General features: G+C 39.8%; 1 pseudogene; it reads left to right on the top strand.

Moving 5' to 3' along the window:
• Positions 1 to 27923: 27923 nt before the first annotated feature.
• LOC149231887 (1-phosphatidylinositol-3-phosphate 5-kinase FAB1A-like) lies at positions 27924 to 74942 on the top strand (annotated as a pseudogene).
• Positions 74943 to 144179: the final 69237 nt, after the last annotated feature.

Here is a 144179-nt window from a genome sequence, read left to right as displayed (position 1 = left end):
CCACCCAGCTAACGCCTAAGCCACTGCAATACCTTCACCCTCCATTTTTCATGACCGCCATTCTTGAACCTTGTATCATTGATCATTTTCACCTCCAAAAAATCATTTGCTTTGTTTCGTGTCATAGATGTGGGATGCAATAAGGCCCTCCTACGATGGGTCACTTCTTGTCGACATCAGCTCATTATCTGAGAAGTTGACTTAGGAACAACCCTTTCAGTACTTTGAAACTTGCATGCCTCAATGACAAGTTTCTCACTTTCGGCGACAGGTTTATATCAATGGCCTTCGACCGAAAGATTTTACGTGGTGTTCAGTGTCATATCATATATTCACACCATTTGAATTGTATTGTAGTACCTTGAGGGTCATTATCATTATTGATGATCCCTCTCGTGCTTGTTAACAACTCTCATCATTGGCTGGTAATCAGGCGATGTATTTCCATGTTCGACTTTAGGACATATTTTCACATGGATCGACCTGTACATCGGGCGAAGATTGAACAAGTTTAAAGACCCCAGATCTAGTTTCATACATTCGGGCTGCGATATATCTAGGAATATAAAGACATCAAATGTACACTGAAGCTACACAGATGATCATCCAAGCTAAGGGATGATGACTCTACATACAAAGAATCATTAGTCTACAACATCAGACGATTATCTATCCTATGTACATGAAAATGAATTTATAAAGTTGAGCATGGGAATGCCCACCTCAGCTAGATCATGAAAATAAAATGATGATGATGTATTTTGTTGTATTTTATACAGGTTACCTTCCAGTTCGAATACCTCGGATCCTCATGATAAAGCATTTCACCCGACATCTGAAGATTTATAACCTCATGCTTTAGGGGGAAATTGTTATAGACATGCTTGGGCACTAAAACCCCAATCATATATGTTGATAAACCAAGGTTCTTTAACCCCTAAAAGTGTTGTTTCATACCCTAAAAGATCATGGTCAACTGATTACTTCATTTCCCAAAAGTTCCACTTGAAAAAACACTCAGAATTGGCCAAAACTGGACCATACCGACTGCTCCTTGGTCAAGGTGTGATGCATACTGACTCCTAAACTAGCTAGGTGTGATGTATACTAAAAGAGCCTTCTGTGGGGTGAAATGAGTGAGAATGGACAAATGTCTGAGGTGGTTGGCTAAGTGGATGCTCATGGAATCTTCTAGAAACTTCCTCTATGAGACTTACCTCTCTGAATTCGCCCAAGGACGAGTAAGAGATCCAAGAAATCTCCAAGTGGAACTAAGAACTACAAGTGGAATGACACTAATCAAAATCATAGAGCTGACTCACACCTTTCCAAATATCTATAAATCGATCCCTCATCTGAGAGATCTAGAGGCTGGAACTTTGTAATTTGTAAAGAAGTGTTGTTAGTTTGTCTTTGAGAATGAACATTGTATTGTTGGGTGATCTTGCTTTTTTTGAGGTAAAGAGGGCTTTGATGATGGGAGGATGATGCTGGATCAGACAGCTGGGTTTTAATCCTCTCTTATACTATTAATAAAGTTCTTTGAGTTTTCCTCCATATAATCGTGTATTTGTGAATCTTGTTATTTGTGAATGCAATTGTATGGTTAATGTATTTCTAATTCTACATTGTTTATGGTATTATAGATCGAGATGCTTTGATGGTGTTTTGTTACTTTGTCTCTACAAGTATTCTCTAAAGCAGGACAAGTAGGAGAGGAGTTGCAAGTTCCATCAAGGGAGAGATAAATCAAGCAAGGAGTCAAGTGGAAGATCCAAGTTGGCCCTCTTTGCTTCTCTCTTATTTATCATACATAAAGGAAATCTCGAAGTGCTTTGATTATTTGTTTCTAAGATAGCTACCCATCTTAGTGGGACTAGCAGATTGAAGGTTTCCCAAAAACACCATGGGAGCATTAATGAACTGGACTTGGGGGGAACAGTCGAATTCAAATTCAAAAAGCACTATAAATTATAAAGGGCTACCCAGAAAACAACACTTGGTCATTTGCAAATTGAGCTATTAAGCATAGCACTGTTTGTTTTGTGTCAAGCATTGGTTAAGCCCCTAAGTTCATGAGTAATATATTTCTGGATGGATACAATGGCAGTAGCTAAGTAAGTTATGGAAATAATAGAAATGACTGTTAAGGACGTCACGTAGGCCCTCACAGTGGGAGATGCTCTGCAAGGTGCCCGGATTGTGGTAGAAATATCAAAATCACAGTGCATGCTAAGACTAAAGAAGGAAAAACAAGCGATGGTTCCCATACATGTGTCCCTACAAAACCCACTGCGCACCAAGCTCTCGATGGAGGATATGGGGAGAGACGTTACCATAGAGACTAATGAGGAAGAAGAAGAATTGAAGGACCTTATCATTGAAGAAGACGAGGACGAAGGCATGGAGGAGGAAACTGAGGCTTCACACCATCCAAAAAAGCTGCCCACCTATGTTCCCCCGTGAAAAGGGTAGGCTAACATGCCCAAGGACCTTGACGAGACCAAGAGCTCGCTCCAGACCTCGCTCCTCCCAAATAAAATTATTTTTGAGAACATGCACCTTGCATGGGTGCCTTCCTTAAAATTTGAATATTGGGACCTCGCTTACCACGAGAAGTTCCCTCACATTTATACCTTGCACCTCATGAAGTCCAAGCAGAACACTGCGGCGGGGTTTATAGATTTAGAACTGCGAAAGTGGTCGCAAGAGTGGAAAAGTCCGAGCTACTTAACCTGCTCTAGGTGCCGCATTTCCACAGTGCCCCAATAACAATTTTCGTGATCCAGGTGGATGTTGGTGGCCACCAACCTATCCCATTTGGACCCCCACAACTATCTCTTTCAGTTTTTCAGTTTCCTAAATTGTAGCACAGTTTACTATTTTTAGCAGTTTTTCGGGTCCTAAAATTTCAGAGCCATTTTGAGGCCCTAAACGACACTTTTTCAGAAATCTAAGGGAAACACTACTCCTATGTATCCCTTCCCAAAGTGGTAGTTCTCAGATAGATCTTTCTAACGAGTTATCGTACGTGTTAAACGGAGATCGTATGCCAAAGTTACGACCCCAGGAAATTGATGTACCAATTTACCCAAACAGGACCCACAATTTGGCGTTTCATCTTCTAGGGTTAGGTTTTGGGATGTGAAGGGTTTTCCATTATTTCTCAAAAATAAATAGGCCTTCGAGCCTCATTGTAACATAGTTCAGAGGCATATAGCTGCCACATCTCTTCTCAAAGATAAGATACCATCACCCTAGCTGGTTTATTTCCATTTCTGGTTGTAAGCATATTTCAGTATTTTCCATTAATGAAATGAATTATTATTTCCACTGCATCTTTTTGTTTATGGTTATCTCTGTAATTTGTTGCCTTCTTGTTTAAATTTGGATCAGTGGTATGAGAGCGGTCTGCTTTTTGTTTGTTTTTCTTTGCATGTCCCCAACGAGGTCGGGATATAAGGAATTAGGGCTTGAACTGGTCGAACCTTTGTAAGACCAGCCCTGCAAATCCCGAAAACCTCCCATGAAAGATGAGAAGAAAGACGAGGGAGCATGAGATCCTATCAAAATATAGCTTGAAGAAGCCCTTGAGTGGCAAAGGAATGCAATGATGGACAGCTTTGCGCAGATTCTTCAGCGGCTACCCAGAGGCGACGCATTGGCTTCCAACAGCTACTCTGGAAACACCATGCCATTTAAGGTACAAGTTAATGGAATCCCAATCTTCAAGGGTCAAATAGATGCAGATTTCATAGGTAAATCGTTAAATATTATAGAAGGATATTTTTCTGTTCATGAATTTTCGAGTTGGGAAAAGATTATTTTTGCTCTTCTCAAAGCAGCCCCCCATGTCAAGGACTGGTCGGAAACCTACTACGAGCAGAAGAATGAAAGTACTGGCTCACTATTTTCAGCCACACCCACATGGAATGACTTCTAGGATGCCATCATGGAGCAATACTACCCTGTCAAAAGCTATGAGGACAAATGCATATACTGGACCACACTGCAGCAGGGATGGGAACAAGATGTGCCAGAGTTCACAAACATTTTTCATACCCTTCGCACACAGTTTGATATCAAAGATTTTGAGCAGCATCTGGTACTCAAATACTATGGCTACCTACACATATACATCCCGGAAGAGATGGAGTTCCTGAGCATCTCCTCGCTCAGCACGGTGTACTGATACGCTGTCAAAATGAAGCAAAAGTTCAAACAGTAAAAGCGAGACTTTGGATCTACAAATCTGAAGCCCAAAGGACAAAGCCAAGGCGGGGTGACCCAAGAAAACCCATCGAAGCCACAAGAAAAGAACAACACCACAAAGTCAATAAAGGACATAGGAAAGTGGTGTGAGTTCCACAAGAGCCCCACTCACAACACAAGTGAGTGTCGGACCAAGCAGTTGCTGGTGGCCGAGTTGAAGGTTTCTGAATTAGATGCATGTTCTGACTCTTAGCCATAATCCAATAAGGGGAATGGCAAAGGGAAGCAGATCATTGATGCAGATCCCAGCGCCATTGTTGCAACTGCCAAGATCCATAAAAATGAGCTCGAAGACCCGGAGGAGGGGGAATGTCCTTTCCACTCATAGATGTGGATGAATGGTTCGGTGCTATAATTCATTGTCAACAGTGGCAGCCAAAAGAACCTCATTTCAGCAAAGGTCTTAAAGCAGTTGGGCCTACCGACTACACCAAACCCGCAGCCGTACAATATCGGGTGGCTTCACGAGGGACGAGATCTCAAAGTTCACCAAGAGTGTCGCCTTCCCTACAGCATCAAGTCCTTCAGAGATGGGGTATTGTGTGATGTTACACCTTTGGATGTTTGTGATGTACTCTTAGGCCAGCCATACTTGTGGAGGCGACATGCTCTGTATGAGTCAAGGCCTCGCACTATCATTATTTCTTTGGATAATTCATTATATAGGATACCGGAGGTAGCCCCACCTACCGCCACCTCTTTGATCACTGCTAAGAAAGGAAACAAGCTCATCTCCCAAAATAGGAAATTCACTTTTTGTCTAATTCGCTCCCAAAGTAAGGGGAAGATCGTTGCTACATCCATGAACCCGGCAAAGGGTTCCTCCATGCAGCAACTACAGAAAAGGTATATGATCATGACAGAACATAGGAACAACTTCTCCTCACCCACAGGGGTACAACACAAGTTTCAGGTGGGTGACAAAGTTTGGTTACATCTGCAGAGAGAACGGCTTACCAAAACCCATCAGAAACGCAGACCACTCTGACATGGTCGTTACACTAGTTCCAAGGCTACGAGAAATAGTGCTTTGAAGTGAAACATTCCTCCATTCCTTCACCTACACCGAGTATTCAATGTGGATCATCATTGACCATGCTTCCCACCATTTCTGGACACATCAGAGATTGTAGAACAGCTCACTAGAGACTCAGCTCAGTGGAAGCTTCCTCATCTCAGGGAGGAACTCAACGCATTGGGGACCATTGCTTCCTAAGGGGGGAGGAATGAACTAGGTGGATGTTGATGGCCACCCACCTATCCCATTTGGACCCCCACAACTATCTCTTTTAGTTTTTTAGCTTCCTAAATTTTAGCACAGTTTACTATTTTTAGCAGTTTTTCGGGCCTTGAACTTCTAGAGCCGTTTTGAAGCCCTAAACAACGTTTTTTGGGAAATCTCGAGGCAACATGCATCCATGGACTGACGTTTCCCTTCGCAAGGTGGTGGTTCTTGGATAGATATTTCTAACGAGCTATTGTACGTGTCAAATGAAGATCGTATGCCAAAGTTACGACCCCGAGAAATTGATATACCAATTTACCCAAACGGGGTCCACAATTTGGTGTTTCATCTTCTAGGGTTAGGTTTTGGGATGTGAATAGTTTTCCATTGTTTCTCAACAATAAATAGGCCTTCAAGCCTCATTGTAACACAGTTTAGAGACATGTAGCTACCACATCTCTTCTCAAAGATAAGCTACCGTCGCCCTAGCTGGTTTATTTCCATTTCTGGTTGTAAGCATATTTAAGTATTTTCCATTAATGAAATGAAGTATTGTTTCCACTGCATCTTTGTGTTTATGGTTATCTTTGTAGTTTATTGCGTTCCTATTTAAATTCGGACCAGTGGTATTAGATCAGTCTGCTTTTTCTTTGTTTTTCTTTGCATGTCCCCAACGAGGTCGGGATATAAGGAGTTAGGGCTTGAACTGGGCGAACCTTTGCAAGGCCAGCGCCACAAGTCCCGATGGCCTCCCATGGTGGATGAGAAGAAAGATGAGAGAGCAGGAGATCCTGTCAAAATCTTACCTGAAGAAGACCTTGACCATGTTGTGGGAAAAATGCCTATGCAGGACGATCCTATCCACCTAAGGTGTGACAGTGCCTTAGCAACAAATAGAAACAGCTATTCTAGTATTCTTCCTTTATGAATTAAGAATGAAGAGAGATGGATGGACTAACCGGTGTCTTCCGTTTGTCCCTCGATCCGGTTTCTGTTCTCTTTGAGAGTTCCTAGCTACTTGCCTTCTCGCTCGCCCAGCTTCAACAAGTCCCTGCAAGATCACAAGAAGAGAACACTACACAAAGACATAGACTCATATTCATAACTAGTTCAGGATTAGAAATAAACTAAACATACTAATGCAATCATACATCAAAGATACATCAGTATATAGGAGAAACCAAGATAGCTTTATTGATGAATAACAAGGTTCAGGAAGAGATACAACCAAGAAGGCTCCAATCCAGCATCTCCTTCCCAGCAAATGGAATTCCTATCTTCACCTCCCTTCAAAGCATTAAGCACCCAATGATTCCAGTCTCAAACCAACAACAATTCTTTGCAATAACAAAATTCCAGCCTCTAGATCTCATGGAGGAGAGATCCATATATAGATGTTTGGAGAGAGGATGAGTCAGCTTGAGATCTGACTAGTGTCCTCTCCCTCTGTCAGTTCTTGTTTCCACTTGGAGGTTCTTGCTTCCACTTGGAGATTGAGAACCTCTTACTCATCACTAGTCGAATTCACTGAGGCAAGTGTCATTGAGGAAGATTCTGGAAACTTCCAGGGTCTTGACACCTCGTTGAATGAACCTGCCATTTGTCAATTCCCGCTCAACGCACCCTGGTAGTGCTTCTACCTGCGTTGTAGTGCAGGTAGCCAATGCAGACTTTGCATTTCAGCGCAGACAGCTAGTGGAGCCTCTGAATTGATCCTGAATTGACTTGTTTTTGAGCAGTTTCTGGTGGAGAACTTCTGTGAATTGTTGTGGTTTGTTAGCCTTGTTCCTATAGGGGTAGGAACAACATGTTTAGGGAATTTGGATCCCTTAGATTATGGACATTTCATGCTTATAGCTATAAGGCACAAAAATGTCTATAACAGTTGCCCCCTAAAGTATGAGGCCGTTTATCGGTGAAATGCTTTATCAGGAGGATCCGAAGTTCATCCAATGCTGGGAGGAGACCTGTAATAAGATACAATACAATACATTATTTTTCATACTGCTTTCATGATCTAGCTGAGGCGGGCATTCCCATGCTCAGCTTTATAAATTCATTTTTCTGTACATAGAACAGACAATCGTCTGATGGTAGACTGATAATTTTGATGAAATTATCATCCTTTGGGTAGGATGATGATCTGCTGCAATGATGTACATGTCAATGTCTTTATCTTCCCTGAATATATATCGCAGCTCGGATGGATGAAACTAGATCTGGGGTCTTCAAACTCGTTCGATCTTCACTCTAAGTACAAGTCGATCCATGTGAGAAATGTTTTGAAGTCGAACATGGAAAGACATCGCTTGATTACCGGTCAATGAGGTAAACCGTTAACAAGCGCGAGAGGAATCACCGATAATGATAATGACCCTCAAGGTACTGCGGTACAATTCACGTAGTGTGAATAAAGGACTTGGCGTCGAACACCACGCAAAATCTTTCGGTCGACGGAAGTGAGAAACTTGCCATTGAGGCATGCAAGCTTCAAAGTACTGAAGGGGTTGTTCCTAGATCAACTTCTTGGATAAGGAGCTGATGTCGACAAGAAGTGATCCATCAAAGGAGGACCTTAATGAATCCCACATCAATGACACGGAACGGAGCTAATGATTTTGATGGAGGTGAAAACGATCTGATGACATATGATTCAGGGTGGCGGTCATGAAAGGATGAAGGATAATGTACGACAGTGGATGGGACACGGTTGACTTCTCTGAACGACTTCTCTTGAACATATGGCGACACTGATGCGATGGATCGGTAGCATTACCCCAAATATGGATGGTATGGCGAGACCATGGTGATGTGACCGGTGAATGAAACAACCCAACCCGATTGTGGTACGGAGGAAAAGTGTCATGTTCAAGAGCGACTTGCTACCATCAAAGTTTTCTTTAGTTTCTCCCAATTTTCCCCAGTCATTGCTGACCAGTACCTCTTTATTTTTGTCAAGCTTGAGGAGGATAACATATGCTTGTTCTATAACTTGCCCTTCGGGCAAGCCCATCGCTATGTTTTAACGAGCCTAGCGATAGTGAAACTCGTTCTCGTCTAAAGACAAGTTTGTCGCTATTTAATGATTTTAACGAGTCTAACGACAAAGATAACTCGGTCCTTTTCATTTTTAGAGAGTCTGAAAAGGTACATAAAGTCAACTTCGAAAGTCCTTTTTTGTCATCTAATCCCTTAAGTCCGAAAAAGTAAAAAAAAATACAGAAGGGATGAGTTTTCGATAGTTTTAACGAGCCGAACAAAACAAGCGCTCGATCTTTTTGTGCAATAATCCCTCAGGTCCAAAAAGATTAAAATCTAGAGGAGGGATAGCACTTCCGGTCGCTTTAACGAGCTGGAAGGCCAAAACTCGGCAATCTTTTCGTATTTTACGAGTCAGATGAAAAGAGCTTAAAGAAGACTCGTATTTTGAGGAACGAGTGATGAAACGGGTTAGCAGCTGATTCCAGGTAAGGCTTGGAATTTTCCAATCACGGCAGTGTCACAAGGATGGCTAGTGAAATCACTCTTCGCAGCTGTTCCTCAAAATGGGTAAACAATCATATGGAGGTGAATGATCGGCCAATGGAAAAGTGGAGGTGACGGTGCAAACACGACCAAGGCTTTAATGGCTGATAATTTACGTTCGCAGTGGTTATTTACCGGGTAGTTCATTTTTTAACGAGCTTAAATGCGGATTGAAACACTTCTCTATCTTATGTTTATTTTTTAACGAGCATGAACTATGTGCTAAAACTGCTCGGATCTTGCGTTTATTTTTTAACGAGCATGAACTGTGTGCTAAAACTGCTCGATTAACCCAGTCATATGATAAGAATGTCTCATTGAAGATGCTATTTTTTATGGATATTAGATCTTACAAAGCTTTGCTCCGGATCCTTTCGTTATGCAAGTTCGAAAGCGACTAATCCTACGAGTTTAAAGGGTTAGAGGTCCTAAAAATTTAAAAAATAAATAGTCGCCCCTTGCTTGCAGTCAAAAAGGTTTGCATGCCCCTAGGCATAAAGTATGATTTCAAGGTTACCCCTACTTCCTTTCCGCCAAAACATTTGTTTTACCGAGAGAGGCCTACCTCTTTCAGGTTACCCAAAGATTGTTCCATTAATCTTTCAAAAAAAAACACTTCTTCGGCGATGTCTACCGAGATAAACAAAGGTGAGCGACGAAGCCCGCCAACTCACATAACTTTGACAAAAGAATCCTTTTCTAGAACAACCCCTCTTCCATGCCGGACGGGGTACGGACTAGTCATATTCTCCCGCGGAAACCTACCCTATACCCAAAGTTTTCCTGCCAAAGCAGACTAGGACGCATTCCCCCTGGGTTCCAGTCATATCCTTCCGAATCACTCGCGCTCATCGGGAGGACGGACCGTGGGTTGAGACACTTCTTGTGTGAAGAGACCATTTAGGGATGGTACATGACTATTTGCAATGCGTGATCTGGGAAATGAAAGCTGGTCCACGAGCTTGACCACTCTTCCTTCGTGCGGAAAACACATTACTCTAAAGAGTGAGGAGACGATGGCTCCCATGCAATATATATAGTCTCGTCCAAGGAGTAGGTTATAATTCAACGGTCCTTGAACGACCATCACGTTCATTTGAACGATCTTCCCTTTCAATGTTATGGGCACATTGGGGAGGATCCCTAAAGGCCGACTGGTTCCTTTATCGAAGCCTGATAGATTTCTCATTTCAGGAAAAAGCGCTGGCGAACCAAGCGCTTTCCAAGCAATAGAGGAAACGATACTCACAGATGCCCCCTCATCAATGATTGTGCCAGCCATTACCTTTCTGTATATTTGGACGATAATTCTGAATGGTATGCTTGCTGGCAACCGGGGTCTGCCTAGTTGGTTCTAGTCGAAGGACACAACCAGGTTGCTTGGTGGTGGGACCAAATAGACGGCCGGATATGACTCTGACGAAGTTCCTTCCTGCGATAAAGGAATGGGCAAATTTCCCCCTTGTTCGTCGGAGTTTGTGTTGATGAAGAGAATTTGGACGGTGTCGTCTTTATTCTCCTCTGTGATGGTATCATTCGAAGATAGAGCCTCTGAAGGCAAAACCGGGTCAACTGCCACCTCAACCTTTTGACTTTCATCAGGTATGGATTCAGATGGTTCATATTCAATGATAGGTGCTTCGGCTGACCACCTGAGCGGGCCAGCCGGGTTCTCAACTAGTGAAGGACTTGGCAGGAGTTTTTGATATCCAGGAGAAAGTTGCGCTCGTAAAATCGGTCGATCTTGCAAAACTCTTTTAGCCTCGTCTAAGAAGGGACAACGGTGGATGGCGTGGTCGCCTTCACACAGTTTGCATGGAAATCTAGCTTTCCCTCTCTGTCCTGTGGCTTCACTTTCACTAGTTGACGGTGTGCTGTCAACATGGCTATCAGAGGTTGACACCACCGAATTGTGCAAATGGGGAGACCAGTCCCTTAGTATCCGAGGGATGCAGGGACAATCTCTGTGGAAGTGGTCTACCTTGCATATGACACATGGCGATTTAGGCCTAGTCAGTGCTGTGTGTGGATTTTTGTCAGACGACCCTTGTTTGCCCCCAGTCGCTTTTGGCTCCTTCTTCTTCTTCTCTTTCTTATTCTTTTCCTTCTTCTCCTTAGGAACTTGGTTTTTTGTTTTACCAGCTCCGTCAAGCGAAGATGAAGGAGGAGAGGGAGAATTAGATGAATTAGAAGGCTGGTGGGTAACTCTGGTCTGGTCTAACTGTTGATTTGACTGTTCAGGAATAGTGGTGTTCTCAACGACATTGGTTGAAAAGAGCCAGACCGGCAAGCCAATTGTCAGTCCTGGAAGCGACAATGTGGCCATATGGGGCGCACCAACATCTCCCCAAGAGGAGAAGGGACTAGGATTTCCACCAAGGGGAATTCCTTGGTTGGTGGGCTCCATTTTTTCAACCTAAAGATCAACGCAAGAATAAAGGGTGATTGTTCCGTTTAAAATAAATTTTTAACGACGCTTAGACACAACTTGCTTTTTCACTTTTAAAGAGTCGAGAAAAAGCTAAAGATGACTCTAGTCTCCTTCGATGTTTTAACGAGCTCGAAGTGACAAATGCTCGGATGGACTTTTTCTGTTATAGAGTCTGAAAAAGGCCAAAAGAAACTGCTCTGGAGTTCTAGGCAGAGGGTGTGCCAAACTTTTCGCAAAACTGCAGAATACTTTTTAGGGTACGGGCAGTCGATCTTCCTGAATGCTGTGTTCAGCGCATTGCGATCAGTAGGGCGGCCGACATGGCTTCCTATGGATAAAGTTTATATTCCTATAGGGGTCTCCCAATATATACGCGACGGTACGTGGGAGCACAATCCGTACTGGTACTAATCGTCCCTCAGGAGGAATCACCCAACCATCAGTGAGGCGACCAGTGACCAGGTTTTACGACGCCGGAACACGTCTCTAGCCTAGACCTCTATGTTGTGCGTTATGTTGCAAAGCGTTGTTAAGTTCATTCAGTTTATTTTAGGTTGATCTTTTTAGAAGTTTGCCTTTCTGGATCACCACGAGATGTATGATACAATTCCTAAATGCAGTCTAAAGATGATAAGCAAGCTTTATATCTTTTCAACTATGAAAATCCTAGCTACAAAAGGAAAAGAAAGACACCATATTTTCTCAAAGAGCAATCAGCACACTCTAATGCACTTTTCCTAAATCAAGCATACAAACTATCAAGATGCAAATGCACAATGCAGGTGTTTGTTTTCCGCTTTCTTAATATTGATGCCTAAAAAGAAAGCTTTTTGTACAACTTTGAATTTTCTTTTAAATGACAAATACAAACAAGTTTACTTTTTCGAAATCAGAAAGGGTAGAAGAGAATACAACACTTTACGACTTTCGAAATGAACACTTGTTTCGACACTTAAAAGAGACAAACTCAAACCAAAAGCAAAAGTAAATGTATAATCAACTGTAAACAGCCAATGAACTCTCTCCTAAGATCACAATCAACAGATCTGAATCAAGGGCTACAGGATGATTATTTCACACTTGCAAAGGAAAACTGTAAATGACGCCACAAACACATAAAAACACTCACAGTCTTTTTGTACAAAAGGAGGCAGAATTTAAGCAGAGAAAAGGAGTTATCAGACTGGTACCTATGCTGGTTACAGGCTGCAAAAATCAGAGATCAAAACAAGGCAAAACAGAGTAGAGAACCCCAGCCGCACAAGGCCTAACTGGATCAACGCACCCTCAACACAGGGGTTTTGACATTCAGCGTAGGTAGCCTTCACGAGACCTGTGTTGAAATGCAGAACCTCTTCACAGGGTCTGCGCTGAAGGAGAAACGAGAGTTTCTCACTGGGTTCTGGGTCACAGATTGCTGATTAATCTACGGTTTCAGGCCAAATAAAAGCAACAAGCAAGGTACAATCAAAGGGATGATTTGAGGGAGGACTAAGATCTATCACAAAGGATCATCAAATCATTTGTGAGTCCATTGTTCAGATCATAGACAAATCCAGTGATTGGATCAAAGCAGCAGCTGTCTACTTTGCATCTGAGAATAGCAGATGCAGTTCGATTGTTGTTGTTGAGTCTATGAAACAAACAATGATAGAGACACAAATAAAATGACTAAACAGATCCAGTCCCCAGCGGAGTCGCCAATTTGTTGTGGGGAAAAATGCCTATGCAGGACGATCCTATCCACCTAAGGTGTGACAGTGCCTTAGCAACAAACGGAAACAACTATTCTAGTATTCTTCCTTTATGAATTAAGAATGAAGAGAGATGGATGGACTAACCGGTGTCTTCCGTTTGTCCCTCGATCCAGTTTCTCTTCTCTTTGAGAGTTCCCAGCTACTTGCCTTCTCGCTCACCCAGCTTCAACAAGTCCCTGCAAGATCACAAGAAGAGAACACTACACAAAGACATAGATTCATATTCATAACTAGTTCAGGATTAGAAATAAACTAAACATACTAATGCAATCATACATCAAAGATACATCAGTATATAGGAGAAACCAAGATAGCTTTATTGATGAATAACAAGGTTCAGGAAGAGATACAACCAAGAAGGCTCCAATCCAGCAAATGGAATTCCTATCTTCACCTCCCTTCAAATCATTAAGCACCCAATGATTCCATTCTCAAACCAACAGCAATTCTTTGCAATAACAAAATTCCAGCCTCTAGATCTCATGGAGGAGAGATCCATATATAGATGTTTGGAGAGAGGATGAGTCAGCTTGAGATCTGACTAGTGTCCTCTCCCTCTGTCAGTTCTTGTTTCCACTTGGAGGTTCTTGCTTCCACTTGGAGATTGAGAACCTCTTACTCATCACTAGTCGAATTCACTGAGGCAAGTGTCATTGAGGAAGATTCTGGAAACTTCCAGGGTCTTGACACCTCGTTGAATGAACCTGCCATTTGTCAATTCCCGCTCAGCGCACCCTGGTAGTGCTTCTACCTGCGATGCAGTGCAGGTAGCCAGTGCAGACTTTGCATTTCAGCGTAGACAGCTAGTGGAGCCTCTGAATTGATCCTGAATTGACTTGTTTTTGAGCAGTTTCTGGTGGAGAACTTCTGTGAATTGTTGTGGTTTGTTAGCCTTGTTCCTCTAGGGGTAGGAACAACATGTTTAGGGACTTTGGATCCCTTAGATTATGGACATTTCATGCTTATAGCTGTAAGGCACAAAAATGTCTATAACAGACCAATAAAGGAACGCAATGATGGACAAATTTGCGTAGATTCTTCAGTGGCTAACCAGAGGCAACGCATCGGCTTCCAATAGCTACTCTGGAAATGTCACGCCGTTTAAGGTACAAGTTAATTTTGAAATTCCCATCTTCGAGGGTCAAATAGATGCAGATGCCGTAGATAAATGGTTAAATTTTCTAGAAGGATATTTTTCTGTTATTGAATTTTTGAGTCGGGAAAAAATTATTTTTTCTCTTCTCAAAGCAGCCCCCCATGTCAAGGACTGGTGGGAAACCTACTGTGAGCAGAAGAATGAAAGTACTAGCTCACTATTTTCAGTCACACCCACTTGGAATGACTTTCAGGATGCCATCATGGAGCAGTACTACCCTGTCAAAAGCTATGAGGACAAATACATAAAGTGGACCATGCTACGGCAGGGATGGGACCAAGATGTGCCAAAGATCACAAACATTTTTCATACCCTTTGCACACAGTTGGATATCAAAGATTCTAAGCTGCATCTGGTACTCAAATACTGCGGCTACCTACACAAATACATCTAGGAAGAGATGGAGTTCCTGAACATCTCCTCGCTCGGCACGACGTACCAATATGCTGTCAAAATTGAGCAAAAGTTCAAACAGAAAAAGCGAGACTTTGGATCTACAAATCTGAAGCCCAAAGGACAAAGACAAGGCGGGGTGACCCAATACAACCCACTAATTCACAAGAAGCGAACAACACCACAAAGCTGAAGAAGGACACAGGGAAGTGGTGTGAGTTCCACAAGAGCCCCACTCACAACACAAGTGAGTGTCAGACCAAGCAGTCGTTAGTGGCCGAGTTGAAGGCTTCTAAATTAGATGCATGTTCTGACCCTGAGCAAGAACCCGACAATGGGAATGGCAAAGGGAAGCAGATCATTGATGTAGATCCCAGCGCCACTGTTACCACCACCAAGATCCAAAAAAATGAGCTTGAAGACGTAGAGGAGGGGGAACATCTTTTCCACTCACAGATGTGGGTGAAGGGTTTGCCACTACAGATCATTGTTGACAGTGGCAGCCAAAAGAACCTCACTTTAGCAGAGGTCATAAAGCGGGTGGGCCTATGAACTACACCACACCCATAGCCATACAGTATCGGGTGGCTTCACGAAGGACGAGATCTCAAAACTCGCCAATAGTTCTGCCTTCCCTACAGCATCAAACCCTTCACAGACAAGGTCTTGTGTGATGTTACACCTCTAGATGTTTGCGATGTACTATTAGGCCAACCATACTTATGGAGGTAACATGTTGTGTATGAGTCAAGGCCTCGCGCTGTCATTATTTCTTTGGATAATTAATTATACAGGATACTGAAGGTAGCCCCACCTACCGCCACCTCTTTGATCACTGCCAAGAAAAGCAACAAGCTCATCTCCCAGACTAGAAAATTCATTTTCTGTTTAGTTTTCTCCCAAAGTAAGCGGAAGATCATTGCTACATCCATGACCCCTGCAAAGGGTTCCTCCATGCAGCAATAGCAGCAAAGAGATATGATCAAGATAGAACACAGGAACAACTTCTCCTCACCCAGGGGGGTATCACACAAGTTTCAGGTGGGTGACAAAGTTTGGTTACTGTTACACAACAATTTGTCACTGTCTCCCTGTCGGTTACCCTGCTGTGTCAAGAATTCACACATAATCAAGTCCATGCCTTCTGGACTGGCCCAAAACCCACTTTTCCAAAGTTTTCCCTGTCAGCGCGTCTGTCTCTAAAATATCCGCGCTGACCGGCGGCTCTTAGTGTTTTCAGTGCGATGCCAGCGCGGAAGCACACGATTTTTCCGTGCTGGTAGCCAGCGCGCCGCTGCTTGTATTAAGTCGCGTTGACATGACTTTCCCAGTTATTGAGACGCGACATCAGCGCGTCAGTTTACTTAAAATCCGCGCTGATCCTGTTTGGGCGAATTTTTTCCAACAGCCAGCCTTCCAGATTATTCCAGGCCTGATTGTTGGCTTTGTGAGTATCGACTCCCTTCTATGGCATGTCTGTTCGACCCTTTGCAACCATTTCCCTCAAGGATAAGCCCATCCTTCCACCTTTTTAGGAGGCTCCTCCTCCTATATAAACTGCCACCATTACCATGAGCAGCTAGTTTTGAATAGCTTGGATTGTGTAGAGCTTATAGTGCTCAGATTGCTGCTACTATAGGTATTTGGTGTGCTAAGTGTGGAAGTGATTGATAGCTTAGGGAAGGTTGTTTTGTGTTTCTAGTGTGAGAGAGAGTTTCTTGTCCTGGGAGAATCATTTTCAAAGGTGAATGCTTGAGACGCGTGCTGACTGGCCCCTCCTGAGAAGGATACCGACGTCAGAACATTTGGTTGTACTCTTCTCTATTTTGATTAATAATAGATGACTGCTACTATTGTTCCATTCTCGTTTATCTATGCAAGGATTAAATGCGAATTACATCTTTTCTGACTGATGTATGGTTGCTTTTACTAGATTTCACGCTTGCGTTTGTTTCCTCTTCGTGTGTGCAGGTATCTATTCGCGGGGATCGCGGAGGATTGTGACCAGCCGAAACGAAGGAGCGAAGGCAACATCTCTTCGTCAAACGACAGCGCAGGAATCCAAGTAGGTGCTCTTTACCTCTTGTTTAATCGTAATTAGGAACATGCATAGCAGCATTGTGTGATTGTTGCTAGACCCTTGCTGGGCTAGTAGGGATCGCCTCTATCCGTAGAGGGGATTTACCTCTCCAACAATTTGGCGACTCCGCTGGGGATCAGCCTTTTTGTTTCTTGAGTCCATCTTTGTACTGAAATTTGATTGTTCTCTCTTGTCGAGATTCTGGGATTGTTTCTCTGCCTGCAAACTTTCTGGGTGTATCTGAGAAGTGTTTTAACTGTCAAGAGGTCTTTACCTTCGGTTTGGGAAGTTCTTGTTTTGGCTTTATTGGTTTTTCCCTCAGCGCGCTTTAATTAAAAACAGACGCGCTGACGTCGCGTCCCTTCTTCTGTGCCTCCTTTGTCATCGCGCCTGTATCATCCATAGACGCGCTGACCTCGTTTTCAGAGACAGCGCACTTTATACGTGTGCTTCCGCACTGACGTCACGCGCTTGCTTCTTTGTCTTTCCCGTCATCGCGTCCGTGTGAATTATAACCGCGCTGACCTCATTTTTCCGAGACAGCGCGCTTTATCCGTGTGCTTCCGCGCTGACGGCGCGTGCTTGCTTCTTTGTCTTCCCCGTCACCGTGTCTGTGTGAATTATAACCGCGCTGACCTCGTTTTTCCGAGACAGCGCGCTTTATTGGTGTGTTTCCGCGCTGACGTCACAAAGTTGCTACGGGACACCTCCTGTCAGCGCCAAGTTGCTGAAGGCCACCCGCGCTGATCCTGTAAAATTTGATTTTGTCCAGATCAGCCCACTGAACCTACTCCTTTAACTTTCCCCTCTTCTCTCCCCTTGGTTTGTGGCTTGTTTTTCACTTTTTGAACTCTGAAGCTGCTTGCTTACGAAGTCTTGTTCCGCAGGGTTTCGTTTTGCTCATCTTTAGGTTTTGCAAATACCTTCCTTTTTACTGTCGCTGCTTGGTTTGGGTCTCCATCATTACTTTTATAGTTGTTGGATTGTGTTGAGTCTCTAATTGACTGGTTGTGACTCTCATCCTTCGGGTGTTCGCTTTTCTCCTTTGATTTCGCACTTTAGCCCTAGGGCATCTAGAGGCCGTGTGTGTGTCAAGCCTTCCGCAGGAATCTTGTTTGCTTGTTTCACCAGCCAATTTCAGATTTGTTTATGCACTTGTTCAGTGATTGTTGAAGTGTTTTGGGTTGTGTTTCCGAGTGGTTTTCGCTTCCTCCTTACTCGCAATCCTTGCTTGTCTTGTCGAGCTTAGATCACATAGCTCGTGCAGAACTTAGTTTTCCTTTGATTTGGAAGCTTTGGTTGGGTGTTTTGGGAACTTTGTGTGTGTTTTCATTAAGTAATTTGCTTGGTGTTCCGGTTCCTCCAAATTCATTTAGATGCTTTGTGTCATTGAAAGGAAATCAAACTAGTAGCTTTGCTTTTAAGAATTAAGAAGGAAAAGAACTTTTCATTGATTTGCATTGTCAAGAGAAAAAGTTTCCTTTCCTTGCTTTTAGCTGCATCAGGTTGTTTGATTGTTTGTATTCGTTTTGTTTGGTTGAAAATTCTTTACCTTCTCATAGCTAGAATTCATCGAACAAAATGGAATTCTTTGGCATATAGTTTGCATCTAGGTAATTGTGAGAGAACATACGATAGGACCTCAAATCGAAACTTAATTTCAAGATCAACTATAAAATGAACCGAATGAATCTAAAAACGCATTGGAACTAAACGTAAACATCTAGAGGTCTAGGTTAGAGACGTGTTCCGGCGTCTTTAAACATAGTCACTGTTGTTTCACATTATGGTTGGGTGATTCCTCCTTCTGTGACTCGATAGTGGTCTAACACGGACTGCGCTCCCACGTACCGTCGCGTATATAGGGAGACCCCACTAGGCTTTTATCCTTTATCCATAGGAACCCGAGTCTACCGCCTTGCGAACCGTAACGCACCGAACACAGCATTCGGGAAGATTGACTGCAGTACGGAAAGTCCTTGGCCCTCGTATGAGTGCTGAGGTGTATAAGCAGTTTTACGGGTCGCTTGGTAAACCCTTGTACCTAGAGTCTCCAGAGCAGTCACTTTTGATCCTTTTCGGACTCCCTAAATGAAAAGGTGCCTGTGAGCGTCTTGTCACTTCGTGCTCATTAAACATTCGAAGGAGACTGGAGTCATCTTTTCGTCCTTTTCTCGACTCTCGAAACATGAAAAGGTCAAGTTTGGTTCTTGTGTCTTAAAATTAATTCGGCCACGATAACATCACCCGGTTAGATCTTGTGTACGTTAGCTTGAGTAGGTTTCGTTTTCGTTCGCTATGGCAAATTTTCCAGGATTCACTAACCCAGGTTCCCCCTCTGATGGGAATCCAGGACAATTCCCTCCTCTTGGGAATGTTGGTGCTCCTTATATGGCAACGTTGTCCCTACCTGGGTTAACTGTCGGGTTGCCTGTGTGGTTGTTTTCAACCTCTTTGGTCCCTACCGTATCGGCTGTTAGTCCATCAGTCCCTCCACCTGAACAACGTCATGTTGATCCTAAGGTGGATCTCTCCCCTTTGACGCCTACTTCTACGTCGTCCTCTTATACTTCGCCTGGTGAAAGTCTCGATTCGCATAACCAGGTGGCTAAGAAGAAGAAGAAGAAGACCAAGAAGAAGAAGTCCCCTAAGGGAGAGCCTACACACACAGTCCCCCCCTCAAGTCCAGCTATCCCCTCCAGTATACCTGAAGTCGGGTCACCTTCTGCTCCTCCGCGGAAGGTCAAGTTTCCTTGTCGATTATGCAAGGAGGACCATCTCCTTCGTGATTGCCCTGGCATTCCCAGGGTATTAGAAGTTTGGTCTCACGATCCAGCCCGCCCTCCATCGTCCACTGATGATCATGGCGATGCTACCTCATCAGTTGGGAATGGTAAGGAGAAAGGGAAGCTTCGAATCCCCTGCCGACTTTGTGAAGGCAAACATCCCCTTCACCTTTGTCCACTCATGGATAAAGCCTCTGCTGTGTTGGAAAGTCTTGCTGCTCCTCCGAATCCATTTCCCGCTGGTTATCAGCGTCTTTCTACAGCTGTAGATCGTGCCCCTATTCACAAAGAGATCGCTTCAGATTCTCCTTTCGTCCAGGCCCCTCTTCCCGAACCTGGCTGTTCCCAGCCTGTTCCAGACCCGCCGTTGGTCGGAAAGGGTGTTGATTCGAGTTCACCTCCTCTCAACCACTCTGTTTCGGAAGAGCAAAATTCTCATGTTCTTCTCGTCTCCTTGGATTCTCCTGAGCTTGATAAAGGTTCTCCTGAAACCTCTCCGGAGAATTTAGATTCAGTTCTTTCCGAGCAGGGGGCAACCATATGGTTCCCCACCAAGTAGTTCGGTCATCTCCTTTGATTGGAGTCGTTTGACTGCCCCTCCCCTTCCGTCCCATGTGCCTTTCTGGGTCACCGCCTATGCTTGCAATAAGGCGCTGCCCGGCACTGTGTTAGACGAAGGAGCATCGGTTAGTCTCATGCCCGTTACTACTTGGCGAGCTTTGGGTTCCCCATCGCTTGTACCTGTCGCACCGCATCTCACCCCGTTTGACGGAGGAACGTGTCAGCCTTTAGGGATCCTCCCGAAGTTCCCTATTACTTTGGGAGGCAAGACTGTCTATATAGACATCTCAGTTACCCAAGGTTCTTTAGACTTCAGTCTTCTCCTTGGTCGTGATTATGTGTATGCCATGGGAGCCCTTGTTTCTTCACTTTTCCGTGTGGTCTGCTTTCCACACGATGGAAGAATCGTGACATTCGATCAATTATCGTTCGTTCGTCCACAAGCCCCTCCCGCGCATTCGTCTTTCCCTCCTGGCTTTCATCCACAAGTTGCATCTGCCTCGCCGCAAATCAACTACGTGGCCACCCACCCCATGCCCGTACCCAGTGATGACACCATCGTGCATAGTGTCCTGGGGGCATTAGGTCCTGATTTCCAAGATGTTGGCCTCCCCTCCGGAGCCACTTTCTTGGGGGCCTCCACTTCCCGTTCATTACGATGAAGTCTGTTTGGAGCACAGTTCCTTGTCTTGTGTCAAGCTCGCTAAAAAATGAAACACGGCGTTCCGAGGATAGTTTTGCTAATATATCAACCTCGTTAAAAGAATAAAATCACTTCGTTCCGAGGACAGTTCTTTTACCTGTGTCAACCTCGTTAAAACAATGAAACATAAGCTCGTGCAATTCGAGCGCAATAACCATTTTGTCAACCTTCAACCCATTTTCAATGGCTTGAAGCTTGGGGGGCATGTACCTCGAATTGAGACATGACGCTGGGGGCATGCCCGTTCCTTTCCCATCAAGCATAGTTTGCATGTATATACGTGCCTTTAAGCTTGCATCAAAAATAAAATCCATTGTTCAAAGCATAGTTTGCATACGTGATTATCATGTGTGTTTTCAAGCTTTCATAAAAATAAAATATGTGCATATTTCACGATGGGTCGTTTGTTATGCAAGTAGATACATCAGATCACATGTGTGTCGAACAGTCGCATAGCATATAAAACACATCATCATATGTAAAAGATCCATCTAAGAATAAGCATACGTTAATTTTCTCAAGCATAGTTTGCATGCGTGCTGTGTGTGCTTTTAAGCTTGCATTAAAACATTAAAAATACATGGGTCATTTGTTGTGCAATTCATACATAAGATCACATTTGTACTGAACATTTGCATAACATAAGTAAAACATCATCACATGTAAACAAGATCCATCCAAAAAAATCGGTATGTATATATATATATATATATCGTGTGGCGCACTAAGGCGCTCAAAAATAAATGTATGTGTCAAAGTATAAAGTCACTATTCTCCATACATCGAGACAGATGTCTCGCGAAACATCAAAAAGAAACCTAGGCGACTACTGTGCTGGGTTGTGCTCTCTATAGCACACAGCCGCTCGTGCCACCCGCCTCAACAGGCGGTGCACCCTGGGTACTACCCCCACTGTATGGATCTGGTGCTCTATGGGAACCTCCTCGACTCCCCGATAGTCTGGTACGCCCACTAGCAACCCCTCAAGGTTGCGAGCTATGGCCTCGGAAGTATCCACCCCTGGAGGGACCAAGGCAAGGACATCGGCTCCCTGCCCCTCTCTTCGTGCCTCTGGGGCTAAGCCGACGGGTCTGACAGGTCCCACATCTGCACACGACGAAATTTGTTAAGACATATGCATTAAAATCAAAAACATTAAAAAACTCAGAAAAAATCAAAGTGTCATACCTCCATCATCCCAGTGGTCTCCCGGCGGTAATGGCATGTCTGGGTCGTTGCGGAAATCCATACCTGCGTATGGCCAATCCTCAACGAAAACAATCTGATGCTCCAACCACTCTCGAAAAACCACTCCCCAATGAGCTGGCCGGCCACCACCCCCGCGTGGCATGATGCGAGCCCATCGAGTGGCCCGCGTCTCCTGAGGACTCCTGGGAGGATCCACGGCTATAGTCTGCAGCCGCATGACTGGTACCCGCTCCAGAATGAGTGGGAGTAGGATCGACCCATAGCCGAACTGTTTCGACTCTCCGCGTCGACAGTTGTTGAGCTGCCTCTTCATGTTGTTGGTCACCGCTGTGGCCCAATCAAACACTGTAGGCTGTAAACAGTCGAGAGCCAGCAGCAAATGGGTCTTCGAGGCCTCATGGTTGGCCAAGCTTCCCGCTGCCCGGGTCACCATAAACAGGATGGTGCGAAGAACTATGTCTCCCACCGTGGGAATTGCCACCTTCCCACTCCGCGTCTTCTCCGCCAATGGACATACTCGAGCCATGAGCTCGTCAAGAGTCTCGCCGCTGGGCTGCTGCCCCTCCAGAATGGGCCTCGCACCCCGGCGTGACAAACCGGTCAAGAAATATATGTCCATGAAATCGAACTCAATATCCTTACCACGGATGGTGAATTTACCATCTATATGGTTCCATGACCGGATCAGGAACTCCAGTAAATCGTGGTGAGCTCTTAGGCGCGGAGTCAAGAAGAATTTTAAAAATCCGCAGTCCCGCATTGCATTTCGACAATCCGCTCTTTCAAAAGCGGCAATATCCTCAACATCGTGAGCCCTCTCTTGCCACTGGAAGGCCATTGTGCCCTACATAGCCAATAAGAACAATTAGAAAGCTTGCAGATAAAATTTTCACGTCCAAATCATCAAAAATAATATTTGGCTGCGCCAGCGCGGCTGTTTCTAAAACAGACGCGCTGAAAATGGCGGCCTTTTGTTTTTTCTTCAGGTCAGCGCGGAAGAACACGGGTTTTCCGCGCTGACCCGAAATTTGGTATGTGTTATTTTTATCGGTCAGCGCAGTCCCGAGCGGGAAACCCGCGCTGACCGAGAGCGCACCCATGGCTCAAAAACTTGCCCAACTGGGCCAATCCAACCGTTAAATTATGAATTAAAATGCTCAAAACAGGGCGTGTGGCAAGAGGAACCTACCTGGAGCAAGCCGTTCGCCAAATGGTGTCCGCACGAGGAAGAATTGGCTCCGTCAACTTCGCAGCTTCACAACGTTCTCAAAGGCTCAATTTGGTAACAATGGTGAAAATGACTATTTACCTTTCTATTTATAGTAAAAATGGCTTAATTGACTTTAATTTTTGCAAATGTGGGTTTATAGTCATGTTTTTACCATGGATTTTACGCTTCTGTACTGTTCTATGCATGCTTTAGTATGTTTTAACATGTCGAACGGATTTACGCGGGTATGTTTTTGGTTGTGCAGGTCCTTCAAAACGGTGAGAATCATAACGATCCTAAAATCACTGGATCGCGAACAATGTCGTCTTTGAGCTCTTTTCCGACACAAAACAAGAAAAGATGGCCGAGCCTCCTTTAAGCTCGTTAAAGGGAATGAAAGGCGGTCATTTTAAGCTCTTCTTCTGACCGTGTAACTTAAAAAGATTGCCGGGTGTTTGTCGTTTCGCACCCGTTATCGGCTCTAAAACGACGTGTTTTTCGACAGCTTTTTACTTTTTCAGGTCAAAAGCACTATTCACGAAAAGTACTCCTCGATCGTAATGGTCGGGCGATTCTTTCGGGCATTGTTTTATACTTTTTCGGGCCCGAGAGACACAACTGTACGAAAAAGGACCCCCCTGGAGTTTTCTTTTCCGCTGTCTTTTCAGACTCTCTAAATAAGAAAAGACGCCGAGTTTTTCCTTTGTCAGGCTCGTTAAACCCTTGATGACATCGGACATTGTCAAAATGACGCTCTTCAAGCATATGCTATCCCCGTCAAGCTTGTCATCCAAAAATAATCGGGGTACCTTCCAGAAATGGTGGGGAAAACGGAATAGTAATCGTAATCATGTCGGCAGTATGTCGCTCTTGAACATGGCACTCCTCTGTTTCGTGTCTGGGTGGGACCATCTTATCTCGCTTTTCACTGGCTTCCGTGGGTTTGGGTTATCCTATCTGGCCTATCATCTGCTCATTGCCATCGTTATCATACCCTTTGCTCATTTGATGTCAAATACTGCCAAATCCACCATAGTGCCGCCGATATGTTCAAAGAGAAGTTGACCTCTGCAATAATACAACCTCATCTGCTATCTCACACAAATCATGTTACCTCTGTCTCGTGTCGATGATGTGGGAAACATTATGGCCCACCTTCGGTCAAGGTCACTTCCTGTCGACTTCAGCTCATTATCCGGGAAGGTGACTTAGAGACTCCCTTCGGGTGCCTTAGAACCTGCATGCCTCAATGGCAGGTTCTTCGTGTTCGACGCGAGGTTTTCATCATTGACCTCCGATCGGATGATTCTGTGGGTGTTCGACACCAGCTCATTGATTCACACTCCACGGTTTGTACCTATAGTACCTTGAGGGCCATTGTCATTATTGGTGGTATCTCTCGCGTCTGTTAACAGTTGTCATCATTGACTGGTACTCAGACGATGTTCACGCATGTTCGACTCCAACTCATGTATTCACATGCTTGAACTTGTACTTTGTTCGGGTCGGGACGGAGCGCAAGACCCTGGGTCCCTGTCTGTTATGGCCCAGGCTGCGATTTTGTGGATGATCATTACATGACTCATTGATGGATGGCTGCGCCCATACCTGAGTCTTCATGGATGGCTGCGACCATACCTTATCATTATTCTGGTCTCTTTAGCTGGGTGGCTACGTCCACTCCACGGACCTTTTTCGCATGTCTTTTGGATGGCTGCGCCCATGCCTAGACTGCATGTACTTGATTATCAGAGATATTCGGTCCTTCCTGGTGGTGTTCCAGTTCGGCAAAGTGTTGTAAAGCATTTCACCCCTCCCACTCTCTCGGTCTTCATGCTTTAGGGGGCATCTGTTACACAACAATTTGTCACTGTCTCCCTGTCGGTTACCCTGCTGTGTCAAGAATTCACACATAATCAAGTCCATGCCTTCTGGACTGGCCCAAAACCCACTTTTCCAAAGTTTTCCCTGTCAGCGCGTCTGTCTCTAAAATATCTGCGCTGACCGGCGGCTCTTAGTGTTTTCAGTGCGATGCCAGCGCGGAAGCACACGATTTTTCCGTGCTGGTAGCCAGCGTGCCGCTGCTTGTATTAAGTCGCGCTGACATGACTTTCCCAGTTATTGAGACGCGACATCAGCGCGTCAGTTTACTTAAAATCCGCGCTGATCCTGTTTGGGCGAATTTGTTCCAACAGCCAGCCTTCCAGATTATTCCAGGCCTGATTGTTGGCTTTGTGAGTATCGACTCCCTTCTATGGCATGTCTGTTCGACCCTTTGCAACCATTTCCCTCAAGGATAAGCCCATCCTTCCACCCTTTTAGGAGGCTCCTCCTCCTATATAAACTGCCACCATTACCATGAGCAGCTAGTTTTGAATAGCTTGGATTGTGTAGAGCTTATAGTGCTCAGATTTCTGCTACTATAGGTATTTGGTGTGCTAAGTGTGGAAGTGATTGATAGCTTAGGGAAGGTTGTTTTGTGTTGCTAGTGTGAGAGAGAGTTTCTTGTCCTGGGAGAATCATTTTCAAAGGTGAATGCTTGAGACGCGTGCTGACTGGCCCCTCCTAAGAAGGATACCGACGTCAGAACATTTGGTTGTACTCTTCTCTATTTTGATTAATAATAGATGACTGCTACTATTGTTCCATTCTCGTTTATCTATGCAAGGATTAAATGCGAATTACATCTTTTCTGACTGATGTATGGTTGCTTTTACTAGATTTCACGCTTGCGTTTGTTTCCTCTTCGTGTGTGCAGGTATCTATTCGCGGGGATCGCGGAGGATTGTGACCAGCCGAAACGAAGGAGCGAAGGCAACATCTCTTCGTCAAACGACAGCGCATGAATCCAAGTAGGTGCTCTTTACCTCTTGTTTAATCGTAATTAGGAACATGCATAGCAGCATTGTGTGATTGTTGCTAGACCCTTGCTGGGCTAGCAGGGATCGCCTCTATCCGTAGAGGGGATTTACCTCTCCAACAGTTACATCTGCATAGAGAACGCCTTACCAAAACCCATCAGAAGCTCAGAGCACTCCGACATGGTCGTTACACCAGTACCAAGGCTACATACAACAGTGATTTGAAGTGCAACATTCCTCCATCCCTTCACTTGCACTGAGTGTTCAATGAGGATCGTCGTTGACCATGCTTCCCACCATTTCTGGACACATCAGAGATTGTAGAACAATGCACCAGAGACTCAGCTCAGTAGAAGCTTCCTCATCTCAGGGAGGAACTCAACGCAATGGGGACCATTACTTCCTAAGGGGGGAGGAATGATCTAGGTGGATGTTGGTGGCCACCCACTTATCCCATTTGGACCCCCACAACTATCTCTTTCAGTTTTTCAGTTTCCTAAATTGTAGCACAGTTTACTATTTTTAGCAGTTTTTTAGGTCTTGAACTTCCGAAGCCATTTTGAGGCCCTAAATGACATTTTTGGGAAATATGGGGGCAACATGGGTCCATGGACTGATGTTTCCCTCTACAAAGTGGTATTTCTCAGATATATCTTTCTAACGAGCTATCATACGTGTCAAACAAAGATCATATACCAAAGTTATGACCCCGGGAAATTGATGTACCAATTTACCCAAATGTGGCGCACAATTTGGCGTTTCATTATCCACGGTTGGGTTTTGGGATGTGAATGGTTTTCCATTGTTTCTAAACAATAAATAGGCCTTCAAGCCTCATTGTAACACAGTTCAGAGGCATGTAGCTGCCACATCTCTTCTCAAAGATAAGCTACCATCACCATAGCTGGTTTATTTCCATTTCTGGTTGTAAGCATATTTCAGTATTTTCCATTAATGAAATGAAGTATTATTTCCACTGCATCTTTGTGTTTATGGTTATCTCTGTAATTTGTTGCATTCATGTTTAAATCCGGATCATTTCGTCATCAGACAACTACTCTTCCTGGTGGATGATGAGTGTTTGTGGCTAGAGGAGCACATCCACGTCACGGTAGACTTGATTCACCGCATTACCTAGCTTCCATGCAAAGGAGAGGAGCCCGCAGACATCTCGGAGGGGAAGAGTAGTGACTTGGCCATCATGGAGGCAATGAACAAGAACTACAAGCTGGCAAAGAAGAAAAGGGGCTATGACATATCCAACATCAACGATAAAGTAGTGAGAGTGGTGACACAAATACTCGCCGGTAAATTTATGCGCAAGTGCCGTGAGGAGGAGGTACCCATGCCGGAACAGTGCACAGAGGGGGTCCAATTTAATTTGCCTGAGTTACTTTGCAAGGAATTATTGGAGAATTCTTGCGAAGCTCAGGAACAGGGAAAAGTGTTCCACTATGCATGGCTTCTGTTGTCCATAGTGCTCATGGTAGGGGTATTGTCAAAAGATAGTCAATTCCCCACAATTGATAGGGATTTGCCGGAGGCCGTGAAGTACGCTTCACACTCGTAGTACGATATTTTGGGCATTCATGGAGATGAACCTCGAAATGGAGATCAACCACAAGCCACGGTTGTTACCCATTGCCTACAACAGCCTCAAAATTTTTGTGGAATTTAAAGCGGACAGTCACAACATATACATTAGAGCACACAAGAACCCGACCAAGAAATGGAGAAAGATACCCTTTGTAGCCATGGATGATGTCATCTTTAACATATTAGATACATGGCCATCAGAGTGTCGTGCTGTAGAAATCATGGAAATAGAGAAGTCGGTGGCGCAGAGGAAGAAAGAAGAGGCCAAAATACGCATGGCCATGTTGGCAGAAAAGAGAAGGAAGGAGGCAGTGGTAGTAGAAGCATGGGTGGTACGAGATGCTGCACAAATAGCAACTGAACAAGAAAAGGTTGCATCCATAGTAGCATAGTAGGTAACCACGAAGGTGCACGAGGGCCAAATGTCACCTTCGTATTGGCAAGAAGAAGAGGAAGAAGAGGGAGGTGCAGACCTAAAAACTGCGTCAAAACAGTTGAAGCACCAGCACCCGATCGAGTGGACAGGGCCGTGAAAGAAGGTCAAGGCATCAAAGTTGTCTGTTGACCCAATCACCCTAACCGAGGGTGACCTACACGACATCAGTGAGACAGTGCGCGATGTCCCCTCTGAGGCCCTCCAAAAAATTTTGCAGGAGAAAAAAATTGTGTTGGGGGCCATCAGAGCGTAGCTGCAGGAGTTATAGGTGCAGACTTCATAGGCTAGTACCCTTTCCACCAACCTCATAGTCATGACGACGATAGTAGAACAAATGTTGCACACTCGGGTGACGAATACTATACTGTTGCTAGAAGCAGCACTCGTGACAACAAATGAGGCCAATAGGCCTATGGTTAGCACGTTGAAGGGTTTCAACATCAACATGGTTGCACTCCTATAGGAGAACTTATATGTTCTGCACGATGGGATAACTCCAGAACTAGGGGCTAGGGAGAGTCGCGCAATACGAGTCCTCAGCGAGTAGAAAATCAACATGGAATAGTGGAGTTTGCAGTGTGATGAAGTGGTGTCGCAGAATCGACAACTGGTATAGGTACTAGATGAAGAGTGCCAAAGCATCCCTAAGCTGGCCATTCCAACTGACACACTAGCAGAGGCAGATATCCATAGGTTAGTAGTAGGGGTGCGCGAGGCGCGGGAGGAAATGAAAAAGGTTCAACTAGAGCTTAACCTTCAGATCACTGAGTAGAAGTTAAAGACATAGTTATCCAACCCTTTGGAATTCAGAGAACATCTCGTTAGCACTATTACAGTGGGACTAGATGAGATCGACAGTCTAGTGCGAGACTGCACCAGCATGTTGGAAGAGTCATTTGAGGTCCTCACGAATCTGTAGGAGGACCCCAACATCTAGCACTTAGAGACAGAGGCGTGAGAACTCCAACAATAGTATGACAACATCAAAGAAACTATGTAGACTGTGGCCCTCACTCAGAGCCTCGCGTGGATGCAATAGGCCAAAGCACTGAAAGAACAGGTGGATGCGACACGACACAAGGAGGTTGTTAGGTCCCTATACTACTAGTGTAACCCCTTATTTTTATTAGTACAACTCCATTATTATATTGTTGTGCCCATGTAGTCCCAATATTCTTATTATTTTTCCCCATAGAAACCCACTATTTTTATTATTGTGCCCTTTCATTATTATTGTTATGTCATCTCTGATTGTATTATGGCCCCTTAGATTCCTATATATAGAAAGGAGGCCTTGCATTTGTATCATCCAATAATTTTTCATTTCTTTAATGTAAAGGAGGTTCCCCATCGAAGATGCTAAATTCTAAGGCATTGATCCACCTTTTCTATCTTTTTGTAAGCTAGTTTCATAAAATTTGTTATGAGAGCTTTCGATTCTAGGGTTTCGCTGCTCAAAACAGGTCATCGTGGAATTTTCACTATAAAGTTTTTTCTGCGACGTTTCAGATGCTAAAAAACAAACCATTTTCAAAAACATTTCGCTGAATCACTGGTCCGAATCTCAGATCTTGTCTCGCTATATTTTCAGAGATATGATCTGAGGAAGTTAGGGTTTTTACAAGCTCCAAAATTTCATCTAAAACAGGTCATCGTGGAAGTTTCTCTATAAATTTTTCGCTATGAAGTTTCAGAAGCTAAAACAAGAACCTATTTGAGAGGAAACCGATCTGAACCTCGGGTGCGAATTTCAGATCTTGTCTCACTATCTTTTCAGAGATATTATTTGTGGAAGTTAGGGTTTTTTTGCAAACTCCATAATTTCATCTCAAACAGGTCGTCGTGAACCTAACATTATAATTTTTTTTCTACGAAGGTTCAGACTCTGAAATTAAAACCCATTTTATAAGAACTCATGGGAAATCACAGATACAAATGTCAGATCTTGATTTGCTATATTTTCAGAGATACAGTCCAAGACATTTAGATTTTCTACAGGCTCCCGAATTACATCCCAAACAAGTGACCGAGGGAAAATCATCATAACTGTGTCTCTGGGTATCATATTTAAATTTTGTAAGAATTGACAGAAAGAGAATCTACTATAGTTTTCATTATATATTTTTCATATACGAAGTTCAGAATAGTGACACGTGACACTCCATACAAGTTCACTCTTCTGAAAAGGTATATAATTAGGTCATCTTGGGAGATTGTGCATAACTCTTCCTCGGAGAATTCAATTTCCATCAATCTTGTGGTATTGGAAACAGGACACAAAGGGATACTACAGGTGTTGGTAAGGTAAATCCCCTCTGCGGACAGAGGCGATCCCACTAGCCTATCACAGAACTAGCCACAAACAAACCACGCTGCTACGCAAGTTCCTAGTTATGCATCAAAGGTGAATCAAGAAGACTAACCTGGAGTCCAACGCTATGATTGAAGCAGAGTTGATATCCTCGATCCCTTGCTCCAACAGATCATAACGAATACCTGCACATGCAAAGGAAGAGACGGATACCAACATAAAAACTACCAAGGCACAACTATATTTCAGTCAGAAAGGAAATAAATCAACATATCACCATGACAGATAATGAGATTGGAACTATAATAGCAGTCGCTCATCAATTAATAAACAGGAAAAGTTACAACCATTGTTCTGACGTCGACCCTTCTCCTGGCTGGGTGAGTAACTATATGTGTCTTGACATGCATCTCCTCTCCGGCAGCATAACCTCTCTAGCACTCATTAGCATTCTCTCCATGACCAATAATCATCACTACTATAACTCAATTACCAAATCACTAGCATAACACTAACACCAACACTCTCGCACTCTTGCTCTAGCTTGTCCAATGCATAATGACAAGCTTATATAGATGAAGAAGGGAGGAGGATGCGATGAACCGGGACACCTTTCGCGGATTTAGCAAAAGCCATAAAGATGGATAAAGCTCGACAAAAGCCTGATTTTTTATCCTCAGAAAAGCTCCATGTAATGAAGGAAACAACAGTCGGACGTGCATTAAGGCAAAAAGCACAACTAAATTTAGTTGGCGCGACTGTTGCTCTAAGACAGAGCGCCAATGGTCGCGCCCTCTTTTGAGGATCTCCACCATTGGCGCGGGTAGGATACTGTGGACTTGCGCCAATGGAAAAATAGCACTTTTGAGGGATGATCTGCAGAAGGTGTCTTCAGGGAACATGGAGTACATACTCAGGGGAACATAATGCAAGTGTTTTTAGCCTTTTTCACTTCTTATAACTCTCGGAATGAGTCCTCCAAGGTACGACAAGAGGAGTAACAGGGATGGTGACAAATTACTGTGTAACAGATGCCCCCTAAAGCATGAAGTCCGAGAGGTGGAGAGGGGTGAAATGCTTTACAAGAACACACATAGGAGCACACAAGAGCACATATAGTTACTGCCACCGAGGAGCTATATTAAGAGACATGACTGATAGTTCAATTACAAGATGTACGTGGTATGGTCGCAGCCATCCATAAGAGAGTACATAAATAATCTAGATCCATAGTATGGACGCAGCCATCTGGTTAGGATCAATGATTTGACTCAGGTATGGTCGTAGCCATCCAGTGAATGAGTCAAGTACCAAGAATCACGCCTGGATTACAACAGACACAATCCAGGGTCTTGCGCTCCATCTCGACCCGAACAAGAGTACAAGTCCAAGCATGTGAATATATGAGCTGAAGTCGAACATGCATGAACATCGCCTGATTACCAGTCAATAATGGAAACTATTAACAGACGCGAGAGGTACCACCAATAACGACAATGGCCCTCAAGGTACTATAGGTACAATCTACGGCGTGTGAATCAATGAGCTGAAGTCGAACACCCGTAGAATCATTCGATCAGAGGCCAATGATGAAAACCTCACGTCGAACACGAAGAACCTGCCATTGAGGCATGCAGGCTCCAAGGCACCGGAAGGGAGTCTCTAGGTCAACTTCCTGGATAATGAGCTGAAGTCGACAGGGAGTGACCTTGATCGAAGGTGGGCCATAATGTTTCCCACATCATCGACACGAGACAGAGAGATAATGTCGTGAATCAAGATTGTGCGAACTATCAGAGGGAGGTTGTTTATTTGCAGAGGTCAACTTCTCTTGAACATATCGGCGGCACATTAACGGAATTGGCAGTATTTGACATCAATGTATCAAAGGTCATTATGACGAGGCAATGAGTGAATGAGAGGTCAAATAGGGTACCCAAATCCATGGAAGCAAGTGAAAGATATGAGATGAAATATCCCCACCCTGGACACGAAAGCAAAAAGTGCCATGTTCAAGAGCGACATACTGCCGTTACGGTAACAATTATGGTTCAAAAAATTTTATTTTCCCCCACCATTTCTGGCGAGTACCCCAGTTATTTTTAACAAGCTTGATGGGGATAGCACATGCTTGTGTTGTGACAAAATCCGATGTCATTAGGTTTTAACGAGTCTGACAAAGGAAGAACTCGGCGTCTTTTCTTGTTTAGAGAGTTTGAAAAGACAACAGAAAAGGAAACTCCAGGGATGTCCTTTTTCGTAAAGTTGTGTCTCTCGGGCCCGAAAAAGTATAAAATAATACCCGAAAGAACCGCCCGATCATTACGATCGAGGAGTACTTTTCATGATTAGTGACTTCGACCTGAAAAAGTAAAAAAGCGGTCAAAACCACGTCGTTTCGTAACCACTAACGAGTTTGAAACGACAAAAACCCGGTAATTTTTTTATGTTTTAACGGTCGACAAAAAGAACTTAAAACGACCGCCCCTTATCACCATTTAACGAGTCAAGAGGAGCGACTCGGCAATCTTTTCCTCTTTAAATGGTCAGAAAAGAGCTGAAAGCGGACCTCCATTTTTATTTTCTTTAACGAGTTAAAAAGGGAAAAATACTCGGAAATCTTTTCATATTTTACGAGTCAGAAAAGAGCGTAAAGGCGACTCGTCCTGAAGGAACGAGTGGTATAAGGGATAGCAACTGGTTCCGGTAATGGTGGAACTTTACTTGAAACACGTAAAGGTTAAGAGGCTGGCTAACAAGACCACTCATCGCTGCAGTTCCTCAGGAAAGGAGAAACAACCAAGTGAAAGCATATGATCGGCAAAAAAGATGGTAGACATGGAATGAAACAACCAGGGCTCATCTAGCAGAATTTTAGCGGATAAAAGGCAATCACGGGATGTAAATGGGTTCATTTTTACACAAGCTTGAACCATGGAGAACTTTGCTTGTTAAAAAAAATTTTGTTGCATGCCCCCAGCATGATTATACCAATCGAGGTACATGCCCCCCAAGCTTCATGGCATTCACGAAGTGGATGGAATGAAGGTTTACTTGGAAAGACTCGATTGGAGGATGCCCCCGGGCTTCAGTCACGCGCCCGGGTGAGCTGCCGTCATCAGAATGACGGGGTGGGTGCTGGGGCATTTCCTGTGGAAATAAGACCATTTAGGAATGGCAAATGGCTATATGTGAAGTGTGAACCGGGGAATGAAAGTTGGTCTACGACTTTGATCGTTCTTCCTTCATGCGGAAAACACATCACTCTGAAGAGTGAGGACACAATAGCACGTATGCGATAAATATAGTCTCGTCCAAGGAGTAAATTGTAATCTAACGGACCTTGGACTACCATGAGACCCATTTGGATAGTCTTCCCTTCTAACGTGATAGGTACATTGGGAAGAATTCCTAAAGGTCGAGTGATTTCTCGATGGAAACCTACAAGGCTTCTCATCTCAGGCAGAAGCAGTGGGGAACCAAGCGCTTCCCAAGCTGTTGAAGAAAGGATACTAACAGGAGATCCTTCATCAATAATTGTACCAGCCATAACCATGCGATAGACTTGAACTATAATTCGAAATGGTATGGAGGCTGGTAACCGAGGATTGACTAGTTGATCCCAATTAAAGGAAATAACTAGGTTGCTCGGAGGTGGGACTGGATAGACAGCCGGATATGCCTCTAATGGACTTTCTTCCTGTTGTGAAGAAATGAGAGGGATGCTCACTTGATCATTAACGTCTATGTCAATGAATAGAATTTGGACGGTGGGTTCGTCATTCTTGGCAGTGATAACATCATCTGAGGAGGTAACTTCTGAAGGCGAAACCGGGTCACTTGTAATCCAGACCGTTTGACTGTTGTCTGGTTTGGATTCAGATGTAGGATCATCTAGGGGTGGAAGTTCTGAAAGCAAAACCGGGTCACTTGTAAGCCGGACCTTTTGACTGTTGTCTGGTTTGGATTCAGATGTAAGAGTAGCTAAAGATGGAACTTCTGTAGGCAAAACTGGGTCACTTGTAAGCTGGACCTTTTGAAAGACCGGGTTACTTGTAAGCTGGAACTGTGGACTTTCGGTTGGTTTGGACTTAGGGGGTTCATCTTTGATGATCAAGTAGTGCGTAGATGATGAATATAAATCACTTGTTCCGACCAGGGACTGGTCTGGAGCAGGCGGAGCACAGGTAGGTTCAGGAAGAGAAAGTTGCACCAAAGAGGAATCATGTTTGATCACTTGGTTAGTGGAGAGACGCTCTGCAGGTGTAACAAGACGCTGATATCCAGCGGGTAGTTGGGGTAAGGAATCCGACAGACTTGCCAAAAGACGGGAAGCTTCATCCATCAGTGGACAGAGGCGAAGGAGATGATTACCTTCACAAAGTCGACAAGGGAAACGAACCTTCCCTTTTCTGTTACCAACTAGTAAGGTATCGTCAATTTGCGACAGCAAGGGGCGAGTCGGGTAACGGGACCATATATCTAGGATCCTGGGAATGCCAGGACAATCAGAAAGAAAATGGTCCCCTTTGCATAATCGACAAGGAGACCGGAGCTTCCGCGGAGGAGCAGAAGGTGGTTCCACTTCTGATAGCTTCGTGGTAGATACGACCTTTCCCTTAGGAGACTTCTTCTTTTTGGTCTTCTTCTTCTTCTTCTTAGCCACCTGGTTAGTGAAATCCAAGGTTTCACCAGGCGAAGTAGAAGATGAGGATGCAACAATAGGCGAAGAAGGGAAGGGGTCCACCTTAGAATCAACATGGTGTTGTTCGGGTGGAGGAGGTGGTGGTGGGACAGGATTCATCACACTTGAGACCACCGAGTTTGAAAACAACCATACAGGTAAACCAATGGTCAACCCAGGCAAAGACAATGTTGCGATATACTGAACACCAACATTTCCAACAGAAGGAAATGGGCGAGGGTACCCATCAGGAGGAACACCTTGGCCGGTGGGCACCGGAAAGACTGCCATTGAACGAGAATTAACCCTACTCAAGCTAACACACGCAAAATCTAATTGGGTAATGTTATCGTGGCCAATAAATTTTAAGACACTGAACTTAACCTTTTCATTTTTTAAGAGTCGAGAAAAGGGTAAAAGATGACTCTAGTCTCCTTTGAATGTTTAATGAGCACGAAGTGACAAGACGCTCATAGGCACCTTTTCGTTTAGGGAGTCCGAAAAGGATCAAAAGTGACTGCTCTGGAATTCTAGGTAGAGGGTGTGCCAAACTTTTCGCAAAACCACAGAATACTTTTTAGGGTACGGGTGGTCGATCTTCGTGAATGCTGTGTTCACTGCATTGCGAATCGTAGGGCGGCTGACACGACTTCCTATGGATAAAGGCTTTATTCCTATAGGGGTCTCCCAATATATACTCGACGGTACGTGGGAGCACAGTCCGTATTGGCAGCTACCGTTTCACCGTGGAGGAATCACCCAACCACTCGACGATAAACTTTCAGGTTTAACGACGCCGGAACACGTCTCTAACCTAGACCTCTAGAGTGTTTGCGTTATGTTCCAATGCGTTGTTATGTTCATTGAGTTCATTTTAAAGTTTATCTTTGATTATGTTTCAGTTTTTTGGTCCTACCGTATGTGATATCTCGAAAACTTCTTATATGCAAACTATATGCCGAAATTAAATCATTTGATTCGATGAATTCTATCTACAGGAGGGTTGAGATCTTTTTCACAAACGAAATGATCACTTCAACAAAGATCCTAATGCAGCTAATAACAAGAAACGAAATTTTGTCTTTTTTCTTTTCAATAGCAACAAATAACAATAAACGCTAACTACTATAATGCAAGAGATTTTTTGTTTTTCTTTCCTTTAAGATGGCATGATGCATGTAAACAAATTCTAAGAGATATGCACAATCCAAGTTCAGTCAATGAAATAGAACCAATTCTAAAACACAAAATGAACCATGCAAGCAAGGAAAAACACAAAAACTAGTGAACTTCAAAGAGGCTAGAAGTGAAGTATTCAGAGTATAGAAGATCAAGCTTTAACAAGGCACTGGATAGGTGTAGAACGATCAACAAGCTGACTGGATGATCAAGAGATCGAAACTTCCCACAGAAGGCTAGACATGCAAAGTCACTGGAAATAAGCAAACAGCTAAGGGATACAGGCTAAAACCAGTCAAGCAGAGGTTCAACACAGTTCCAGAGGCTGAAAGAGATATATAAAGAGACTGAATGAGCTTTCCACCCACACACAGGCAAAATTTACAGAGCTGGCGCGACTGTCAGCCTGCAACTTGCGCTACCACAGAATTGGCGCGAGTTGCTTTTGAGCAACGTGCGCCAACTGGCGCGACTGTCAGAGAAATAACTGCGCCAATTAAGCTTGCCAACTAAAAAGATAAATGATACGACCTCAGGTCGGGTTGACAGTGATCAGATGGGTCAAACAGTAAAGAATCAACTCAAAACTGACTCAGGAAGCTCATGCACTCAAGCAAGCAGAAGAAAATTAACATGCAAGACAGAAATCAAAGAGTTACTCCCCAGCGGAGTCGCCAATTTGTTGGTAAGGTAAATCCCCTCTGCGGACAGAGGCGATCCCACTAGCCTATCACAGAACTAGCCACAAACAAACCACGCTGCTACGCAAGTTCCTAGTTATGCATCAAAGGTGAATCAAGAAGACTAACCTGGAGTCCAACGCTATGATTGAAGCAGAGTTGATATCCTCGATCCCTTGCTCCAACAGATCATAACGAATACCTGCACATGCAAAGGAAGAGACGGATACCAACATAAAAACTACCAAGGCACAACTATATTTCAGTCAGAAAGGAAATAAATCAACATATCACCATGACAGATAATGAGATTGGAACTATAATAGCAGTCGCTCATCAATTAATAAACAGGAAAAGTTACAACCATTGTTCTGACGTCGACCCTTCTCCTGGCTGGGTGAGTAACTATATGTGTCTTGACATGCATCTCCTCTCCGGCAGCATAACCTCTCTAGCACTCATTAGCATTCTCTCCATGACCAATAATCATCACTACTATAACTCAATTACCAAATCACTAGCATAACACTAACACCAACACTCTCGCACTCTTGCTCTAGCTTGTCCAATGCATAATGACAAGCTTATATAGATGAAGAAGGAAGGAGGATGCGATGAACCGGGACACCTTTCGTGGATTTAGCAAAAGCCATAAAGATGGATAAAGCTCGACAAAAGCCTGATTTTTTATCCTCAGAAAAGCTCCATGTAATGAAGGAAACAACAGTCGGACGTGCATTAAGGAAAAAAGCACGACTAAATTTAGTTGGCGCGACTGTTGCTCTAAGACAGAGCGCCAATGGTCGCGCCCTCTTTTGAGGATCTCCACCATTGGCGCGGGTAGGATACTGTGGACTTGCGCCAATGGAAAAATAGCACTTTTGAGGGATGATCTGCAGAAGGTGTCTTCAGGGAACATGGAGTACATACTCAGGGGAACATAATGCAAGTGTTTTTAGCCTTTGTCACTTCTTATAACTCTCGGAATGAGTCCTCCAAGGTACGACAAGAGGAGTAACAGGGATGGTGACAAATTACTGTGTAACAACAGGTCATGATTTTATAAATGGAATATTTGAAATTACAGAGTGACAGGCGTTTCAAGATTGAGCTCCTAAAATCAAGAAAAGGTGATATGAGGAAGTTTGATGTCAAGGATCCAATAAATTGGATACTATAGATGGAGAAATTTTTTGATCTACATGAGGTTTGACTATTACAAAAGGTACATATTGCATCTTTATATTTAGAACCAAACCAATTTTTATTGTATAAATGGATTTGTTCTTGTAAAGCACTTGTCACTTGGTCAATTATCACAGAAGAAATGATAACACATTATGAGGATACAGAGTGTAACATCTTATTTAGCCAGATAATAAATCTTGAACAAAAGTCTTCAATGGTAGAGAACATTGAAGACTTTCAAAAATTGAATATAAGGGAAAATGATATTCTAGAGAGGCAAAGGATTGGTGTCTCCATAGGGACTTTAAAGGATAACATTCAACATGAGCTTCATCTCTGTGAACCTAATTCATTTGAGAAGGAATACAAGTTGGCAAGAAAAGTGGAAAGAAAAATTATGGCAACAAGGAATTCTACTCTGACAACTATAAAGATGAAAGTGTTGTTTCTCCTAGCCTTCCACAACCTACAAGGTTGACACCAAAACAATTGGAAGAAAAAATAGCAAAAGGACATTGTTACAATTGTGATAACAAATACATTAAAGGTCATATGTGCGCTGAGAAGAAATTATTTTAAATTGATTTTGAAGAGGAGGAAGAAAAGGATCAATAAACATCAAAAGAAGAGGATATACACCAGGAACTAACCCCAGAGAAAGAAGAAATGAATCCAACCATATCTTGTAAATCATTGGCAAGAATTACCACTCCTCAAACTCTTAAGATATAAGGACATATCAAGAAGAAAAAGGTTGAAGAAGTGAAAGATCAAATTGAGAAAGAAGAAATGAATCTGACCATATCTTGTAATGTATTCACTAGAATTACCACTCCTCAAACTATCAAGATAGAAGGACATATCAGCAAGAAAAAATTTCAACAAGTGAAAGATCACAACGAGCATCAAGAAATGAATCTGACCATATCTTGTAATGCATTGGAAGAAATTACCACTCCTCAAACTCTCAAGATAGAAGGACATATTGAGAAGAAAAAAATTCAAGAAGTGAAAGATCACATCGAGCATCAAGAAAATGTTCTCCAACTTTTAAAGGATAATGCCACTTTAGTTTAGAATTGAATGAAACAACAGGTAGATCAACGTCGTAGTGAAACAATTTTTGTTGTAGACGATTGGGTATTTTTATGGCTACATCTTAGACAATCTATTTATGAGAAGGAAATGTTGGCAATACCACATGCACTTAAAAAATGGCGACCTTTCCTAATGGGAAGACACTTCAAGGTAAAAGTGGATCATGATAGTCTTAAATACTTTTTAGAATAAATATTACCATTAGAAGAACAGAAAAAATGGGTCATAAATATGTTGGGTTATGACTTTGAAATCATCTACAAAAAAGCAAAGAAAATGTTTTTGCAGATGTTATTACAATGGTTTGTCATACTCCTCTTCATCATCATTCAAAATGCAAAAATTAGTGATATTCCTAGGAACGAATGTCTTATAAAGAATTTAAACAGAAAAAATATCCCTAAGTGGTGACAAACTTAAAAAATATATTTTCTAATGCATATGTAGTTGTGTTACATATTATAGGATAACATACAATATTGAAAGATCATAGTTGAGAAACCAAATGCGATACCTAAATTGAGTGACACACAATCTACAATATTTGTATGTGATGTACGATGATCTCACATTCACCTATTGCCTTAATTACACTAATTTTTAAGTCAATCTCTTTTTGTAAGCCCAAGACGAATGCTTCATATTCTATAGTGTTATTAGTGCACTCAAATTCCAAGTGGCAATAAAGTAGGTCTTTTCTCTGCTACAAGTCTATTAAAACAGAACCAACTTGAGAGCCCTCCCGTGTCTTAGAACCATCAAAATACAAACTACAAATTTTTAAGTACTAGGGCTATGTCATACGCTAGTAATATTAACACCTACTATACATAAATGATTTCCTATATTTGGACTAGGAAGGAATTCCTTGGGAAAAAATTTCAATATCTGATTGAACCTGTTATTCAAATCTTTAAACTTTTCTTTCTTCTCCATATTTAGATTCCTTAACTCCCTTAATAACATGGTTGGGGTCTTGTCATGAGAAAACTTATTAATGAACAATTTTTTAAGCCCCTACCAATTTCCAATTGAATTTCTAGGAAGAATGTGATACCATACAACTACTCTACCATCTATGATACAAGGAAAGATTTTCCATGCAACATCATCATAACATACCTTGAACTTATGCAGGTGTAGGTACGCAGGTTACTCTAGAGCTTCACTTGAACCTCAGATTGAGGGGCCAAGTACTCTCGTGAAGACAAGCACCCTCCCAAAAACTTAAGACAGAGTAGGTCATCTGTGTTAGGTACCAGGTCAACCCACTCCAGTCATCTTGTCTAAGTCCCTAAAATTATGGCCACTAAGGATACCTCAGATCATAGACACTACTAGGTGGGACACAGTTGTAGACAATACACTATGTGGGCAGGATACCTGAGTCCCTGACTTAGCTCCGAAATACCTAAAAGGATCCCCAATACACAGAATACCAAAAGGAGTTGTAAGTGAAGGTAGGCTACCTTCACTTACAGTCTGATGTTGTATCATATTTAGCTCTTCTTTGACCGGAGTAGTCTCAGTAGTATAAGTGCAGAAGGAATGTTCTCTCTTTTAATGAAACTAGTTTTGGTTTCTGATCTTAGGCAGTTTACTCACACTGCCTATCCGAAGATCCTAGCCTGAACTAATGTTTGTTTTGCTCTATAAAGATTTACTAATTGATTTTTGATAGGTTTTATGTGTAATTTTTTAGTGAATTCGGTAGGGGTCTTGAAATATGATATTTTGTGGGACTCTGACTCAAAATCGTGCAAAAGACAATGCTTGAAAATATTCAATTTGATGGAATAAGTTGTATTCTACAAGTGAGAGCCTTTCATACATTCATATTTGTTCCATGCATCCTAGTCATTATAACACATGCATAACCAACATAAATATTTCCAATGGTTTCTAACAACTATTTAAAACAAAAATAAAGCAGATTTTAACTAGCTAAGTAGAAGAATTAATTAAAAAAAATGTTGATTTTTCTTTTATAAAAACTTTTTAAGAAAGAAAAAAAAACTATTTCCTAAAAAAAAAATTCGTTTAGGACATGGATCTTGCTAACAAAGTACAATTGCAGATCCTTTTTTAGTCCATGAGCAGGTTTCCCTTCCCTTTGAGTTTAGAAACACTATTGCATGTCAAACTTTGGATGACTAATGCTCTATAGCAGAAGTCACAGAGAGTTACTAGTCTACTAACGCACTTTTTGTGCAGACACAGAGCTTTATAAAGCTTTGTTTTCTCTACTAACCTGTGTTAGTGTGGGAAAAGAGTTCAAAACAGGGTTTTGGGATCAGATCCATGGCTAGACATATGAGGGAAGAATGTAGAAAAGTCTTGATGGGCGAGAAAAGGAATGGATAAGTATAGGGAGGTTTTAGAAGGAGGAGGAAACTAGGAACTGTCTGGGTGAAATAGGAACTAATGTAGAGTCCCAAAAAAGTCACCAATTCTTCTATAGGATAAAATGCACGGCGTATGGAGAATGGGGATAACCTCAAGGGTCTTCCTGTGACCCTTGGTAGACTGTCAGATTATCTGCAACTGTCACAAAGCTACAGGTATGCCCATATACAATAACTAACTATCAAACCAAAACAAATTCATTACCTCAAGTCTTTGTGTAGATTTGTTGGGGAGCACAATGAAGCTAGGTGGAAGTCCATTGAGTCAGCTCTAGATCAAGTCCTGCACATAGAAGAGACAAGCATAATCACAACATATAGCATTAATAACTAATACATGAATATATAAAATACATCTAGTTGCACATAACTAAGCCACTCATGTTTAAAGTAATACAACAAACAACTAAATGAATTATAGTACCAACACCATGGAGTAGACATTACAACTGCAGTTCTATATTAATTTTAGAAGAGTGATTATAACCATCTCTTGCATCAGCCTTCCCTTACCCCTCTAGCTATTCTCCCTCTCTCCCTTCTTACCAACTTCTTATGCTTAGATTTTAGACTATGCTCTATAATCAGGTAAGCTATCCTTTCAAATGATCTAACCTCTATCATCATAGCCTTAGCTTTGCTTATGTAGAAATTGAGTTAGGGTTGCCAAGTTCCTCCATGAGTCTCTTAAGGTAAAAGAAATGATGTTGCCATGGTGCTGAGCTCTTTCCCATTTGCCTCTTTCATTAGGATTAGAAATACCACAAATAGGTCGAACTTTAGATGTTTCCTTGCTTTTCTGAGTAGATTTAGGAGGGAATATAAAGATATTTATGAGTCAATTTGATCCTTTGAGCTCTAGATTCTCATTAGCATCCACTAACATTGTCCCTGAAACAACAAGTAGAGTCAGTAGGGTCACTAACGCTCCTTTAGGCTTACAGAGAATCTTTATAAAGCATGTTGTCAATGTATAGCCAGGGTTAGTGTGGAAACAAGGCTTGTGATCTTGGTCTTTTCTTCAACTATCAAGTCTTTCTCCTCTGAGCTGATTTAGGGGTCATTTTTTTATGTAACAGATACCAAGATTCATGCGAAGGGTATAGAAAGTATTTGTTAGCTTTGGCACATATTCATCCCTTCCCTGCGGTAGCGTGGTCCACTTTATGTATTTATCTTCATAGCTCTTGACAGGGTAGTATTGTTCCTTGATGGCATCTCGAAAAGAATTCCAGGTGGGTGGATCTAAAAACAACGAGGGTTCACTCACAACATTTTATTCAAGATAGGTTTACCACCAGTCCTTGACGTGTGGGCTGGCTTTGAGAAGTGCAAACGTAATATTTTCTTGATTGGAAAAGTCATGAACTAAAAAATATGATTCCAATAGATTTAACCATTTAACTATGATGTGTCTATCTATGAGATCTTCGAATATGGTAATATCAAAGTTAACTTGTACCTTAAAAGGATTGGCACCTCTAGAGTGGCTGCTAGATGAAGATGCATTACATGTGGGTAGCCGTCGAAGGATCTGGGTAAACTTATCCATCATCGCATCCCTCTGTCACTTGAGGGCTTCCTTAAGAAACATTTTGAAAGGATCTCCTATCCCCTCGTCTTTCTTTTATTTCGCCATGGGACGTCGTTAGGTTTTGTGAGGCTAATCCTGAATTGGTTCTAGTAGATCGAACCCTAGCTCCTTATAACCTGACCTCGTTGAGGACATGCAAAGAAAAATAGAGAAAGAACAAGCTGCTCTGATACCACTGTTCCAACCTTAAACAAGAATGCAACAATTTACATATATAATCATAAACATAGAGATGCGGGAGAAAAACACTTCATTTCATTAATAGAACAATATTGAACTACGCTTACAAACTATACTGAAATAAGATAACCCAGGCGATGATAGCTTATCTCTTAGGAGAGATGTGGTGGCTACATGCCTCTTAACTATGTTACAATGAGGCTCAAAGGACTACTTATTATTAAGAAACAATGGAAAACCATAAACATCCAAAAAGCTAACCCTAGGGGATGAAGCACCAAAATTGTAGGCCCCTTTTAGGTAAATTGGTACAACAACTTCCCGGGGTCGTAACTTTGGCATACGATCTCCATTTTCCTAACATAAATCCTCATTTCGAAGATCCTGAAAAGAAGGTTGAAAACAAAGGGACAAGCCGTTTTGGACATTTTTGGTCTATCTGTTTTCCCTAAAAACGTCGTTTAGGGCCTCAAAATGGCTCTGTAAGTTCAGGACCTGAAAAAATACCAAAAATAGTAAACTATGCTAAAATTAAGGAAACCAACAAACTGAAGGAGATAATGTTGGGGGTCCAAGTGGAATAGGTGGATGTCAACCAATATCCACCTCGATGAGTTAATTATCAAATAATAATAAAGGATCCATGTAGGAAGATGGCATGGGAGAGTTGAGTAGCAAAAAATGAGATTAAGTCTAAGGTTTTTCCAGATGAGAAACTTTTAGGGTACACAAACAAAGAATAGGTTTTCCCTAAAGAAGGCTTTCCATCTTCTTCTTTTTATCATCAAAGTATATCTGTTTTTTTATCAATTTTTTGTGTGTTGAAGGGGACATTCTATGAGAATTCACAACTGTTTCGCATCATGTATTATGGTTATTTTGACAAGCCTCTAGGAACATACCTTTGGGATGATTTGTTTTACTGAGTATATTTTTTTCATGTCCTTTTCTTCTTCTGTATTTTTCAACTAGATGTTTTCTTCATGTTTTTTTATTCTTTTGTAGTTTTCATTTCCTATCTTCTAGACTTTGCATTTACATCATAATAATTGGCAAATTTTGATGTAACAAAATATCAAAAACATTCAAAACTCTTGTTATCATTTCTGTAATGAACCCGCAGAAGCACATGCTGTTTGCTATACACATAGTTAGGGTAGCTTGGTGATATTGGTAAGACAATTACCTTTACTATTGACATTACCTGGTGAATGCGAAGGAAAAGGATAGATGTGGTATAGGTTCTTAAAATGTGCACAAAAATATGGAGTTCTAAAAGCAACCTGATGAGTAATCATGTATGATGCTACATGGGGTTCACCGTTTGCAAAATTCCTAGATCTTAGTTTCTCTAGCCATACTACATCAAGTAGAGTTTCTAGTTGTCATCATTCATTACATTGATATTGCATTTTCTTTAATGGATATGCCACTCAATTTGGCTACTTTATATTTTGCAAGAAGTTTTCATACGATTTTTTTATTTTGACCTTGTGATATCTTACATAATTTGTGTAGCTCTTTATTTTTTTAGAGTACCCACAATTGTGTATGATAGTTAATGGCTATTCCATACTAATCTACTAGACCTACATTGTTCCCAAATTCAATTTGTTAGGTTTGCCAGATGATTGCATGTTTTATATATTCCTCCATCATTATTTGTTGGGTATGGATCCCCTAGGTCCAGGTTTTGTCTATGTTATGTAAATTCTCCACATTTTGAGGAGTGAAGCATGATTAGCGCATAGTTATAAGGGTCAAATTGGAGTTAAGGTGGGTCAAATTGGCTTATGTTGTAAAGGGATGGGATTATTTAGAATATTTTGAGCTATGCCCATGGTTTGTAGACCATGATATTGTAAGGGTAAAGGATATATAAAGGGATGTCTTATCAAGTCTAAAGTAGTAGTGATGTATGTAATGTTGTAATTTGTTTTGATATCTTTATGTATTCGGGTGAGGGGGGAGGCTCTTGCAGCTATGTGTGCAGGCCCCTACACCTGTGTGTGCATGGTTAAAAATATTGTATATATGAATATTTGAGATAATAAAGAAGAATCTGAGACAAATTTGTGTATTTTCTTATGTTCGCTTAGTTTTTGCTTTTTTCTTGAATATGGTTCGCTTTTGTATATTGCTTTTGTAATTGCATCACGAAGGTTCAACCATTGTTTTATATGATGAATAATGCATGTTAGACTAGTTACGTGCAACTCACAAGACTGTTAAGTAGGAAAATTCTATATAACTTTAACATTAAGGTTAATGGTTTGTGAAGGTTGGATTAAGCTCTAAACTGAAAGAAACCTTACAACCACATTGCACAGTCCCTGTAGATGCAGAAAACTAGTTCTAGAATCCCCTAATATTGCCTTGGTTGAGACTATGGTCTACGCTACACAGATCATTGCCGAAAGGGCTGGTAGTATAGGGTTTTTCTGGTTAGTGTAGCTAACTATAAACCTGGGTCTGAGCCCCTTAAGCCAACATGTTTTGTCTATGCATTTTCCACCTCAAAAATTAGAGTTCCATGATCCATATCAACAAGATTGGCTCAAAAAGGAAGATGTAGAGGTAATTTATGATACAAATTGTACATATGGATAGATGTTTGGTAATTAATTTATATGCCTATCATACCTATGGCGTAGGACCCCCTAAATCCAAATTAATGTGCATTTTCATGCAAATGAATAGGATTCAGATAAAGTGGAAATGTTGTTTAGAGAGGTTTTACTTTTTCTCTATCAGACAGGATGTATAATTGCCACATGTCAATCCTTTTATTCTTGTATTAAGGTTCCTGAATCAAGGAGGAAAAATACATAGCTTAAAGGAACATTGCATAAAGAAATAGTTGGATTTGAGGTGATATTATAGATGTATGTAACAGTTTTTTAGTGTACTTTAGGTTGTCTAACATGATATTATCGTAGATTAATATTTGTACTTAATGAATATTTCCATATTTGTTTATTGAAATTTCTTGGAAATAATTTCTTCATAAAGTTCATTCTTTTCATGCAATCCATTAAATTCAAAAAGGTTTTGTTGCAAGAGCCCATCATTAGTGATAGGAGATATAGAAGACCTGTTGCTGAAATTTCAAAGCTAAATAGCATAATCCATCTTCTTCTTTATGATGCTTGTGAATGGGATCATCATCTTTCCTTTTAAATTTATCTCTTAGAGTGATAAAATCTCTTGCCAAATTGGAATCTACTCCACTGGAGAATTTTAAGAATCCACATAAGGAATATGAGCCTAGAATAAATGAAAAATTTGGAGAGAGTGAGGGTATATTCAAAGATAGTAACAATTCTAGTGGTATTTTTGGAATTCCGATGATAGAGGAAACATGCTCCAAGATTGATGGAAATTTTATGGACATAGCTATCTATTTTTGGAAACTTTAGCTCAAAGATATCTAGACGAAAACAAACATGCTTTAAATAATGGATCTCGACAGGTTTCCATACCTGGGAATGTGGAAAAGTCCTACCATGTGACCATTTGGAGGGAACTGGTACTGTGAATGGGAAATTAGATGAAGGCATGGAGATTATTAAATCAGCTGAAGGTAAAATAACCTAGAATCTAGGTGATGTGGAATGAGGTCCATACATTAGAGATTCATCCACTACAACCAATTGTGCGATGTTTCATAAGTTTGAAATGGACAATAGTGAATGCGATGCCAATATGAATGTTTATGATACAATTCCTTTTGAAACAATTGATAGTAGGGATAAATCAAATGGATTGGATGAATATCAAGGAACATGTTGGAAAGTGTCACAGAAGGATTCTCATATCCAAGCTGATTTGGAAGATACATTAGATGCAATATGGAAAGTTGAAGGCCAATCAATAAAAACTCAGGATGTACCTATGACATTCCAAGGGCAAGAAGTCGGTTCTATCACTTCGTCCACCGTTGCAAGTGGCAGTGAACTAGAAGAATTTTTTTTTCATCCAGTTCAAAAAATTCCAATAGGAGAGACGATCATGTCTTAATCTACCTTAAACATGCAAGATAAATGTGGAACAGAGGTGCCTGAGGAAAGCATCCCTCCCTCACTAGTAAAATCATTAAATCTATCTGAAGTGTTTGGAAGCTAAATTGGGGTAAAACTTACAGAGTTTACATGAAAATTTATTGGGGTGTATTAGAGTTGACTCTCTGAGAAGCTATAGTCCTATGTTTGTCTCATGAGTTGGTTCTCTTGGTGGTAATGGAGTGGGTAAGATGATTTTACCAACTGGTGTCAATGACATGGTTATTTGTGTTTATGATGATGAGAGAACAAGCATACTAGCTTATGCACTGAGCTTGCAAGAATATGTTTTCTTGAGGGGACCTAACCTAGGTTTAGTGTTAGTTAGACAAACAAATCCCTACACTACTGGCCTTTTCAGCATCAACCCACAGAGTGTGGACTGAAGTCTCACCCGAAGCAGTATGTGGGGATGCTGGAACCAAGTTTCCACACCCTGAGATGGTCGTGATGTCGTTTTATTCATTTTATTCCTACCTTCCTATAGGTCACTTGGGTCTAGGGCTTCTCAGATGAGCCTTCAATTTCCTCCTTCTATACCTCTGCGAAAGGGTTTGGTTATCCTTCACACAGCCATAACCCTTCATCTAAACCCTTTCGCGTTGCCAAGGTAGTGTATCATGCTGATCCAATTGGATATTGATGGCCACCTACCAATTCCTCTTGGATCCCTAGCATTGCTTCTTTCAGTTTTTCAGTTTCCTTAATTATAGCATAGTTCACTATTTTTAGTAGTTTTTCGGGTCCTAAACTTCCAGAGCCATTTTGAGGCCCTAAATGATGTTTTTTTGGGAAATCTATTGCCGATGATTTTTTATTTGAAATCACATTTTCGTTGTAGTCCTCGAAGAGATCTTTCCAACAGGCTATCGTGCATGTCAAACAGAGATAATATGACCAAGTCGCAACCCCAGGAAGTTGGTTGTCTAACTCACCCCAACAGGGCCAATAAAATCTTGGTGTTACATCTCCTCGGGTTAGGGTTTTTGTTGTTTAGGTTTTGCTCTTATTGTTCGATAATAAAAAGGCTCTTGAGCCTCATTATAAGATAGTTTAGAGGCATGTAGCCGCCACATCTCTTCTCAGAGATAAGCTACCATTGCCCTAGCTGGTTGATTTCCATTCATGTTTGTAAGCATATTTCAGTATTTTACATTAATGAAATGAAGTATTATTTTCGTTGCATCTCTATCTTTATTGTTATCTCTATAATTTGTTGCATTCCTATTTAAACTCAAATCAGTGGTATTAGAGAAATCTGCTTTTCTTCTCTATTTTTCTTTACATGTCCCCAACGAGGTCAGGATATAAGGAGTTACGACTTGAACTGGTTGAACCTTTGTAAACCAACCTTGCAAATCCCGATGGCCTCCCATGGCGAATGGAAAGAAAGATGAGGGGGCAAGAGATCCTATCAAAATCTTTCCCGAAGAAGCCCTCAAGTGACAAAGGAATGCGATAATGGACAACTTTTCCCAGATCCTTCAGTGGCTACCCATGGGCGACACATCGACTTCCAACAGCAACTCTGGAAACCCCACACTATTTAAGGTACAAGTTAATTTTGAAATCCCCAGATTCAAGGGTTAGATAGATGCAGATGTTGTCGATCAATGGTCAAATGTGCTAGAGGGTTATTTTTCTGTTCATGATTTTTCAATTCGGGAAAAGATTAGTTTCGCTGTTCTCAAAGCATCCCCGCACATCAAGGATTGGTGGGAAATATACTACGAGCAAAAGGATGAAAGTATAGGCTCACTATTTTCAACCGCACCCACCTGGAATTCATTTCGCAATGCCATCAAGGAGCAGTACTACCCTGTCAGAAGCTATGAGGATGAATACATAAATTGGGCCACACTGCGGCAGAGAAGGGACCAAGACGTGCCAGAGTTTACCAATATTTTCTATACCCTTCGCACAAAGTTGGGTATCAAGGACACATACCAGCATTTGGCACTCAAATACCGTAGCTCCCTGCACAAGTACATCCAAGAATAAATAGATTGCCTGAACATCTCCTCGCTCGGCATGGCATATCCGTATGCCGTCAAGGTCGATCAAAAGTTTAAACAGAAGAAGCGAGTCTTTAGATCAGCAAATCTGAAACAAGGGAAAGGTGCCCCCAAACTGCAGAACAAGGGACAAAGCTAAGGAGAGGTGGCCCAAGACAACCCGCCAAAGCTGCAAGCAAAGAATAGTGCCGCGAAGCCGAAAAAGGACACGAGAAAGTGGTGTGAGTTCCATAAGAGCTCCACTCACAACACAAGTGAGTGTCGGGCCAAGTAGTCACTGGTGGCTGAGCTAAAGGTTTCAGAATCAGATGCATGTTCCAACCATGAGTCTGATCCAGGTGGATGTTGGTTGCCACCCACCTATCCCATTTGGACCCGCACAACTGTCTCTTTCAGTTTTTCAGTTCCCTAAATTATAGCACAGTTTACTATTTTTAGTAGTTTTTGGGTACTAAACTTTCGGAGCCGTTTTTAGGCCCTAAATGATGTTTTTTGTTGTCTCCCAAAGTGGTAGTGCTCGGATAGATCTTTATAACGAGCTGTTGTACCCGTCAAACGAAGATCTTATGCCAAAGTTATGACCCCAGGAAATTGATGTACCAATTTACCCAAACGTGGTCCACAATTTGGCATTTCATCTTCTAGGGTTAGGTTTCGGGATGTGAAATGTTTTCCATTGTTTCTCAACAATAAATAGTCCTTCGAGCCTCATTGTAACACAATTTTTTAACATTTCAAAGGCATGTAGCCACCACATCTCTTCTCATAGATAAGCTACCATCGCGCTAGCTGGTTTATTTCCATTTCTGGTTGTAAGCATATTTCAATATTTTCCATTAATGAAATGAAGTATTATTTCTGCTGCATCTTTGTGTATATGGTTATCTCTGTAATTTGTTGCGTTCCTATTTAAATCTGGATTAGTGGTATCAGAGCGGTCTGCTTTTTCTCTATTTTTCTTTCCATGTCCCCAACAAGGTCAGGATATAAGGAGTTAGGGCTTGAACTGGTCGAACCTTTGCAAGACCAGCCTCGCAAATCCCAACGGCCTCCCATGGCGGATGAGAAGAAAGACAAGGGAGTAGGAGATCTTGTCAAAATCTTGCTCGAAGAAGCCCTCGAGCAACAACGGAACGCAATGATGGACAACTTTGCCCAGATCCTCAGTGGCTACCCAAAAGTGACGCATCGACTTCCAGCAGCTACTCTGAAAACGCCAAGCCCTTTAAGGTACAGGTTAATTTTGAAATCCCCATATTCGAGGGTCAGATAGACGCAGATGCCGTAGATAAATGGTTAAATCTTCTAGAGGGTTATTTTTATGTTCATGAATTTTCAAGTCAGGAAAAGATTGTTTTCGCTCTTCTCAAAGCAGCCCCCCATGTCAAGGACTGGTGGGAAACATACTGCAAGCAGAAGGATGAAAGTACAGGCTCACTGTTTTTAGCCGCACCCACTTGGAATGACTTCCTAGATGCCATCAAGGAGAAGTACTACCCTGTCAAAAGCTATGAGGACAAATACATCAAATGGACCACACTGTGGCAGGGACGAGACCAAGATGTGCCGGAGTTCACAAACATTTTTCATACCCTTCGTACACAATTGGGTATCAAAGATTTTGAGCTACATCTGGTACTCAAATACTGCGACTGCCTACATAGATACATCCAGGAAGAGATGGAGTTCTTGAACATCTCCTCACTCGGCACAGCATACCGATACGCTGTCAAAATCGAGCAAAAGTTCAAACAAAAGAAGCGAGACTTTGGATCTGCAAATCCGAAGCCCAAAGGACAAAGCCAAGGTGGGGTGACCCACGACAACCCGTCGAAGCCACAAGAAAAGAACAACACCACGAAGCCGAAGAAGGACACAGGAAAGTGGTGTGAGTTCCACAAGAGTCCCACTCATAACACAAGTGAATGTCGGACCAAGCAGTCGCTGGTGGCCGAGTTGAAGGCTTCTGAATGAGATGCATGTTATGACCCTAAGCCAGAACCCGACAAGGAGAATGGAAAAGGGAAGCAAATCATTGATGAAGATCCCACTGCCACTGTTTCCACTGCTAAGATCCAGAAAAATGAGCCCAAAAATCCAGAGGAAGGAGAGCACCTTTTCCACTCACAAATGTGGGTGAAGGGTTCGCCGCTGAAATTCATTTTCGACAGTGGCAGCCAAAAGAACCTTATTTCAGCAGAGGTCGTGAAGCGATTGGGCCTACCGACTACACCACACCCCCAGCCGTACAGTATCGGATGGCTTCACGAAGGATGAGATCTCAAAGTTCGCCAGTAGTGCCGCCTTCCCTACAGCATCAATCCCTTCACAGACGAGGTACTATGTGATGTTACACCTTTGGATGTTTGTGATGTATTACTAGGCCAACCATACTTGTGGAGGCGACATGTTGTGTATGAATCAAGGCCTCGTGCTGTCATTATTTCTTTGAATAATTCATTATACAGGATACTGGAGGTAGCCCCACCTACCACCACATCTTTGATCACCACTAAGAAAGGTAGAAAGCTCATCTCCCAGACGAGGAAATTCATCTGTCTGATTCACTCCCAAGGTAAGGGGAAGATTGTCATCACATCCATGACCCCCGTGAAGGGTTCCTCCATGCAGTAGCAGCAGCAAAGGGATACAGTCATGACAAGACATAGGTACAACTTCTCCTCACCCACAGGGGTACCACACAAGTTTCAGGTGGGCGACAAAGTTTGGTTACATCTGCAGAAAGAACGCCTTACAAGAGCCCATCAGAAGCTCCGACCACTCCGACATGGTCCTTACACCAGTACCAAGGCTACGGGAAACAATGCTTTGAAGCACAACATTCCTCCATTCCTTTGCTTGCACCGATTTTTCAATGTGGACCATCGCTGATCATGCTTCCCACCATTTTTGGACACATCAGAGATTGCAGGACAGCTCACCAGAGACCCAGATCAGCGAAATCTTCCTTATCTCAGGGATGAACTCAACTTAATGGGGACCATTGCTTCCTAAGGGGGGAGTAATGATCGAGGTGGATGTTGGTGGCCACCCACCTATCCCATTTGGACCCCCACAACTGTCTCTTTCAGTTTTTCAGTTCCCTAATTTATAGCATAGTTTACTATTTTTAGCAGTTTTTCGGCTACTAAACTTCCGGAGCCATTTTGAGGCCCTAAACGACGTTTTTTGGGAAATTAGGGGCAACATGGGACCATGCATCCATGTTGCCTCCGAGAGTGGTAGTGCTAGGATAGATCTTTCTAATGAGCTATTATATGTGTCAAACGGAGATCATATGCCAAAGTTACGACCCCAGGAAATTGATGTACCAATTTACCCAAACATGGTCCACAATTTGGCGTTTCATCTTCTAGGGTTAGGTTTTGGGATGTGAAAGGTTTTCCATTGCTTCTCAACAATAAATAGGCCTTCGAGCCTCATTGTAACACAATTTTTAACAGTTTAGAGGTATGTAGACACCACATCTCTTCTCATAGATAAGCTACCATCACCCTAGATGGTTTATTTAGATTTCTGGTTGTAAGCATATTTCAATATTTTCCATTAATGAAATGAAGTATTATTTCCGTTGCATCTTTGTGTATATGGTTATCTTTGTAATTTGTTGCATTCCTGTTTAAATCCGAATCAGAGTCAGAACCCGATAAGGGGAATGATAAAGGGAAGCAGATTATCGATGTGGAGCCCAATGCCACCATTGCCACCACGAAGATCCAGAAGTAGGAACTTGAAGATCCAGAGGAGGAGGAGCTTCTATTCCACTCCGAGATGTGGGTAAAGGGTTCCCCGCTAGAGTTCGTTATCGACAGCGGGAGCCGAAAGAACCTCATTTTGGCAGATGTTGTGAAGCAACTCGGCTTATCGACCACAACACATCCACAGTCGTACACCATCAGGTGGCTTCACCAAGGACGAGATCTTCACGTGAGCCAATAGTGTCACTTTCCATGCAACATCAAGCCCCTCCCGGATGAGGTATTGTGTGACATTGCTCCCCTTGAAGTTTCTGATGTATTATTAGGACAACCATACATGTAGAAGTGACATGTTGTGTATGAATCAATGCCCTGTGTTGTTATTGTCACTTTTGGAAATAAGTTGTAAAGGATACCAGAGGTAGCACCACCTACTGCCATCTCTTTGGTTAGTGCAAAACAATGTAGTAAGCTCATTTCCATAACTGGGAAACTTGTTTTCATTATGGTACGCCCTCAAGGAAAGAAAAATATGGTGGCCACGACCTCCAGACAGGGCCCCTCCACACAACAACTACAGATGGACAAGGTCATGGAGGAGTACGAGGACATATTCACCTCCCCCACAGGGGTTCCCCTGCACTATCAGGTCAAGCACTATACTGATCTGACCCTAGGTGCACCGCCGCCCAATGGACCAATCTATCGGCACTTCATTCTGGAGAACGATGAAATCAAGAGGTAGATTTAGCAGCTACTTCAAAAAGGTCACATCTGTCTGAGTTCATTGCCTTGTGGGAGCCCGATAATGTTGGTAAAGAAGAAGGATGGGACTTGGAGACTCTGTATTGACTATCGGAACTGAACAAGATCACTGTCCATAATAAGTACCTAATCCCATGGATTGATGACCTCCTGGACCAACTGAAGTGGGAAAAATATTTCAGCAAGATCGATTTGAAGTCAGGATATCACCAGGTACCAATCAAACCATCTGATGTGTGGAAGACTACCATCAAAGCCAAGGAGGGCCTTTTCAAATGGTTGCTTATGCCTTTCAGATTAACGAATGCTCCTGCAACCTTCATGAGGCTCATGGATGACATCTTTCAGCCATTCACCAACTCATCTATAGTGTTATACTTGAAGGAAATCCCGATCTTCAACTAGAGTTGGGAAGAGCACCTCCACCACATCCGACAGGTTCTACAAACACTGCGACAAGACAAGTTATGTGCCGATTTGGAGAAATGAACATTTTGCATGACCCAGGTTTAGTATTGGGGATAAATTATTGATGAATAGGGGGTGCATGTGGATCCAGCCAAGATCCAAGTCATTCGAGATTGTCCATCTCCGACCACTTTGACAGAGCTTCACAGCTTTCTAGGCCTTGCTAGCTTCTACCATAGGTTTGTGTTGGTATTTTCTCATATCACTTGGCCCTTCAGTCAAGTCACCAAGGGAGGAGTGAAAGCAAAATTCTTTTGGTCTGAATCTCAATAGAAGGCATTGATAGAGTTGAAAGATCACCTCTGTTTTGCACCAGTTCTTGCATTACCAGACTTCCAACAACCATTTGAGGTTGAGACAGATGCCTCTTACTATGCTATTGGGGCAGTGCTTACTCAACATGGGCATCGTGTGGCATATAATAGTGAGACACTTTTAGACATAGTTCAGAAGTATCCCACTTATGGCAAAGAGATTTATTCCATAATATAGGCTTGTCGACAATGGAAGCATTACATTTTGGGGAAGGAAACGGTCATCCACACAGACCACCGACCCTTGCAGTTCATACAAACCCAAGGGAAATTATAGAATTATCGCCATCAAAAGTGGTCCACATACCTCTAACAGTTCCATTTGAATATCACGTATAAGAAGGGAAACACCAATAATTTTCTAGATTGCCTTAGTCAACCACCGATCATGGCATTAACCACCATGCTCAACTCTTGTGGGCATGAGACTTCTGATTGGCCACTTGTCTACAAAATTGACCTAGAATTCGGCCACACATACCAGCCACTCTTGGAGGGTCAACATGTTCCAGATTCTCACCTCCAGGATGCCCTGTTATGCCACCTGGGTCACCTTTGTGTTCCTGCAAGCGAGCATGCCAAGATGATTTGGGAAGCAAACTACAGTCAGGTTGTTGGTCATTTCAGGATCGAAAAAATGGTGGCAGTGTTGTAGAAGTATTTCTATTGGCCGAACCTTTGACAGGATTTCGGGAAGTACATCAGATCATGCACTGCCTGCACCATTGCCACACCGACCATCAAGAAGAAAGGCCTCTATACCTCTTTGCCTACCCCTAGTCAACATTGGAAATCCATCTACATGGATTACATGTCAGGCCTTCCGTCCACTAAGCATGGAAATGACTATGTTTTTGTGGCCATCGACAGGTTCTTGAAGATGGCCATTATGGCAGCTTGCAAGAAGAATATGACAGAAGAAGCTAATGCTAAACTCTTCTTTGAACGACTGTGGGTACACTTTGGGATCCCACAGTCTATCATCTCAGATCGGGATAGCAGGTTCCTCGGTACATTTTGGTCCAGTCCCTAGTCAATGCTAGACACCAAGCTCACTAAGTCCACAACCTTCCATCCTCAAATTGATGGTCAGATAGAGTTTGTCAAGAAGATGATCATACACATTCTGCGCATGTACTATTCGAAGATCCACGCACATGGGACGAGAGCCTCTCCTATGTTCAAAACAGCTGCAATCAGGCTCTCCACAGCTTGACTAGCCACAGCCCCTTTCAGGTGGGCTTGGGATTCCAGCCACTATGTCCCATTCATGTGGCCATGCCATTTGTAGTTACTCACACAGATTTGGCTCATGTCTAGTCCGAAAAAGATATGGCAAACAGCTTCATTGATCACATCCCACATATTCCCCAGCAGTTCCATGACATTCTAGAGAAATCAAATGCCAATTACAAGTAGTGACATGATCAACATCGGGTGCCACACAAGTTTCAGGTGGGCGACAAAATCTAGTTGCATTTGCAAAAGGAATGCCTTACCGGAGCCTATTGGAAACTCAGACCACTCTGATATGGTCCTTACACCATTACCAAGGCTATGGGAGACAATGCATTTGAGCTCAACATTCCCCCATTCCTTGGCTTGCACCCAATGTCCAATGTGGACCGCCTTCGACCATACTTTCTACCATTACTAGACACATCCAACGTTGCAAAACAACTCACACCAACATAGTTAAATCTTGATTGCATGGAACAAGATCCAACTAATCAGATCATGAACACACAGATCAAGCACAGTCACCTGTAGAATATCTAACTGTATCGAGTTGTCAATCAAGCCAACTCCTTCACCAGGGCAAGTGGCTCACCAGGGACCAAGTTCAGCAAAGGTTCCCTCATCTCGTGGAGGAACTCAACGCAATGGGGACCATTGCTTCCTAAGGGGGCAGAAATGATCTAGGTGGATATTGGTGGCCAGCCACCAATTCCACTTGGACCCCCAACATTGCTTCTTTTAGTTTCTCAGTTTCCTTAATTATAGCACAATTTACTATTTTTAGCAAGTTTTCGGGTCCTAAACTTCTTGTGCCATTTTGAGGCCCTAAATGACGTTTTTTTCGAAATCTACCACTAGAGATTTTTTTCTAAAATTGTCTTCTATGTCGTAGTCCTCGGAGAGATCTTTCCAATGGGCTATCATGCATGTCAACAGAGATAATATGACCAAGTCACGACCCTAGGAAGTTGGTTGTCCAACTCACCCCAATGGGGCCCATAAACTCTTGGCGTTACATCTCCTCGGGTTAGGGTTTTGGTTGTTTAGGGTTTGCTCTTATTGTTAAATAATAAAAAGGCCCTTGAGCCTCATTCTAAGACAGTTTAGAGGCATGTAGCTGCCACATCTCTTCTTGTAGATAAGCTACCATCACCCTAGCTGGTTTATTTCCATTCCTGTCTGTAAGCATATTTCAGTATTTTACATTAATGAAATGAAGTATTATTTCCGCTGCATATCTGTGTTTATGGTTATCTCTATAATTTTTTGCATTCCTTTTTAAATTTTGATCACATGTAGATTCCTAGATTAGTCCAGGTATGTTACTTATCTTAATAGTTATTGCTAGTTAGCACAACATAAACATATACTCTTATATGTGTTCAGTTATCCAACATAATCATGCACATTTTGCACATCACACATACATAAAATGGTAAGAAGCATTAATCAGAACAAAGACATGAAAATTGTAGAATACTTCTCTTTATTAATCTCTTCAAGTGATTACAAACTCTACTCACCCTGCGCACACAGCTACAAGGGTCTGCGCACTTAGCTGCAGACTTCCACCCTAATCCTCTGTGCACTTAGCTGCAAATCCTCTACCTATGCTACGACCCAAAACTTACACTTCTTACTTCAGAGCTATCACTCACTTAAATGATTGATGCCTCTAACTACATAGAGCTTAGCTCCTTTTATACAATCCCATGGTCCATGGACCATGGATAGATCTCCTACAACCAACTTTACTTTACAAAACTAAGGGAGGAGAACCCTTTATGACTTATGGGGGATCTCGTTCTTAACAGGCCGCTAAAACAAACATCATGACTTATCCTCGAGTCACTCGGTAGGCATGAAGATATTTGCATGAAGTCATTCCATCTCGACCCGTATGACCACAACTTCGGTCCTGCACTGAGTTGCTGCCTGCTTCATGTCTTCCACTGTCTTCTCAGTCACTCCTCTTCCGCTGTCAGCCTGAAGTTTTTGTTGTGTTGCCTGTAGAGTCACAAATTTTCCTTTGATATTGCCTATTACTACATAAGCCTCATCCAGCCAAGGCTTTAGTCTTGCCTTGAGAACTATTTCCTTGTGCAGCGCTACATCCACCTGTTCCTTCAACTGCTTGGCATCCTGCAGCTTGGCTAGTCTCTGTGCAACCGCGACGGTTCGCGTTATGCCCTTAACCTCATTGTAGCATTGTTGGAGATTACACACTTCTATCTCTAGCCTTTATACATTGGGGTCCTCCTGCAAGCTTTTCAGGACCTCAAAATATTGTTCAAACAATTGCATGTAGTCTGCTACTACATTGTCCATCGCCGCTACTGCTTCAGTGACAGTGGTTGCCCATTGTTCCTTCACTTCTGGCTGAGTTGAAGGCTGGTCCTTTAACTTTAACTCTTTATTCTATAGGTTCAACTCTAACTGAACCTGCAACATCTCAGTTCAAGTGTCATGCACCCCTATGGCAAACTTGCAGATGCGTACCTCGACTATCTCCTCCAATGAAATGGCCAACTTTGGGACCATTCTACATGCCTCCTCAATGACCTGTAAAATGCGCTTTCTCTGATTGGTCGCCTTGGTCTCAGTTGTGATGGCAACATTTCTCTGTAGGCCCATCTACTTTTTATTGATCCATTGTTCGTTGATCACTTGGAGGGCACAATGCTCTCAGGCCCTCAGTTCTGCAATTACTGCATCCTACAAAAGGTGGAATGCTTCACACGGGAGTGCTACCAAGTTGAACCCTAATCCATTTAGGGTGTTGATAGTGGGCTTTTCAACCTCCCTCTCTATGTTCAATGTTCTATATGGTAGCACTATCGCACTAGAAGTCTTCATGCATAACATATTGTCAGCCTCTAAAGTGTCGATAGCTAGGCTGGTAGACACCATACCAACGTACGACACATAGGTCTGCAATTCCTACAACCCTATTTGGATAGCCCCTAAGATGATCTGTTTTTGTTGTTCCAACCACTTTAGGGCCTCCTCGGTGACATCCCTCACTGTATTATTGATATCATGTAAATCACCCTCTATGAATGTAATGAGGTCTAGCAAGGTCTTAGTTGCCTTTGATTTCTTCCACAACCCTCCTTTCTCCAGCTCCATTGGGTGCTTGATGTGGCCAAACGTCCCTTGAGGGTCCACACCATGTTGTTATTCTGTTTCCCTCCTTAGTCTTAGGTGAAGGAAACCACATGCCTTTGTCAGAGCCCGGCCCAGTCCCACCTGTCTGCTTCATGGCCTCGTCCTTTTTCTTCTATGCGGCAAACTTGCTTTTGCACACTGCCAAATCTATTATCGACTACCACTCTACTAAATGTTGATTAAGAACCCCACCAATGGCATCATCCATTGCCAAATACGTCAATTCATGCCATTTATGCATATGGTCTTTCCGTACCCTCATGGATACTTGATGGAAGTTAGCCTTAAATTCAGCGTAGACCTGCACGTTGGTGTACACTGTAGGCGACAATCGTGGATTGGAATTGATGGGCATCCAAATACTATTTTCCATAAAGATCCAAAAGATCCTTTTGTCCCTGACTCACTGCATGTCCTTGGTTGCCCACAATGAGGCGTACCTCGCTGCTTTAGGTAGGTCTAGTGTGATCGAAGGTAATTGGCTATCCTCTGGCAGCTCCCACGCTACCAGCACAATTGACAAGAAGAGGCATGTGTAATGGAATGGCTTGCTAAACTCTTATGCTTTGTGGTAGTTTTCCATGAATTCTCTTTGAAGGTAGTCTGACCAATTGAACTAGACTCCTTCAGTGCACTGTGCTATGAGCACGACGATAGGCGTCGACACCTTATTGGTGTGGTAGTTCCTCATTACCTTCCCCGCTAGGATCTGCGTGGATACCTTCACAACAAGGTTGCATATACTAGATACAGTGCATCCACGTGGCCTCTTCACTAGTTTAAATTTCTCCTTGATTCACTTTGTGAGGGCCTACTCGCCACCTTTTCTGCCAAAGATCATGGTCGGATTCTCTCCTATATATGGTAGTCGCGTGATTCGGTGAATCAACCTATCTGTGATGGGTATCGGCTCCTCTAGCCATAGACACCCATCATGCACCAAGCACAATAGCTTCTTCATAGCTGCTTCATGGCTCCAATGCGTTCATTCCCAAATTCGTGTCAATGATGTGGTGCATCAACTGCTCGGTCACTAGATGTGGGAACTTTTCGTGGTTCGCCAAGTCCTAATCTTCAATTTTTAGTAGCGGCACTCGTTCCAAGTGCAGACCATCAAAAGCAATGTCATTGGGCAGTAGAGAGGTTTGTTGGAGAGTATTACTCTCATCAATGTTGTTTGGCACGTTGGACATAGGCTTGCGCGGAGGGACATACTCTCGCAACCGAGTAATAGGGTCCGTGATTTGGGTCTCAACCTCCTCAACTTCAACTCCCACATCCTCGTCATCCATCAGGATGTCTTCAACATCTTCCTCCTCTAGTTGCAAATTTATGGCCTCGCCTTTCTCCTGCGCAATGGGTTTTGGTAGGTTTCCCCTTGGTGATGCACACACTGGTATAGTAGGCCACTTGCCCTTATTGTCTTTCATGGTTTCCTTGGTTGGGGTCGGCTTCAGTCTCAACATCCTTGGTGATTTAGGGACATCTGCCAATACTTCGGCCACTTCGAGAGCAGCTACTTCTACCTCTATTTCCATTTCCTTTGCCGCCTCCTCTACTACTTGTTTTATATTTGTAATCTCTACAGGTGTCAATGTAACGCTTTCTAACAGTGCATGCGTCATCTCTAGAATGTTTGCAAACTTGGGATATTCCTTGAAAGTCTCGAAGAATTCTCAGTTCATTGGTGCCAGATACCTCAACAACTCAATTCTTAAAATGCCAAGTGTTTTTCAAAAGATAGCCACTTGTAATTTGTAGGGCATTTTGAATTTAAATCTGACCGTTCCCCCCAAATTCGGCTCATTAATGCCAACTTGGCGACAGATTTTCAAGGATATGAGGCATAAATTTCATCTTAAATGTCGGTCACCCACTCCATTTGGCCACATTGATATCATCAAATGATGAGAAATGACTTTAATGGTCACTTTTCCACTGACCTGCACGATTTCTTCCTCGGTAGTGTAGCTCCCTTCGTGTTGTCACAGACCCTATGATACTTGTTTCGCACCATCCCTGAATCATGTAGCTCCCCAACCCAAGTAGTGTAGTTTAGAGTCCCACGCCTCCTTTCTTAAACCTAGAGCACTAAGACTATGCTACCTTCATCTAGTCACATGGTCGGACCGCTCATGTATGACTTCAATCAACAAACATTCACCTTTCCTAGGAAGGGATCTCCATTCAATTTGACTAGCTATACCACTCCTCCATCGTAATCTCCTTAATGACATAAGACCCTAATCAGGGCATCCTAAACATTCCTGAAAATGGATCAAATTTACTATCATATAACAAAACCAGGTCATTTACCTTAAATGTGCACAACTTAATACGTCGATCATGCCATGCCTTTTCATGGTGCTTTTGGACCTGTTGGTGAGATCCAACTAGAAATCTCTCTTACTAAATCTCATCTACCTCTGTGAACCTTTCTTCTAAGGCTCTGTTATCTGTCATACTTGTGAGCGTTTATATGCACAGGATAGGCACAATATATTACATAGGCATTTCCCCTTCAACACCATAGACAAACCTAAAAGGGGTTTGTGCAGTCAACTTCTTGCATGTCATTCAGTAAGCCCATAGCACTTCAGGTATGTATAGGTACCAATCACTTTGATAAGAACTGCAAACCTTGGTCAGTCCAATCTCTAGGAATTTATTTAATGATTCCACCATCTTATTAGCCCATGGGTGATAAGGTGTGCTCTTCTCAAGATATACCTGAAATTCCTCCATTGGCGTGTTGATCATCTAATTCAGAAAATGCATACCACGATCACTCATCAAGATATTTGGAATGCCAAATCTCGTCAGCACATGCTCAAATAGGACCTTCGCAGTGGTCGACCCTGTGCAATCCTTCACAGGCTCTACCTCTTGCCAAAAAATCAAACACATCATCACGGTGATAACGTATCATGCTCCTGTCTTTCCTTAGGGTTGAATGGGGTCCACAAAATCTATCGCTCATTTCTCAAAGGGTTGCAACATCATCTAAGGATTCAAAGGAATCTCATCTCTCCATGTGAGCCTGTCAGTCCTTTGATATACATTGCACACCTTACAGTATGCTTTTGAGTCCTCATGGAGGGTTGACCACCACAACCCTGCGCGTAGAATCTTCTCCGTGGTCACTCTCCCTGCATAATGTTCTCTTGTGATGCCCCCATGAGGATCTACGAGGTTGCTACTTCTTTCAAAATTGGGTACATATCATCGCAATATCTCATCAAACCCCATTTTGTATAGATGCCCAGCTATGATGGAGAAATCTGCAATGCGCACCACTAGTTCCTTCTTCTGTTGGACAATGTATCCTTCTGAGGTAGTTCCTATCATTACGAATTATATTGTATCTTCAAAATGACCATCCGTGACATGCACTGCAACGAGCTATGCATTAGGCAATCCTTTCTCCAAATTCGTGGGCTCTTCTCCTATTTCGATGCATGACAGATGGTCTGGTCCCGTGTTCAGTCATCTAGGCTTCACAATAACCACAAAATAATATTCCTAGAACAATAACAAACATATACAGATTCTCGCCCCCCCAACACAGGCTTATAGAAATAAGTACTTCAGCATGGAATGATCTACGTAAATGTTAAAATGGCCTCCCAGCAAGTAATGCCTAAACTTCTAGAGTACGTGTACCATAGCTAACCCTTCATGCTCAATAGTGGAATAGTTCTTCTCCACTTTAGACAACCTTTTTCTTACAAACGCAATAAGATGGCCCAGGTCTTCTCCACTAACCTGTGTCAGCTCTACTCCCAGCGCTATACATGATGCATCAGCATGTACATGAAACTCCTTCTTCCAATCTGGGAAAGCAAGGATCTATGCAGTGACCATATTTTCTTTCAATAAATCGAGGCTATTCTTACAATCTTCATTCCAACAGAATGTGATATCCTTCTTCAACAATTTCTCCATAGGCGCGGTGATCTAGGCATAGCCTTTGATAAACTTTCTATAATATCTCATATGTCCTAGGTTAGCGCGGAGCTATTTCACACTCCTCAATGCTTCTAAGTTCAGTATCACCACGATCTTCGTGGGATATACCATCAGTCCATGTCTACAAACCACATGACCTAGCAAGGTCCCAAAGGGAACAATAAATAGACACTTCTTTAGGTTGAGTGTGATCTGGTATATTCGACAGGTATCTTGCATGAGGTGCATGCTTGCTACATGGCATTTCACCAGCCCAAATACAATCCAATCATCAAAGTATACTTCGAAGAATTTATGAATAATGTCCTTAAATGCAGCAACGACTACGAGCGAGAAAATTACGGGTGCATTCTTCAATCCAAATGACATTATAGTATACTGAAAACATCCCACTCAATTGTGAAGTTCATTTTCCTCCTATCTTCTAGCGTGATTTTGATCTGATGATACCCCAAGAACCCATCAGTAAAGGAATATGATTCCTAACCAGCTACATTGTCCAACACTTCATCAATGAATGGGGTCTGAAAAGGATCATGTATGCAAGCATGATTCAACTTTCTCAAATCCACGCATATCATTATTTCATCCTTTTGCTTCTTCTCCTATACCATGATAGGGCTTACCCAGTCATACTCTTCCACACGCTCAATAATGGTTGTCGTGAGCATATTAACTAGCTCCAGGCAGACCTTTTCCTTGTACTTTGGATTGAGATGGTAAGGTATTTTCTTAATTGGCTTCACGTTGGGTTTCAACGTGATCTTCATAATACCTAGGTCACCGATTATCCCCTTTCGATCTGCGAACTTGGTAGGGAATAAATCCTGGTATTCATGCAACAATTTAGTGACCTTATCCACCATCGCATCATCCGAGTAATCTCCAATCTTTGCAAATTTGGGCTTCGCCTCTGTACCAATGTTTACATGTTTCATTTTTAGCAGTGCGGTTATATTTGGATTCTCAACCTGTAGTCCTTTAACCTTGCAGTGACATTCTATTTTAGGGATGTTAATTTTTGGTAGATCCTTGTCCTCTCCTTCAGGAGTTACGTTATAAAATTCTAGCGCGTGACTCAACTGAGTATCCCATTTAGGATGAATGAGGTCTAAATAATCCTAGGGTATCCTAATGATTGTTGCTTTTACCTCTTGTAGTGCTTCATCAATACTGTCAAACCCATCTTCAAAACTAAATGTCATCATGAATCCTTCGCACAGGATATCCCATTGACTTGTCCCATGATGGAGCTCTATTTCTACATCCCAGCTCATCGGGACAATATCCAATGTGTGACAAAACAAGTGCAGCCAGTCAGGTTGGGGCTTCTATCCATAAGCTTGGGCCCACTTGGCCAGCTACGCATCGATCATCTTGGCCATCATACATGTCTTTCATTCGCATCTTTAGTTTCCCAAATAGAGTTCTCATCATTCTCAGAAATTCACACCAATCATCAAAGCTTCCCTTGTGCGTACCCGACCACCTTGCGGGCATAGTGTGTAGTACGCAGTCCATCGCTCGGAAGCGCCGCTTTTCTAGTACCTGCCTTTCAATGGCATCCAGAAAAATATCTATATCATTTAGGTCATAATAAGTAGACATATTTCTTACCTTTGATGACACACAATGCAGCAACCGAGTCATCATGATAAAACTCAGCGTAGTTACCTTGTGTAACCGATTCTACCAGCGTTCTAGTTCTTCGTCAGAGTCTGAAGTGCATAAACTCTCACAATCCCATGTAATTCATCCATCCACTATTGGATTCACCCAATCTTTGTCTTGTGCTATTATCTTATAGATAAAGTCAAGATTGTCATCACTCTCATTCAGAATCCCAATCAATTCCAAGGAGTGCAGGAGATGGGTTGTTGTCATCAACAATTGCTATTACTTCAAAATCATCCAATGTGCTTGCTCCTTCAATATCCAAAGTCAACCCCTACAGCCATACCATGTGGATGATCTTTTGTTGATTTTCCATCCTTAGTTGAATTGGAGACCATTGTAACACTGGTCTCGCCATCCATTCCCAAGTCTGATTAGGTAGAATGTTCACATCTGACCCAAGGTCCAAGATAACCCGATCCATCTCATACTCTACTATCTATGTTGTCAGTCTCATCTCTCGTCCCGTCCTTGTTTTATGCTTACCTTTATTTCGCACTACGCAGGGCTCAGTCAAAGTGATTCTTACACATATATTTATTAGCTCCTGTAGCCCTTTCATAGCCTTGCTATTATGCAGTAGCTTCATGCAAGTCTCCAAGAAGGTTGTAAGCATAGAAGGCTCCATATCCTGATTAGGTTTATCCTTGCTTCGTGTGGTGGAGGCCTCAACAAAGCTCTTATTCACTTCCATGAAGGTATCATGTGTGTGCTCCAAATAAAACTCAGTTCCTTTTGCTAGAGCTTTGTAAACTCGTCTATTGTCTTCTGGTTGTTTCCCCTTGTCATCTCCGACTATGATTCCACTCTGGAGCACTATATTCATGTTTGGATCCCCTTCACGTGGCTCAGACCTCATTACCTATGGGTTCTGAGTTAGCGAAGATGGAAGCACCCCTTTTTCACGTATCCTAGCTATCAACATAGGACAGTCTTCCATTTCATGATCAAACAGAGTGCAATACTTGCACGACGGAAATGTAGATTTAGTGAAATTGTGGGCATAGTGTCTGGGTCCTCTGCAATTGTAGTAGATCAACTGTCTCTAACCTCTACCAGGTCCTCCTCTGCCTTGGCCTCTTTTGCGCCCCTGTAATCTTATACGCACCATCCTAACGTTCAAGTGAGGGGGTTGCATTTCGGCTTGAACCCTATAGGCGGGAGTTATATCCATCATCAATTAATAACTTCTACAATGACGCTCATCATTCCCTACTGATCTACAAAAGTTGCAAAACAGTTGTTGCAGTGTTTGTACAAACTTCTATAATAGATGGCAGTTACCCTTGGCATGTTTTCCTACTACCTAACAGATAGCAAACCGCAAGCCTCACTTGGTCCTGCTTGAACTTTTGGTCTCAAAGGCATTAGTCCTCCTCCTGTAAGGTAGTTTGTAAATACCAGACAAAGGTCTTTGTCATGTCCTAGACTGTTGCATTTCAGACACCATACTTCCTCGCACACCTCTGGTTAAATTGTTTTGTTCTCCTTCAAGCTTTGGATCTCAAGGTAAATAATTTTCAATTGCTCATGGATCTATTGAACCCCCAGACTAGGATATTGCATCGGGGTCTCATGGAGTCTCATTACAATCTCCAAGGCCTTTGCCTGAGTTGTTATCTTCTGCTGTGATAGCGTAACCCTTGATTGTGGTAGGAGAAAAGCCACAAACCACTCGCAATGTTGTTCGTCTGTTAGGTTCATGTTAGCTTTGGGGATTATAAAATTCAAGTTCCAATCAATTTCCCATGGTGTCTCACTTGGTTGCACCATGATTTATTTGAAACCTACAATAGAATATGCTTCAGATTTAGGCCTACTCAATTCTCTATTAAGTGATGTGTGGATGTCTGCCACTCCAGCGTTCGGGTTATCATTAGAATACTTGATATACGAGGTTAGTGCGTGATCTTGCAGAGTGCTAACCAATGTCACCTTCCTCATTCTGTCATTTTTAATGCCCTAATATTTCCATATAGATTTTACAATGAACCAGAATTGGTCTGGGTCCTCATTCCCCAAGCCTTTGAACAATGGCAGCTTCATTGAATTTTCCATATTGAACTATGTTGGAGGTGGAGTGTTGGGTTGTGTTATATTCTTTCCACGTATTTAACAGGGAGTTCAAAGGGCACCCGTAACCCCACTTTATGGGGTTTGGGGTAGCGCCCTGGAAAATTTTGGTTTTGGACCCTATGTTAGGTTGGGTGGACCCACCTATGGTTTTGTGCATGATTTTCGCACATGTTTTTGCAACACGATGGTTTTCGGTCCATGGTATTGGATGCTTTGGCATGTATAAATATGTATTGTAACATTGAAAGGAACATAATGAAAAATCAAGCTGGTAGTCCCAGTTTTGGGATCCAGGGGAAAATCTCTGTGTATATGTGTTTTATGATCTCTCATTGTTTATTTTCTATTTTTAGAATTCGTATGCACGTAATTTTTGTACGGGGTTAAAACCTACATTTGGTATTAGAGCTACATTGGCTTCAAGGGGATGCCTTTGTTGCTGAGGGGTTTCGCTCGGGCCTATGGTAGACCCTGTTTAGTGGGAGATCTGTGGGATCAATTTTGGTGGTGAAAGAAAATGGCAAGTAGTGGAAAGATAGAGATCGATAAATTTAATGGTCAGAGTTTTGAGCTGTGGAAACTGAAGATGAAGGATCTGTCGGTGGATAAAGACCAGTGGATCACGGTAGATCCAGGCACTAAACCAATGGGAGTGTTCGATGAAGAATGGAAGAAGTTGGATTGGAAGGAAAAGAGCACAATACGATTGTGTGCCTTAGATTGAGTATTCCTAAATGTATTAGGGGAAGCTACAGCGAAGGCTTTGTAGGACAAGTTAGGGACTTTGTACCAATCTAAGTCTGTTGAATAAACTATTCCTACAGAAAAAGTTGTATAACCTGAGGATGAAAGATGGAGACTCGGTGATAGAGCATCTGAATGCATTTAATAATGTGGTATCTCAGTTAGCATCTGGTGATATTAAAATTTCAGATGAAGATAAGTGCATCAGTTTGTTGTGTTCTCTACCAGATTCGTGGTATAGTCTGGTTATTGCAATAGGTAGCAATGAAACTGCCTCATTTTGATGAAATAGTCTCATACTTGATGACAGAGGAGATGAGACGAAAAAATATGCAGAGCCAAAATGGTGATGCCTTGTTTGTATGAGGGTAGACCCAGAAAAAAAACAAAAATAAGTCATCAAGTGGAAGATCTAAATCTAAAAGGAGATCTAAATCTCTAGGAAAACCTCTAAAGGTGGCGTGCTGGAAATGTGGAAAGGAAGGGCACTACAAAAGGGACTGTAAATCTAAAGCTCCTGACAAAGGGAAGGGATCTGATGAGGCTCCTTTTATAGAGGAGAAAACCACCTCAGATGAAGGTGGGGATGTGTACTTGCCTTCTTCATGTACATATGTAGATCATGAGGCATGGTTCATTAACTCAGGTGCATCCTTTCACTTCACTCCCCATAGAGAGTGGTTCTATGAGTATGAGAAATATCATAGTGGTGATGTCTTCTTGGGGGATGACAGGAAAGATAGAATCGTTGGTCGCAGAAAAGTAAAGTTGAAATTGCAAGGTGGAAGGGTTAGAACGCTTCTAGGTGTTCTACATATTCCTGCATTAGCTAGAAATTTGATTTCTGTTAGAAAGCTAGATGATGCAGGTGTAAAAATAGTGTTCGAGAAGGATACCTGCAAGATGGTTCAGGGAGCATTGGTATTGATGCGGGGATTTCGGATTGGAACTCTGTACAAGCTATAATGTAGCAATGTTATTGATGGGTGCAATAGTTCTATGGTTCTTGAAAGTAGAGCAAAAAATCTAGTGGTCTCTGGAGAGAAGACCATGTTGTGGCATCAAGGCTTGGACATACTGGAGAAAAGGGCCTTTGGATACTTCATGGTAAAGGTATGGTAGAAGGTATGAGTAATAGATCTCTGGATTTTTATTTCTGTGCAAATTGTGTATATGCGAAGTAGAATCAGGTGAGTTTCCCCATTGGTAGTAAGAGGGCGAAACAGATATTAGAACTTGTGCACAATGATGTGTTTGGACCTATGAAGGTTCCTTCACTAGGTAAGTCTGTGTACTATGTATCATTTATAGATGACTTCTCAAGGAATACATGGATATATTTCCTTAAGAATAAATATGAAGTCTTTGATAGGTTTAAAGAATTTAAGGCTCTGGTGGCAAACCAGACATAGAAGAAGATAAAGGTGCTGAGGAAAGATAACGGTGGAGAGTTTTCTGGTAAGGAACTTGAAGAATTCTATAAAAAGTGTGGTATAGCATGGCATAAGACTACTCCATATACACCTCAGCAAAATGGAGTTGCAAAAAGAATGAATAAGACGTTGATGGAAAGGGCAAGAAGCATGCTCAGTGGTGTCGGGTTAGGATAGGAATTCTGGGTAGAGGTGGTGGATACTGCATGTTACCTGGTCAATAGGTCACCTTCATTAGCGTAGGAGGACAAGACTCCATAAGAGGTATGGACTGGTAATAAACCCTCTCTTTCACAACTGAGGGTATTTGGATGTGATGCATATGGACATGTTCCGAAGGAGAAATGAACCAAGTTGGATAGTAAATCTGAAAAGTGCATCTTTATTGGGTATAAGGATGGTTTAAAGGGTTATAAGCTTTGGAACCTAGTCACATGGAAGGTTATGTACTATCAAGATGTGTTGTTTAGAGAGGTGAAAGATGTTATTAAACATGAAGTCCAATGAAAGGAACCTGAGAAGATAGAGTTTGAGCTAAAGGAGGAAGAATCAGACTCTACAGTAGAGGAGGAATCAGAAGATGAAGAGCCACAAACTCTAGCTATGAGAAGATTAGTTCGAGAAAGAAGACAGCCTAAAAGATATAGTCCATATGATTTCTGTTTAAATTTTGCTTTATCTATTACTGACGATGATCCCAAAACTATGAAGGAAGCAGTAGATTCAAAGGATAGAAAACTTTCGAAAGAGGCCATGGTTGATGAAATGGCATCTTTGCACAAAAAAGATGTTTGGGATCTGGTGGGGTTGCCAGCTGGAAGGAAACCCATTGGCAGCAAATGAGTGTTCAAAAAGAAGACAAATGCAGAAGGAAAAGTGGAGAAACACAATGATCGGATGGTAGCAAAAGGTTATTCCTAGGTGTCGGGAATTGATTTTGGTGATATTTTTTCTCTTGTTGCCAAGGTAAATTCTATTAGATTACTTTTATCTGTTGTTGCTGCTTTTGATTTTGAGGTAGGACAGATGGATGTGAAGACATCATTTCTTCATAGGGATCTAGAAGAGGAAATCTGCATGAAGCAACCTGAAGGCTTTGTAGTGAAGGGTAAGAAAGAACTAGTATGCAAGTTAAAGAAGTCTTTGTATGGGTTAAAACAGTCACCAAGGATGTGGTATCAAATATTTGATACATTTTTATGGGGACTTCGCTTCCCCAGAATAAAAAGCAAATCATTGTGTATATTTTAAATTAATGGGTGACCATGTTATTTATTTGGTATTGTATGTGGATGATATGTTTCTGGTTGGAAATGACAAAGAAATTATCCAAGATTTGAAGACCCAATTGTCCTCCAAATTCGACATGAAAGATCTTGGAGCTGCAAACTATATTCCGGGCATGGAAATTAAAAGAGATCAGGCAAAGAGGAAGCTCTAGTTAAACCAAAGGAAGTATGTCGAGATAATACTGCAGAGGTTTAATATGCAAGATAATAAACCGTGAAGGTTCCTATTCCTGTAGGTGTGAGGTTATTTGTTTAACAATGCCCCAAGACACAAGAAGAGGAAGAGGACATGTCTCGTGTTCCATATGCAAGTGCAGTCAGTACCCTGATGTATAGACCAAACATTTCACATGCAGTGGACGTATTGAGCAGGTTTATGTCAAAACCAAGAAAGTAGCATTGGACAGTAGTCAAGCAGGTTTTCAGGTATTTGCGTGGCACTAGTGATTATGGTCTGTGCTACCAAGGAAGATGAAGATTGGACAGAGTGTTGGATATTTGTGGCTTTGTTGATGTAGATTGGGCTGGAGATTTGCATCAGAGAAGATCTACAAGTGGGTATGTGCTTAAACTATTTGGAGGTGTAGTCAATTGGATGAGTAAGAAACAATGTGTAGTGGCACTATCAACTACAAAGGCAGAATACATGGTAGCCACTCATGCAAAAAAGGAAGCAGTTTGGTTGCAGAGATTGTGTTCGAGTATGGGGTTAGTACACGAAGCTATAAGGATAGACTGTGATAGCCAAAGTGCAATTCTCTTGGCAAAGAACCTTGCATATCATTCAAAGACAAAGCATATTGATGTTCAGTATCACTTTGTGAGTGATATGATAGAAGACAAAAAGGTGTTGCTAGTAAAGGTGGACACTTTGAAGAATACTTCACATGCATTGAAAAAATCTATGAGCTCTGAGAAGTTCTCTCGGTGTAGAGAGACAATGGGCATTTGCAGGGCTAGGAAAATGACTAAGCTCTCTTGTGGCCCCCTGTGGAAAGAAAACAACAAGTGGGAGAATTTTGGGTTGTGTTACATTCTTTCCACGTACTTAACAGGGGGTTTGAAGGGCACCCGTAACCCCACTTTGCTGCACCAGAAAATTTTGGTTTTGGACCCTATGTTAGGTTGGGCGGACCCACCTATGGTTTTGTGCATGATTTTCACACGTTTTTTGGATTCGATGGTTTTCACTCCATGGTATTGGACGTGATATTTTTCGGTCCATGGTATTGGATGCTTTGGCATGTATAAATATGTATTGTAATATTGAAAGGAACATAATGAAAAATCAAGCTGGTAGTCCCGATTTTGGGATCCAGGGGAAAATCTCTGTGTACATGTGTTTTATGATCTTGCATTGTTTATTTTCTGAGTTTTAGAATTCGTATGAAGGTTTTTTCTGTACGGGGTTAAAACCTACATGGAGGTGGTATGGGCAACATCGTAGGTGATGGTGGTGAAGCTAGAGGTGGTATTCGTAACAATCCTTTCCTTATTAACTGAAGATCACTTTGTGGAGAAACCTGCACTATTCCCTCTTCGCCACCTTGTGAAGGTGAAATCAATTGGCTATATTGAGCACCCTTTTTCCTTCGTTTCTGTAATTTTTTCCATTTCACGTAGCCCCAAACATCAAGGTAGCTGCATAACCCATTTTTCACAAAATAACATTTTAATCAAGCTATTCAAATATTTTATGTACTTACCTCGCGGTCCTTTGAAAAAACGTCGCTCCACCTTGCTATAGTTGACTGAGATGTCAACCGCAAATTAACTTATAAATCCTCCTATGACATGATCGAGCCAATGATCGATAATGCAGATGATGTTATCCTCCAATGCTTCTAACCTTTGCACTAGCTCCAGGGTCCGTACAATAGGACTATCAAATTTCCCCCTTCCTTGACTATCTGCTAGCTTTTTGATTCACTCATATAGCTCAATCGGAAAGGAGCAGAAAAAGATCTCGTGGATCTCTATATATAGGTACCTATCCAACCACTGTTTCTTTGTTAGTTGTGGGTTTTTGTTCTCTTGCGCTGCAAATTCATGGATCTTCCTATCCAACCAATCTCCAATCTCTTTCTTAGTCGGATTCTAGTGATACAACATCACACATCTCTTATGTAGATTCGGGTCCCAACAATGGAACCATTTGTTTGCTTGAGGGGACTTAACCCAGGTTCAACATTAGTTAGTTTAAAAAATCCCTACATTAATGGCCCTTTTGGCATTAGCCTGTGGAGCGCGGAATGAAATCTCACCGAAAGTAGTATGGTGGAGTGCTGGAACTAATTTTTCACACCCTGAGATGGTCATGATGTCATTTTATTCCCTTTATTCCTGCCTTCACGTAGGTCACTTCACTCTAGGGATTGTGAGACGAGCCTTTAATTCTGTCCTTCTATACCTCCATGAAAGTGTTCAGTTGTCCTCTATACAGCCCTAACCCTTGATCTAGACCCTTTCACACTACCAAGGTACCGTATCGTACAGATTCTTAGATTAGTGCAAGCATCTTACTTATCTTAATAGTTACTCCTAGTTAGCACCCCGTAAACAGATATTCTGATATGCATTCAGTTATCCAACATAATCATGCACATTCGTGCATCACACATACATAAAATGATAAGATGCATTAATCATAAAAAAGACATAGAAATTGCAGAATACTTCTATTTATTAATCTCTTCAAGTTATTACAAACTCTATTCACCCTGCACACACACTCGCAAGGGTCTGCGCACTCAGTTGTGGACTTCCACCCTAGGCCTCTGTGCACTTAGCTACAGAGCCTCTACCTAAACTATGACCCAAAACTTAGACTTCTTACTTCCGATCTATCACTCTCTTACATGATTGATGCCTCTAACTACTTATATCTTAGCTCTTTTTATACAATCCCATGGTCATTGGAGCATGGGTAGATCTCCTATAGATGAAATTACTTCACAAAATTAAGGGTGGATAAACATTTATGACTTATAACACCTATGTGCTCTGCCACCACAAAATATGGAGTCTTTACCATTTTATTACAAAATTTGACTCAAACATGGGCTTTTAGCCCCAAAACTGCCCTTTGGGGGATCCTGTTCCCAACAAAATATCAGGATTTCTTATATGACAAGGAAGCTAATACTAAGAAACATAAGGAAATAAATGAGGATAAATAAAATTAATGTGCAGATTTATCTGTTATGGGTGGAGTTTTTCCAAATCCAGTTTGGTTGTCAGATGGTTTCTTACTCGAGTAAATTTATTTCCAAAGAGAGAAGTTGAGTATCTTAGTATATTTACACATGTGGCTCTAGAGGGAATGGGGATTTAGATTCATCATTATATACTGCATGCAAAAATATCCTTTTGTGATGAGGGTCCAACCAGAAGAGTTAAGTACTTGGTAGCCTATTATTATGCAAGACAGATTGATGCCCTTAGAAAAAAGTGGTGTCCAACATAAATGAACTTTATATTGTAACTAAGTCATTGCAATAAATGGGGACCTCAAGGAGGAAAGAGAAAGGTATTTTTCGCAAAATCCGTGGATGAAATATTTATTATTAGGAAAGTCACCACGACAAAATTAGTGTATTTTATGAAGTTTTCCATAGAATATTTCAAATATTTGTCTGCATCATTAAGTTTTGGAAGGCCCACATGTTTGGCAAAATTCCTTAGTATTTATCAGGTTGGATACTCATGAGTCATATTATTGTTTATTCTATATTTGACTATATGTGTGGGTATGCTACATAATGTGTTTATTCTATATCTAACTATATCTTGGTGGCAAAGAGATTAGGATGGAACTAATGGTAATGGAAAATCTATTGTTTGGAAGAAATGTAACACAATTTTATGACCTCAAAGGCTCCAATCGCTCCTGTTACAATTTAGATTCATCAGGAAACAAAAAAGTTCTTCTGGACCAGAATCTCTTAGAGACCATGCCAATTGCTTCAATATTTCTTGGGAATAAAGACAAACACCTTTTGGAGAGAGTAGTATTGAATGATACTTCATTTCTTATAGTAAATATCATTTTATCTTTTCTTAATCAACCATAATTGTAATATTAGTTTTAATTTTTTATTGAGCTAGTTGGTTATCATGATTGTGTGGAATGTGTTTTTGCAGTCAATTGATGTCATGGATTGTTCATTACATGTTAGAGTTGCTGAAGAGCATTGTAAGATCATTTTAGGTGTTATTGATTTTATGAGGAAGTATACATGGGACAAGCATATAGAGACTTGGGAAAAAGCTTTAGGTATTCTTGGTGGTCTAAAAAATATATGTCCATTAGTTATATCTCCAAAGTCGTAAAAGAAGAATTTTTGAAAGGTCATGTGTACATATTTTTGGATGGTTCCAGATTAGTTGTCTCCTCCATCTATGAGTCATTGTCCATTGTGGATTCAAAAAAACAAAGCTTGTTCTTTAATTTTGACAAAGGAAGATACTAGGGATGAAGTTGCTTAGTACCTTAAACCATGTAGACCATTATGCAGTCTTCCAAGCCAACACAATGACCTTATTCACCATGTACATTTTGAAAATTTCCCTTGAAAAGGACAATGGGAATCACAGAAGTTGCTTGTCCCTAGGATTGATCCAATTGAATATTTCCTTTGTATTAGATATTTCTATTCTTATTTCTCTAACTGCCAATAAGATTTAGGACTATTGATATTTTAGGAAATCCAAAATTTGTGTAGATCATTATGATATAGTTCATATGTCTTATAGGTTTGCATGTCACACATGAATTGTTCACGCAATGCTTTGTTTTGGTAACAATTGACTCATACAATTTCTTTGAAATATATTTTCTCAATTTTCCATTTTAAGTAATGTTATCAACAATTTCAGTTGCTTGGGTCAAAGCATGTATCTATCAACATTTGAGAGATGAATACACTATTTTTTTTTATTCTTTTTTTTGTTTCAAATTTCAATACATGAAGTTTAGTTTACATTTTTGATAAATTCAATTGTTCTTGCTATGATTTTTTTTATGTAGTGAAGTTTCCTAATGATTGCAACTGTATTACATTTGGCAAACTAAGCATTATTTACAAGAGGTTTATGCTTTTGATATTGGACTTTTATGATAGGAGAAAGAAACAAGTATCGGTCGTTAAATATTTCATTCTTTGCAAACATCATTTACATGAATAGGTTGGGAGTTCCTTGATTTGAAATATTTGGAGGAGCTCATTTTATGTTCCTCATGTGGATCTAGCTATAAGTTGAAGTAAGATGTGCCCTTCTTATTTTTATTTTCCTCTTTAATTCTCTAGATAATTTCTTTTGGTTGAATATTGTCTTTCATTTACTAGTCTGATTATTTTCAATGCTTTAATATTGAACTTGATTTATGCCATGAATAAAGGATTTTGGTTGATTTCAAAATTCCTCTTTAACTTATTTTTTCCAACCAACTAAAGTTAGTGTATTAACACCATCTTTTGAACTCAAAATATTTCTAAATTGATCATTGCAAGTGATATGATTTTGTTTTCTTCTTGATGAGAAATATCAAAATGTTTTCTTTCATGTTTCTATTATTTTAATGGTTGGTACATCATATGTAAGTTTAGATTTCTAGTTTTTCTCCATTACGGTATATTGGGTTTCAAAGTTTCACTTCTAATTGAGTATTCAACTAAACATATAGAGTATCTTATATGTAACTAATTTTTCCTTCACGCACTTTTCATAACTTTTGTATCAATTAGATAGGGACCCATAGCTTCAATGTTATTTTTCTTGTTTAGTAAAAGATTTGGCAATGTTTTGCAAAGTTTTGTAATTTATTCGAAGTTGTATAATTTACAATTTATAAAGTTTCAAGGTCTAATTTTTTTAAGCCTAATTCTTTAGAGGGTGCTAGCTCAATCAAAGAGTACTTTCTTTACAAGCAGGAGGTTGGTGGTTTAAATTCCATCGTGCCATAATATTCATATGGAATGGTGTTGATTAGTTTTTGTTGATAGAGGCTCTTTGTACCATGACCAATGAGTTTATGGTGAAATTTTTTGACCATCACCAAGAATATGAAATAGTGACATTCAATGGCCACCACCATATATATGCATCAATAGTAACAGCCATGAAAGGTCCATCACCATAGATCATTGTTGTTCATATGAAATGGTGATGGTCAATCCACATCGTAATATATATGCATAAATCGTGACAAACATGAAAGGTCCATCATAATAAATCATTGTTGTTCATATGAAATGGAGACAGTCACTATCTGTCATTATAATCATTATTTATGACAGACCTTGAATGTCACCACAACACCTATACTTTTGGCAATGCCACCTTTGGAGACGTTAAAATTTTTTGGTGACTAAGGCTAAGGTATGTCACCATATCTCATATGAAATGGTGACGGTCACTATCCATCATTGAAAATCATTATTGGTGGCAGACCTTGAATGTAACCACAATGTCTATACTTTTGGCGACACCACCTTTGGTGACATTCAGTTTTTGGTGACAAAGTCTCTGTTGACCATCACCGATGAAATTATGGTGACAATTTTTGACCCTCTCCATTGACCTTTCTTGTTGTAGTGTTATGGTTAGCGGGTGTCAGGACGAGGCTTAACAGAGCCATTTTTGTACTTAAAACACCCAAGTTTTGGGATTTTTGATGTAAAAAGACTGGACACAATCTATATATATATATATATATATATATATATATATATATATATATATATATATATATATATATAGATAGATATATATATAAACATATATTTTTTGGTGATTAATGGTATATGTGTTTGCTTTGATTTTTTGTAAATTTTTAACTATGAAAATTTTACATTCATAAATGTAACTATAAAGAATGGGACAAATCCCAATATAATAAAAAATTTTCCAATGAATCAACTAATTCATTACATTCTCTAGGAATGTGTTCATAAGTAATAAACTCAAACTAACATTCCAAAAGTCACACCCTTAAAATCTAACGTAACAAGATTGGATTGTGAATGTGATAGTGACCAACCAATTGCATAATAGCTAGATAAGAGTATAACCTGACCACTATATTGGAAATGTCTCAAGTTGAGGCTCAAGTAATGAGATAGATAATGGACATGTACTCAAAAATACTGTTGGTAATAGAATGAAGAAAAAATCCCTTGAAGCTAAGTAGTTCTGACTCAGGTGTGTAAATGACCCATGTAATTGATGTGATGTACTGTGTGTGACGACTACCACGACCCACATATGTGATGTATGGTAAGGGTGATGAAGACATATGTGAAACAAGTGATGTGTATGAGACAAATACCCATTAAAAGGCTAAAAAATCTAGACACATCAAGAGAAGAAAAAATTTTGTACATAAAATTACAAAGTAGATGCCAAGTAAAATACTAGGAAAATACCTCTTTAAATAGAGCTTGTTGTAGGACTTAGTGAGTGGAATTGCATCACAGTCATGATGTTCATAGGGGCCTTTTGAAAGGACCTTAGTAACAACATATGGGTTGACCCATAATGGTTTAAGGGTTCCTGCCCCCAAGAGATCATGCTTGTGATCATAAAGTAAAATGAGGTTGCCTTCTTGGTAAGATCGAGGGTTAACATGTTTATCATATTGGGATTTGACTCAATGCTTATGGGCTTCGAGATCTATTGTGACATCTCAACAAGTCTCATTCAGCTGATTGAGTGACAAAAAGCACTCTTCTTCAGCAGTAGTGTCAGGTAAGAGTTCAACAACTAATTTTAGGGAGGGAATTTGGCACTCAATTGGAAGAACTTCTTTTAGGCCATAGGCAAGTTGGAATGGTGTATAGCCTATAAGAGTTTTGACTAACATTCAGTACTCCTACTAACCGATGCATCATGGTTTTTAGGACGTTGTTGATGGCTTCCACTTGACCATTTCCTGTGGGTAGTAGGAGGAAGAATTCTCTTGCCGAAAAATCAGCAACTATGTTGAGTCAGACATCATATGGTTTTGAAAGTGGTTGCCATGGTCTGTAACTATCGTGTGGTCCATAACAATCGTGTGGGGTACGCTGGAATGAGAGATTACCTTGTTGTCGAAATAAAGCAACAGTTTATCCATCAACTAGAAAAGTGGAAATGGCTTATTCCCATTTTGTAAAGTAGTCCACAACAACAATAATGAAGTTGTGTCCATCAGAGGAAGTGGGGTTACAAGTAATGAAGTTGATGACCCATCTAACAAAGGGGCCAACATAGATAACTGTGTGAAGAGGTGCGAACATTTTATTGGTAAACATTTGACAAATATGACACTATTGGACTGTATTAATTAAACTTTTAAACAACGTTGGCTAGTAGTATCCTACGTGAAGATTGTTTTAGGCAGCATCCATGTCAGAAAGATGATCACCACATGCCCAAGCATGGCACTAATTTAGAACATTTTCTGCCTCAGTATGTGTGATACAATGTCGAAGAACTCAGAAAATACCACTATGATATATAATATTTTTCAACACTAAGTAATACCTCTCGTGGTGGCGGATGAACCAACGATCATTTGATGTTAGATCTTGGTGGAAAAATTATGTTTTGAGGTAGAAAAGAATGTCTCCATACCAAGGATCAGTAGATTCAACTAGATAGACATATTCATCTAGTAGAGGATCATGGCCTACCTCTGTTATATGGTATTATTATCGAGAGCATACGAAAGGAAACCACTTTTGACTATGGATGAAAAACATCCTTAACAGTAAAAATGGCTGTAAAAAGGTGTGGATTTGTAGGAAATGATAGAAATAAAACCTACCAAAGCCCTCATCTACTCAAAAGAAATAGTTACGCAAGAAAATAGAATAAGAAAATATGCAAAAATAACTACAGTAATCCAATGGGAACCAAATATAAGGAATATGTTTTATTAGATGAAACTTGTGAAGGGAACAAATAATGTTACTAGTTCCCCTCTTTGCAGGGAAAATTTTAAGGATACAAAAATATTTTAAAGTCTATAAACCTTGGCAAATCTTGCTAGTCGTTAACATGAAAAGTATAAAATGTCTGAAGATACTTTTGTAAAAATATTCAAATTTATAACGATTTTATATATTGTTTGTAAAAATTTTGAAATTTTTAAGATAAAATAATTTTATAATGTAAAATCAGGGCGAATTATTTTTAGGAAAAATGGAAATTAGCGACTCTTTTTTCGGAAAAAACATACAAAATTAGACGACTTGCGAATATTAGCCCCTAAAATTTTCCTTGCATCTGTGGGATCGGTTCTTGGCTATCATCAATGTCTTTAGCTTTCTAGAGTCTCTCTCTTCTCTGCAATGTGTAAACCCAACAAACAACATGTTTGAGCACAATGGGAACTCAAAATAAAAATGAAAATGGTGAGCGACAGTGATAATAATCAAAGCTACAATAGTGAGTGCAACAATGAAAACAATCAAAAGTGAAGAATGGATGTAAAACCGTCCAATTTATAACAAAATATTTGGTTATTCTCTAATGATGGAAAAAATAAAATAATAATAAGAAAATTCTAGAATTAAAGTTTGGAATATTTTATTATATTTGGTTTGAGGGAAAAACAATATAAATTGGTTAAATACTTTAATTCAGAAATAATAAATAAATGATTTATTTATCATCTAAAGGAATGTGGTTAAGGAATAATAAACAAGCAATGATTTGTTTAAGTATTCCTAGATGATTTAGTCAAACTTGACAAGGAATAACAACTAAATAATGATTAATTGATTATTCCTGGAGAAAAATAAGAAAAATAATGATTTATCTAATTATTTCCCGTGATTGGGTAAAATATGACTAGGGGGTTTTTAGCCTTGGCAGTGGCGAAAACCAAATCAAATTGTTGGAGGATCACAACCCATTTGGAATATTTTCCTCTAATGACTTTAGGAGAGAGAATGTGTCTCACGGGATTCTCCAAGGTAATGACAGTAGTCTATCACAAGATGATGTAATGTGAGCTAGGTGTTGTGATTGTTTCTTGGAATGAGCTGAAAGATTATCCAAGTAAGCTTGAACAATATGTGTGATATTCTGAAATGTATAGTCCATGGCCCTATGAAAGGTTTCACCCACATTCTTCATACCAAATGGGAGCTTTTGATATGAAAATATGCCCCAAGGATAGATGAAGGTGGTTTTGTGCTAGTCCATAGGTTTTATAGACATCTAGTTATAGTCTAAGAAGCCATAAATGAAGGATAAGGACTCATAACCATTGCAATTGTCAATCATTTTCTAAATGAAAGAAGTCAGATAATTTTATTTTGGACATGCGACATTAAAATTGTGGTAGTCAATATAGATGCACATGGTACCTCTTTTTTGGTCTTTAGGAGCTAGATTGGAAACCCATTTCGTCAAGGGAATAGGGTAAGCAAAAGCAACAAGTAACAATTTTTCCACCTTAGTCCTCATAGCCACAGTTTTGTGGGGGTTGACTGGTCGAAGACTTTGTGAGATAGGACTAGCATTTCATAGACCTTGATCTCATGCTTGACAATAGAATGATATATGCTGGTAATTTAGGCATAAGACTAAGCAAGTACATCGTGGAATTCTTTGAAATGGCAGGTGAAGCTCACAATTTCCTCAGGATTGTAGTCAGCTCCAATATAAGTATTTTCCACCATACATGTTTTGACTGAGATATCAATGAGCATAGTATTTGAAAGATTTCCCAAGTTCCCTTATGAATTCATAGTTTGGACAGTCATATAAATTGAGGGAACAATCTTAGGTGGTTCAAAAGGTAGGATTTTTATAGATTTCATGTCTGAATCAGATATCAAAGCGTGATGGTGAGAGGTTTCCCAAGGTCACACTTCTAAGCACATGATCTCTCGAATAAATTCATCCATAGGTAGTACTTCATCAAGGAGATCATTAGAAGGAGTTGTGATGGGAGAAGGAATCCTGCCATTGGTTGTAACTAAGGAAACAAAAGAATCAGATGTAGATTAAATGACTTGATAAGCCAATTCCACTCTTGAAAGTGGAATTTGTTCTCCATAAGATTTGAGGTATGAAGGGGGCAAGAGGATCAAGGGATTAGTTAGGTAATGAAGATTGGTGGAGACCATAGAAAGCATCTCTATAACCTTGGATAGTGAGAGAGTAAAGAAACCCAACAGGGAGGAACCCTTGAAAAGACCTCTACCAACACTCACGTAAGAGTTAGGTATGCCACCCACTAAGGGTACGATGCCGCTATGCAATGAGGAGTAATCTGGGGTACAAAGGAGAGTTAGTCCACTATGACTATTTTCCCATCCAATGAGAAGAGGATGAGTCAGAAGACTGAAACAATAATGGCAATCATGGAATAGGTCCAACTTGGGCCCAAAAGAATATTATAATCGAGATGGCCATCTATGAATTCAATGTCCATCGTTACTACTTTCCCACTCAGAGTGATGGGGTAGCTTGGTAGGTATCCTTTTAGGATGAACGTGTGGACATATAATGATTTAAGGGAATTTGACAATGGTGTGAGGGTTGGAGAACCCAAGGCAAGCCAACATGAATTTGACATGATGCAGGTCAAAGCATCTTCGTCAATGATCATTCTATGGATAGCTCTGTGTTTCAGAATAACCTACAGAGGAAATGAAAGTTGGTGGGAAAGGAGAGGTTTAAGTTTCTACATGTAAAAAAATTCTAGCATGGAATCGTGAGGGTCAATTCCATTAATGGATGAAAGAAAAGCTTTCCATTGTGGTGTAGAGGTTTGCAATAATTCTAGTGAATACATGGCTAACAGTGTAGCACATGAAGAAGTATTGTACTTACAAGCAGCACATGCAGAGGTATTGTGTGTCGTGTGATGAAGTGCTCCTTTAGGGGGGATCATAAGGTGTGTGACAGGACATTCAATATGAAGATGGTTAAGAAACCATTGATTTTAACTTGAGGAAACATCGAAAGAGTTAGCGGCTCAAGTTCCATGAGTTTAGGTCACATTTTAAGATCAATTGTTTCAAAGGTGTAAATGGTTGATGATCCTTCTCCATGGGAAGTATGATGTGAAATGTCGCTTCCACCTTGCGGGGGTTATGGTGGATTCAAAATAAGATGTTGTTTCAGCTGCGTGGGGAAAGGGTTGTTTAGGACTACTAGGGTCTGACAATTGTCCTTCTGAGCATGAAGATCCATGAATTCCTGAAGACAAGGACATTTTTGTGTCATTTGGTGCTCTACACATATTTTTCAAGTGAAGTTGATAGTTTATTCTTCCCACTGTCATATTTTGAAACACCTTTCTGTTTAGGGTTGCTCTGAATAGCGAGTTTCTCTTCAGAAGGAGATATATTTTTCTTATTATTCTTGTTCTTTATTTTGGGCTTTTTTGTATACTTTCATATTTTATCGCAGAATTCAAAAGAGAAACCGATTAGGTAGAAGGACCGATATCAACAAAAAACTAGAAAACATGCCCGCTGAGTTTTTTTATGGCATCCCTAGAGGTAGCATTAATGAGATCGTCAGCATGCACACCAGGTTGCTAAGTAGAGGGAGCATTGGAATTTCAAGGGCAATGGGGGATTACATCACATATCATGCCAAAGTAAGACTAGATCAAATCAAAATGTTGGGCACGACAAATGGATTGGTATTTCGTGACCACCTAAGGAAACGTCCTTGGGAATTTTAGGAAGAAGTGATTTCCAGAAATAATCTACTAACAAGTAATCCAGAATGGGAGCCTTGACAAGCCTCTACCTATGTCTCCATTCATGGATGTGATCATAGATGTGGGTGGAGGTGTCTTGGCATAAGGTAGTAAGGAGTTCTGTTCCTGTTTCGTAGTGGATAGGAATTTCAAAATTCTTTAGAAATTCCATTTCCAGGGCACCAAAGATATTGACTTATGAGCATGACAACATTTCGAGTAAGGGTGTGGGTGAAGAGTCTAAGCCAGATACTATCATCCACCATGGAGTTCGATACACACCATAGATGGTATGTGGTGACATGTGAAGTTAGGCAAGGCTCTTGTTTCCCTTCAAACTTTAGGATGTTGGTAGTTTCCTTTTGTGATATTGCAGCCAAATAAAAATTATGATAGAGGGGGTCATTATTCAGAACATACCCACTCTTCAAATTACTCACCAAGGATTATGAATTCAATTGGAATCTTGACTGCCAGTTAGCATTTGAGACTTAAAAAAAAAAAAATTCTGAAGCACCCATCTAGAAAGGTCCAAGTTGGAAACTACCTTTTCACATTTCAACAGATGCTTCGGATACAACTCTAGGAGTTGTATTAGGACAAAAAGACTTGATTCCCTACGCCATCTACTATACAAGTAAGAATTTGACTCCCACTGAGTTCAACTATACTGTAACTGAAAATAAATTTTTGGCTATTGTTCATGCAATCAACATGTCCAGACATTATATAATAGGCTATGAAACTTCTGTTCATACAGATCACTCTGCAATTAGATATTTAATGAATAAACCTATTACTAATGGCAGAGTTACAAGATGGATTTTACTCTTACAAGAATTCAATATTACTGTGCTAGATAGACTTGGAAAACAAAACAAAGTTGTTGATTTCTTATCCAGAATTCAAAATATTAAAGATGACACTCTGATTGGAGATAAGTTTCCTTATGAATATCTTTTCGCAGTGACTACTCAAACTCTTCGGTTTGCACATATTGGTAATTACATAGTCACAGGGAAATTACCTTCACATTTGTTTCCTAGAGAAAAAAGAAAAATCATCAAGGTAAGTTCAAGATACTTATGGATCACTAATGAATTGTATAAAATAGGCCCAGATATTATGATCAGAAGATGTGTTAAGGAAGATGAAATGCCTGAGATTCTTAAGGCATGTCATGATTAGTCGTGTGGTGGACATTTTGCTGACAAGAGGACAACCAATAAAATCCTTTCTTTAGGATATTATTGCCCATCCATCTTCAAATATGCCAAAGAATATGTCAGGGGGTGTGATAGCTACCAGACGGTAGGGAAACCTGCTCCTTCAAATAAAATTACACTACAAATTCAGGTACTCATTGAACCTTTTGAAAAAAGGGTCTTAGATTTGATTGGGTTAGTTAATCGTTCATCTAAGAAAAAGAAGTATATATTGGTATGCACTGATTACGTCACTAAATGGGTAGAGGCCAAAGAATTACCTTTTGTTAATGAAAAGTTTGTAGTTAATTTTCTTTTTGAGGACATCTTCACTTGTTTTAGTGTTCCAAGAGAAATTGTGACAAATCAGGGATCTCAATTTACATCTAAAATGGTGAAGGGTCTTGTGGAAGATTACAAGATCAAACATAGGAAATCTACTCCCTATCATCCACGAGCAAATGGTCAAGTTGAATCTACAAATAAGGTGATTGAAGGAATTCTCACTAACATTGTCCATCTACATGGAATAGATTAGGCAGAAAGTCTTCGTGAAGCCTTATGGGCCTATAGAACTACATGGATGAACACAACGGGACATACGCCATATGAACTTGTTTATGGGAAATAAGCCCTATTCCCTATATAGTTTCAAATCAAAACCTTCAGGATGGCAGTCCAATTGGGATTGGATTTATGAGAGGCACATAAACATATATTGGAACAACTCAATGAACTTGATGAAATCAGGCAAGATGCAATCCAAACAACCAGTATAGTCCAACAATAGAGGGCTAAATGGCATGATAAATATATTAAGGAGAAGAAGTTTCAAGCAAGAGATTGGGCACTGTTGTTTGATTCAAAGTTCAAATATTTTCAAGGGAAGTTTCAAAATCATTGGCTTGGGCCATATGAGATTGAATAAGTCTTTAATAATGGAGTAGTAAAGATAAGGACAATAGATGGAAGAAAAATACCTCTTCTTGTGAATGGTCATCAATTGAAGATATATCAAAAGCCAATTTCAAGAGAGAAGTTCATTAAGATCTTCCAGAATAACTTTGAAATGAAGCTAGTGAAGAAGAATTCTTCTTCTCGACTAACTTAGTCTTTATTTTTACTAATAATAATAATAAAAAAAAAATTGTATGAGGTTGAAATCAATCATTGATTGGCATCCTTATACAAAAAATACGAGGTGAAAATTAGAGATTTCTGACATCCTATATTTTCCATTTTCATTCTGTAATTAGTGACAAAGAGCTACATTCATTTACAATTTAGAGTGTGCAAATTCATCATCTCATTCCATCTCATTCTGTCTTCATTTTTTATACAATTCCACATCTCACTGTCATATTTCATTTACATTTTATCTTCTTACAGTTTTACCCCATTTCACCCTATTTTTCATTTTATCTTACATCCCATTCCATCTCACTGTCATAACTCATTTCCATTTTATTTTTACCTCCATATTTCATAAGCCATATTTCACTTTTCCTTCTTTTCACATTCTATAGCTAATTCCATTCTGCAGCTAATCTAATTCTACAGCTACAACTTAGTTATCAGCTCTGACACAATTGTACATCTTACAGATAAATCATTAATGCAGGGAAAATGAAGAATCAATTTTTGGAGATCAACCATGCTCAAAGTGTCTACGGATCAACATCAAAAGAATTATCAAGCAAAAGGTTAAGTTCTGAATGTACAATGCAAATTTATTTCAAGCAACAAGTCATAAACATAAGTCATGTATAATATGAATGATCATTTGTCTACTTAACAAGTCATCATTTGATTTGACTACCACTTCATGATACCACATCTCCGCCACATCTTCCACATTTGATACCAAACAATCTATAATTATTTCATCATACCTCACCTCCCTTACTTTGTACTTAAATGGTATATAATAATTCCATCTATTAATGGTCAAAACTATGATGTGACCAACATATTCACGTCTCTCCAAACCCTCATTGTCTACTTATTCCATGCAGACCCATAGTTCATTTTCACAATACCCATAGTTAGTCCATTTCATAGACCAAGAGAGTAGTTTTGAAGGTTAGGAAATGCTACAAAACAAAGACAATGGGAGTAATTGTCAGGGCAAAGCCCGTAGGGGAAAAGTTTATGGAAAGATGCCCATAACTCAAGGAGATGTTGCAGAAGACAGGATGGCTCAATTTCATTGAAAATTTTGATGGATATCACAAGGAGATCACAAAATATTTTGTTAAATCATTCGATGGTACAGAAGTAGAGATTGGAGACATTAAGTTTGTAGTAATAGAATCTTACATAGTAGAGGCTACAAAACTACCAAGACTTGGTGAGAGATGGTTCAAAACAAATAATTTCACAGTGAATCACAGAAGGTAATCCTCAGGAACCCAGGTATCGATGCCACTAGGTTTAGAAAAGGAATTCCCATTTCAGCACTTAAAAATAAATGGAGAGGCATGCTTTTGATATTACAAAAATTTATTTCTATGAGGGAAAATTCTGATGCATGAATGTTTATCATATACGTTTATTGATGAAATTTCTAGAAACTAGAAACATCAACCTCCCTTTATTCCTTCTAAATAGTCTAAGGATGATGGCTTCAAATGTATATATGAAAACAAAATTCATAGACACAACTATGTACCATCATGGATTGGTAAAAATACTGGTTGAGTATCATCTGAAAATAATAGGAGATACCTGCGATAGCTTCTTGATAAGACACTATTTCTAAAAGACGTTGTTATTGGGAAAAGTAGTGTCTATGCAGAACTGCTAGTCCCACTAAGGCTGGTAGCTACCTTAGAAACAAACAAACTAAAAACTAATTTTTTTTTCCTTTATGAGAAATAGATAAGAGGGGAATAAGGAGACCAACCTTTATCTTGCACTTGGTTCCTTGCTCGATTCCTCTCCTTTCTGATAGTTCTTTGCCACTCACTTCCTTGTCTACCAAGCTTCAAAGATCACCTGTAGAATCAAAGCAGCATAACACTATCAAAGAACATCAATCTATCATCATAAACAATACAGGACCAGATATATATTGACCACACAAATGCATATAACATTAATCATACAAGAATGTGGAGGAAAACTTGAATAGCTTTATTGATAATCAAGAAAGAGCAAAGAAGATTACAACCAATTGCTCTGACCCAGCATCATCCTCTCAGCAAGAAAGCCCTTCTTCACCTCACGAAAATCTTAGATCACCCAACACTATGATTGTGCACCAAGAAACCAACAACACTTCCTTACGAGATGCAAAATTACAGCCTTTGGATCTCTGGGATGAGGGATCCATATATAGATGTTTGCAAGTGGGGTGAGTCAGCTTTTGAGATTTGATTAGTTTTGTATCTCTGATAGTTCTTGTTTCCACTTGGAGACTGATGATCTCTTACTCATCCCTAGGTGAATACAGAGAGGCAAGTGTCACAGGTGAAGTTTATGGAAGATTCCATGCTCCTCCACCTTGCGGATTAACCCTGCCATTTGTCGACTCTCACCCATCGCACACCATAGAAGGGCCTTTCAACATGCATCGCACCTACTGTGTGTAGGAAGGTGGGATGCAACGCACTTTGACCATGGAGTAGGTGAAATGGTCCAGTTTTGACCAGTTCTGAGTGCCTTTTCATGGAGAACTTCTGGGAGATGTTGTAATCAATTGACCTTGTTCTTTTAGGGGTCAAAAAAACACCTTTAGGGAATTAGGAGCCCATGGTTTATGGACATTTATGAATGGGGTTGCAGTGACCAAAAATTTCTATAAGAGTTTCCCCCTAAAGCATGAGGTCGTTAATATTTTGATGTCGGATGAAATGCTTTATCATGAGGATCTGAAGTTTTGCAAGCTGGAAGGCGACCTATAATAAGATACAATACAATACATTATCTTCATAATATTTTCATGATCTAGCTAAGGCGGGCATTCCCATGCTCAGCTTTATAAATTCATTTTCATGTACATGAGACAGACAATCATCTGAGTGTAGACTGATGATTCTGGTAGAGCCATCATCCCTTAGATTGGATGATTATCTGTGCAGCAGTGATGTACATTTGATGTCTTTATTTTCCTGAATATATATCGCAGCCCGGATGGATGAAACTAGATCCGGGGTCTTCAATCTCATTCAATCTTCACTCAAAGTACAAGTCGATCCATGTGAGAGATTCTCTGGAGTCGAACATGGAAAGACATCGCTTGATTACCAGCCAATGATGTAAGTTGTTAACAGGCGTGAGAGGAATCACTGCCAATGATGATGACCCTCAAGGTAATACAGTACAATTCACGTGGTGTGAATAAGGGACTTGGTGTCGAACACCACGAAAAATATTTCGGTCGAAGGGCATTGATGTAAACCTGTCGTCGGAAGTGAGAAACTTGCCATTGAGGCATGCAAGCTTCAAAGTAATGAAAGGGTTGTTCCTAGATCGACTTCTTGGATAATGAGCTAATGTCGACAAGAAGCGATCTGTCATAGGAGGGACTTATTGAATCCGACTTCAATGACACGGAACAGAGCAAATGATTTCAATGGAGGTGAAAATGATATGGCTATATAAGGTTCAAGGTGGCGGTCATGAAGGAATGGAGCGTAAATGTATTGCAGTGGATGAGACACAGGTGAATTCTCTGAGCGACTTCTCTTGAACATATCGGAGACACTGACATGATAAATTGGTAGCATTAACCCCAAATGTGGATGGTGTGACAAAACCATGGTGATGTGACCAGTGAATGGAACAACCCAACCCGACTCGGATTTGGAGTGAGAGTGTCATGTTCAAGAGCGACTTGCTACCAACAAAGTTTCTTCAAGTTTTCTTCCAAATTTTTCCCCAGTCATTACTGACCAGTACCTCTTTACTTTTGTCAAGCTTGAGGAGGATAACATATGCTTGTTCTATAATTTTCCCTTCGGGCAAACCCATCGCTATGTTTTAACGAGCCTAGCGATAGTGAAACTCGTTCTTGTCTGTTATGGACAAGTTTGTCGCTATTTGGTTTTAACGAGTTTAACGACAAAGATAACTTGGTCCTTTTCAATTTTAGAGAGTCTGAAAAGGGACGTAAAGGAAACTCCAAAAATCCTTTTTCGTCATCTAATCCCTTAAGTCCGAAAAAGTATAAAATAATACAAAAGGATGAATTTTCATTAATTTTAACGAGCTGGACAAAACAAGCGCTCGATCTTTTCATGTAATAATCCCTCAGGTCCAAAAAGATTAAAACCTAAAGGAGGGATAGCACTTCCCGTCACTTTAACGAGCTGGAGAGGCCAATGGCTCGACAATCTTTTCATATTTTATGAGTCAGTTGAAAAGAGCTTAAAGGAGACTCGTTTTCTGAGGAACGAGTTATAGATTCCGGTAGCAGCTAATTCCACGTAGGGTTTGGAATTTTCCAATCACAATAGTGTCACAAGGATGGCTAATAGGATCACTCTTCACAGTTGTTCCTCAAAAGGGGTAAATAATCAAGTGGAGGTGAATGATCGGCCAATAAATAGTGGAGGTGATGACGAGAGCACGACCAAGGCTTCAAATGCTAATGATAATACATTCACGATGGTTATTTACCGGAAATTGGTTCATTTTTTAATGAGCTTAAACTCTGGAGGAACATTTTCTCATTTCTTATGTTTATTTTTTAACGAGCTTGAATTCCACATTAAAACTACTCGAAGCAGGTCTATTTTTTAACTAGCTTGAACCCTATGGTAACACTGCTCATGATAAGTTTGCATGCCCCCAGCATAATAACACAAATTGAGGTGCATGCCCCCCAAGTTTCATTGCATTCATCTCGATGGTTGGAATGAAGGTTTACCTTTGAGATTTGGAAAGGGATTTGTTTCATTTTTTTAATGAGGTTGACACAGTAAAAGAACTATCCTCATAACTCCTTTTTTCATTTTTTAATGAGTTCAACACGAGATAAGAACCGTCCTCGGAATCCACCATATTTATAGTATTTGATAGAAAATAAAAAACTGAAGGATGATTAAGGTTGCTGGAATAATCTTCGTGGTAATCCGGAATATGGGAGCAATGGTGGTAATCTTCCCATTGTGCCTCTCCTATCATCATTGATTGAATGATTCCTTCGTCTGTAGAATGTACATGCGACCAAGGTTCTGAAGAGATGCCATATTCCTTAGACCTATCTATCCAAACACTTGATGAGCGTTGATTTGGGTTTGCCCCCCAGGCCAAGAAAATTTATTGCTACAATATTTCTAAAGTGGCGATGATCCATGCTGACAAAATGTTTAGGAATCTTCCAAATCCTTTAGATATAGATGATTTCATATTGCAGGTTTCCACTATGGCCACTTTCGCCAAATTACTCGGAGGCGGTAGGTAAAAGGTACACACTAAGGCAGGGTCTTTTAGGAGGCCTACTCCAATATTTTGAAGCGAATGATTGCTTCCATGGATCATTGGAATGCTTCCCGTAAATTGTGAACAGTTGGGGAGAAATGTTTGTTGGTCGAAAATTGTAATTCCTCCTTGGAAGGGAAATGCAATCTTCCTGAAGTAGGTCGACACAACTGCGGACATGGCATATATCCAGGGCCTTCCCAGTAGGATGTTGTAATCGAGGTTTCCGTCGATTACTTCAACATCAATTTCTACTCTTTTTCCCCCCAGTTCAAATTGCAAGTTACTTAAAATCACGTATGGAGTGTATGATCATCCATCAAATGCTTTTAACATCGTTGACAATCACGACAAGGGTGGTGAGCCTAAATTTTTCCAGCAACTCATCGACATAATACATGTATATGCCCCCTCATCAATAATTGTTCGATGAACAGTTTTGTTGAGGGCTTTCGCTTGAATAAGGAAAGCTAGTTGAGATGGTAACTGAGGGTCATATCCTTTGTGATTAAAGGATACAGGATTGGAATCCGTTGGCTCAATCCCACCTATTACTGATAATACAGTCTTCTTTTGGGAGGGGAAATTTTGTGATACCTCAAGTGTCGACATAGCAGATGGTGATTCAGTCAAGTCCCCTACTATATTATAATGTTGTGCTGCTCTGGGATGAGGATTAAATGTAGATTTGTGTACTACTCCCTTTGGCGGCTTTATCGTTAGCTCAGGAATGATGGGTGGCACAACTTCAGTCGAAGGTGTTGTCGAACTACTAGGTTGATCATTAGCCTTGTTGTTTGATAGCTGTGGATTCCCGTAATCTTTATTCGTTGTCGATATGAAAGCATCATTTTGGTGCTTTGAAACGGACATCATAAGTACTTGGGATTGAGAAGCATTATCACTAGCAACCATATTTGTTCCTTGATTTGGAAATGGATCAATTAATACTACCGAGGTTTTTGTATTCTTGAAGAATTTTCTAAGCTCAGCTTTATATGGACAATCTGATGTCCAATGATCCTCATCGCATATAAAGCATGGATGATTTGGTTTCCTATTTCCAGAAGGGTTTACAGAAGATTTTTCAGGAGATGACTCGTCCTACTTCTTTTTCCTCCCTTTCTTTTTCCTCTTGCCCCCTGGTTGCTTCAGTTGTTTGCCCTTGTCGTTCAACACGATATTTACCTCCGAGATGAGAAGTTCTTCATTTTCATTTTGATCAGAAATGTTACGGGCTTTCTTAGATGTAGCCTTTGTCGATTTTGTGCTTGTTGTACCTATCATGCGATCGTCGGCATGAGAGTCTTTGTTTGATTTAGGAGGGGGAGGAACAAAAAATTCTGGTCTAGGAGCATCAGGTATTTTATCGCAGAGCGTGCGAGACTGAGTATAAATAAAGTCTAAATATTGTGCACGAGCAATAACTTGCTCGTCAGTGACGACTCCTCCCTTTGCCACATCTTCTGTAATGGAAGGTAATAATGAATTTATAAACCATTCAGCTAGAAGCTGATTAGGAACGTACGTTTTTACCATTCTATGACGACGTCGCCACTCATGAATATGATCGGATATGTGAGTGGCTGTCGTTTGCTTGAAATTGGTAAGAAGTTCTATTCCCGTTTCATACCTTATGGGTAACTGAAAAAAATGGGTTAAAAAGGTTGTGGCTAGGGTACTGAAGTTATCAAATGAAGCTCTAGGTAATTTAATATACCATTTTGCTACCGGACCAGTTAACGTTCTCTGAAAAAGGCGAAGCCTAATTGAATCATCGTTTAGGGTGTTTGATGAACACCATAGATGAAATGTCATCACATGATTCAACGGGTCTTCACCTGGATTTCCATTAAATTTAGGAATATTTATGCGGAATCGCCGGCCACGAAGGGGCGTAAGCAATTGGATCATTCGCCAGTCGGTTTAGATCTGGTAATTATAGAGTTGCTACAAAGGGCAACTGTTGATTCAGGTTAGGTGAAGCATACCAAGGATAAGATGGAATCGCTTGAGCAGTGGGTCTTTGCATACCAGCATAAAGTATTTGATGCTGGTAACTTTGATAAGGTTGATGGGCATAACCATTATAGTATGGTTGTTGATAATCGCTTTGGAAATGTAGTTGCCCATTACTTACAAAGACTTGTTGCTCAGGTCCTTGATATGATTGTTGGAATTGCGGTTGTTGAGATTGAACCAGCCCCTGTTGTTGGACCATTTGTTGTTGTCCAATACTGGATGATTGACCAAGATGAGGAGTCATAGTACTTGTTTGAGCCTGAGTCACTCCAGATTGGGAGGCACTAACCTGAGGTTGCAATTGAGTCGTTGAGACAAGAGGCTGTTGTATTGCAACCTGAGAAACTTGGGGTTGACATGCAACATGTAGCGCTTGTACTTGTGATGCAGTCACCATAGCAGGTATAGTGGGAATATTTGACACAGGTTGGACTGGTTGCATTGAATATACAACCCTTGGTTGCTGAGGCAGTATTGGTACCCAACCGCTGGATGTAATTCTAGTTTGACCTAAACTTTGTTGTAAACTCTCATATGGTTGTTTTCCGGGAGGGAACAATGAAAAGGCATACTGCCCTCCATATGGTGGCAATCCAATACTTAAAGGGTAGATTGGAATTTGAAGACACATTGGATCAATTTGTTGATTTTCAACATAAGAAATACCAGATGATAATCCGGATGAAGAAATAGCAACTTACCATGTCATCGAAATAGTCCCTCATTGGACTTTGGCTTGTTGTTGATAACTTTCCAGGACAGATGGTATACCAGGGAACATTGTTGGAGTAGCAGCAGGAGGCTATGCCGCTGCTCCGTCAGATGACACAGTCTTGGATGTCGATGGTTGTTCAGACATATCTAGTCTATCCAAAATATTTCCTAGCGATTCTACAAGAACTTGCGATGAAGGGAGACTATCTTCTAAGATCAATGAGGGAATAGTGACGTTATTCTGATTAAAATAAATTTTAGACGCTTTGACACAACTTGTTTTTTCAGTTTTTAAGAGTCAAGAAAAAACAAAAGATGACTATAGTCGCCTTCAATTTTTAATGAGCCTGAAGTGACAAGTGCTCAGATGGACCTTTTCCTTTAAGTAGTCTGAAAAGGAACGAAAGGGACTGCTCTAGAAATCTAGACAGAGGGATTATCAAACCAATTGCAAAACTGCAGAATAATTTTTACGGTACGGCAGTCAATCTTCCCGAATGTTGTGTTCAGTGAATTGCGATAGATAGGGCGGCAGACATGGCTTCCTATGGATAAAGGATAAAGCCTATTGTGGTCTCCCAATATATACTCGATAGTACGTGGGAGCACAAGTCCGTACTGGTACTTATCATCTCAAGGTGGAGGAATCACCCAACCAACAATGAGAACAACAGTTACCAGGTTTTACGATGCCGAAATACGTCTCTAGCCTAGACTTCTAGATGTTGTGCGTTAGGTTCCAAAGCGTTTCAGATTAATTAAATTTATTTTACAGTTGATCTCGCTTAAGAAATTTTCCTTTCAGGTTCACCACATGATGTAGATGTACAATCCCTAAAATGCAATCTAAGATGATAAACAGTAGTTTAATCTTCTTTTTGCAATGAAAATCCTAGCTACTAATGAAAGAGAGATGGCGTTCTTTCAACATAGAGCAGAGAGCACACACTATATGCACTGTCCTAAATCAAACCAACAAACAGTCTAAATGAAAATGCACGTGCATGTATTTTTTTCAGCCTTCTTAATGTGTGAATGTTAAAAAGAAAGCTAAGCGCAACTCTGAATTATTTTTCAAAGCGACGTTACTAGCAAGTTTCTTTTCAACAAAAAATGAGGATAATGACGACAATTTACGATTTGTAAATGAAAACTTTCTTTCGACACTTGAAAAACTACTAATTCAAATCAAATACAAGAGTAGCAGTGTAATCAACTATCAAGAACAATCGGATTCTCTTTTATGACTGAAAACGACACTTGTGACACTTTCAAATCAAGAAAAGACAATACGATTACGCTACTTCTTTGTAAAAGAGATGTGAAAATGGCTCAAAATACATAAAAAAAATTACAGTTCTTTGCATAATGGAGGCGGAATAATGGCAAAGAAGGGGGTTTCAACAGAGGTGTATTGACTACAGACAGCAAAACTATTGAATAGAGCTGAAAAGTATGAACATAGAAGCTAAAATCTAAGAGCAGAAGAGGTCTGATCAGTGCACCTGTAGCACAGGGAAACTGAAATGCAATGCACCTACTACACTCGAGAAATGCGATGCATTCAGGTTTCAAAGAAGACACAGTGAGATGGACCAGGGACAAGACTTTAGCTTGGTTCTAGGTCACAGTTTGCAGCTCAGTTCAGGGATTTAGGCTGGGAAAGTGGTAATCAGTAAATCAATCACAGGGGTAGATCTTATGGGTTACTAGAGCCACCACGAGGGAAATTATAGAGCCTGTAATTCAATCGTTTAATTCATAAACAAAACCCAGAGATAGACTGAAGTAGCATTGATCTACTTTGGACATGCATGGCAAATGAAGTTCGAACACTAGATGGCTTGACTTTAGGCTCCATATGAAAGTTTATAAAGTAAACGAATGTAGATAAAAAAACAATCTATTTTCTCCCCAGCGGAGTCGCCATTTTGTTATCGGGAAAACTAGTGTCTATGCAGAACTGCTACTCCCACTAAGGCTAGTAGCTACCTTAGAAGCAAACAAACTAAAAACTACTTTTGTTTTCCTTTATGAGAAATAGATAAGAGGGGAATAAGGAGACCGACCTCTGTCTTGCGCTTGGTTCCTTGCTCGATTTCTCTCCTTTCTCATAGGTCTTCGCCACTCACTTCCTTGACTACCCAGCTTCAAATAGCACCTATAGAATGAAAGCAACATAATACTATCCAAGAACATCGATATATCATCATAAACAATATAGGACCAGATATATATTGACCACACAAATGCATATAACATTAATCATACAAGAATGTGGAGGAAACGTTGAATAGATTTATTGATAATCAAGAAAGAGCAAAGAGGATTACAACCAATTGTTCTGACCCATCATCATCCTCTCAGCAAGAAAGCCCTTCTTCACCTCACGAAAATCTTAGATCACCCAACACTATGATTTTGCACCAAGAAACCAACAGCACTTCCTTACAAGATACAAAATTCCAGCCTTTGGATATCTGGGATGAGGGATCCATATATAGATGTTTGCAAGGGGGGTGAGTCAGCTTTTGAGATTTGATTAGTGTCGTCTCTCTGATAGTTCTTGATTCCACTTGGAGACTGATGATCTCTTACTCATCCTTGGGCAAATACAGAGAGGCAAGTGCCACAGGAGAAGTTTCTGGAAGATTCCATGCTCCTCCACCTTGCGGATTGACCCTGCCATTTGTCCACTCTCACCCATCGCACCCCATAGAAGGGCCTTTCAATATGCATTGCACCTACTATGTGTAAGCAGGTGGGATGCAACGCACTTTGACCGTGGAGCAGGTGAAATGGTCCAGTTTTGACCAATTCTGAGTAGTTTTTCTTGGAGAACTTCTGGGAGATGTTGTAATCAATTGACCTTGTTCTTTTTGGGGTCAGAACAACACCTTTAGGGACTTAGGAACCCTTGGTTTATGGAGATTTATGATTGGGGTTGTAGTGCCCAAAAATGTCTATAACAGACGCCAAAATCACTTGAAGAGGGTAATGTCAGAAGGAGTAAGAGGAAAAAGACTAGTATGACCATTCAAAGTAAACTTGAGTCCTCCACACAAAAAAATGATGAAGAGCTAGTCTTTGAGATAGAGATCAGGGAGTAGATCAAGCAAAAAGGAAAGATAGAAAAAAAACTAGTCGAATTACTGAGAATAAACCTAAATCTTCATTACAACAAGAGGATGAACAACTAATCTCTGAAAGATTGATAGAGATTAGGAAACAAATCAAGAGGAAGGAGAAGATAGGAAAGGAGAAAAAGGGTACAAAGGAGGAGAACATCAACCCCCTACAACTTAGAAGGAGCTCTAGACTCCGAGGTATGGTAAAGAAGATATCATCAAAGGGAACAGAGTTCATAAATCTAGAAGAAACCCCAGTACCATCTCCTGAAAATTTTCCATTTACATATATTCCTCAAAACTCTCCTAAACAATATTTTGAAGGGAGCCCCAATAGAGGATCCCCGTGAATAGACCCAATGCAGCAACAAATTTATGATTGCATAGAATCACTGGAAAAGAAAAGTGCCTCAATGGATCCAAGATCCTTAGCCAATCCAGAACCACTTGTCAATCCACAAGAACCTCTGACGGACTCTCTCAAACAAGAAATCTATGAGTTAGAGATATTGAAGAGGCATATCAAGAAATAAAATGAAACCCTGAAGGAACAAAGCAAATTGGATAAATCCATTCATGATAATATAATACTGCACGTAGGGCTATGGTACAAGAAGAATAGGAAGTTGAAGAGGACAAATAGAAACTTGAACAAAATAGTCATCAACCTTAAATATAGACTTCTCATGAAGAAACCCAAGATGGCAGTCACTTCAAAGAGGAGCAAGAGAAGAAAGTTAGATGTACTAGCAGAGGTATCTGAGCAGATAAAATAGGAAAGAAAAGTTCACAGATTTGGCAAAATTGCATGGGGACATGCAATGATTTTGCAGTGTGGGTATGTTGGACCTCAAAATTACTGTCTCTTTGCAAACTTTTCTCACTTCTTTCTCTTGTTTTCCATAAAAGACAGATCCCCATCACTGATAAATGATAGATTTTGTCTCAAGGAAGACATTAAATGATTGACATGTTATACTTTTATGTTTCTTCTATTTGAAATAAGTTTTTGCAAATTAGCTACGGAACACAACCTATTCTGCAGCTAACCATGTGTTTCGTAGCTACTTCCATGGTTGAATAGGTTACATGTGTCAAACGAAGAAACCAGCCACATGGGCATTTCTCGAATTATCTCGACATGGATCCCATCCTAGTCACCCAACCCAGATCGACAAAAAAGCTAGCTCAAGACCACAATCAAAGGTGGAGTCAAATGTATGAAACCTGGAAGCAATAGGACTCTTTGACTACCCTTTCATTGTTAATTAATAAATCCAATAGATCTGTTTAATCATTAACTCGGATCAGCCACCTGTGTCAACAATTCTGTGCAACCACCTTATTCAAATTCAAGTCACCTGTAGCTAATCAAACATTTATGAAGATTGGTTGTAATATGTGTAGACCACCTATAGTTAATTTTCCTCAAAAGACAGTTATGAATATTTTCTTTTAAATACTAGTTGAACAGTACCGGAGGGTGTGAAAAAAAGTTTTTGATGTACTAAGTTTAAACTTATCAGCTCTATAATTTTTTACTTTTGTCCCTATTTTATAATACAAAGCCATGTGTTGACTGATGATCATTTGAAGGAGCATTTTGAATTAAGTTAGAAGCTTAACCTAATCAGTTTCAGAGGGCCCCTCCACTCAAGGAGGTTTTATTTTAATTTGTTTTCTTCTTTCTATTTAGTTTTAAATTCTTCATTTTGTTTTAGCAGTGTTTATAACTGAGGTGGATTTCTTATAGTTTGATTCCTTTTAGTTTTAAAGTAGCATAATGTTAGAATTAAATTATGCAGTCTTGTTTCTCCAATCCATTTCATAAAGGAAATGACTTTGTTTTTAAAGAGAGTAAGGTTGAAAGTAATGAGGATGCGTTGTTGATTAGTTTAGTCATTGTTTTTGTTATTTACTTCCTAGTTCAGGTTGTCAATGCACTGTACTAATGAATGTTTTTGTCACCATTTCAAGCTGATATCCATCCTAAACTAAATGGTTAAGCATTCAATTTACATAACGGTTGAAATCAATCAATTACCTTCTGCATGATTTTATTTTGTTTCTTTTCTAGATCATGAAGTACAGAAGTTGCTTGAATTCCATCTTAAGGAGGTTATTATTCAAAAATAAAGGTTAATATAACTAGAATTACTTCAATTAATTTCATTCTCTGTATTTATTTCAACATGAATTACAACTTTACCTTCTAGTTTTAAGAATTATTCATGAATTAGGATTAGATGAGAAGATGGGATAGATGCTTTGTTTATTTTCCTTCCTTTAACTTAGATTTTGACTAGATTTTGAGCTCTTGGTTCACCTTTAAGAAATTTAGATTTGGTTTCTCATAGTTCAAATTATACATCATTAGGGATCAAAGAATAGAAACCCTGCAAAAATATAAAATACAAAACATGAAGTAATAAGGGTTAACTAGCACATACAGTGCACTACACTTCATCACCTTACGAGCCTCCGTTGATAATTTATGCAAAGCAATTTAGGATACTAAATTGACTAAAAATCAACAACTAAGAAGAAGAGGTGGTCAGTGTTCGACGAACTCAACCCGTGGATGGTGTAACTAAAAGTGGTGTTATGAAATAGTCGATTGCGATATCCCAATATCGTGGGCCAAAAGAAAGGTGGATAGGTGGCAAGAGGCAGATCATTTGGATATGGGTGCCATATGTATCATGACCAATTATGAAGCATAAAATTTATTCAAAGAATTTATAACACAAATAAAGTTTAATAAAGGTTTTTGTGTGTTCAAGCAGTAGTGTGGGACCTCCCTTATTCTCTTTCAAAGATCGCATTGCATATTGGATATCACAATGTTGGGGAGGATGCATCAAAGGCATGCATTAGACATTTCCAATATGCGTAAGTGTGATATATCAAATCACCCAGGCACTCAAGTGTGTGGTCCCATGTGTTACACATGGAAACCATTTATAATGTAATAATCCAAAGAATCAACCTCCCTTCTGAGGCACCTATAATGGAATTTCCACCTAAGTCACGAGAGCTAAGGTGGAAGTGGGCCCAATCGGAGATTGACATTAACTGCTTCATGAAGCATGTTCAATGTGAAGTTTCGATTTGTTGAGCTCTGATATTTGGCTTAGCACATGACTTTTAATGTTGAAAAGAAGTGAGGGCTTGAAGCAGATTATAAATGAAAATAGCTCCTCGAAAGAGCCTTAATGCCTTAGCTCCTCAACGCTAAGCCAATGGCCATATCCCTTGACCATATGATGAAGAAGTATTGAAAGGGATCAAATCCAAAGGGGCCTAAAGGATTAGAGTTAACTATTTTGTAGATCTTATTACGTGTAAATATTGTGACATGTATAATCCTCGATATTACACTATGGGTGTTCTGTGAGGCATGTTAGATGCCCATAGCATGGTACATGGCTTTAAAGACATAATGGCCAACACGTGAGGTATTTAATAGAGATATGGGGATTGAGGAAGACTTAATGGCTTAGCATCGAGCTCCACTCAATCATACAATGTAGGAGTGTTAGGCCAATCTCCACTTCTGCTCAATGGCAAGCCATCATAGTTGATTGCTACCAACTTGAGAAAGTGGTGAAGCCAAAAAGTTAAGGCTAAAGTGACAGGAACGAGTTGAGAAGCAAGAACGGAACATTAAGGAAGAGACGTGGCCTAAGCAAAGGCCATCACAGGGTGGCAGTGAGATATTTTCCTCACCAGTTTTTAATTCTCCCTATTTTTATTTATTTTGTAATTTCTATATTTTCAAGAAAGAAATCAAATATGAATCAAATCATTTAGGGAAACATCCTTTGCATGCTAGGAGGGTTGGTCTATTAGCCAACTGGATCTCGGGCTTGGATATTTTGTAATTGTTTTCCAAATCTTCCCCTCTCCTTATAAGTAGAGGGAAGAAAGATTTAAGAGAGGTTCTAAAATTCTACACCCGCAGTGGTCAAAATTATGTGATTCAACTTTGGTTCGATCTGTATATTCATGAGGGCCTTGAACGATGTAATGCTAAATATAATGGAATCATGAATTGGAATAATTTTGAGGAGTAATGAAACTCTTGGGAGATTCCATTCATGGGAGTAAGCATTACATTTTACACGTGTTTCACTTCATGTGTGTTTCTCTTCTACTCAAATTGTGTAATGAAGCTTACGGTCTCATTCTCTCATGCTTATATGTATTTTTCTAAGTAGTAACAATAAGTGTGTTATTTAAATATTTACTTACGTACCTTCAAGACCACATATTTTCATATGAAACATTATCTCGCACTCCACAATTCCTGCCATTCCATTTCTTTAGTCTTCCATCCATGTGCAAGGTATTATTGCTGAGAATTTTGTCTTTTTCAAAACCCTATGAATAGAATTCCTTCCTTCCTTTCCTCCTCTTCAGCTTAATACAAATCCAATATGAAGTTACTTATTGTTGTGTGTCAGCCACAAGAACAAGACATTCCTCTTTGAGATTAGCCTGACTTACCTAAATATTTGGATCCATGTATGTGCTTGTGTTTACCATGATGAAATACTATTGAACCAATCCCAAGTTTATTATATTTTCAAACTACGTGACAATAGGAGTGCAGAAAGCCATATTGACAATCTTCCAAATCACTCTGTCTATGATTTCTTAGGCACTCGTCTACAATCAACCCAAAGGCTGTCTCTAGGTGCTAGAAAAAGTGACAAGGTCCTTTTGGCTTCTTTTCCACGGAACAAAATTGAAATACTTTTCGCTTGGTTTATCAAATATTTACATTCCCTCTATTAGGTGAGCAAGGGAATTGTGGGTTGAAGATATCTCACCTTGGTGACTCCACTATTTCAATTTTATGGTAAACATCTTCGAAAATCCAATGTTTCAATTTTATGGTAAACATCGTGGCGAATCCATTGTTTATATCTCTATTTGACCATCGTGGATTTCAATCAGCCTCATATTCACTTTGATACCAAAGGAGCCAAGAATTTCGCTGCATCTAAACTTGAGATCACTCATCATGGGAGGTTCTTGAGATGGCCCTTCCTCTATTATTAGCCAACAAATTCCCCGCACTGGATTTTTCTTCTATTGCTCATTATCCCAATCATGTCCCTTGATTTCAGGAATGGAATGTCTATTTGCCTAGGTTGAGGGGAAACATATATAGAAGGCCAAACTAACATCTGAAGGATTTTCATGAATGCATGGAAAAACAAGGTATTACTTTTGAAGGTGGAAATGAAATTGTTCATGTACTCTTTAGAAGATGACTTTAGCATTTGATACAGAACAATACCTCGTTGTAGCATATCCTCCCTAAAGAGTTTTGATATGGAATTCAATAATTATTGCAAAGGATTATATCCACTCGATACTTTGTTTCAAGATTGTTGTGCATATTTCAATGATGAAAATATTTCTGAACTAAATGATCATGTTGAATATTCTTGTGAGACTCCATTCTAAGAAAATGTTCACTCGCATCAAGAAGGATTGCTCAGTGATCAATAAAGTGAAGAAAGAGACCTTATAGAGCTGCAAACAAATCCTTAGAATTCTTATTCAACTGAATTTGATGAATCTCCTTCTTATGATACATATGACTGTGATGGGAATTCAGGTTATGCAGAATGACAACAATCTTAGTTCTAGGGAGCTTCACAAGAAGAGGAGGCCCACGAGGAGGTAAATAAAGAGACTCTAGTTTCTGGTGCATATATTTCACATGGAGAACAAGTTCAAGAAAGTCCTCTCATCTATGATTCATATTATTGAGAGGAGGATGAGGTGGTTACAAATTGTCACAGGGATTTTTTTACCATCACGTGGGGAGAATGCTTTCAGTAGAAAATTTTTCAACAAAAGGACCATCAGGTGGTTGAAAAAGAGTATATAGTTTATAATCCACATCCTTCACCTCGAGAACAAGTTCGAGAACCTCCTCCAATTTATTATTCATATTATTCAATGGAGGATGGGGGGTCTACAAATTATCAAAGGGATCTACTCGAAAGGAAGTGGGGAAGGGATTTTAGCCACAAATGCTTCAAGAGGAGCCCAAATATGAAGAGCCAACCAATGTCTATCGCTCTCTGTTATAGAAATATCCCTCCATGGAAATTGGTCAAGAAAGGAAAACAACTTCAAATTTACCTCATCACATCCATGATCGAGTAGCTGACTATATGGTATCCTTTTTTTCCCTTCAATAAAATACATCTATTTCAAGGTATGTGTCAAACCTTTAGTCTGAAGCTCTTATGGGGTGCATGCACATGTTAGACACTAATTTTCAAGAACCACAACCCCATTAGATTGCTCATGAAGGAGATTAAAAGAGCTAAGCATTGACTACCAAGTTGGTGGCACATATAAAATTTTGTCTAAAACTTTTATGATGGAGATGTGTGTTTTAATGATTGAATTCCTAAAGAATGATGCCATAATGTCGAGTACCCTGATGTTGAAATGGTATCATTGTAAGGTTTACTTCACTTGGGTAAATTTAGCCTTGTACATAAGTAGGAGTTGCATACAAATAAGCTCACTAGCTGAGCATTTAGTTTCTAGTTATTAGAATTTTTATTTCTACATTTGAGTTCCATGAGGAAGGGACTCCCTTCAAATAAAGTTCCATGTGGATTTTCTGATTTATAGACTCATTATATTTTTTAATCCCATGACCAAGGGTGAAGGATACTAGTTTGCAGGTTCTGAGTACCTTTCCATTAAGGCATTGTCCCTAGTTGGAGCCAATGTTGTCAATCACTACAAAAATTATTTTGAGATGATCAAACTACATAAGAACATAAAGGTTTTCATATATCTTCTAAGCCAAAGAAACACTCATAGCTAAATAGGACCTCCTCCAAGGGATAACTATCAGAATTAGCTTTCTAACGATATATATAACTCCTCAAATGGACCTTGGAATTAAAATTTATAGTAGATTGAAGTTATGCTTGAAAACTAGAAGTCAAGGAGAAAATGCCTTAGGGTAAAATCATGCATATCAACGATTGGAGGTCCTATAATGTAGTGCATGGTACAAAGGAAGCATGCCACCGATATGCGATCGTGCATATCGGAGATCTTACACATCAACTATCCTGCATATTGGAAATACAAGGCATTAGAGCATCACGAGATTGACGCATCACAATCAACGATTAAAGAGGTGACACCCTTTCAAAGTTACAATATCGCATCAAGTTATAATTGTGATTAAATTCACCGAGATTTGAGCCTCTAGCATTAGAGCACCAGGAATGCCTTGAAACATTTAACAAAGTAAATTAGTTGCAAAACAAGAAGAGGGTTTACCTTTCCTCCCTCCTCGAGGGGGCCACATGGCTGAACATCATTAGATCCACTAAATGAAACATGGCTACACATGATTGGTTCTCATGCATGAAACTTAGCAGCATATGGTTGGTTCTCATAAGGGACATGGTGCAAGTGATGTTAGCATGATGTGGTGCTACAATAGACACATGGTAGGTAGATCAGATGTTTTTAGGGGTCATAAGGTGCTAAAACTAGGTGCTACGTGTCACCATTCAGAAGGTGACACGTGTGAGATGATGATGTCACTTATTAGAGATCGACGATTGAAGGTTGAAGCGTGTTGTGCATCAAAGTAGATTTTCTCATTGAAAACCTTTGATTAGGGGGATCCAATATGGGGGCTAGCATATGGTCACATGAAGAGCCGGAGAATCAATAGCTATGTAGAAGAGGTGATTAGTGTTATGTGATAGCAAGTCATAGAGGGTGGAACCAAAGGAAGTGTTATGAAATTGCCAATTGTGATATCCTGATATCATCGGCCCAAAGAAAGGTGGACACGTGGCAATAGGCGGGTCACATGGATACAAGTGCATTATATATCACGACAAATGATGGAGTAGAAACGTTATTCAAAGAATTTATAATGAAAAAATTTATTAAAGCTTTTTATGTGTTCAAGCCCTAGCTTACACCCTCTTTTCTTATATTTTCAAGTGGGTGAAACCACATCGCATATGAGAGGTCACAATGCTTGGGAGGATGCATAAAAGGCATGCATTAGAAATTGTTGATATGTTGAAGTGTGATATATCAAATCGGCCCATGCGCTCGAGTGTGCGGTCCCGTGTGTTACAAATGGGGACCATTTATAATGTAATAATCCAAAGAATCGACCCCCATTCCAAGGCTCCTAAGCCTAAACTCGAGCACCTAAGCTGGAAATGGGCCCAATCGAGGATTGATATTTATTGCTTCATGAATCTTGTTGAGTGTGAAGCCTTGATTTGCTTACCTTTGATATTTGGTTTAGCACACAATTTTAAAAGTTTACAAGAAATTCTTTCTTGAAGTATTTGGTAAAGGAAAACAGCTTGAGGCAAAAACCTAAATGCCTTAGCTCCTCAAGGTGAAGCTGATGGTTATAACCCTAAGTCATATGATGAAGAAGTACTAAAAGGGATCAAATCCAAAGGGGCCTAAGGGATCAGAGTTTGTTGTTTCACAAATCTTATCACATGTAAAGATTGTGAGAGGTATAATCCTTGATATTACACTATGGGTGTTTTGTGAGCCATGTTACATGATAATAGCGTAGTATAGGGCTTTAAAGACGTAATGGGTCGACAACCATGGTATTTAATTGAGACATGGGACTCACACATGGAGCTCCACTCACCCATACAATGTAGGACTATGAGACCGATCTCCACTTCTAGTCTATGTCGACAAGCCAACAAAGTTGGTTGCTACTAACTCCACTGAGTGATGAAGCGAGACAGTTAAGGCGAAAGTGACATGAATGTTCGCTACTAACTCCACTGAGTGATGAAGCGAGACAGTTAAGGCGAAAGTGACACGAACCAACTGAGTAAGAAGAAATACACATTGAGATAGAGACGTGGCCTAACCAAAGCCACCACAGGGTGGTAGTTAGATATTTTCCTCACCATTTTTCAATTTTCCCTATTTCTGTTTATTTTTTAATTTCTATATTTTTAGGAACGAAATCAAATCCGAGTAAAATAATTTAGGGAAACACCCTTCGCTCATGGAGAGGGATGGTCTATGAGACAAATGGATGTGGGGTTGGGATATTTTGTAATTATTTTACAAATCTTCCCCTCTCCTTATAAATAGAGGGAAGAAAGACTTAAGAGAGGTTCTCGAATTTTGCACCCACAATGGTCAAAATTTCGTGATTCCACTTTGGTTTGATCTACGTGTTCATGAGGGACTTGAGTGATTTAATGCCATATATAATGGACTCATGAGATAGAATAATTTTGAGGATTAATGAAACTCTTGGGAGATTCCATTAATGGGAGCAGTATGTTTTCCTCCTTGTATTTCACTTCATGTATGTTTTTCTTCCACTCAAATTGTGTAATGAAGTTTATCGTCTCCTAACTAGTAAGCATATGTGTGTTATTTTAATATTTAATTATGTACCTTTAGGAGCACAAATTTACATATGTTGATTAGTAATAAGTGTATCCATGATGTATAGATAATGAAACCTTAATTCACACTCCACAATTCTTGTGATTCCATTTATTAAGTTGTCCATTCATGTGCAAGGTACAATAGCTTAGAATTTTGTATTGTTCACAACCCTATGAATATAATTCCTTCCTTTCTTTCCTCCTCTTCACTTTACTACAAATCCAATATTAAGGTGCTTATTTTTGTGTGTAGATGAGGAGAATAAGACATTCCTCTTTGAGATTAGCCTCACTTACATGAATATTTGGATCCATGTATGTGCTTGAGTTTACCTTGATGAAATACTATTGAACCAATCCCCCCTTTATTATATTTTCAAACTACATAACAATTAGAGTGTAGAAAGCCCCATTGATAATCTTCCAAAGAACTCCTCTATCTAATATGTCCTAGGGAGTGGTCTACAATCAATTGAGAGGGAGGTGCTAGTAGAAAACGTGACAAAAAACCATATAAAGTGGGCGAGCTGGCTGTAGTGTTAAAAAAAAATTGCAACGCAGAAAAGTGGTGAGCATGGACTTGGTCGTGAGTGTGGAGCTGTGGCCTGTTGAGCAACGTCAATATGGGGCGTGGAGTTGCCATCAGTGACGGGCGCATGTGAGAAAGGCCGCTTAGAGTTGCTTGTGGAACGTATGGTAAATGAGTATTGCAAAGGATTTAAGATTTTGCTGATTCGAGTCGGGTAGAGGAGAAGTGGGATCATAGACTCGTGTGTTAGCCTTGAGTTGTTCCATTGTTGTAAGTGAAAGATATTTTATCTCATGCATTTTAGTAGATGATTCTTATTTTATATGGAAATTGACAATTTCATGATGTCTACATGAATAAGATACAAAGTGCAATTGTGAGATTGCACAAGATGTAGAAGTCTTTTATCGAGATTGAGACAATATTAAAGCAGGACTTGGAAAATATAATTCTTACTTGTCTGTGTTTCTTTCTAAGCATAAGAGTTTATTACTAGTATTTGGGAGATTTTTTGGGTCTAGTTTGTTGGGAGATTCTCTCCAACAACCAAGAAATTGTATGTACAAGATAAATGAGCTATCTCTAGACATAATTTCTTATATTTATATTGTATTATTATTGTATGTACAAGATAGATGAACTATCTCTGAACATAATTTCTTATATTTATATTGCATTATTATTTAGGGTGTGATATCAAGTATCAACTCTAGTGAAGAAGCTACAATGATCTAGTGAAGACAACAGTGTTACTCTCATAGTTGCATTAAAATAAAAATAACAAATAATTTTTGAAAAATTACCATTAATACCAAAATACAAATGTAAGATATGTAAAAAAAAAAAAAAAAACTAGACCAGAAATTTAAAAAAACAAATTTTTATTTTATTTTGGACATAATATGAATATTTGCCATTGCCATGTTCAATAAAATGTGAATATTCGTAACCCTATTTAAAAATCCAAGAGAAAAACTTTTGATTTTTGGAAGCAAACATAAAACGTTACATAAAACCTATTCATTTTTTGTCAGAGTAAAAACTTTAATAAACAAATATTTGTAGCCATATTTAAAGAACCAAGAGAAAAACTTTGGTGAAACTTTGGTAAAAACTTTAATGGACAGAAACATTCTGCACATTCTTACTCCATTCTGCACGACATTCTCTCTAGCCTGCAGATTTGTGACCTCTTGAGAACTCAACTAACTTCCCTAGCTTGGCACCACACTATTTCGTCGTCAGAAGCCTTTCATCACATATTTGATTAGGAAAACCTATCATCGTTTATTTGATCAAATATCTATGAACTGAGGACTAAATAGTGTGGTGACAAGCTAGGGACGTTAGCTGACCTCTCAAGAGCTCACAGATCTGTAGGCTAAAGAGAATGTGGTGGAGAATGGAGTGATGCATGTAGTCCAAGTTTCCAACCCGCATTGTTTGACGCATCAAAACGTTGTTTCCTGATAGTACTATGAATTTGGGTTGAATCGGATTGGTGTGACATTTCTTGAGTTGGATCAATATTTCTTTCGGTTACCATGGAGACTCTTTTTGTTGCATAAACTCTCCTCATCGCTAACTCCTTTCATTGCAGCTTCACAGAACTTTTTGTGTTGCATAATCTGTCCTTTGCATTCACAAAAGTCTACCATTTTCCATCTCCATGGCCTCTCGTTTGTCCTGAGGGAGATTGGAGAAAGGGAAAAGAAAGGCCAGGGAGATTGGAAAAGGGGAGGGTTCTCTGAGGAGGGGGAATGGGAAGACGAAGGAGGAAGTTGTCCACAGAGGTGACCCACCCGTGCTTGTAAATTTCTATGGAGCATAGGCATTATTGGCAGCTTGTTTGTGCCTAAGTTTAGTACCGACTACTCAAAAGCCATAAGATTTGAACTCGTACACAAAAAATTATTGGGTTCTGGCCATAGTTAGTAGGATTGAATTGGAGTTAGGATTATTTGAAAAAACTAAAGGGCAGAGAATATACACAAATCAGTGTGATCATGGATAATGCAATTAACTTATGGTTTTTAATTCCATACTATGATACTAGAAATTCTTAATCTTTATTTCCAACTAATTTTTGTAGTTTGGAAAATTTTATTCTTTATACCCACATTCCTCGTTGATTTCACTTAGTCTACTTACACACATAGGGCAACAAGATCTTGCCCTCTAATTTCTCTTAAATCTATACAAGTTTGATATCTTCACATAATAGATTCATTTAATTATAACAATTTAAAGTGAATTGAAATGTTATTCTCCAATTCTCTATTTCATACAACAATACAAAAATATAATAATACAAAATTACAAAAGAAAATAGAGAAAATAGAGAAAGCCTAAATGAAAAACAAAATATGAATAATAAGAATTTTTGGAAACTAAGTATAGAAAACAATGGAAGGGAAAGCATTGTTACACTGATTAGTACTATCAAATATTGCACACTAATAATAGTTAAACAAGAACATTAAAAAGTGTTGTCTTTCTATTATTTAATATGGCTTAGTAAAGCTGAAATTTATTGACCCTATTTAGATAACTATCTTTCTAGTGTCTAGATTACCATGAAATTGATATAGTATCTTCAACATATTTGTGAGGATACTCAGCTTAAACACAAACACTAAGTTAATGAGACATAAAGCTATAAGTATCTATTATAGACCAAATAGAAATGAGAGCAACATGGTCTTCTTTTATAAGAAGAAAGACCTCATGAATCACCATTAAACAACCCAAGGGTTATAGTAAAATCATGAGCTCATAGCATGTGCTATATTAAATGTATGACAAAATCACTTTTTCAAAAATAAATGGATCTGTTGTCGCACAGATTGACACCACAAGGCTCAGACCAGAGGCTGTCACCTTGATCCCCCATCTCTCCTTTTAAGCCTATCTCCCACTGCTAACGGGGGTGGACCCTATAGGAAAATGAGTGACCAACTGTGAACCAGTTGGGAGACACGATATGATAAGCACTAAATGGATTTTGTGAAGTTAAAAGACCAGTGCCTTATGAGATTGATGTTTAAACGATTACTTGCTAGATGATGTAAAAATATAAACCATGAACAACAATCATTTGTCATCAAATAACTAGAACAGTGCAAGATATCTGCTAAAACCACAAAGTTCTTATAATGACAGATGCTCAATAATGATATCCAGTAACTAAAAATTTTGAAGAGATGAATGCTTTAAACAACCAAGCAGTTATAAATCATTTACCAGACATCATATGCAGCTAATATTTAAGATGATCATTCTTGAATCTTAGCAGTGAAAATAAAATGCTACCAGCTTAGACTAAATCTGGCAAATTTTCAAATTTTTTTTTAAATTAATGTAAAATTAAATTAAAATCTAAACGAAAATAAAACTTAACAAATCCTAAACTAAATGTTAAATTGAAAGAAAACTTAACTTTAAACTCTAGCTTAAATCCTCAAATAAAAAAATAATGAGACCATGCTAAACCTAAACCTAATAAAACCTAACACGTAACTGCCCAAACATATATCATTAAAACTAAAGCAATCAAAAATGAAACTAATCAAATGCTGACCCTAACAAAAAATTAAAGGAAGCTTACAGAATAGGCTGGAGTCGGAGGAGTCTGCGCTGAATGATTTTAGGGCAAATCACCCAGAAACTCAAGCCACAATCCTGAAGAATCCAACACAGATTTTAACTGAATCTTCCATGTAAGCTAATGCAGGGCCACTAAGGTTTCAGCAGTGACACACAAGCAGTTTCGCAGTGGATTTTGATGAGGAAAAACGGCTCCAGCCATTTTGTGCATGTATACTGCAAGGATTTGCGGAAATGGATGCCCGAATTTGTTAAACCACCACAAGCATGGAAAATGAATGTATGCGTTCCTTTGATTAAAGCTACAACAAAAATGCTTGCAGTTTCGAATCACACCCTGTGTTATCCCGGGTGGATCATAGAAGCACTTTAACTATGAAAAGTAAATCTAATCTAAAATAGAAATGAAATGTTAAAATGACAAGGAGTAGGGACAGAAATACAATACAAAGGATGCCCTATGGCATCAGATATCATCTTTGAAGAACAGCTTGAGCATTTGGCCATCCGTTGGTAGATCAGGTGGTTCACCATCGAGTCTCCTCAAGTGGAATGAGTTTGGTCCAGCTATATCTCGAATGATGTAAGATCCCAGCCACAAACTGTCAAACTTCTTATGTTTTCCTGGTTTCTCATTCTTGCAGTCCCAAAGCAATACCATATCTCCCACCTACAAAGATCTAGATCGAGAAAATTTATCAAAGCTTTTCTTAATGTTAGATTGATTTTTACATATGGCATCAAAAGCTGTCCTACGAGCTTCATCTAACTCCACAATCTGATCTATTCTATTCTGAACAACATCTTTATTAGTAGAAAAATTCTGGAGGAGCTGATAAGCCAGTAATTTGAGGTGCACAGGTAAAGTAACATCCAAGCCATAAACTAATTCAAAGGGAGATTTACTAGTAGCTTTCTTCTTAGTGATTCTATCTGCCCATAAAGCATACTAGATTTTGCTGTCCCATGATCTCTTATTATCTCCTACTATCTTCTTGATAATGGTTATGAGATTTTTGTTACTTGATTCATCCAAACCATTACCCTGAGGATAGTAATTTGACGAATGAGATAAGACAATGCCATACTTGAAACAAAAAGATGAAAACTCTAAGGAACTAAAAGCCTTGGCATTGTGAGTAGTGATCTTAGCGGGGACACCAAATCTAGTAATGATGTTATTTTCAATGAAATCCATAATAACCTTTTCAGTGGCATTCTTAGCAGGAATGGCTTCAACCCATTTAGTAAAATAATCCGTAGCAGTCAAAATCCATGAGTAGCCATTGCTAGAATTTTCATGGAACTTCCCTATGAAGTCGAGACCCCAATGCTGAAAAGGTGCCTCTGCAATGACAGGTTGCAGAGGCAGGGCAGCAAGCTTCTATTTCCTAGTGAATAGTTGACAGGCTTGACAAGCTCTAACAAACTTGTGCACATCAGAAAAGATTGAAGGCCAATAATAGCGAGCTCTCAGGATTTTGTGAGCGGTAGTTCTAGCAGCATAATGACCACAACAAAATCCTGAATGAAACTCAAAGATTAATTTCTTGGACTCAACGTCATCAACACACCTAAGCACTATGCCCTCAGGATTTCTCCATCCAAGGCCATCCTTCATAAGGAAATACTTAGTGGCTTTTAGTCTAAGAGCCCTTATCTTATGAGCGACTAAATGGTTAGGACATGCAAGATTCATCAAGTAATAAACTATGTCCTTGTACCACTCATGCTCTCCTAATCTTTGCAACTGTGGCGAAGATAGATCGCTAAGACAAAACAAACCAAGATTCTTTTCATTACCTTCAGTTAACATCTGAGCTAAACCTTGGCCTTTGACCAGCTTGGTGGGTCTCATCTCTAAATCATACTCCTGTATTTTAGTAACCCACCTAGCACGCGTCCCTAAGCAATCAGCTTGAGTTAATATATCCTTGACAACAGAATGTGGGATGAAAGCAATGATTTTAGAATAACCCACATAAGTTTTAAAGTGCTTAAGAGACTTGACGAGGGCATAAACCTGCTTTTCCATGGTATTGTACTTCAATTCGGAATTTTGAAGTGCTCTACTCATGAAAGCAATAGGCTACTCGTGACCATCTTTATTCTTTTGAAGCAGGACACCAGCAATGGTATCTTCAGAAGCGAAATAAAAGATCATGAAATCCTTGGAATAATAGGGACTAACTAAGACAGGAGCTCTTGCGATAGCACATTTGATTTCTTGGAAAGCCTTTTTGCCATCTTCTTGCCAAACAAATTTCGCATCTTTCTTTAGAAGATTTTGAATAGGCTTAGCTATTTCTGCGTAATTTGGAATAAACCTTCTAATAAAATTTATCTTTCCGAGGAAAGACTGAAGGGATTTAAGATTATGAGGGAGAGGAATATTTTGGATTGCTTCAATTCTTTCAGGATCAATCTTGATTCCTTCCTTAGAAATAATATGGCCCAGTAATTTCCCTTCCGTTACCCCAAAAACAGACTTAGCTGGATTCAAAGAAATCCCATATTCTCTACATCTATCGAAGACTTTCCTAAGATGATTTATATGACTGATACCATATTTAGAGAAAACAATAAGATCATCTTGGTAAATTTCAATAAACTTCCTGATTAACCCTTTGAAGGCATAATCCATAGCCCTTTGGAAAGTAGCCCCAGCGTTTGTTAATCCAAACGGCATTCTGATGTATTCAAAGGTACCCCATGGCGTTGTGAATGTGGTTTTGTGACGATCTTCCTTTTTAACCCATACTTGATTGTACCCAGAAAAACCGTCTAGCAGCGACATCATTCCAGACCCAATTACTCTTTGCAACAAAGTTTCCATGTTTGGCAAAGGGTAATTATCCTTTTTGCATGCTAGATTAAGGTTTCGGAAATCAACACAAAGTCTTATTGTACCGTTCTTCTTCCTAACAATCACCAAATTCGAACACCATGTCGAATGCCTAGTTTGAGCGATGATCCCTGCTGCAAGCATCTTTGCAAGTTCTTTCTAGACCAAGGGGGCTAACTTAGGATTAATTTGCCTAAGTTTCTGTCGAAAGGGTTTAGCATTTTCATCTTTTAGGGGAATAGTATGTTCCATAACATCTTCCCTATAGCCCTTTAATTCATCATAAGAAAAAGCTAAAACATCTCGATATTCGCGAAGTAAATCAGTTAACTTCTTTCTTTCCTCCAAACTAGTACCTCTACCAATTTTAACCATTTGTGGGTTTTCAGAAGTACCGATGTTAATCTCGAGATATTCGCTTGGGTCCATCTTGTTTTCTTCTTTCAGCTTCATAGCATCATGCCGATCAAAATGTTGCTCTAGAGCAACCACATTCCTAGGAGTATGATTTATGATATGCTCACGATTTAAAACTCCATCCTCCTCAGAAATTATTCGGAAATCCTCAAACTCATCCAAACTATTAAGGAAACGAATGACTTGTTTTTCGTCATTAAAAAATTGCCAATGCTCTGAGTTGTCTGGAACAGATGGTCTGAATATTACTTCCATTTTAATCTTATCGTTAATTAGTTCATCCGACAACTAGAAAGTAGTACCAGCTACGGCAAGTTCATCTGCCAAACTATTTTGCTCTCTTGGAATTGCTTCGAGGTCAAGGGCATCAAAGTGCTCCATAGTATCCCACACAGCATTTCTATAGTTTCTTAATCTTTGATTTCTGCATGTGAATTTATTCTTAAGCTGCATGATAATCAAATCAGAATCCCCTTTAATGCTAAGCAATCTAACCTTCAAGGACTTGTCCAACTCAAGACCCAAAAATATAGCCTCATATTCAGCGACATTGTTGGTTGCCTCAAATTCTAATCGATAGGCAAACTTGAAAACATGACCAAGGGGAGATTTAAGCACTATTCCCACACCTTTACCATCCCTAGATGATGCACCATCGAAGTACATATACCAAACTTTATCCTTGAGACCCCTAATCTTATCATTGGGAGGAATTATAAAATTAGACATGATGGCATAGTTCCCAATGTCAAATTGCTCTTTGATTATTTCATTATGAGGTCTCTTAGGATCTTCAACATGAAATTTTCTTTCGGGCTCTCTATTTAGTCTTACAAAACCATCACCTCTAGGAGAAGGAATCATGGCATATGACCAATTCATTTGAATACTTCCTTCTAGATCAGAGGCCCACTTTCTAGATAACAGCATACCCCAGGCATCGGGCACATCCACAATAATGATATCCATAACAACCATGATGTCTGGGTAAACTGAAAGTTGAACTTTCAAATATTTGATTAAACCATGCACTTCGATTTTCTTAGAATCCATGGGGCATATGTTATAATAGGGTCTAGAAAATCTTAAGTTAAGCCGTTCCATGACCCTTTTAGTCATTACACAAGCGGATGCACCAGAATCCAACATGCAATCATTCAATTTATACCCATTAACTAATAAGGTGATAAAGAAAGGCTGGTGATCTTTGTTATCAGCATCTAAGCTTTGCAGATATATGGGAGCATCATGATAGTCAACTTCTCGAGTCTTTTGTTGAGAAGTATTGACTTGAGGACCTTGAATCGCTTTTAGTAACTTGTCTCTTTGGGAAGGGATTTTAGCAATCTCGGAGACCAGAACCCAGATTTTAGCATTGTTATACCAACTTCCCAAATCGACATCTATTCCAGAGTTTACACCATGGTTAAAGGTTCGAAGGGGCATTTGATTCCCGCTTTGATCTTTATCCCTTCTCTGATAGGTCAAACCCTTATCTCTAGCAATTTCCAAGATTTTCTCAGGAGAGGGTTTTTCACCATATAACCTAGCCAAAATATCATCTTCATTTTCAAGGTTATTTATACTAAAAGCTGATGAAGGATTTACAACATCACGACTCCTTTCCTTGACCTCTATCCAATCATCCATAGACAAAGGAAACTTGTTGCCTACTACATTTATTTGATCACCTGTTCCAAACATTCCATTATCTAAAATTCTTCTAACGATGGGACAAGTGGCCTCTTCATGAAGAGCATCACAAACCCGACAGTAAGGAGGAGCATTATCAACCAAATTAGTTAACGGATTAGGAGGTCTCTGCTCACTAGATTGACCCTTCCTTTGCCAATTGTTATTTCTATTATTATTGTTTCGAGGTTGAAAATTTTGCGTTTGCGATCTTTCCATTTGAATCAACCTATTCTGCAAAGTGGTTATCTCCTTATTATGATTAATTTCCATAGTTTCAATTTTTTGAAGCAATTTGAGAACAAGCTCACTTTCAGGTTCTTGGACTGCTTTTCCTTTAGGTTCCTTTAGTTTCGTAGCAGCCCTATCGAAACCTGGGATCTCAGACTTTCCAGATGCGGCCTTGTCCTTTTCAAGCTCTATAGTTAAGGATTGGTAATCTCTATAATCATTAAGTTTAGCACGCCTTAATTCATAAGATGGTTCAGGACTAAAGGCATCAATGTAAAAATCTTGGAGAGTTTTATCTGTAGGTTTATAGTCTTGAGGTAATTCTCTAACAATACCGTTAAACCTTTTATTAAATTCTTCAACATTTTCATCCTCTCTCTTTTTTATTAGGCTAAGACCTTTTACGAGGTGTCTTCCTTCTCTCTTATCTCCATATTTTTCTTTAAATGCATTAATGATCGACTGTAAGGAGTTAAATGAATTCTGAGGTTTTTTTCCAAACCAATCATAAGCATCACCTCCTAGAGTTAAGATGAAAAGAGTCATTATGACATCCTCATGATCGAAATTAGCAGACCTTACGTACTTAGCCATCCATATGCTAAAATCTCGCAAATGAGAGTTAGCACTAATCACATTATTTCCTTGAAAATTAGGCAATTTATCGATCCCAATAGATGGAATATCGTTGGGATATCTTGGAATGTTAGAAAAATCACAAGGGGCATACATATCCATGATTTTGTGCCTAGCTTGACCTTTAAATAGCAAATGAGTATCAGAGAGTTCTTCTTGTCCAAGGTCTACAAGAAGTGTACGAGAAGCGAGTTTGTGTAATCGTACCCTGAGGACCTTTTCAGGATCAGGAGTAGGGTTGCACAGACTGCTTGGATTTCTTCTAGTGTACACTGTTGAAGATAATATATGAATTGGAGTCGCCACCTGAACAAGAAGTAAAACACGAAATAGCTTGAGATGAAAGAACCAAGGACAGAAAAACTCTATCCCCATCAACGACGCCAAAAAATGTTGTCGCACATATTGACACGACAATGCTCAAACCGAGGGCTATCACCTTGATCCCCGATCTCTTTGTTTAAGCCTATCTCCCATGGCTAAGGGAGGTGGACCCTATAGAAAAATGAGTGACCGACTGTGAACCAGTTGGGAGACACGATATGATAAGCACTAAATGGATTTTGTGAAGTTAAAAGACCAGTGCCTTATGAGATTGATGTTTAAACGATTACTTGCTAGATGATGTAAAAATATAAACCATGAACAACAATCATTTGTCATCAAATAACTAGAACAATGCAAGATATCTGCTAAAACCACAAAGTTCTTATAATGACCGATGCTCAATAATGATATCCAGTAACTAAAATTTTTGAAGAGATGAATGCTTTAAACAACCACGGAGTTATAAATCATTTACCAGACATCATATGCAGCTAATATTTAAGATGATCATTCATGTGCATACTTGTCTAAAATGATAAATATTCATTCCACATCAACAAATTTGAATCTCAGCAGGAAAAATAAAATGCGACGAGTTGAGACTAAATCTGGCAAATTTTCAAACTTTTTTTTTTTAACTAATGTAAAATTAAATTAAAATCTAAATGAAAATAAAACTTAACAAATCCTAAACTAAATGTTAAACTGAAAGAAAACTTAACTTTAAACTCTAGCTTAAATCCTCAAATAAAAAAATAATGAGACCATGCTAAACCTAAACCTAATAAAACCTAACACGTAACTGTGAAAACGTATATCATTAAAACTAAAGCAATCAAAAATGAAACTTATCAAATGTTGACCCTAACAAAAAATTAAAGGAAGCTTACATAACACGCTGGAGCTGTATTCGAAACTGGAGGAGTCTGCGCGGAATTATTTGAGCGCAAATCACCCAGAAACTCACGCCACAATCCTAAAGAATCCAACACAGATTTTAACTGAATCTTCTGTTTAAGCTAATGCAGGGCCACGAAGGTTTCAGCAGTGACAGTCACAAGCAGTTTCGCAGTCGATTTTGATGAGGAAAAACGGCTCCAGCGATTTTGTGCATGTATACGGCAAGGATTTGCGGAAATGGATGCCCGAATTTGTTAAACCACCACACGCATGGAAAATGAATGTATGTGTTCCTTTGATTAAAGCTAAACCAAAATGCTTGCAGTCGATTTAGAATCACACCCTGTGTGATCCCGCGTGGGAAGCTGGCAAAAAAAATACGCAGAAGAAAAGGAATCGAAATCTCTTATGGCTACAGGTTTGTGGGTATTCGGCGGCAGAAGGCTGAACAGGTGGGCAGATCGAAAATTGTCAAACGAGGATGCGATGTGAGGGGAAATGCAAGCGGCTTCACGCTGAACCATACGCTAAGATTTTTAATGGCTCAATAAAAATGTGATCATGGGCTTTGAACAGTGAAATGTATCTTCAATGGTGGTTGAATATCGTTTGTCAGTTCAGGGCCTCCAGCAACCATGTAGAACCACGCTGATCAGATCTGCGATTTTGACGGCAGGAGTTTTTTTTTTTTTATGGCAGAGGGAAGGGTTTGTAATGTATGAATGCAGGGATGATGAAGAGATGATGGGGTTTGACAGAACTGAGACCAGGCTGAGTTAAATTTTGATGGGAGCACAATAAAATTATCTTCTTGTAAATAATGGAACCCCGGCCTTGAAAAACAAATGATATCTGAAACCTCTGGAGAGCAGAATAGTAAACCCTACAAAAAATAAATTTTCCTCCAGATCTTATCTCAGGCCTGTAACCTGCAAGTGGAAAACAAAAACCCGGCAGATATATGCAAAGATTGAAAGTAAAACCCTTCAAAACTAATCTAAAATCACAAAAATTTACAGCTCTAGAACAACCAGATTTAGTAATAACAACAGAACTATTATGGAAAGTTTTAGAATTTAATTTTAATATAAAACGCTTCAGAAAACCCTGCATGCATTCATAAAAAATATATTTCAAATGATAAGCCTCGGATCAAGAACTCGCTGGGCTCTTTCAGAAAACACAACCCGGGAGCTGGCTGGTTCAGCCGAGAACTTCCCCTAACGCCCGATAATCTAAAAAAAAGGATTTCCTGCACAGCTTAAAATCAACCATCAACATAGAAGGAGAAAAAAATAGTGAAACCCCGATCAAATGGAGATACGTGCCAATATATTTCAGAATCTAAACTATCATTCAAACCTCAAAGATCAGACAAGATACCAGTGCCTAGATCAATCTTCATTAAGCTATCATTAATGGCTGAAAATAAAATTATGCAGAACAAATAGAACAATCTTACAACATTTTGAGAAGAGTAACACCAGCAATATTTTTAACCCCAAAGCCTTCTTTATTGCACAAAAAATGAACTACAAGAGAGCTTCTTCAGCACAAGACTCACAGATCCCATGTGTCAAATGACCCCGTAGGACCCTATTTAAAGGAAAAAATCCCAATGGCTAGTTTGAGTGATCCATGTTGAAATGATCTCAACCGTCGATGAGAATCAAGATATCTCTTAACCTCATCCGTCGAATTAGTTAATTTATTAAAAAATGAAATTCTGCATTTATTTACTCAAAATTATTATTATTTTATTATTTTTAGGGTTTTTGCTTTATTTTATTATTTTTATTTTTATTTATTTATTTATTTTTTATTTTTTATTTTTTTTATTTTTTTTATTTTTAATTTATTTTTAAATGGATCCTCGAACTTAGCCTTTGGAAAAATCACCTAGGACCTAGGACTTAGGACTCATGAGGGGATTTAAAACATTTTCCAACCCTTAAGACACTTTACATCATGACTTTTACAATTTTACATCCCAAGGGGTGAAAACCCTTTTGACATATACCCTCATAAACCACCAAGTTCTACGACACAACTATAATCTAGAAGATTAACACACTAGGATTCTCCTAAGATTGTAGTGACAAAATCCATCCCAGCTTTGGGGTTGGGCTGAAGGAAACCTCTGCCAATCATGGATCGGTGAGACGAAAAACCTTCAAGGACGTAGTTTATCACCTAGGAAATTAGGTCCACCTAGGCAATTTACAGACATGACTCATATCTGCTAAGATTATTTACAACTTATACATGCAGACTGGGTTTACAACATAAATTGATCAAGTTGTCGATGACTGAAGGATGGCACAGACATGTCGATCAAGCGCTACCCTTTTTTGAAAAAAAAAGGGGGTGTACTGCTATGGGCGGTTGACCGGTAGTGGTCAACAGGATCTATTAAAATAACATGGGCTATTAGTGTAAAGAAAAAAAACTATGTACAAAAAACTATTAGATTACCATGAAATTGATATAGTATCTTCAATATATTTGTGGGGATACTCAGCTTATACACAAACACTAAGTTAATGAGACATAAAGCTCTAAGTATCTATTATAGACCAAATAGAAATGAGAGCAACATGGTCTTCTTTTATAAGAAGAAAGACCTCATAAATCACCATTAAACAGACCAGGGGTTATAGTGAAACCATGAGCTCATACCATGTGCTACATTAAAGGTATGACAAAATCACTTTTTCGAAAGTAAATGGATCTATTAAAATAACATGGGCTATTACTGTAAAGGAAAAAAAACTATGCACAAAAAACCATGTGCTAAGATTAACTTCTTGAAAAAATGTTAGTTGTTTCAACTGATCCATTAGTGAGAGGGTCAAGTAGACATAGTCATCAACCAACTCACAACTATCTCAGAACTTAGAGATCCAAGAGGAGGGAAAGCAGGTGAACCTTTGTGTTTTTAACTAACAAATTTTATGAGTAAGTGAGAAGCTCAAAGCTAGTCAAACACTTAAAGACCATAAGAACTCCATTAATGCATGCAACAATCTTGCAGTATGTCATTTCTGAAATTTTCTAGAAGTCATAAATAAGACATAGGATAAATAAAATTCACCCTTTAGACAATAATTTGGTTAAACATTATTTATAATCAAATATTTAAAAAATATATAGTTAAACAAACTTACTTACATATCTTAAATTAATCTAGTTATTATTAACAACAACTACTACAAGTAGAACTACTACAACCATGCTCCCAAGGTCAATTGGTGATAGCATAACAGTGATAATGAAATTGTTATGTACCAAGAATTTCCTCAGAGTCCACATATTTAGATTATAGTGGTAGTTGTTGCTCTATAAACCTAATTATTAGCCCAATCATTTAAAAATAAATATACAACTCTTATTATGGGTATCGGGTGTGATTATGGTTATGGGGAGGGGATAAGGGTACCCATTAAGAAATTTTCTTAGTTTTTCATTACTTTAATAACTAGTAAAAATAATCATTAGGAGGATGGTGTCTTAGTTATTTACTCTAACAATCTTAGAGTATATGTTTGCCACATAACATTCTTTTCCAATATGGAGAACACTCAAAGGCACAAGCCTTAGTCAACTTTATTTTATCACATAACAATAGAGCATATGAAAGTTATTTCTATGGGGAGATTCACAATTATCATCAATAATAAGATTGATAAGGCAACCCCAAAAGACAATGAATTGGATCCTTTTTTCTCTATAATTAGAACCCCCAAAGTATGTATTGAATTAGCACAATGGTTCCATGCCTTGAGTGTCAACAACTACTATAGAATGGAAAATCCAATCTTGATACATATAAAACAAAATGAGAAAATTGATAGTTCATGGGCATGAATATTATCAACACATTTCATAAACACATTTCTTTGGTCAAAATGGGTAATTTCAGTCTATTCACTTCATTATCTATATTTTTGATATATTTCTTAAAAAATAAACAATAATCTCCCTATTAATTACAAATATTAATCAATGACTAGCATTTTCACTACTAATTTTCATGATATCTAAATTCATGTTTATGTTTTCACTTTTATCAACTACACCTAGCATGACATATGGTAATGGCTAGCAAGATTAATGAGAAGTGAAATTTTCCACCACACATTCTAGTACACTCATGTCATGTTCTAGTTATTGTTCATTTATAAACAAAACATGAATGTTTCTATACTATCGCTTCATGTTCTACACAATAATCAATCCACATACGTCAAACTTTTTGCAAACCAATGTTTTGTTAGAGTGTGTAGACATAGAAATCTTCTACATTGCTCTAGGAATAGATAGTTTAGTAAGAAAAACGCACATGAATTCTACCATTTAATATAAAGGTTATCCACATATTAACTAGAATTTACAATTTTAAATATTGTAAAGGCAATATTATATACAATTTTTTATCATTTAACTTTGCAATTAGTATTCCAATGAAGAAATAATACTAAGAATTTAGAAAAAAATGCACTTCAAAAAAATTACCTTTTAAAAATAGCTAAATTATAATTAAGGGTAACATTGAAAAAACATGTATATGAAAAAATATTAGAAAATATATGTATAGAAAGATAGTTCTTTTACAACTAATCTAGTTGGAGGTTAACTTAGATTTTGCAAGTTCTAACCATGAAATAAAGAGATTCAATCTCTTAGTTTAGTTATGTAGATTACCAATTAACATAGAACTAAGGATACATTCCCCCTTTAAATAGGATACATTCCACATGAATACCATGGGTCAATAACTTTGCTTCTCAATTCCAATATCATAACCATTTTTTTAATTATTAATGTATGTTTATACCATTATTTTTATTTCTTTATTATTATTTATTCTATTTTATTTTGAGTTAAAATTTTTACATTACATTAACTTTTTTATCTATTATTTTTATTTTTATTTTTATGCAATTTAATTTAGTCAAATATTAAACATTACATTACAGCACTACAATTTTTTCGAAATATGAAACACTTTTTATCTATTGGGTTATTTGAATTCTATTCAAATATTTTGGGGTTTTGTAATTCAAAGATCTTGGATTGATATAAGGTGGATTTATAAAATTATTTTTATAAAAAAATAAGATAGTTTCTTAAGTGCTACTTTTCTGAAAGTTTTTGGTTTCATTTTTAGACAATTTGTTTAGAATCATTAAAATCAAAAGTTTCACAGTAGAAATATTAACAATATAGCCACCCAAGAGGTATTTGAGGGTCTTGAATCTATACATACCCTAAAAAAAATTAAGCAACATAAATCAAAATTTGCCAACAAATGTTTTAGCCATATTCCTACTAGAAATGTGCCCTAAACTCAAAAAACTGGCACTTAAATATATCTCCATGGTGAGCTCTAATATTGAAGCAATAATGATGCAACTCCTCACACTTCCTTCTTTACTTTTATCAATGAGGTAGTTCATAACAAACTTGGAAGCGACAATGTTGTATGCACAAGTACTAGCTCTTAGTGTAGGCTCTCACTTGATAAGCTCGCACAAGTTCGCTAGGAGCTTAAGCCAACTCCTATGAGTTCTCTGAAGAAGCTTTTATCTGTGATGGAAGAAATCTAACTCTACAGGGGCTATTCTACTTGCAGAAAAAGAAGGAAAACTGAAAGGAAATGGAAACCCTAGAAAACCCTAGCAAACCCTAGTTGTGCAAGAAAAGAGATGGAAACTACTGAAATGGGTGCCATTTACTACTAAAAAGGTAAATTGCATTTATTCAAGCTACTTCTGAAGAGGAATGAGAAAAAATCATCTTTTTGTTCTCTTGAGTATTTATGTGTGGAATTATTATGCTTATGGTTTGACTTGTTGTGACTATGCAGAGGTTTGGTGGCCAAGGAAGATGGAGTTGGTTTTTGTAGATGGTGACGAAGTTGTGGAGAGGTCCTAAGAAGTCCCTAGTACCCTTCTATAGGCTTACACTGTGATCAAACTTCGAGAAATCACTTGCATGAACTTCTACAGGAAGCTGCAGGGGATCTACACGAGATTCTATAGGAGGATCTACAAGAGGAGGCCAAAAATGGTTTTTGGAGATTTGAAGGTGGAAGAATGATGGGAAAAAGGAAATGAAGGCTGGATGAAGGTGTTGAGGGGTCTAGGACTCTGTCATTGAAGATCGGGAATGAAGGAGTTGGTTGGATTTGTTCAAAGGTCAAGAAAACAACTTTGTAAAAAAAACGCAAAAATTAGGGCAGATTGGCGAAATGAGTGAGGAAATCTTGAGAGATGAACTTGTACAGGCTATGCTATGGAGGAATGATAAGCTGAAATGTTCTACGAGTGAGCTGCACACTTCTCAAAACTGACCAAGGGAAAAACCGATAAATAAAGTTTTGTCTATTTTAACCTAAAATATGACCTAAAACTAGAGAAATGGTGAACATAACTTTATGGACAGAAAATTATGTGAGAAATCCATGGTAAACGAACATGAAAGGATCTAAGCATGTGAATCCAAACTAATATCAACTTCTCCAACTAGAAATATCACACTAGAAATTGCATTGGAAGAACAAAGATTGTGTTTCTGGTGGCAGCAGTAGTGCCTTGACCTCAAATCATGGTCCCAAGGAGGGTGAAAGGAGATCAAGACCTACTGGTGGCCTTTTTGGATCTTTTATGTTACTACATCAAACTACTTAAGCAACTTGAAGCAAGAAAAACTATGTTAACCATCAAAAGCAACCTAATTTAACAAAGCAAGATTTAACCTAAACAACAGAAATTATCTTATGAATGCAACCAAAAGATATAAATACACAAAGAAGGTGTTGGGCAATTGGGTTGGGCCCTAGCACAAGAGCTTTAGCCCTCTAGAAAAGATCAGTGCTAGTTCAAAATTGGATTCATCTTCATTAATAAAAAAATAGAAATTACATCACAAAACTGTCTCCAAAAAGAGCTCAAGAATGAGTTGAGTACAAGGGTGCGCAACAGTACGAAAATATACTATGAAATGGCTAAACCACTGAATCTTTAAGCCTTCTTATTTATAGAAGTGGGGACTCCCAACATTCCTCCTAAACTTAAGGAACTTGGCTATGTGGAACTAAAGATAACAACAACCCTACTTGACTTGCTCGGTTGCCACTTCGAATCATCAATGTGGGCCCTTGCACTCTGAGCTATTGATGAAGAATTCAAGGACGGGGTCATTTAGTGAAGCAAACATCCCTCCTATAAGTCCATATCCCTATTTCCTTGATTTTGGCTATCATTTTTCTCTTAAATTCCTTGTCCTGGTCTAAATTTTTTCCAAAAAATATGCAATAAACACTCATTAGACCACGTGGCAAAGTGACCATCCCCATTCACTCTATTGACATAAATATATTCAAAAACATACACAAAACTATTGATAATAGTGGATTAAATGAAAATAATAGGCATAATGAGCCCATATAGTTACCCATTTCTGGGGCTCATCATCACCCCCCTGCTAAATGGGTTGCTCATCCTCTGAGAAACTAATATAGTTCTTCATATTTAATAGCTTTAATAGCTTTCTTGACATCCCAAGCTTCTGATGTGATGTCTTCTTCTCTATCATGAAAACCTACTTTCTTGTCCACTTCCTCCCATTGTTTTTGTTCTTCCTCCTCCTTAACCCCTTCCAACAGTCCTAACAGTAATGGAGGACTAAACTTAAGACCAATCTAGTTGGATTTTAAGTTTTTCATTGATTGTTTATATAGAGGCACTCTCATCATAGCTTCCCTCATTCTGGTTGGGGAGTGATACTCCCTGATCTTTAGGCTATGTGACAATGTATTCCACCTTCTCATACAAGCATGAAGGTAGTCATCGCCAAATAATCTCTCCATATCTTAAAAATGAGCGATAGGATGTGCTTGATTGTCAACACAGTCAAGAAGAACTTGAGGATTGGCTGCTAGGTATTGGTGGGCATAAATGAGAGCTAATGGTTCTTCTGGTTCTGCCCTTATCATGAGGGGCTCACTTAGCTCTTTTGCCATGATCTTCTGAATTTCTATTGCTCTCTTTTGTTCATGGCTCAACCAAGAAGTCATAGCCATGAGTTGTAGGTCTCCCAATGCAGCATTTGGATCCCATAAGTTCATGTCTAGTAGTGCCATATTTTGTAGGTAACATTTTGCTAATTTTCCTTTATCCTCATCTGAACTATTTTCACATAAATGCATAAACTCGCCATAATCTTGAAATGGGATGGCACCCCTCTGGGCCAATGTTTTATTCTATAATTGGAGCCACCAGTCTTTGAGATACAATGCATAGGATCTAGCTGGTTGTCTGCACTGCAAGGCCTCCACTGCCCAGTGGGCCATGCAGACCATCTGGGCTTCCTTTTCCTGCAATTGTCTTTTCAAAATCAACACTTCAGTTGCTCCCTGAGACTCTCTTTCTTGTTGTTGTTTCATCGGTGTTTCAACATCAGTTTGTTGTTCTTCTTGTTGTTGTTTTTTATCTGCTGCTTCATTATCTGCTAGGGGTCCTTCTTATTGTTGCTGCCCTTCCAAGATTGGCAACTTATCTCCCCCTTGAGGCTACCGGTCCTGTAACTGCTTTTTCAACAGTTCATTTTCTTCCTGTAGTTGGGCTCTTCTAATGCTCTCAGTGTGTCTTACCATGCCCAACTCCTTGCTCAACTCTTGTAACTTATTTTCCATTTGCCCTATATCTTCAACTCCTTTAGATTTTGCAATCTACATCTAGATGTGGGTCCTGACCCTTTCTGTTATAAAATTATATATATTACGGAGCAATGGAACACATAGAATATTGCAGAAATATAAACACATAAAACAAGAGAGGCACAGATATACATGGTTCACCCAGTTTGGGCTACGTCCACCCCGAAAAGCGAGTCCTTCCTTTCTATTATCGAGCAAAATGAAGAGACACAACCTGCAGGAGATCTGCTGTAATATCCACTATTTTCTCTCACAGTCTCACCTCACTACTTTTTTCCCAGAGAATACACATCTATTACACAGGCTCAAATACAATTCCCTCATACAAAGAGAGGGGTTGCCTTCTAGGGAAAAAACCCTAAACTAAACATAAGTTCTATCGTGAGATCATCCACCTAATGAATAGCCAAGATTGACTAGAAATTTTTATACTTTTACAAGGAAATTTTACATTTGTTTTTAGCTTCAGGGGCATTGCCCCTGAGCCCTCGTCGGGGGACCATTGGCTCCCAAGCCCCCCAGCCGGGGGGGATTGGCCCCACCGGACCCCCACCATGGAGACAAGTCCCCCCCACGTGGAGGGGTGAACAAAGTTCCTGGGTATACATCCGGCTAAAACAAATACCTCTGAACATTCATGCTCTACACACAACAATCTCCCACTTGGAGAATGATTGTAGCAACTCCAACATTGCTTCATTTGTTGGACAATGACCCCTCTTTGGACCTGGTTGTTTCTCATCTTCATTGTCATCCTTGAAAACCAATTGAAACTAAGAATATTCTCAGTTTCTCCCTGGCTACAACTTATGTTAGGATATCTACAAGATTCTGGCTAGTGTGTATCTTTTCCATCTTCAACTCTCCATCTTCCAACTGATCGTATGAAATGGTACTTGATTTGTATGTGTTTAGTCTTGGAATGAAATGTTGAGTTATTTCCAAGATGAATGGCACTTTGGTTATCACTGTATAACGTGCCCATATCATGCTCCTTACCCAATTCACCCATAAACCTTTGTAACCAAATCATTTCTTTACTAGCCTCTGTAGTAGCAACATACTCTGGTTCTGTTGTTGAAAGTGCAACAACACTTTGGATTTTTGAAACCCAACTGACAACTATTCCACCAACAGTAAATACATATCCTGTAGTGCTCCTCATGTTATCTTTGTCATATGCCATATCTGCATCAACATATCCCTGTAGGGAAATGTTTGAACCACCAAAGAATAATGCTTGATTTGTGGTACCTTTCAAATATCTGAGAATCCATTTCACTGCCATCCAATGTTTCTTCCCTGGATTGTTCATGTACCTGCTTACAACTCCCACTGCATGTGCAATATCAGGCCTTGTGTAGACCATTGCATACATTAAGCTTCCAACTGCTGATGCATATGGAACTTTAGACATATAATCCATGTCTTCTTGGGTCTTTGGGCACATTTCCTTACTAAGTTTGAAATGGCTAGCAAAAGGTGTACTAACTAGTTTTGCATTGTGCATATTAAATATTTTCAACACCTTTTGTATGTACTCATTCTGAGACAATGTTAATTTACGATTTTTCCTGTCTCTAGTTATTCTCATAGCAAGGATTTGTTTTGCAGCTCCCAAATCCTTCATTGCAAATGAATTTTCCAATTTTCTTTTGAGCACATTTATTTCCTGCATGTTAGACCCTGCAACAAGCATGTCATCTACATACAATAACAATATAATATAGCTGCCATCATTTTGCTTTTTCAAATAAACACAATGATCAGAGTGACATCTAGTATAACCTTGTTCGGACATAAACTTGCTAAATTTTAGATACCACTACCTTGGAGCCTGTTTTAAGCCATACAAGATCTTCTTCAACCTGCACACTAGTTTCTCCTTCCCTTGCACTTCATATCCTTGTGGCTGCTTCATATATATCTCTTCCTCCAAATCCCCGTGGAGAAAGGTTGTCTTTACATTAACTGCTCAAGATGCAAATATTCAACTACTACTAGACTTAAAATAGTTCTAATTGAAGTCATTTTAACAACAAGAAAAAATATTTCATCAAAATCAATACCTTTCTTTTGTGAAAACCCCTTCACCACAAGTTTAGCTTTGTACCTTTGTTTTCCTCCATCTTCTTCCTTTAGCCTGTAAACCCATTTATTCTTCAATGTAGTTTTTCCTGCATGCAACCTGACTAAGTCCCAAGTCTAGTTATGCATTAAGGAGTCCATCTCTTCTTCCATGGCTTCCTCCCACTTCTTCCTGCTTTCGACCTGCATTGCTTCTTCATAACATTCGGGTTCACCAGAATTAGTCAACAATAAATAATATAATAAAGGAGAGTATCATTCAAGGGGTCTATTTATCCTGGTAGATCTTATAACACCACTTTCAGGCGTTTGGGGTGCCTGTTGTTGTTGTGGTGGTTGTTGTTGTTGTGGTTGTTGATTATTATTATTTTCAGGCACCATTACTTTTTCAGTGATTTCATCAAGAACTACATATTCCTTCTTTTCTTTTCGTGCAATTGATTCTTATACAAGACCTTTTCATTGAATATTACATCTTTGCTCCTAATGATTTTCTGATTTTCATAACAATATAAGCGATAACTAGAATAATTAACACCATATCCAATAAAGGTACATTTCTTTGACTTTGCCTCAAGCTTTGTTCTATTTTCTTTATCAATATGGACAAAGGCCTCACAACCTTAAGGCTTTAAAAACGAGTAGTTTACCTTTTTACCTGTCCATGCTTCCTTTGGAACACCACCATCCAAGGAAATTGAAGGCCCTTTGTTTATTAGATAAACAACAGTATCTACAACATCTGCCCAAAACTGTAAAGGCAATCCTGCATGAAATATCATGCACCTTGTATGCTCCATGATTGTTCTGTTCATCCTTTCTGACACACCATTTTCTTGTGGTGTTCTTGGAACTGTCTTCTCTCTACGAATTCCATGCTCTGAATAGTACCTATCAAACTCTTTGCTACAATATTCACCTCCATTGTCTAATCTAAGACACTTCAATTTCTTTCTTGTCTCAATCTCAACCAAAGCTTTCCATTTCTTGAAATTATAAAATACATCAGATTTATTCTTAATACAATAAATCCAAGTTTATCTAGTTGCATCATCAATAAAAGTAACATAATAATGAGAGCCACTGAGAGATGATACCTGAGCAGGTCCCCATACATCTGTATGCACAAGCTCTAATTTTTTGCTCTTCTTTTCTTTCCAAACTCTGAGAAATCTGACTCTCTTCTGTTTTCCATAAATACAATTCTCACAGAAGTCCAAATCAACATTTTTGAAACTTGGCAACAAATTCCTTGAGTGAAGAATCTTCATCCCCTTTTCACTTATGTGTCTGAGCCTATGATTCCATAATGCTGCATCTGCTCCTTTGGAAGTTAAAGCATTAACAGATTTAGAAATACCATTGCATAAATACAATGTACCAACCTTTTCCCCTTTTGTTATTACCAGGGCTCCTTTGGTTACCTTCCAAGATTTATCTGTCTAACTGCCCTGTTGAAATCATATTTTCTTTAGATCTAGAATAGGCCTTACCTCCTTTAGTAGCCATTGGTTTCCATTCTACTATTCTACAATAACCTTACCCATTCCAACAATTTTACAGGGTTTATCATCACCCAAATGAACTTGTCCAAAATCTCCTTGAACATAGTCATGAAAGTATTTCTTATCACGTGTGGCATGGAATGAGGCCCTTGAATCTACCACCGAGGAATCAGTAATATTTTCAAAAGAATGAATCAAAGCATCTTGTAACACCTCACCTGTCACATTTGCTTCATGATTGTTTTCTTATTGTGCATCTCCTTCTTTTCCCTTCCAAGATCTACAGTCTTTCTTTAGGTGTCATTTCTTTCCACATTTCCAGCACACTATCCCCGATCTAGACTTGGATCTGCCTTTCCTTGATTTACTGCGATATCCTAAGCTCTTTGTTCTTTCAATTTTTCTTCCCTTAGACTCTGCACTCAGAGCATTACCCGATGTCTAAACGAAGCTTTTTTGTCACATTTCCTCACTAAGGATAGCACTGACAACATCATCAAACTTTAAAGTAATAAATCCAGACACAGAGTTACTAATGGCCATTACTAAACCATTCCAACCTTCTGGCAATGAGCACAAGAATAACAGAGCTCTAACTTCATCATCAAAGTTTACCCCTACAGAACATAACTGGCTTGTAATAGTATTAAAATCATTTAAATGATCTGCAATAGATCCACCTTCCGACATCTTCATATTAAATAAGCGTTTTATAAGAATACCTTGTTTGAGGCCGAGGGTTTTTCATATAGTTTCTCCAATGCCTTAATCAAACCCTCTGTCGTTGTTTCCTTTGAAATGTTGAAGGTGACCAATGCTGCGAGGCACAACCGTACTCTTCCGAGTGCCTTTCTATCGAGAAGGTTCCATTCTTCATCTGTCATACCCGTCGGCATCTTTGTTTTTCTGCCCAATGGTGGGTGTAGATATTTCTGATACAAATAATCTTCCATCTGCATCTTCCATAGCGAGAAGTTTTTCCTGTTAAATTTCTCGACTCTAAACTTACCATCTTCTACCATTGCTCCCACTCGAACCAGGAACCCTTCTTTCCTGCGAGTTTATCAGCCAAATAGACCTTCAGCTCTGATACTAGTTATAAAATTATATATATTATGGAGCAATGGAACACATAAAATATTGCAGAAATATAAACATAGAAAACGCATAAAACATGAGAGACACAGATATACGTGGTTCACCCAGTTTAGGCTACGTCCACCCTGAACAGCCAATCCTTCCTTTCTATTATCCAGCAAAATGAAGAGACAAAACCTGCAGCGGATCCACTATAATATCCTCTATTTTCTCTCACAGTCTCACCCCACTACTTCTCGCCCAGAGAATACACATCTATTACACAACCTCAAATACAATGCCCTCATACAAAGAGAGGGGTTGCCTTCTAGGGAAAAAAACCCTAAACTAAAGATAAGTTCTACCATCAGATCATCCACCTAATGAATGACCCATATTGACTAGAAATTACTATACTTTTACAAGGCAATTTTACATTTGTTTTTAGCTTCGTGGGCACTTTCCCCGAGCCCCCACCAGGGGACCACTAGCCCCCGGACCCCCCAACCGAGGGGGATCGACCCCCCCGGACCCCCACGTGGGGAACAAGTCCCTCCCACACCCCCCTGCGTGGAGGGGTGTACAAACTTCCTAGGGTATACATCCGGCTGAAACAAAGAGCTCTAAACAATCATGCTCCACACACAACACTTTATTGTTCTAGTTTGAAGAAAAGAGGTACAACGAATTTTTGTGGGATGATCTTCTGACCTTCTAGAAGATTGTAATAGGAGCAATAATTAGGCTGAGGGCTTGGCTCAGGTATTTCATTTTCTTTACCCTCCTCTTGTGACCGTTCTTCTGCCTTCTTTTCGAATTTTTTAGTTTCTTTAAGCTTGTCTAGTGTCTCCTGTAGAGAGGTTTGAGCCTCCTGTAGGATTGCTTTGGAGTCCATCAATTTGATCCTTTCCTTCCAGGTGGAGATCTTCGAACTCCCTCTCTCATAGGTGATAGATATTTTGGAGGGAGATTCCTCCCTTGCTACAGTAGGTGCGTCCTCAATGGTAATGGATTATTTTGATGGTGGTTGGGGCTTACCCACGTTAATCCTGGTGCTCCTCCTAGCTTTGAAATACATAGATGTTTTTCTTTTCCTTTTTCCCTTTTTCTTAGGTGGAGTGCTTAATGCAGCAAACACAACTGCTACTTCCCTTGCCAGTCTTTCAGGGGATATTTCCTCCTGTTGTTTTTCTTGTTTACCCTCTACAATTTTCCTGAGTATGTTGTTTCTGCTTTTGTCTCTATTGTCTCTGGTGGTGTCTTTTATTTTTCTTGTTGAGTCTTTGCCTCTCCTGTGGCAGTCTTTTTCTGAGCCTTCTTAGGCTTCTTTTTCTCAGCTTTTGTTCTCTTCCTTTTCTCTGCTTTTGATGTTGTTTTCCTTCCTACCTTATGTGCAACTGTGGTTTTGTCTGGCTTCTCCTCTTCTTGCTATTTTTCCTATTTTTCCTCTTTTATTTGAATATTTTGTTGCTCCTCGTGAATTTCCTTTTCAAGTTCCTTTGTCTACTCCTCCTCTTCACTACCAGATGGGCTGAGTCCATCAATAAGATTTTTGATGTCCTCTCATCTAAACATGTTCTGGAAAATTTCCCGAGCTATGGGGATGGTGTATTTGTGTAGGGCATCTTATACCAACAATTTGATGAGCCCATGGTAGGCCAGTTGGTCTCGAACCCCTACATTCAACTTGGTGCCTTATTCTATCAAATATTGGAGGAAATATGGGAGACTGATTTTCCCAACTGTTGGTAGGTCCATCACATATCTCAATTCAGGCAATAAATTGAAGTGATACCCATAAACTATATTGAATCTCCCTTCATAAGAGATATACTTCAAGATCTGGTAGTTGAATTCACTCCATGGAGGAGGTAAACTTGTCCTTCTGACCACATTCTTATCCTCTACATGATGTTCATCAAGCTGAAAAAATATTTTCTTAGCAACCTGCCCTAATGGCTTTTCTTCTTTGCTCCAGGGAAGCCCCAATGGAAGATCTGTGATTCCATTGATAAAATCTGGTGTGAGCTCTAGGGTCAGACCCTTGAAACTGACTATAGCATGTGTTTTCAAATGGGGTCTTAAGGACATTAAAAATTCCTCAGTCACCTCCTCATCATATCCATGAATTCTCTCAAAGAAAGACATCTAGTTTTCCATGGTGAAGAGGGCCACCACCTCAGGGTGCTCATGCAATTTGTTGGAGTTCAAAGGCTCTTTTCTCATAAAACCTCCTCGCATGGTGTTTAGCGGTTTTATAAAAATGCTCAGGTGAGGAAGAAGGCAACAACTTCCAAAACCAGAAACAAAGGGATAGAAGAGTTTTGTTTTGTTTTTTTCTTCTGAAACTGGAGAGGGAATTTCCCGTGTGCTTCTTCTTCACAACATCAATTTGAAATTTTTCCCTCTCTTCAAACTATTCTCAACCTGAATTAGCTTCTCAGGCGTTGAAAGAAAATCAATACTTTTACAGAATAGAGAATATATAAAATAGTGTTTTTTCTTCTCATAGAGTAAACAAACTTGCAAATTTGTTTCCTTCCCATGCTTGATTTGCTATGGTTGCAACCCTTTTTTAGGAGAATACGGGAAAGGAATGAAAGAAACAGATTTTTGAATGCAGAGAAGAAAACGGAGAGACTGCATAGAACGCAGAAAAACATAGCCAGACTTTTGAGCTTCTCTTTTCCTTTCTTTTTCAACCCATTACTTTAGTTTTAACCCACCACCTTATATAGATATATCGTATGCAAAGTGGGTTTCTGAAACTACCTCATTTCAAGCTCGAATTTTGACAAAAATTCCAATCTTTTTCTTCTACAAAGATGCTCTCTGGCCTTCCTGTAGAAAGCCTCTTGTAGACGGTGTTCCTGCTCCTGTAGAATGCAATAGTGCTCCTGTAGAGCCTGATAGGTGGTAGGGTTTTGAAAAACTGGCAGAAAATGACTGGTTTGTTGTTCTAAAGGTGGTAGATGAGTACTGTAGTCGAGAACTCATTGATGCAAATGAAATAAAAAGGTGTTGGAGGCTTAGACCACACTATACTTAAGATGATGGCATAATCTGTCGTGACGAGGTGAGGTGGCCGAATGGGTACATTATCCCCATCTAGACCATTCGTCCTACACCAGTGTCATTATGGTTCTTCATGTCACCTGACCACCATCACCTCCCTTATTCCCGTTATACACCGCCACCACTACCGGTTCTGTGTTTTTTTCTTCATGAGTTGACGGGCCACACGTGCTGACTGCGTATCTGATCTACGAGAATTGGACGAGGCTCATTTGAACTCCACGAGGGTGTGTTGAACTGAACGAGTGTGGCCAGTTACCTAGCCACAGATTCTGTTTAATCGTGACCATTCCCATAGGTCATGTAGTTTCTAAATAATATTCATGCAATCGAGGAATAGGTTTAGCCACTTACCTGCTAGTCACTATTTTCCTCTGCATGCTTTGGACTTTGGAACTTCATTTCCTCGTTACCATTGTTGTTGGTGCTCGGCATGCTCAGCCTTTGGCATATGCTAATGATGTTTCGATTAGGATTTTCTCCTTGCATGGTTCATGCATCTTAGCTGTGCTGACCCTATCTCTGGAGTTTGTTTTTCAAAGGGATCAACTGCTACAAGAATATTGGTGGATTTCCTTTAGCTGCTTCTTCTTCTGAAATTTCAGGCTGATGCTTGAGCAGGGGCTAAAAAGACTGTTGAAGAAGGTTCTGAATGAAAGGAATAATAGCTAGAAGGCATCAGGTAAGAATAAGTAAAGAACGTTGTTGCTTTATTGACCATCATTTTTTTGTGTTTACAGAATGAAAGAAACATAATTTATGTATTTGTCTGTCCAGGGAAAAAAAAAGCAATTGGAAATGTGGGTGTGCAGGGATGGAATGGAGAGTTAGGTGAATGGATGGTGGCAGGGAGGTTCACAGGCCTTCTAGACAAATTTCCAGCCCTTGAGTTCTTCTCTGAACTTGATTTTGGGCTTTCTGTAGTTTCTACAAGAGCCTCCTATAGAATATATAGAGTTTCCTATAGGATGCGAAATTTTTAGAACAAATGAGACCAAGGCTTGGAAAAGGATAACAACAATGGAGGGATTGACTATGAAGGGTGTATGCCACCTGGCCATGTCTTTTTCTCTTGTGTGACCCTCCTGCAACCTGCAATTCATTCAGAAGAAGTTAGGTTTTTTCTTTTTTTTTTTCTTTTTTTTATGAGACAGCTGGGGCGCCTCCTGGAGGTTTTCACCCTCACTGCCTGCCCTAGGTGCCTCAAAGAGGTTTTCACCCAGAGATCTTTTTTTCCTGTTTTTTTCTTTTTTCTCTCTCTTTTTTTTTCTCAAGGTGTGGGTGGAGTGGAGACAGGGACCTGCGTCACTACCAACACTATTTTACCCATATTCTCAATGAATTCCTACTTGGAAAGGGGCTTCCTGGAGATCTTCAACCTATGCCCATTGACGAGCATGGGGATGGCTTCTTCATCAATGGTCCAGATCAGGACTGAACCATTGTCATTGCATTGTTCCACTGTGTATGGGCCCAACCATCTTGTCCTCAGTTTGCCCTTGAAATCTTTATATCTCGAATCATATAGTAGCGCCCAATCTCCTTGTTGGAATTGTTTTTGTTTGAGGTGTATGTCATGCCATATTTTTTCTTTGAAGTTGGACTACCTCTAAGTGGAGTAGGGCCTGCATTCTCTATTCATCCAATGCATTTAGCTGAAGCAATCTTTCCTTTTATGTGTGGCTGAGATCTAGGTCCAGCTGAGTTTCCATCCTTAATGTGTTATATTCAAATTCTATTGACAACAAAGCCTTCTTCCCATAGACCAACTCATAGGGTGTGAACCTTGTGGTGGTTTTCCAGGCGGTGTTATAGGCCTAGGTAGCCTAAACCAATCAATTTGCCCAATCTTTTCTGATGCTTCTCACTACCTTAGTCCAAATCCCTTCCAAAGCTCTGTTAGTGACTTCCACCTGTCCATTTGCTTGTGGATGATAACGGGTGGAATATCTGTGCTTAATCTTGTGGTGTGTGAGCAGGTCCTCAACCAAATTGGAGGTAAACTAGCTTCCTTGATCTGTGACTAACTCTCTTGGATAGCCAAACTTGTAGAAGATATTTTCCCTCAAAAACTCAGCTACTTTTTCTTTCCTTGCTGCCTTGATTGACTTTGTTTCTGCCCATTTTGTGAGATAATCAGTACACACAATGATGTAAGGTTTCTGTTTTGAAGGAGGGTTGATCGGACCTACAAAGTCCATGCCCCACTTCTCAAATGGCTCGAATGTCACTTGAGGTTGTAGGGGCATCTCATCCCTTGGAGTAGGTTTCCCCATCCTTTGACATCGGTCACATTGGCTGATATATCTCCTGACATCTTGATGAAGTCTGGGCCAATAGCAACATGCTTGCAGAATTTTGAAGGAAGTCATTTTTGATACAATGTGGCCCCCACAGAGCCCATCATGACAGGTTAGGAGGATGTCAAAAACTTCCGCCTCCCTGACACATCACCTCAAAATCTAATCTGGGACAACTTTAAAAAGATTTCCCTCAATCCAAGTGAATGGGGCACTTTTCCTCATGATCTTGATCTTCTCTTTTGAGAACGGGTGTGGCGAAAACTGTGCTGAAACCAAATAATTTGCTATATCAGCAAACCATGTAGAGAGTACCAAAATAGAAAATAGGTGTTCATCTGGCATTTGATCATCCACCATTCCTTCTTCACCTGTAGGCAGATCTAGTCTAGATAGAAAATCAGCAACAACATTTTCCTTACTCGGCTTATCAACAATGGTCAAATCATATTGCTGCAATAAAAGTAACCATCTAATGATATGAGCATTTAGATCTGGTTTATTCATCAAATATCTAATTGCAGCATGATCAGTGTGTACAAATGTTTGATAGCCGGTGATGTAGTGCCTGAACATGTTTAGGGAATGGACTACAACTAGGAGCTCCTTTTCAGTTATAGTGTAGTTTAATTCTACCTTGGATAGGTTTTTACTAACAAAGTATATGGAATAAGGCAACTTCTCCTCAACTTGCCCTAAGGCTTCTCCTATCACTTTGTTTGAGGCATCTATGTGAATGTGGAACGGGAGGGCCCAATTTGGACCTCTCAAGATTGGGGCAGTTACCAACTTACCTTTCAAGGCATCAAGAGCCTCTTGACAGTTGTCAGTCCATATGAACTCAACATCTTTTCCCAAAATACCAAATAATGGAGAGGCTAGCTTACTAAAATATTTCATGAATCTTCTATAATGCCCTGCTAGGCATAGAAAGCTTTGAACATCTCTTATCTTTTGAGGAGGTGGGACCCTTTGGATGATAGCAATCTTGTTGGGATCCAACTCTAATCCTTGCTCAAAAATTGTGTGACCTAGCACTGTCCCTTCAATCATTAGGAATTCGCATTTTTTAGGACTGAGGGATAGGTTCATTTCAATAAACTTGGTTAAAACTTTTCCCAAGTAAGTCAAATCTTCCTGGAAGTTAGAACCATAGGGGATAAAGTCATCCATATAGATTTCCACTAAATCATGCCCCAGTTAGCAAACATGCTTAGGATTTCTCTCTTGAAAGTGGTGGGAGCATTACATAACCCAAAAGGAAGGTCCCGGTAGGAAAAAGTACCCTAGGGACAAGTGAAAGTGGTCCTATCTTGGTCTTCCGGGCTGATTTGGATTTGGTTGTACTCGCGAAACCCATCTAGGAAGGAGAAGAACTTCTCCCCTTCCAGGCCATCTAACACATGATCTGTGAAAGGAAAAGGGAAATGGTCCTTCTTGGTGGCCTTGTTTAGTTTGCAATAATCTACACAGATTCTCCACTTCCCATTTTTCTTTGGCGCTAGCGCCAAAGGAGAAACCCATTAACTGTCAGAGATGGGAAAGATGAATCCTGAATCCAGAAACATTTGCAACTCCTCTTTGACAATGTCCTTAAGGGCTAGATTCATCCTCCTTTGAGGATACTTGACTAGCTTACAATCTTCCTTAATGTAAATTTGATGAGTACAGACTGAAGGGTGGACTCCCTTCATCTCCTTATAGCTCCAAGAAAAATCATCCAAGTGATTGTTCAATAAGCTACACAGTTCTTTCTCCTGAGAGGTGGATAGGGATGAGTTTATCTTCAAGGTTTTTTCTACGCCAAATTCCACATTTTTAGCTCGAAGAGAGCTCAGATCATCCACACAGAGATCAGCAAAAGGATTAGCTTGGGTTTCTTCCACCAACTCTTCCAATGGCAACACACTGGTGGGTGGATTCTAAATCAAGTTTTCAATAAGATCATCCTCGGTTTGTGGACCCCCCATGGTAGCCTCTACCGTACACAATGGTGCGGAATAGACTTCATCCTCATCTTCATCCTCCAACCAGAGAGGTAAATCATGTTCTAGTAGAGTTTGGGTAGGAGGACAGATGACAAGTTGTTTGGACATATTCCCATTCTTGATTTCCATGTTCTCAGCTTGACAACTAATGTAGGCATCTGTAGTAGCCAACCAAGTTCTTTCTAGGATGAGAGGATACCCAGTTGTTAAAGAAATTTTTTTGCCTTGCATCACTGAGCATGAAATGTCAATAATTAAGGGATCCAAAGTCCCTAAACATGTTGTTCCTACCCCTGGAGGAACAAGGCCAGCAAACCACAGCAGTTTACAAAAGTTCTCCACCTGAAAACACTCAAAAACAAGGCAATTCTAGATCATGTCAACTGCTCCACTGAGCATCTGCGTTGAATGTCAACTGCTCCACTGTCTACCTGCGTTGAATGTCAACTGCAAAGAAGGCTACCTACGCTGAGCGTAACTGGACAAGTGGCAGACTCATTTCTCAAGGTGTCAATGCCCAGGAAGCTTCAAAAATGACACTTGGATCAGGGAATTTGACTGTTGATGAGTAAGAGGTTCCAAATCTCCAAGTGGAAGCAAGAACCTCCAAGTGGACTCAAGAACTGAAGTGGGTGAGGACACTAGTCAGCTCCATGCAAGCCTCAAGCTGACTCATCCTTTCTCCAAAATTCCTATATATAGATCTCTCTCATGAGGTCTAGGGAGGCTGGATTGTAATTGCAAAGAATTGTTGTTGGTTTGTGGTTGGATCATTGGGTGTTTATGCTTTGAAAGGGGCTGAAGAAGGAATTCCATTCTGCTGGGAAGGAGATGCTGGGTTGGAACCCTATGCGTTGTATCTCTTCCTGAACCTTGTTTATCAATCAATAAAGCTTCTTGGTTCTTTCCTATATGCTGGTGTTTATTGTATGATTTGCATTAGTGTATTTGATTTACTTCTAATCCTGAATCATTTATGAATATGTATATTTGCCTTTGTATTGTGTCCTTCTCTTGCTGCATGTAGCTGTTCTCTTGTCACAGGTAGCTATTCTCTTGTGATCTCGTGGGAGAAAAAGCAAGGAGGCAAGTAGCTGTGGACACGCAAAGAGGAGAGGATCTAGATCGAGGGACAACCGAAAGATAACGGTAAGTCTACCAATCTCCTCTCTTTCATATTTCATAAAGGAAGAAACCGAAGTAGCTGCATTCATTTGTTGCTAAGGCACTATCACGCCTTAGGTGGATAGGATCGTCCTGCATAGGCATTTTTATCCACAACAAATTGGCGACTCCACTGGGGAAGAACTTTGTTTTAGTCATTTTGTTTGAGTTTGCATCATTGTTTACTTCATAGACTCAACGACAACAATCGAACTGCTTTGCAAAGTAGAATGTTGCTGCTTTGATCCTTCACTGGGTTTTTGTCTATGATCTTAACAATGGACTCACAAATGACTTGATGATACTTTGTGATAGTCTTCAGTACCCTTTCAAAGCATCCCTCTGTTTATACCTTGCTTGTGTTTCTGATTTGGCCTAAAACAGTTGATTTTTGAGCATCTTATGACCCGGAAACCAAGAGAAACGAGAGTTTCTCCTTTCACCGCAGGCACTGTGAAGGCAGTCTGCATTTCAACGCAGGTCCCGTGAAGGCTACCTGCGCTGAATGTCAAATTGACAGTGTTGTACCTGCGCTGAACCAGTGTGGCCTTGTGCAGATGGGGTTCCTTGCTGTCTTTTGCCTGTTTTGATCTTTGTTTTTGTTGCCTTTAACCAACATAGGTACCACATCTGATACCCCTTTTATTTGCTTGTATTCCGCCACATTTTTGTACAAAAAGACTGTAAGTGTTTTTATGTGTTTGTGGCGTCATTTACAGTCTTCCTTTGCATGAGCGAAATAGTCATCCTGTAGCCTTGATTCAAATCTGATTGAGTGATTGATTGTGATCTTAGAAGAGAGTTCATTGGCTGTTTGCAGTTTGATTATCATTTTCTTTTGCTTATTGGTTTGAATTTGTCACTTTTAAGTGTCGAAACAAGTATTTCTTTCGAAAAATCGCAAAGTGATTGTAATCTCTTCTACCCTTGCTGATTTGGGAAAAAGTAAACTTGTTTATTTTCAGTCATTTAAAAGCAAATTCGAAGTTGTGCAAAAAGATTTCTTTGTAGGAATTTATACTAAGAAAGTGAAAACAAACACCTGCATTGTGCATTTTGCATTTTGATAAGATTGCATGTTGGATTTAGGAAGAGTGCATTAGAGCGTGCTGATTGCTCTTTGAGAAAAGATAGTCGCTCTCTTTTCCCTTTGTAGCTAGGATTTTCAAAGTTGAAAGATTATAAAGCTTACTTATCATCTTAGACTGCATTTAGGAATTTGTACCAATACATCTCGTGGTGATCCTGAAAGACAAACTTTAAAAAGATCAACTTAAAATATATTGAATGAACCTAACAACGCTTTGCAACATAACGCTCATCGTAGAGGTCTAGGTAGAGACGTGTTCCGACATCGTTAAATGTAGTGACTGTCGATCTCTAATAAGGTGGGTGATTCCTCCTGAGGGACGATTGCAATAATACGGACTTGTGCTCCCACGTACCGTCGCGTATATATTGGGATACCCCTATAGGCATATATCCTTTATCCTTAGGAAGCCGTGTCGGCTGCCCTACTGATCGCAATGCAGTGAACACAGCATTCACGAAGATCGACCACCCGTACCGTAAAACGTATTCTGTGGTTTTGCGAAAGGTTTGGCACACCCTCTTCCTAGATCTCCAGAGCAGTTTCTTTTGGCCTTTTTCAGACTCTATAACAGAAAAAGTCCAACCGAGCATTTGTCACTTCGGGTTCCTTAAAACATTGAAGGAGACTAGAGTCATCTTTAGCTTTTTCTCGAATCTTTAAAACTGAAAAAGCAAGTTGTGTCTAAAGCGTCGCTAACAATTTATTTTAAACGGAACAATCACCCTTATTCCCGCGTTGATCTTTAGGTTGAAAAGATGGAGCACACCAACCAAGGAGGTCCCCTTGGTGGAAATCCTAGTCCCTTCTCCTCTTGGGGAGATGTTGGTGCGCCCCATATGGCCACATTGTCGCTTCCAGGACTGACAATTGGCCTACCTGTATGGCTCTTTTCAACCAATGTCATTCAGAATGCCACCATTCCTGAACAGTCGAGTCAACAGTTAGATCAGACAAGAATTGCCTCCCAGCCTTCTACTTCATCTTCCTCTCCTCCTTCTTCTTCGCTTGACGGAACTGATCGGTCAAAGAACCGGGTTCCTAAGGAGAAAAAGGAGAAGAAGAAGAAAGAAAAGAAGCAGAAGGAGCCTAAGGTGACTGGGGGCAAACGATCGTCATCTAACAAAAATCCACACACAGCACTCATAAGGCCTAAAACGCCATGCGTCATATGCAGGGGAGACCACTTCCATAGAGATTGTCCATGTATCCCCCGGATACTAAGAGATTGGTCCCCCCGTTTGCACAATTCGGTAGCATCGACCTCTGATAGCCATGTCGATTGTTCACCGTCAACTAGTGGGAGTGATGCTCCAGGATAGAGCGGGAAAGCTAAATTTCCCTGCAGACTATGTGAAGGCGATCACGCCATCCACCGTTGTCTCTTCTTAGACGAGGCAAAAAGAGTTCTGGAAGATCGCCCGATATTATGAGCGAATCTTCCTCCTGGATATCAAAAACTCTTGCCAAGTCCCTCACTAGTTGAGAATCCGGTTGACCCGCCCAGGTGGCCAGCCGAAGCACCTGTCATTGAAGATGAACCGTCTGGATCCATGCCTGACGAAAGTCAAAAGGTTGATACGGCAGTTGACCCGGTTTTGCCTTCAGAGGCTCCATCTTCGAATGACACCATCACAGAGGAGAATCAAGACGACACCGTCCAGATTCTCTTCATCAGCACTGACTCTGATGATCAAGGGAGCAATGCCACCATTCCTTTATCGCAGGAAGGAAGTTCATCAGAGCGCTATCCGGCCGTATATTCGATCCCACCACCAAGCAACCTGGTTGTGTCCTTTGATTGGAACCAACTAGGCAGACCCCGGTTGCCAGCCAGTATACCATTCAGAATTATTTGTCAAATATACAGAATGGTAATGGCTGGCACTATCATTGATGAGGGGGCATCTGTGAGTATCCTTTCCTCTATTGCTTAGAGAGCGCTTGGTTCGCTAGCACTCTTACCTGAGATGAGAAATCTATCAAGTTTTGATAAAGGAACCAGTCGCCCTTTAGGGATCCTCCCCAATGTGCCAATAACACTGAAAGGGAAGACCGTTCAAATGAACGTGATGGTCATTCAAGGACCCTTGGATTATAACCTACTCCTTGGACGAGACTATATATATTGCATGGGAGAAATAGTCTCCTCACTCTTTAGAGTAACGTGTTTTCTGCATGAAGGAAGAATGGTCAAGCTCGTGGACCAACTTTCGTTTCCCGGATCACACATCGCAAATAGTCGCATACCATCCCTAAATGGTCTATTCACGAAAGAAGTGTCTCAACCCACGGTCCATCCTCCTGATGAGCGCGAGTAATCCGGGAGGACATGACTGGAACCCAGGGGGCATGCGTCCTGGTCTGCTTCGGTGGAGAACTTTGGGTATAAGGTAGAATTTCCGCGAGAGAATATGACTAGTCCGTACCCTGTCCGTGGAGGAAAGAGGGTTGCTCTAGAATAGGATTCTTTTGTCAAGGTACTTGGTAAGGACAAGATCCGTCGCCCACTTTGTCTATTTCGGTAGACATTGCCGAGGAAGTGTTTTGTTTAACGAGACAATCTTTAGGTAACCTGAAAAAGGTAGGCCAAGGAAGTGTTTTGTCTAACGAGACAATCTTTGGGTAACCAGAAAGAGGTAAGCCTCCCTCAGTAACACCAATGTTTTGTCTTTGAGTAGTGTTCTTCTCTTGTCGCAAGTAGCTGCTCTCTTGTCGCAAGTAGTTGTTCTCTTGCGATCTTGCGAAAAATATATTAAAAGTTGGCCTAAAAAGAAGACAAGTATCGTATAGACCCGTTAAAATTAACGAGAAGACAAGTATCGTTAAACTAGACTAGCAAGATGACAAGTAGCTGTGAACACCCAAAGAAAAACATAAGTGAGGAAGAGGAGGGGCAACCTTGAAATTGTATTTTATACCTGGGGGCATGCAAACCCTTTTGGAGTGCAAGAAAAGAGCGGTTATTTACCTGTTTTTTGGGTTAGCCGTTTCGAAACCGGTTATTTATCTGTTTTTTGGGTTAGCCGTTTCCGAACTTGCATAAAGGAAGGGTGAGGAGTAAAGCGTAGTGAGATGAAACTCCTTAAAAAATAGAGATCTCACATGAGACAATCTTATCATATGACTGGTATTAACGAGCAGTTTTAGCATAAATTTCATGCTCGTTAAAAAATAAACGCAAGATCTGAGCAGTTTTAACGCGGTCTTCATGCTCGTTAAAAAATAAATATAAGCAGTGAGCAGAGTTTCCTCCAGTGTTTAAGCTCATTTTTAACTAAAAAATGAACCTATCCCGGTAAATAACCACTGTGAATGTTACATTATCAGCCGTTAAAGCTTTGGTCGTGTTTGCACCTGCCACCTCCACTTTTCATTTGGCCGATCGTTCACCTCCATATGATTGTTTACCCATTTTGAGGAACAGCTGCGAAGAGTGATTTCACCTAGCCATCCTTGTGACACTGCCGTGATTGGAAAATTCCAACCTGTACCTGGAATCTGCTGCTATCCCTGTTTATCACTCGTTCCTCAAAAGATGAGTCTTCTTTAAGCTCTTTTCAATTGATTCGTAAAATATGAAAAGATTGCCGAGTTTTGGCCTTCCAGCTCGTTAAAGGACAGGAAGAGCTATCCCTCCTCTAGATTTTAATCTTTTTGGACCTGAGGGATTATTGCACAAAAAGATCGAGCGCTTGTTTTGTTCGGCTCGTTAAAAGTACCGAAAACTCATCCCTTCTGTATTGTTTTATACTTTTTCGGACTTAAGGGATTAGATGACGAAAAAGGAATTTTGGAGTTAACTTTATGTACCTTTTCAGACTCTCTAAAAATGAAAAGGACCGAGTTTCCCTTGTCGTTA

The sequence above is a fragment of the Pinus tabuliformis genome, chromosome J, assembly GCF_031772625.1.
Source record: "Pinus tabuliformis cultivar Carrire ecotype Pingquan chromosome J, CPIR1, whole genome shotgun sequence".
NCBI classification, from domain to species: Eukaryota; Viridiplantae; Streptophyta; class Pinopsida; order Pinales; family Pinaceae; genus Pinus; species Pinus tabuliformis.
The sequence above is the reverse complement of the archived record's forward strand: the minus strand, read 5'-3'. Positions and strand labels throughout refer to the sequence as shown.